Source organism: Gossypium hirsutum, chromosome D13 (genome assembly GCF_007990345.1).
Source record: "Gossypium hirsutum isolate 1008001.06 chromosome D13, Gossypium_hirsutum_v2.1, whole genome shotgun sequence".
In the NCBI taxonomy this organism is placed as follows: domain Eukaryota; kingdom Viridiplantae; phylum Streptophyta; class Magnoliopsida; order Malvales; family Malvaceae; genus Gossypium; species Gossypium hirsutum.
Genome location: NC_053449.1, coordinates 53,121,336 through 53,265,514, shown reverse-complemented (window position 1 = coordinate 53,265,514; position 144,179 = coordinate 53,121,336). Strand labels below are relative to the sequence as shown.

The 144,179-nt window shown below is 33.9% G+C and overlaps 11 protein-coding genes and 1 long non-coding RNA gene across 17 annotated transcripts; 6 read left to right on the top strand and 6 right to left on the bottom strand.

Moving 5' to 3' along the window:
* Positions 1-34,924: 34,924 nt before the first annotated feature.
* On the top strand, positions 34,925-37,548 carry LOC107919052 (uncharacterized). 2 transcript variants are annotated; one of them, XM_041109120.1, is made up of 4 exons: positions 34,925-35,470; positions 35,546-36,152; positions 36,230-36,403; positions 36,898-37,548. In XM_041109120.1, exons 2-4 carry the CDS (start codon positions 35,706-35,708, stop codon positions 37,309-37,311), a joined length of 1,035 nt encoding a protein of 344 aa, XP_040965054.1. In that variant the 5' UTR covers positions 34,925-35,470; positions 35,546-35,705; the 3' UTR covers positions 37,312-37,548. The 2 variants fall into 2 exon arrangements, with proteins under 2 accessions (XP_040965054.1, XP_040965053.1); XM_041109119.1 differs by having other exon boundaries at positions 35,536-36,152.
* Positions 37,549-47,461: 9,913 nt separating this feature from the next.
* On the top strand, positions 47,462-48,252 carry LOC107919231 (protein MAIN-LIKE 2-like). The gene is made up of 2 exons (XM_016848734.1): positions 47,462-47,515; positions 47,629-48,252. The coding sequence occupies exons 1-2, from the start codon at positions 47,462-47,464 to the stop codon at positions 48,250-48,252; spliced, it is 678 nt and encodes a 225-aa protein (XP_016704223.1).
* Positions 48,253-61,864: 13,612 nt separating this feature from the next.
* LOC107920470 (mitochondrial inner membrane protease subunit 1) lies at positions 61,865-65,353 on the bottom strand. Its single transcript, XM_016850200.2, has 5 exons — positions 65,030-65,353; positions 64,719-64,943; positions 63,874-63,984; positions 63,013-63,066; positions 61,865-62,777 (listed from the first exon to the last, which is right to left on the bottom strand). Exons 1-4 carry the CDS (start codon positions 65,138-65,140, stop codon positions 63,031-63,033), a joined length of 483 nt encoding a protein of 160 aa, XP_016705689.1. The 5' UTR covers positions 65,141-65,353; the 3' UTR covers positions 61,865-62,777; positions 63,013-63,030.
* Positions 65,354-65,393: 40 nt separating this feature from the next.
* On the bottom strand, positions 65,394-69,065 carry LOC107920469 (solanesyl diphosphate synthase 1, chloroplastic). The gene is made up of 6 exons (XM_016850198.2): positions 68,414-69,065; positions 67,917-68,041; positions 67,464-67,591; positions 67,272-67,375; positions 66,366-66,493; positions 65,394-66,190 (listed from the first exon to the last, which is right to left on the bottom strand). The coding sequence occupies exons 1-6, from the start codon at positions 68,634-68,636 to the stop codon at positions 65,642-65,644; spliced, it is 1,257 nt and encodes a 418-aa protein (XP_016705687.2). The 5' UTR covers positions 68,637-69,065; the 3' UTR covers positions 65,394-65,641.
* Positions 69,066-85,347: 16,282 nt separating this feature from the next.
* On the top strand, positions 85,348-87,391 carry LOC107918454 (fatty-acid-binding protein 3, chloroplastic). Of its 2 annotated transcripts, none has more exons than XM_016848021.2 (5): positions 85,348-85,888; positions 86,332-86,433; positions 86,558-86,713; positions 86,805-87,019; positions 87,100-87,391. In XM_016848021.2, exons 1-5 carry the CDS (start codon positions 85,684-85,686, stop codon positions 87,256-87,258), a joined length of 837 nt encoding a protein of 278 aa, XP_016703510.1. In that variant the 5' UTR covers positions 85,348-85,683; the 3' UTR covers positions 87,259-87,391. The 2 variants fall into 2 exon arrangements, with proteins under 2 accessions (XP_016703510.1, XP_016703511.1); XM_016848022.2 differs by having other exon boundaries at positions 85,524-85,888; positions 86,335-86,433.
* Positions 87,392-87,498: 107 nt separating this feature from the next.
* On the bottom strand, positions 87,499-89,360 carry LOC107918453 (receptor-like serine/threonine-protein kinase At1g78530). Its single transcript, XM_016848020.2, has 6 exons — positions 88,990-89,360; positions 88,720-88,863; positions 88,284-88,622; positions 87,924-88,178; positions 87,712-87,844; positions 87,499-87,642 (listed from the first exon to the last, which is right to left on the bottom strand). Exons 2-6 carry the CDS (start codon positions 88,853-88,855, stop codon positions 87,639-87,641), a joined length of 867 nt encoding a protein of 288 aa, XP_016703509.1. The 5' UTR covers positions 88,856-88,863; positions 88,990-89,360; the 3' UTR covers positions 87,499-87,638.
* A 2,766-nt stretch (positions 89,361-92,126) lies between these two features.
* On the bottom strand, positions 92,127-97,262 carry LOC107920289 (mechanosensitive ion channel protein 6). Of its 3 annotated transcripts, XM_016849914.2 has the most exons (7): positions 96,215-97,258; positions 94,310-96,055; positions 94,033-94,156; positions 93,156-93,449; positions 92,849-93,051; positions 92,370-92,704; positions 92,127-92,275 (listed from the first exon to the last, which is right to left on the bottom strand). In XM_016849914.2, exons 2-6 carry the CDS (start codon positions 95,824-95,826, stop codon positions 92,416-92,418), a joined length of 2,427 nt encoding a protein of 808 aa, XP_016705403.2. In that variant the 5' UTR covers positions 95,827-96,055; positions 96,215-97,258; the 3' UTR covers positions 92,127-92,275; positions 92,370-92,415. The 3 variants fall into 3 exon arrangements, with proteins under 3 accessions (XP_016705403.2, XP_016705399.2, XP_040965051.1); XM_016849910.2 differs by having other exon boundaries at positions 94,310-97,262; XM_041109117.1 differs by having other exon boundaries at positions 92,227-92,704; positions 94,310-96,090; positions 96,215-96,443.
* Positions 97,263-109,095: 11,833 nt separating this feature from the next.
* Positions 109,096-110,940, top strand: LOC121225128 (uncharacterized). Its single transcript, XR_005923026.1, has 3 exons — positions 109,096-109,458; positions 109,938-110,037; positions 110,378-110,940. It is a non-coding gene; the product is annotated as an uncharacterized lncRNA (long non-coding RNA).
* Positions 110,941-114,770: 3,830 nt separating this feature from the next.
* Positions 114,771-116,473, bottom strand: LOC107955354 (uncharacterized mitochondrial protein AtMg00810-like). The gene is made up of 3 exons (XM_041108645.1): positions 116,432-116,473; positions 115,533-116,363; positions 114,771-114,833 (listed from the first exon to the last, which is right to left on the bottom strand). Exons 1-3 carry the CDS (start codon positions 116,471-116,473, stop codon positions 114,771-114,773), a joined length of 936 nt encoding a protein of 311 aa, XP_040964579.1.
* Positions 116,474-122,858: 6,385 nt separating this feature from the next.
* LOC107918725 (protein ROOT INITIATION DEFECTIVE 3) lies at positions 122,859-124,150 on the bottom strand. 2 transcript variants are annotated; one of them, XM_016848312.2, is made up of 2 exons: positions 123,163-124,150; positions 122,859-123,041 (listed from the first exon to the last, which is right to left on the bottom strand). In XM_016848312.2, exons 1-2 carry the CDS (start codon positions 124,064-124,066, stop codon positions 123,019-123,021), a joined length of 927 nt encoding a protein of 308 aa, XP_016703801.2. In that variant the 5' UTR covers positions 124,067-124,150; the 3' UTR covers positions 122,859-123,018. The 2 variants fall into 2 exon arrangements, with proteins under 2 accessions (XP_016703801.2, XP_016703802.2); XM_016848313.2 differs by having other exon boundaries at positions 122,859-123,029.
* Positions 124,151-130,326: 6,176 nt separating this feature from the next.
* LOC107920780 (50S ribosomal protein L13, chloroplastic) lies at positions 130,327-133,084 on the top strand. Its single transcript, XM_016850625.2, has 4 exons — positions 130,327-130,765; positions 131,180-131,365; positions 131,889-132,059; positions 132,740-133,084. Exons 1-4 carry the CDS (start codon positions 130,502-130,504, stop codon positions 132,854-132,856), a joined length of 738 nt encoding a protein of 245 aa, XP_016706114.1. The 5' UTR covers positions 130,327-130,501; the 3' UTR covers positions 132,857-133,084.
* A 995-nt stretch (positions 133,085-134,079) lies between these two features.
* Positions 134,080-134,502, top strand: LOC107919233 (uncharacterized). The gene has a single exon (XM_016848735.1). It carries the CDS (start codon positions 134,080-134,082, stop codon positions 134,500-134,502), a length of 423 nt encoding a protein of 140 aa, XP_016704224.1.
* The last annotated feature ends 9,677 nt before the right edge of the window (positions 134,503-144,179 follow it).

The window sequence follows — 144,179 nt, the reverse complement described above, 5'->3', positions numbered from 1 at the left end:
TAAACAAATGCCAGAATCAGATAATCAAATCAGAGATACAGAATCCTACCCCCATCCTCTACACACCATCTCTACTATCCCATCACACCATGTGGGGTATAAAACACCCACCCAACCCTACACACCATATAGTGTCTATACGACACATAACAGAATAATATGCAGCCAAGTTGCTAGAATATAGACGAAAGGTCGCCGTACATATCACTTCCTCCACATATACAAATCCCACCCCAAATTCAGATACTGAACACAAATCATAGATATAGCAGAATTAACATGTCTCGCATGTTCATCTACAGATATCATACATGTTTATACAATCAATAAAACATACATATCAATTATAACTCAAATCAGTCTATCAGAGTAACAGATCTCATACAACAGGGTTTGGTTACCCCTTACCGACCCTACGGAAGACCCACAGTCGATTGGAACGACACATGCGACCCTAGGGAAAATTTCAGAATTTTGGGCTCACATGCTCGTGTGGCCCACACGGCCTAGCCCAAAACTTACACGCCCACGTGGAATGCCTGTGAGGCCTACATGCCCAATTCGGCCTAGCCCCGTGTGGCCTACACGGCCACACTCGTACCATCACACGGCCATGTGCGACACGGCCGGGGCACACTCCCGTGTGGCGTCGATAGGCCACTATTTTGGCTTTCACCGAACATCATTTTCTCGTGTTTTCGTTACACACTTGGTTCTTTTTTGATGCTACAGCAATTCCGAGACCACCAGAACCACCGATAAGAACAACCCAAATTGCGATTTATGCTGTTGGAGTGAAATTCGTAAGTTCATCGACTACTCCTAATTGCATGTAAAACACAAAAATTATGGATTGCAATGGGGAGAATACAAAAGAGATGAACAAATTTGAAGGAGAAACGACAAAAATGAAAAATGTAGAGAAGGGGAAAAGAGGAAAACGTCAGACAAAGGAGGAAAGCAGAATTGACGTCAGAAAATATTTGAGAAGAGAGAGAAATTAAAATTAAAAAAAAATATTTTTTTTAAATCCCCACTCCATCCACTAACAACCTTATCCCCCAAAAATCCTACCCACTAACCACATCCAACCACCACAGACTTCTAACGCCACCCAAACTCTCTCAGATAACCGAAACAAAAATATCATCCACGCTCACAAGGATTTGAACACGAGACCACAGGGTAAGCTAACACCTTACCACTCAAACTAGCAGGCTCGTTTTGATATGAGTTTACTAAAATTAAAGTATAACCCAACCCACCAAATATAAGACTAGAATCAAAATGACAGAATTTTCCAAAAAGTGGGACTTGAACCCAAAACCTCAAACACACACCCATATCACTTAACCACTCAAGTAGATACTCATTTATGTCAGAACTCACAGAAACAAAGTTAAATTATTCAGGGCATTACAGTTTAGGCAATGTTGGTATGGTAACTTAGTCTAATGTTTTGGTATGTGCATAGTTTCAAAAGTTTGGTAACTTAAAGAGATGAACGTTAGTTTAATTGTGGAAAATATGGTATGATTTGAAGTTTGAATGGTTGATTTCTTTGCTTGCATAATTGATAATGTAAAATGTGGTACCAATGAGGTTACATTGGTTAGGCACCTCAAATGGTTGTTTTGGCATGTTTTGAGTATGTTTAATCATGTTTTGGATAGGTTAAATGGTTAGTATTTGAGTTGTTTAATGCCCAAGCAAGTAAGAAATGGTAAACTTGAGTTTTAAGGTACATTTAGGTGCACACAGCCTGAGATACAGTCTATCATACGGCCGTGTGTCACACACGGGCGTGTTCCATGGACGTGTGGAATAATTGCATAAGAGTAGTGCTATACACAGGATGACACACAACCAGGGACACGACTGTGTTGTCCAATTTAGAAAGTTACACGGGTAGAGACACGGGCTAAGTCATGGCCGTGTGTCTCCATTTCGAAAGTCACACGGCCTGGCCACACGGTTGTGTGTCCCCTATTTTTAGGCATTTTGAATTTTACCTTAAACTTCTAAAATTGTTTCAAAGTAGTCCCTATTAGTTCTAAAATAATTTTTAGGGACTTGTAAACTTGTATTTAGTATTGTATGCATAATTTTGACTGTGACTTGAATGAAATAACTTGAATTTAAATTATGATTGATTCAGTTGTAATGCTCATAACCCTAATCCATTAACGGAGAGGGGTTAAGGGTGTTACACGTGTAGGTTTCGAAATAATTTCACACAGCCGAGTCGCAAGCCATGTGTTAGATTGTGTAACAATCGAAATACCCTCACACGATCGTGTTGCAAGCCGTGTGCCAGACCGTGTACATATTCAAATTAAAAACACACGGCCATGTGGCTATTCCACATGCTCGTGTGGCTACTCTACACGCCTGTGCTGCCAAACCGTGTAACCTACTGATGCTATGTGATTTAGGGTCACACAGCTGTGTGACAGACCATGTGGAAACTGCACCTAAAAACAAAAAAGATACACGATTGTGTGGGTAGGCTGTGTGCAACACACGGCCAAGTGACAGCTCGTGTCCCAGGCCATGTGTGCCTTAAATAGCTTCAAAAACAAGTAAAAACATAAACAATTTCTTAGGGACCAAGACAAACCAAATACACATGTTTACAAGCCTCCAAAACACATTCAAATATACCCAAAACATACCAAATCATTCAACTTATGTGCCTAACCAATGTGCCCTCATTGACACCACAATTCAAATATCCAATCAAGTTACATTTCAAGGTTTACATGATCACATTTTATCACATGCCAAATTTACCATTCATCCACAACATTCAAATCCATTTCACTATAGGATAGTCCTTCACTACTAGCACAGAGCTATCTGACCAAAATCACATACTTATGAACCTTTTACAAACCAAACATTAAAAACCTATTCACATGTATTAAAATCCATCCAAAGACAAACATTATTCAAGTTTAACAAACTCCACAAGTAACTAGTAACCAACCTATTTACAAATCACTTATTACATGCTATATAACCAAAAGTGAACATTCAAAAACTACCAAAAGATTTCTGGATAGTGTGATTTCTTTGAGTTGATCCGATCGCTCGATTTCCATGAAATGCTGTCTATGAGGAAATAAGAAAAATAACACGAGTAAGCTTTTATAGAGATTAGTAAATTCGACAGTTAAAAATAATAAAGCTTACTGAAATAGTATAAAAATTTAATAACAAGATTAATAGTTAATGTTTTCTATCAACCATAATCCATAACATGTGAGTTTATACACAAATTAGTACGAGATACATTTGAATATAATTATACGAAATCATTTAATATCAAGTCACAAGGCTATCAGGAATTCAAGAATAATTTTTCGACAAATTCAATAACAAGTTATTTAACACTAGAAACGCTGCCCGATGAATGATATACGAATATGAGTACACAATTATCCATCCGAAACATGCCAAACACTCAAACGAGCTAATCCAACCGAAGATACGCCTTGGCACCAAGTGCCTAGCCCTTAGGCTAACATCCCTCCGAAAACACGCCTGAGCACTGAGTGCGAGGCCCGAAGGCTTTACATCTGCCTCGATAACATGCCAGAATCACTATAATATATCATGATAGTTCGCAACAAATGTTGAACCTCAGTATACTCAGTGTATAAACAAAAGTCAGGTATCAAGTGTATAAACAAAAGTCAGGTATCATCACCTCATCACACATCAATCCCGTACAGTGCACATTATAAACTATTGGCATACCAATCGTACTTTATCCTACGTTCATCTGGCTCAAGTGATATCATTGCTAAACAATTCTCCAACAATTTACTTCTTTAATTCACTCTAATTTAACATCAAACATTCAACTAAACATTCAACAACCAGTTTCTTATTCAATTACATTTTAAAATAAAATAAATAAATTAAACCGAACGAACTTACCAGGGCTAAAATGCAGTAATGGAAAAAGTTCAGGGACTATTCCGTAACTTTCTCTTTTCCTTAGGTATCTATTTGTTCTTGATCTATAGTATAATTTATTTCAATTATTAGCCTTAATTTCATATACTATTCAATTTAATACATATAACTTCTTATTTACAATTTTGCACATTTTCCCCAAACATTTACATTTTATTAAATTTAATTTCGAAACCTGAAAATTACGAAATTAACCTTATTTAAACACACCCCATGCCAGTCGAATTTCTAGGGTCTCAAAAAAATCCTCTGTTTAACATAATTTTACAATAATATCTTGAGATTTTATCATTTAAACAATTTAATCCTTTAAAACTAAAATCAACAAAAACTACTTTACAAAATAGTTCTATTTAACAATCAAGTTTAACAATCTATCATAAAGTTCCACAAACTCATACTCATCCATGGAATAATCCAAAATATTTAACAATTTTACAAATTAACCCCCGGGTTAGTTAGATTAAGCTAAAGCGATTACAAAAACATAAAAATTACTAAAAATAAAACTAAAAATCACTTACATGCATAGACAACTAGTGTCGAATATTCAAGCTACAACCATGGCTTTTCTCATCCCCAAATTTTGGCAAAGAAAAAAAGAAAGATGATGATTTGTTTGTTTCTTTTAAGTTTTTTAATGTTTAATTGTCTAATTACTAATTTACCCTTTAATTAAACATCCATATTAGCTAAAAATCTAGCCTTAACCGTCCACTACAATTAGAATAGGTATATTTACCATTTCAAAATATTTATTTTTACCCAAAAATTATTTAAAACCTTAAAATTAATTCTTCTAAAAATATTTTTATTTTCCGGAATATGATTTAACAATTTTTTAGATGAAATTAATCTAACTAATTAAGAATATAAATCACTAATTAACCCGATTAATTCCCAATTTTCAATCGAATCCCGGTAAACTTACCTGAAACTACTAGATCTATTTTCGGGGCCCTACAAAGAAAGATTAGGAGAAGGGAACTAGAAAAATAAATTTTGGTGATTTTTCGAAGCCAGACTAGTGCACTCATTTTCTTCTCTGCTTGTTCTGTTGATCCAAGGCCTTCATGAACACTTGATTGTTGCTACTCCAAGAGGTGTGCAAACTCTTTTTCAGGAGGGGAAATCAGCAAGGGAAGAAAGAATTTGGAAAGCAACTAGAAGGGGAAAGAAAAAGAAAGATGAGAGAAAAGATGTGAGAGAGAGAGATGTGTGAAATGAGGGATGAAAAATGAGAAAGTGAAGGGGGATTTTTATATTGGGACATGACAACTAGAATTAGATAAAAGTAGTAGCCAATCCCCCTTCCCATGGCCGGCCATGGTGGATGGAAGGAATGGTTGACTGAGATTTGCTATTTTAGCTTATGGCTAAAAATAGAATGCATGAAAAGGGAAAGGGTTTGAATGGCATTTAGGAGAAGTTCAAGGGATGATTTGCAAGTGTAAAAATAAGTTTATTAGGTCAACTATATGGAACGGTTTGGGTTGCTCTTTTGGGCTTGTCCATCCTCCCTCTTTACTTGCTCAATTCAGGTATTTTCCTCTCTTCAAGCTGCCCGTTTTTTTTCGATAAAAATCAAGTCAGACCAATTGATTTGAGGAAGTCCAAAAACTTAAATTTAAGTCCTCCATGGCTGTTAATTCATCATCTTATGCTCCCAAGGTACCTCATAAATTAATTCTTCCAAGGTGATTGTCGAGTTGATTTTTCACTCTTTGTACCAAACTGTCGAAAATAGATCAAATTGTGCAAATATATTATAAAAGTAATTAAAATTCAATATGTTTCACAAATTGAGTGCTACTTAATTATTTTATAATTAAAGTATGAAATTCGACAAAAGTTACTTAGAAATTGCATGAATTAGTGTTCAAAAGGTGGTGAAAATGTCTATATATTCTTGTGTTTCCAACTACTAACACTTTTGTGCATCATTGATGTCGTGAGTCTCTTTGGACTTTTGACAGTGGCTTTTTGGTTAACTGATGTAACAGCCCAATTTTTAGTAGTGTCAGAATAGTGATTTGAGATCACTAAATCCGAAGAAAAAAAGTTAGAAAAATTTATTAATTAATAATTATAAGTTAAGCATGATTTTAGAAATATTTTTAAAATTAGTGAATTTTGTGATTTAAAAGAAATTATTAGGTAAATTGGGTCAAAAACGAGGTATCGAGACCTCGATATTATAAACTGAGCTGTAAATATTTTTATAAATATTTACGGAGTGTCATTAGGGTAGTAATAAAGTTTCTTTAAGAAATTTTAATATTTTGATGGTTAATTGATTAAAAAAGACCGAATTGAAAAAAATGTATTCCCGAGACTTCGTTTCGATAAATCAGACTCATAAATAATAAATATTTACGAAGTTAGTTGTACAGTTAATTAGGCTTTAATTAAGTGAATTTGACTTAATTAGGAGTTATTGTGAAAAAGGACTAAATTGAAATAAGGGTGAAAGTTGAATAATAGATTAAAAAAGTTAAAATGACTGAACAGGCAATTATGCCATCAACCTAAATTGAGGCGGCATAACGAAAGAAATATCTGAGATATTTTAGTTAATATATATTATATTTATTTACTTAATAAATAAGTATTATATTAATTATATTATTATATTATTATATTATTATATATATAAAACAAAAGAAATAAAAGATAGAAAAAGAGAATAGAAACAGAATAGCAAAACGAAAACAAGGGAGAAAGGAAAAAAAAAGAAAAAGGGAAGGAAAGAAGGAAAATTTGGGGTTTCAAGGTTCAAAGTTAATTTGGTAAGTCAATTTAACCCCTTTTCTTGTAATTTTTGAGTTTTTATGAAACTAGAACAAAATACTATTAAGTATGTGCTGAAATTTTGAAAGATAGTAGATTTTTAGACATGAGTTATGTTGAATTAATTGATGAATTAGGGGTTAAATTGATTGAATTTCAAGTTAGGAGTTAGTAAAGGGTTGATTTGTAAACTAAAATATAAGTTTTGAATAGTAGGGACTAAAGTGAAAGAATCTCGAAATTAGGGATTTATGGTCAAAATGAAGAGTTAAAATGAGTTTCTAGTAAGAATGAAGAGAGAATATAGAGTTAGATTGGGAAAATAAAATTAGTATTGATAAGAGATTAAATTAGAATTTAGGTAAAGTTTAGGTATAAATGGAAATATTTTGATGAAATTGTGTATTAATGGTTTTTAATTGTTTAATTACGTAGCTAATGTCATGCAAGAGTCATTGTCCGAGAAAGGAAAGGAGAAGGTGGACAAGAAGTGATTCGAGAAAATTTCAATTAGTATTACATAATTCGAATTTAATTATTAATTGTTAAATTTTAAATTAAAATACATGATAAGCAAATTGAGGTAAGTATCATGATTGAATTGAATGAAAAATACGTATTGGTATTGAATTTATTAATAGCAATTGTTGAATTTTGAATAATATGTTTAGTAAATAAAAATAAGGTGAATATCGAGATTGAATTAAATGATATTGAATTATATGTGAATTGAATGGAAATTACAAGTGACATGATTTGAATTAAAAGAATTAATGTGGTATTGAAACGCATATTGGATTGAGAAATTGATTTGAATTGTGAACATGAGAAATTATGAATTGAATGAAATTGAAATGAAGTATGAATATTTATGAGCATTTGATGGTACATTGATTGGAAAGTGGAAAAATGTATTGGTATTGAATTGTATATTGATTAGAAAGTGAAAAGTGAATTTGAAATGAATTGTGATTGAATCGAAAGTGAATTTGAAATAGAAAAAAAATGATTTGAATACCCTATTAACTAGTCGGGCTGAGTCGGATATAGTTGGCATGCCATAGGATTGGAAGAGTTCAGGGATACTTTGACCTCGAGTCGATGAGACACTGGGTGTCACTATATTTCTTCGGATAGATTCGATGAGGTACTGGGTACCAACTTTCTTCGAATAGATTCGATGAGGTACTGGGTACCAACTATCTTCGGCTTTGCCGATGAGACACTGGGTGTCAACTATTGCTTCGAACTATCCGATGAGGCACTGGGTGCCATTCTGGTGTGTTTGGTTGGATCCGTGTATCTGCCAAAGTGCGAGTCAAGTTAATAGGGGTAAATGAATAATTTTGACAATATAAATTTTATTGAATGATCTTGAATATGAATTGAAATAAGATATTAAATTGAGATATGGAAATGAAATGTATGAACCATGGGTTCAAGAAATAGATAATGATATAGTTCATGAAATGGTTTTGGTAGTATGAGATGATGTAAAAATCTAAGTGAAGAAAAGCAAATTGAAATAGCTATTGTTGAGAAATGAGAAGTGAAAATAAAATGATTTGAAATAGTGAAAAAATATGTGAATTTAATTGAATACAAGTTATTGAAATTTACTTATGGATTTAATGTATAAATTGAGTGTTAAAAGATTATAAGTGTAAATTGATTATAAATGAACGAATCGAATTAAAAGATAGTTATTATTATTATTGTTGTTGAAACAAGTTGATTTAATGTATTAAATGTTTATTGAAAGATTAATGGTATAAATTGAATTAAGAAATAGTGTATGAGTTAATTTGAATACAATTTTATAAAATTAGTTATTATTCTTTTTATTATTATTGAAACATATTGATCTAAATGTTTAATTTGATTATTAAAAGATTTAAAGTATAAATTGAATATCAATAGAAATGATAATGAATGAGTTGATAAATTGATTGAATTTGTATGAATTGGAATGAGTTATTAGAATGAGATGTTGAAAAATCCAATAAAATTTAGATAGTGAAATAAGGTATGAATAAATTTAAATATAAGATTGAAATATTGCTTATTGTTATTAATGATCAAGTTGATTTAAAGTATGAGATAATTAATGAATAATTGTAGGTATAAATTGAATATATATAATTTATCGATAAATATTATAAATTTGAATTATGGTAATACCATTGAGTATTCCGATACTCAGCGTACGGTTGTTTCCATGCGCAGGTTACTAGAAAACCAGTTTTCGGTCCAGCATCCAGAGCAATCTCGACCTCAGAGAAATTTTAGTGATGTACCTTTCTTTTGATAACGTGGCATGTACCTAAGTAATTTATAGGTTAAGTATAAGAGTTTTGTGATTGTGGTTGTAGAATGATGTTTAAATTGGTTATAAGTATGAAATGGAACTAATATGACATATTTGATACAAGTATGCTATATCTGTTATTTATTTGTGAAATAATTGTGGTGGTGAACATTTCTTTTGGTAATGGCATGTACCTAGGATGTCATGTATGTCATTTTACAAAATAATTGTAACAAAATTAATGATGACATTGGTTACTTTATGTAACCCCCTAACCCATATCCGTCGCCGAATTAGGGTTACGAGGCATTACTGAACAAACACAACCATCTCAAAATCAATGCATATATATATTATATATATTTAAATATAATAAGCTTGGTCTATTATAAAACAAAATGCAAAATTTAAACTTCTCTCTTCTAACCATTTTTAATAAACAAAGACATTAAAATCTAACTAATAAAAACATTGCAAACTAGCAAATCCATAAGAAAATAAACCATTTTAATATGGCTATAATAATCATATACAATACAACAAAATACGACCTTCAAAACATTTATCTAGTCTATACATGCCATAGTTAGAATTTAAATATTTTAAATACCGAGATAATAGATAGGGTGATGAACTTGCTGACGGTCCCCGAGCTTGAAGCTTGATCTAAAGTCTATAAAACAGAGAGAGGTAAACAAACAAAGTAAGCTTATATAGCTTAGTAAGTCTATAGCATAACTAAAAATATATATAAAAGTCATATAATTTCCAAATCAAATTCACTGAAATCGTAAATAACACAAATAATTATTATATTAGCATTTGTTGTCCTTAAACCATTTTATTTATAATCAAATATATATATACCTATCGAATGCATACATTTGAATATATGTATACAGATACATCATATGCATATAACCGATCATATATATATACTAAATAAACATTATAACCGAATGCATTTAACCAAACATGTATATATATACTTATTGAATGCATTTGCCGAATATAAATTTATCAATTGCTTAGCAAATGCATATACCTATTGCATATATATTTAATATATGCATATACCGAATGCACATATATATATTTAATAATTGCTTAGACCGAATATATATATGCTCATCAATTTAGTATAACCAAAATCATATGACTGAACATTTGTATACTCATCAAACACATGTAACTGAAAAATAGATCGAACGTTTATGTATACATCAATTTCATATAATCAAAATCATAGATATATAAATTGCATATTCTCACATAATTTAAATAGATTCACCGGCACTTAGCCTGCTAGATTTTAAAACCTGATTCGGTACACCGGCTTTTAGCCTGCTAGACTTATTGTCCGAAATGTATCACCGGCATTAAGCCTGCTAGACGTATAGTCTGAATAATTTCACTGACAATAAACCAGATAGGCACTGAGCCTGAAAATCTCAATTCACAAAAGTTGTTACTCATGTTCGAACTATATTTGTATATACTGTCCATACATAAAAATTTAGCTCAATAATTTATAAACTATATTTTTAAACCACATAGATATATAAAGATCAAATACCAAATTCAGCTAAATAATTTAATTATACATCCGTACACTCACATATATATATACATATAACTTAATAAATTAAATTCTACTATTAAAATCTTATCATTTAACTTATATCATACCTTAAGTAATATACATTTACTAATCGTATCACTTAAATTTATATATATATTTCATAACATTAAAAAAAATCAATTCAAAGAAAATATATATCATACATTCTAATACCTTATAGATAATCCAAGCTAACAATTTCATACCTTTAATTCAATACAAAAATTTGTACATGTATATACACACATATTCGAAATTACATATACATACATAAGATTCATACCTTTAAATATATTCAAGACTTATTCATGAGTATACATATATATTACAACTCACGTGTACATATATATACACATTCATACCTTTAACAAAGTCCAAGGGTTTATACATGTATATGCTTATATATATATTCGGACCTTATGTATACATATATATTATATATATAAATACCTTTGATTAAAAATAAGTATTTATACATATATATATTTTGAACATGATACATATATATATACATATCATTCATACTTAAACCAAATTCAATCCATATACTTTCAATTTCAGCTTATCAAAATACAATAGATATACATGCATATATACTGATTTAATAACCTCAAATTGCTAATAGACTTACCTCGTACGTTGAACAGTCGAAACCAGACGATTAATCGACAACTTTATTTTTTTCCCCGATCCAACTCTGATTTCTTCGGTTCTTGATCTAATTATATTCAAAATAAGCTAGTTTAAATATAATTACATTAAAATTAATCCAAAAACACATAAATTGGTAAATTACCATTTTTGCCCCTAACATTTACACTTTTTACAATTTAGTCCTTATTGGATAAAACACAAAATACACAAAATTTGTTCACAACATACAAGGGCCGAATGTACCTATTGCTCATACAAGTCCTCACATTTCATTTATTTCACATTTTAATCCCTCAAAAATTTAATTTCACAATTTAACTCTAATTACTCAATTTCACCAAAACTTCCAATACAAAACATATTAATCTAATATGTATCTTTCATTATTCATCATCAAACATCACATAACACAAATGTTCATCAATGGCACAACTCAAAATATTCATCAAAATTAAAAATTCAAACATGGGTCGGATAGTATTCAAAGTAACGATCTCAAAAACGTAAAAATTATTAAAAACCGAACAAAGAACTAACCTTAATTTGAGCTCATTAATGGCCGAACCTAGCTAGGTTTTATTTTTTTTCTTGGTTCAAATTCGGCAATAGGAAGATGATGAATTTATTTTCTTTTTGTTTTATTTAACATATAATAACATATATATTTTTGGTTTACTATTTTAACCTTATTTAATTTAATTATAAAACATATAATACAAGGGCAATGTTGACCATTGCCACCCACTGTCATCTAAATGGCCCAATTGTCATTTAAATCCCCCATTTTCAAAAGACAACAACAATTAGGTGCTTTTAAGATTGACCCTTAAATTTTTAATTTTACATGATTAAGTCATTTTCTTTAATCGGTCATTCAAACGATAAAATTTAAAAATGGAAATTTCATACAATCAAATTCACACATAATAAACTCTCTAAATAATATTAAAATATTTTTTTGACCCAGATTTGTGGTCCCGAAACCACTCTGTCCGATTAGGGTCAAAATTGGGTTGTTACAACTCTCCCCCATTTAGGGATTTTCGTCCCCGAAAATCTTACTGGTGAATAGGTGTGGGTAACGTTCTTTCATTGTATCCTCTGGCTCCCAGGTTGCTTTCTCAACTCCATGTTTATGCCACAGTACTTTAACTAACGGAATTTTATTATTTCGTAACTCTTTAACCTCACGAGTTAGAATTTAAATCGGTTCTTCTTCATATGACATATCAGATCTAATCTCAATCTCTGACGGACTAATCACATGTGTAGGATCAGATCAGTATCTACGAAGCATCGAAACATGAAATACATTGTGAATCTTTTCTAGCTCAGGTGGTAACATCAATCTATATGCAACCGGTCTGACACGCTCTATAATCTCATACAGTCCAATGAATCTCGGACTCAATTTGCCATTACGACCGAATCTGAGTATTTTCTTCCACGGTGAAACTTTTAGAAACACTTTGTCCTCGATCTAAAATTCTTTATCCTTTCTTTTCAAGTCCGCATAAGATTTCTGACGATCCGATGCTGATTTCAGACTATCCCGAATCACTTTCACTTTCTATTCAGTCTCTTTAATCAAATCGACCGTATATCTGATTTTCACTGAGCTCGGTCCAATACAATGGTGTACGACATTTACGACCGTACAAAGCCTCGTAAGGTGCAATTTTGATACTAGATTGAAAGCTATTATTATAAGCATATTCAATCAAAGGTAAGTATCGTTCCCACGTACCTTCAAACTCGAGAATGCAACATCTCAATATATCCTCAAGTATCTGAATGATTCGTTCAGATTGACCATCTGTTTGCGGGTGAAAGGCTGTGCTAAAATGTAGTTTCGTACCTAAAGCATCTTGTAGTTTCTTCTGAAATCGCGATGTGAATCTCAGGTCTCTGTCCGAAACAATAGAAATAGGTACTCTGTGCAATCTCACAATCTGAAAAATATATAATTCAGCAAGTTTATCAAGTGAATAATTAATACGAACCGGAACAAAGTGAGCGGATTTTGTCAATCTATCAACAACCACCCAAATTGCATCTTTCTTGCTCGGTGTCAACGGTAAACCGGATACAAAATCCATCGTAACTCTGTCCAATTTCCATTCAGGTAACATGATCGGCTGAAGCAGCCCAGAAGGTACCTGATGCTCGGATTTTACTTGCTGACATATTAAACATTTCGAAACAAAGTCTGAAATATCTCGTTTCATACCATGCCACCAATAATGATGTTTCAGATCGTTATACATTTTTGTACTACCCGGGTGAATAGATAATCGACTATTATGAGCTTCATTCAAAATCATCTGAATTAACTCTGAATTTTTCGGAACACATAATTGGTTTCTGAATCTCAAACAATCCTCAACATCAACTAGAAACTCTGAATCAACATTTAAGTCACACTGAGCTCGTTTTGCAATTAAATCATCATCAGCTTTCTGAGCTTCACAAATCTGTTGAACAAATAATGGTTTTGCTTTCAACTCAGCTACTATCACACCATCATCAGTTATAGCCATATGCGCGTTCATTACACGCAAAGCAAATAGTGATTTTCGACTTAGGGCATCAGCAACAACATTAGCCTTTCCCAGATGATAGTCAATTACAAGCTCGTAATCTTTTAGCAATTCTAACCATCGACGCTGTCTCAAATTCAAATCTTTCTGAGTCATCAAATATTTCAAACTTTTATGATCGGAATAAACATGACATTTTTCACCAAACAGATAGTGGCGCCATATTTTCAACGCAAATACAATAGCGGCCAATTCCAGATCGTGCGTCGGATAGTTCTTTTCGTGCGGCTTTAACTATCTCGAAGCATAGGCTAAAACTTTGCCTACCTGCATCAAAAAATAGCCCAAACCATTTAAAGATGTATCACTATAAATAACAAACTCTTTACCCGATTCTGGCTGAACTAAAATTGGAGCTTTGGTCAAAAGAACTTTCAACTGATCGAAACTTTTCTGGCACTTTTCTGACCACTCAAACTTAACATCTTTTTGTAGTAACTTTGTCATCGGGGTAGCAATCATAGAGAACCCTTTTAAAAACCGTCTATAATAACCAGAGAGCCCTAGAAAGCTTCGAACTTCAGAAACATTTTTCGGAGGTCTCCAATCAAGTATAGCTGAAATTTTACTCGGATCAACTCGAATACCCGATGTTGATACAACATGGCCCAGAAAACTGACTTCGCGTAGCCAGAACTCACATTTACTGAACTTTGCATACAACTGTTTATCTCGCAAAGTTTGTAACACAAGTCTCAGATGTTCGGCATGCTCGGTTTCGTCATGAGAGTAGATCAAAATATCATCTATAAATACTACCACAAATCGGTCTAGATACTGTCTAAAGATCCGATTCATCAAATCCATGAAAACAGCAGGTGCATTAGTAAGTCCAAAAGGCATAACCAAAAACTCATAATGTTTGTACCTCGTTCGGAAATCAGTCTTTGGCACATCAGAGCCTTTAACCCGCAACTGATAGTAGCCTGATCTCAAATCTATCTTCGAAAACACTGAAGCCCCTTTTAACTGATCGAACAAGTCGTCAATACGTGGCAACGAATATTTATTCTTTATAGTCACCTTATTAAGTTGCCGGTAATCAATGCACATTCTCATCGTTCCATCTTTCTTTTTCACAAATAGAACTGGTGCACCTTAGGGAGAAAAACTCGGTCGTGCGAAACCTCTATCTGTCAACTCTTGCAACTGTGCTTTCAACTCTTTTAATTCAGTCGGTGCCATACGGTACGGAGCTATTGAAATCGGAGTCGTCCCCGGTACTAACTCAATTCCAATTTCTACCTCCCGAATAGGTGGCAAACCCGGCAATTCTTCGGGAAACACATCTGAATACTCACACACAACTGGCAGAGATTCAATCTTCTTTTCGGTCACTTTACTATCAAGAACATACGCAAGATAAGCTTCACACCCTTTCCTCGCATACTTTTGTGTCAACATCGAGTATACCACTGATGGTAAACCATTCAGATCATTAGATTCAATTCGAATAATCTCATCATTCTGGCACCTTAAATCGATAGTCTTTCTTTTGCAGTTAACCACAGCATCGTGTAAAGTCAACCAGTCCATACCCAGAATTATATCGAACTCGTCAAATGGTAACAACATCAAATCAGCCGAAAAACACAAATCTCGAATTATCAACGGACAATTCTTACAAACTTTGTCAACCACAACACACCGGCCTAAGGGCTTCGATACTCTAATCACAAACTCAGTAGACTCAACAGGTAGAGTCTTACTGAATACTAAAGTCTCACACACATAAGAATGAGTCGAACCAGGATCAATCAATGCAATAACATTATTATCATAAAGAGTGAAAGTACCAGTAATAACATCAGGAGAAGAAGCCTCCTCTCGAGCACGGATGGCATATGCTCTGACAGGTACACGAGCCTCAGATCGAACTATCGTGTCTTTTATCCCTCTCTGACTACCACTTACATTACCCAAAAACCTGGGTGGTCTACCTCGTACTGACACATTACTCAGTCTAGTACTCTGTACAGTATTTTGCTCAGCTACCATCGGACACTCTCGAATGAAATGATCCTTTGAACCACACTTAAAGCAAGACCGATCATGTAATCTGCAATCTCCAGAATGCCATTTCCCACAATGCTTGCACTCTGATCTATTTTGTCAAACATTACCCATACTAGCAACTGAAGTAGCTCGTGAACTCACAGGGGTTTGATCTCGATCATGTTTAGGAAACCCTGCAGTAGCTTTAGATCGGCTATGATCCTCTCTGAATTTCCTTGAGTTCGACTTGAACGATTTACTAAATGATCTTTTACAGGAATCTCGAGCTTTATAGACAGCTTTTCCCTTCTCTTTCCTGAGCTCCTCGGCTTTACAAGCTCGTTCAACAAGTACTATGAACTCCTTTATCTCAAGTATGCCAACTAACAGTTTAATATCTTCATTTAGCCCATCTTCAAATCTTTTACACATAATAGCTTCAGTCGAAACACACTCTTGAGTATATCTACTGAGTCTCACAAATTTCAGCTCATATTCTGTCACTGTCATCCGACCCTGTTTCAATTCAAGAAATTCCTTGCGTTTCTGATCAATGAATCTCTGGCTGATGTATTTCTTACGGAACTCAGTCTGAAAGAATTCCCAAGTCACTCACTCTTTCAGAACCACCGATACTAGTGTATTCCACCAGTGATATGCAGTGTCCCGTAGCAAAGATATGGCACATTTCAAGCACTTATCAGGGGTGCAAGATAACTCATCAAACACTCGAATAGTATTATCGAGCCAGAATTCAGCTCGCTCAGCATCATCATCATCAGTGGCTCTGAACTCTTCGGTTCCGTGTTTTCAAATTTTATCAACAGGAGGCTTAAGTAATCTCATCAGATCACTCACTTGAGGTATAACAGGAACCGAAGATGGATTAATCGGGGGTAGATGTTGTTGTACAGCCGGATAGTCCAGATATATTGAGTAAACCAGTCGTTCATCTTTTGGTAGAAGGTTTGTTTAGCCTCTTGCTCCTGGTTACTCGAGGTCGGTCTAGAATCTACCGGCTCTGTCCCTTGCACAGGGTAGGCGCTATACTCTTAACATCATCAGCTACGGCTCGATTGGGATCCATTACTATACGAAAACACATTTTTAGATGTCAAAAATCATCACACTATCTCAGTATAAATTATGGCATGTATAGCTAGACTTATACGCGCTACGTTAGTCCTAGAATCAACTAAACCGTAGCTCTGATACCAATCAAATGTAACACCCCTAACCCATATCCGTCGCCGAATCAAGGTTACGAGGCATTATTGAACAAACACAACCATCTCAAAATCAATGTATATACATTATATATATATTTAAATATAATAAGCTTGGTCTATTATAAAACAAAATGCAAAATTTTAAACTTCTCTCTTCTAACCCTTTTTAATAAACAAAGACATTAAAATCTAACTAATAAAAACATTGCAAACTAGCAAATCCATAAGAAAATAACCATTTTAATATGGCTATAATAATCATATAAAATACAACAAAATACGACCTTCAAAACATTTATCTAGTCTATACATGCCATAGTTAGAATTTAAATATTTTAAATACCGAGATAATAGATAGGGTGATGAACTTGCTGACGGTCCCCGAGCTTGAAGCTTGATCTAAAGTCTATAAAACAAAGAGAGGTAAACAAACAAAGTAAGCTTATATAGCTTAGTAAGTCTATAGCATAACTAAAAATATATATAAAAGTCATATAATTTCCAAATCAAATTCACTGAAATCGTAAATAACACAAATAATTATTATATTAGCATTTGTTGTCCTTAAACCATTTTATTTATAATCAAATATATATATACCTATCGAATGCATACATTTGAATATATGTATACAGATACATCATATGCATATAACCGATCATATATATATATATACTAAATAAACATTATAACCGAATGCATTTAACCAAACATGTATATATATACTTACTGAATGCATTTTCTGAATATATATTTATCAATTGCTTAGCAAATGCATATACCTATTGCATATATATTTAATATATGCATATACCGAATGCACATATATATATTTAATAATTGCTTCAACCGAATATATATATGATTCGGTACACCGGCTTTTAGTCTGCTAGACTTATTGTCCGAAATGTATCACCGGCATTAAGCCTGCTAGACGTATAGTCTGAATAATTTCACTGACAATAAACCTGATAGGCACTGAGCCTGAAAATCTCAATTCACAGAAGTTGTTACTCATGTTTGAACTATATTTGTATATACTGTCCATACATAAAAATTTAGCTCAATAATTTATAAACTATATTTTTAAACCACATAGATATATAAAGATCAAATACCAAATTCAGCTAAATAATTTAATTATACATCCGTACACTCACATATATATATACATATAACTTAATAAATTAAATTCTACTATTAAAATCTTATCATTTAACTTATATCATACCTTAAGTAATATACATTTACTAATCGTATCACTTAAATTTATATATATATATATTTCATAACATTAAAAAAAATCAATTCAAAGAAAATATATATCATACATTCTAATACCTTATAGATAATCCAAGCTAACAATTTCATACCTTTAATTCAATACAAAAATTTGTACATGTATATACACACATATTCGAAATTACATATACATACATAAGATTCATACCTTTAAATATATTCAAGACTTATTCATGAGTATACATATATATTACAACTCACGTGTACATATATATACACATTCATACCTTTAACAAAGTCCAAGGGTTTATACATGTATATGCTTATATATATATTCGGACCTTATGTATACATATATATTATATATATAAATACCTTTGATTAAAAATAAGTATTTATACATATATATATTTTGAACATGATACATATATATATACATATCATTCATACTTAAACCAAATTCAATCCATATACTTTCAATTTCAGCTTATCAAAATACAATAGATATACATGCATATATACTGATTTAATAACCTCAAATTGCTAATAGACTTACCTCGTACGTTGAACAGTCGAAACCAGACGATTAATCGACAACTTTATTTTTTTCCCCGATCCAACTCTGATTTCTTCGGTTCTTGATCTAATTATATTCAAAATAAGCTAGTTTAAATATAATTACATTAAAATTAATCCAAAAACACATAAATTGGTAAATTACCATTTTTGCCCCTAACATTTACACTTTTTACAATTTAGTCCTTATTGGATAAAACACAAAATACACAAAATTTGTTCACAACATACAAGGGCCGAATGTACCTATTGCTCATACAAGTCCTCACATTTCATTTATTTCACATTTTAATCCCTCAAAAATTTAATTTCACAATTTAACTCTAATTACTCAATTTCACCAAAACTTCCAATACAAAACATATTAATCTAATATGTATCTTTCATTATTCATCATCAAACATCACATAACACAAATGTTCATCAATGGCACAACTCAAAATATTCATCAAAATTAAAAATTCAAACATGGGTCGGATAGTATTCAAAGTAACGATCTCAAAAACGTAAAAATTATTAAAAACCGAACAAAGAACTAACCTTAATTTGAGCTCATTAATGGCCGAACCTAGCTAGGTTTTATTTTTTTTCTAGTTTCAAATACGGCAATCGGAAGATGATGATGAATTTATTTTCTTTTTGTTTTATTTAACATATAATAACATATATATTTTTGGTTTACTATTTTAACCTTATTTAATTTAATTATAAAACATATAATACAAGGGCAATGTTGACCATTGCCACCCACTGTCATCTAAATGGCCCAATTGTCATTTAAATCCCCCATTTTCAAAAGACAACAACAATTAGGTGCTTTTAAGATTGACCCTTAAATTTTTAATTTTACATGATTAAGTCATTTTCTTTAATCGGTCATTCAAACGATAAAATTTAAAAATGGAAATTTCATACAATCAAATTCACACATAATAAACTCTCTAAATAATATTAAAATATTTTTTTGACTCGGATTTGTGGTCCGAAAACCACTCTGTCCGATTAGGGTCAAAATTGGGCTGTTTCACTTTATGTTAAAATATATGTATGTTATATTGTGATTAAGGAATAATATGTTTAAGTTGTTATTTAAGTGGATATTAAATAAGGGATGATAAGATTAAATTGTGATGTGAATGTTAAATAATCTTATAATGTTTGTATTTGTACCGAAATGTCTGGTAATGATTTGTAACCTCCGGTAATTCTCTGTAACCCGGTTCCGGCAAGGGATACGGGTTGGGGGTGTTACAACCGAAGTTCATCGTTAAGTTGGTCTAATGATGGTGGGGCTAGTTTGCAATTTTTAATGCTTTGATTGAGGCAATGCATCTTTTGTTTGTTTTTGAATTTTTCTAGTATTGTAGTTCCTTTTAGTTTGTTTTTCACCTCTTTTGAGATTATTCTACCAATATGCTATTTGTGCATCATTTTCTAGTGTCTTATTTATTATTTATAATATGTGTCTTGTCTTTGTATTTCTTTATGGTTTAGGGATAGTATTTTTTTTAGTACATGATAGTACTTTCCTAACAAAAATATATTAGTACACCACTCAGTTTAATAATATGATTTGAAGTAAGAAAAAATTGAGAGATTTTTTTTAAAAAATAAATTGATTTGAATTATTATTTAATGAATAAAATAGTTTTATTTAAATTTAATTAAAATATATGAATAAAAATATTTTTTAAAATACTTTAATATTTCTTAAAGAGTAAAAAGAATTCTAAAATGAAATTTAAACAAATAAAATATTGAGATAAATATTAAAACTACATATGTACTTTGATTTAATGTGCAATTGTCACAGGCCACGGTTCAAAGCCCGTGAACAAAGCACAAGGAGCGTCCCATAAAAGTCTACATATTAAATGGGGCTCATTTGACCTACTTGAATTGACCCGATTCGAAGAACAAGTGGCGAAACTCACCTACTTGAAGCCTTTGTGGCCGAACGAAGCACTTATGGTAAATTAGGACTACCTTGGTAAATAGAGAAAGTAATCTTAGAAGATTTGCAATCTGATAAGATTTGATTTTGTAATCTTGGGGATTATATAAATCCCTTAATTGTAAATAGGTTTCGATCTCGTCTGTTTATGTAACTCAATCTATATCGTTAGTTTTGAGGGAGTTCAACTATAAATAGAGAGTCTCCTCCTCATTTGTAATCATCCATTGTATTCTATTCTTTGAGTTAAATAATATATTGAGAGTATTTACTCAAACACCTTGTGTGAATTAATTTTTTGTGGCTATTTTACTCTTTCAAGCTTCTTTTGTCTTTGAGATTGCTTTCGCTATATTTTGGTGCCTTAAAGAAATTCTACAAGAATCCTCACTTTGCGAGAGTTAGGTTGATTTAGGCGTATTTGAAGCGAAGGAAACGCCAAAGGCCATACAGATTGAGAGATAAAAGGTTTAGCCCTGTGAAAGTTGGTATCTCAGCTACGGTTGTGAAGGCATCGTTCGAGATGTCGAAAGAATTTGTTGATCAAATAAAGCCAATGGAACCCCGTAGAAGGGCCAGGAAAATAAGTAGATCGAGGGACATGCTATTGGCTTTTGAAAGTCAAGTGGTTAATATCGAGGACCCTATGGGGGACATGAGGGAGATGCTCAAGTTTGTTAAGGGACACACGGATAAGTTTGAATCAATAAGGGAGCAACTCAAGGACTTTGTGTTCGAGTCTCTTGATTCCAATGTGGAAAATATGTAAAGGGTGCTTAGTTCCACTATGGGTAAGCTGACAGAAAGGAAAGATGTAATGAGGAAATAATGAATATGACAAGGGCTTTGAGCACAAGAATTGAGGAGCTCAAGGGAGAGCTCACTGTGTATCGAGCTGCCGTGAGTAGATGAATATTGGGTGCAACACTTAACCACGAGATAGATGTCTCGAAGCCAAAGGAGTTATAAGGACAAGTTTCACAAGTGATATGGACAACTTTTGTGGGGAATGGAGTAATATTTTCGTGTCAAGGGCATCATGGATGATGCTACTAAGGTTAACATTGTTGTTATATATTTCACTAATGTTGCATTATTATGATGGTGTTGTAGGTCCATGGATGAGAGACGTGGTGGAATCACAATTGGAACTTGGGTGGAGTTCCAAAAGGAATTGCAGGCACAAATTTACCTAGAGTATTCCGAGGATGAGGCTCGAGCAAAGTTGCTGATTGTGCCTCGACGTGCGTGCACCAGAATTGAGAATCAACACTACAACAATCAATAATATAGTGGTATCTGTAAGTGTGACAGGTCATTTGTAATATTGAACATCCAAGTATTCCAATGATCGAACCCACAAGAGTCAGTCGTCAAGTAAATTTCTAGACTAATGACATGCGAATAAAGGAATCTAATTAACTACTCGCTAAATACTATAGTACGACAGGTCATTCAAGAGTTTGATTATACTAATTAATTACCTAAAACTAGCAAATAACTAAATTCTAAAGGAAATAAACTACACAACTATCAAGTACAAGCAAATACGATAACAAAGAGTGATTGGTTGATTTCCATGTGGTTGGTTAACTTTTGAATTAGGGATCTAAATTGCTATTACTCCTAAATTGACTTCGTTTTACCTCTCAGCCTCAACTTTACAAATTTTGACAAACTAGTCTAATTTATCTCTTGACCTCACCAACTAACCTGGGACTTATCAAATTGATGCCTGATAAGATCTCTTCTCAGTCTCACTTATCTTGATTTTCCCTTAGGGTATCAATCTTAAGTTTTTAAGTCTATTTGATTTAGCCCAGTTTTTCAATTTAGTCTCCAAACCCAAAAATCAATTACTTAATATTTCCATCAATGAACCCTTAAATATTTAACTACTCATGCTTGTATTAAAACCCATTAACAACAAGAAATTAAGCAACTTAAACCCTAAGAAAATTGATAAAAATCCAAGCTTTCTTACCAAAGCTTGGATTGTACAACAATGGAAGCAAGAATAATAAGCAAGAACATAAAAGAGATGATTTTTAACAGAAGAAAGTAAAGAAAGCTGAATAATATTAAAGTAAGATTAAAATGTAACTACAAGAAAGTTTGAAGGTCTACTAAGCAATTAAAACCTCTCTACAGTAATAACTAACTTAACTACCAGTTGTGAACTAAGAAACACTAGAAAAATAAAATCCTATGTTATGGAGAAAACTAAACCCTAAAAGATGAAGAGAGAATGAAAAGACTAGCTAAAAACTAATGAAAAATGTCCAAGTCTTTATGAGGTGTTTTCTCTAAGCCAAATTTGGCTTCTTTTAGTGGTGTTTCTAACCCATCTTTTATATCCTAAATGCCCCTAAACATGTTTCTTTGATTGGTGTATGAGTTGGATAAGGTCTGGCCCTACGGTAATTTTTTGTCTGGCTTGTTAGGGATATTGTGATGCCTATGCTCTGGTATTATGATATCCTCGTCAGTTTTGACTTGGGGGACCCCTTGGGAGTTGGATATCACAGTACTCATGCTTGGATATCGCAATATCACTATTAAGAGCCTCAATCATCTTTAATTCAGCACTGTTCTAGGTATCATGACTTTCATGCTTCGATATTGTAATACCTTTTTCTAGGTGATGTTTTCGCTCACGTTCGGACATCTGATGACTCTCTACAACACTCAACCACCATTAGCTACTTGATGGTACATTTTTCCATTTTGGGTATCAAAAGGAATTGAAAACAAATTTATTCACTTATTAACACCAACAAAAATTAAGTAGAAACATAACAAAAACACGTAAATTGCTTAAAAACAAGCTCTTTAAATGTAATGGGGAGCCTAATTTGACATATCAAATTACAACAGATCAGATGCACCGGCTTACGCAATGAGGCACAGTTAGGGAGTTTGTGCTAGAGTTTAATGAACTCATACTCCATATTTTTTATTTAAGCGAGAATGAGGCGTTTTTCTCTTTCATGAATGGGTTGAAGCCATGGGCGAAGCAAGAGTTGCAATGCTGAGGACTCCAAAAACTTACAAAAGCCATGATAGTAGTGGAGTCCTTAATTGAAATTGTTCCAAGTAAAGACAAGTTTGAGTCTTCCAAGCCCAATAGGACGGGTAATGGTAGGAAAGATGAAAAAAGACATGGCGAGTATGGCAGCGGTGGCAATGGTAAACCACAAAATGGTGTAACACCCTCTACCCGACTCAAATCACCGAGTTCGAATGTTGGATGTTACAACATACAAACACTTAGCATAATTTTTAAACAATCTGCGTATAATCCTTTTTCAACATACTTCATATTATTTTAATAAAGGTTTTTTGAAGAACAGAAATATAAAAAAAACATTCAATGAATACAACAAACTCTTAAATAATATAAGACATTACAACACAAAAAATTGTTAAAGACAAACTTTTCAAGGCGTGTTATATTATACGCCCAACTCCTAAGATGTCATATGTATGCATAATAATCTAGCTTGTCGTTTCCCTGGTGCATCCCTGGCTTGGTCTCTCTTAGCGTACTCATTCTCACAACAGGGCTTGAAACATAAAAAAAAACACTTTGTAAGTTCACTCAAACTTAGTAAGTTTTAACATATAATACCTCGAACCCTTTTCAGTTAAACTCCTCATCTTAAAAATTTCAAACTACATCTTTGTCTTTGGTGGATTCTTCATAACAGCAGATATATACCTATACGCTAACATCCATACTTTCACTCATTGGCTAACTCCAAATCTTACCAGATGATACATATATTATTCCTTCTTAAGATAACAAAAGTATCTCTAAGAAAAATATCTATAGAAGGCCTACCATTGACAGAATCGCCTTCAAACAGACATAGAATACTTTTTCCCAAGATGCGTACTCACAAACACTTCTCTTGGCGGTAAAAAGAACTAACGTATCTCTTAAGGTGAATTCCATACTGATTTTAATTCTGGAGGATTCTCATACTAATTCTGGTAGTTATCAGATCACCAATCAAATTATATCTTGAATCAACCCCAAATCATAACTTATATTGGTATTGAAACGTTTCAAATCATCTAGAAGAATCCCAAATGGCTACGTAACATGACATGAGAACGCCCAACTTAGTAAATGGCTTAGGTTTTGGATAGCCTCTGAGCGAGACATAAAAATCATTTAGATATGGCAGATACCAGATAACTCAGATTTCTTTCTTATATAGCATAGGCAAACTCAGTCCAATGCACACTTAGACTTTTCATAATTACGAATACGCAAATTTTCGATACTAACGAATTACTATAGTGGATACATCTTTCAGATAATACTACTAAAGGCTCGTTCATAAGTTTAATTAGATCATATTCAAATTCCAGATCACAACACCGAAGCATTCTACTAGACATTGCCACTAGGGCGTTACAAAATAAGTAACATAAACATCACAAAATAAGCCACATAGGCTTCATCGAATATGCCATAAAGGCCTTACAGAACATGCTACTAAGGCATCACAAAGAATTAAGTGTTTACTGTCCCATCGGACTTCATTAAAAGGTGACATGGGTTTTCTCTCACATGGTCTTATACTTAACTTCATGTCGTGATTTTCCATCTAATCCATATTTTACACGAGTCATCACCATGAATATTCTCATTATCATATTATGTGTAATGGCCCATTCAAGGCTATCGGAATAGTGGTTTCGTAACCACAAATCCGATTTAAAGAGAAATTTATTTTAATATTTTTGCATGAATATTGGTATGATAGGAAAATCGTATGAAAATATTGATAGAAAAATTTTACGGATTTAATGGTTAGTTAGAAAAAGAAAGTATTGAAGAAATTGGGTAAAAATAAGGTATCGAGACTTCAATCTCATAAAACCGAGTCAAAATATTTTTATAAATATTTATGAAGTGTTAGTAATATGATATTAAAAGTTCGTTAGAAAATTTTAATGTTTGGGTAGTCAATTAAGTGAAAAGGATTAAATTGAAAAATGTGTAAAAGTTACTAGAAGGATTAAATAGCTCAATTGTTAAATGAGGAGGGACATAAATTGAAAATAACCCCAAAATGATATATTTTGGGCGGAAATAGCTGAGAAAAATCAGGAGAATTGAAGAATTAAGAGTAAAATTGGAATATTGCAAAAATTTACTTTAAAAGTTAGGACTAAAGTGGAATATCTAGAATTCTCTTCATATTTTCTGCACTCTTATCAGCCAAAAACGTCCTAAGGGTTTCTTCAAGCTGTTTTTTCATAATTTTTGCACCAATTGAGTTAATCCTTGCCTTTTTCTTATAATTTTTGTGTTTTTACGACTTTTACAACTAGGTCCTATTACTAAATTCATTAGTTTTTGATTTCATGGATGAAATTGAAAGTCAATATGGTTGAGTGCTGTAATTTCATGATGAAATAGCATGAAAGTGAAGCTTTAATTTGTTTATGAAATGATTTTATTAGGTAATTTCAATAGAAATTGATTTATAGGACCTAATTGTGAAAATGTTTGGAATTAAAGTCTAGTACTAAAATTATGATTTCCAAAGGTTATAAAGTAGTTTAAAGTGATGGGATAAAGTGTCAATTGAGAAAAATCAGCTCAATTGAGAGGTTAATTGAGCAGAGATGAAATTATCATTTATTGAAAGTTTAGGGAAAAATGGTAATTAACATCATACACTAAAACAGTTTTGGACAGCAGCAGTAGTCCAATTTTAAAAAATCACCAACAATTGTAGAGATCAAATTAGAGGATGAATAAAATATTAAATTAAAGCTTATTGAGTCTAGTTTCTCATAGAAGAAATGGTTTAATCAATGGAATTGTAAATCATGAGATATAATAGATTTTGTGATACAAGGTCAGAATGAATTTGGGTTCCCCTGTTCTGACTTTGGAAAATCATTAAAAATTGTAAAAAAATTATTATGAGCTATAATTTATATGGTTAGAATAATTAATGAGTCTATTTTCAGAATAAACAAGTGGAAACATCATCCTAATTCTTTACAATAAGATAATTAATTTTTAGTGAAGAGGGTTCGGAACTGTCAAATAATGAAACAGGGGAAACTCTAAAGAATAAACTGTAATTATTTTCTGCACCAAAAATTCTGAAAATTTTATGGTAAGAATATACGTGAGTCTAGTTTCAGGGAAAATTAACAGATCTTGATTTGGAGTTCCGTAGCTCAAGATATAAATAATTTATGGACTGTGACTCAGTGAGACAGCTTTGAATGCACTATAAATAATAATGGAATTATAGAGAATCTTACACATGAACATGAAATGTATTAGATTAATGATTAAATTTATTTATTTAGATCCAGAAAGTTCAAATACGAAGCTAGATCGAGGAAAAGAAAAAGTTCGGGATTAGTAGATTTTTTGTTTACGAACAAGTATCGAGGTAAGTTCGTGTAACTTGAATTATATTCCTAAATGCTTGAAATGTTTGTTGTTGATGTGAATATGATTTGGATGTTTATTGTATGATAATTGATGAAGTATTGATATTCTTGATGAAAAGAGGAAATAAATCTCGGTTGAATGAAAGGAAAATTCGATGGATCTCTGAAAAGGAAATTGACGGTAAAAAGGATCTAGCCCGGACGGGTGATCCTATTCTGATATAGCCCTCCCGAAGAATATGTGGAAAATGGATTTAGCCCAGACGGGTAATCCGAATTAGGGTCTGAATTTATCCTGGACTGGTAATTTAGATCCAAGATCATTAGAGTAATTGTCGTTGTAGGGGATTTAGCCTGGACTGATAATCCCGACAATACTCTATGAGTTTATATTACAGGGGATTTAGCCTGGACTAGTAATCCCGCTGTAAGGATGAGGTTCGCGGGAGTGTGCTCTCTGAAATGGAAATCTGCGCACATGAATATGAATTGACGGACCCGGATTTGTACATTTAGGTGTACCCCTGAAAATCCATCGAAATTCTGAGAAGTTCAACGGGATAAATATGGAAAAATAACAAGGAAATGGAAATCATGGAATTGATGAGCTCATCAATCATGGTATAAATTATTGATACATGGAAATTATTGGACTAATTTGAATGTTGAGTTTGTGCATGATAGGGGAATAATGTATGGAATGGGTGTATGAATGTTTATTGCATTGTATGGAAAATATTAGGTAAGTATAATTCTTGTTACATGAGCTTACTAAGCATAAAGTGCTTATCCTGTTTCTTTTTCCCCTGTTTGTAGAGTTAAGAGCTCGAAGGTCGGATTTGGTCAGAGACACATCACACTATCAACCTCAAGATCTCGGTACATAAAGAAACTTTATTTTGGAAATCAAAGGCATGTATAAGCTAGTAAAGTAGATGTTAATGTGGAATGAATGTACGGTTAGCCATTAATATGGCTAACAAATTTTGGTTTTGGTATGTGATAAGATTATCTTATGAATACGGTAAATCTATCTTGAAAATATTTTGAAATGGACTGGTTGTGTTGGATTGGTCTCGGTTTTAAAATTTTAGGGAAGAGTAGATATTTATAAATGAGTTATATTGAGTTAAAAAAATTATTCAGTAAAATCTGGTAATACCTCGTATCCTATTCCGGCGACGGATACGGGTAGGGGGTGTTACATTATGCCATAGGTCTTAGCCACATTGACTTACACATCCTCATGTCATGATCAGTCAGTCCAGTCTTTATCTCACTAGAAGCATCACTATGAGTGTTTCCATTGCTATATAATGTCATGAGTCTCTACCATATAGACTAACACATATCTCCATATCCTGATCTGCCAGCCTGGTTAGCAATATAACTACCCTATAAAAGGCGTTAGAAAGAGATGTTTTACTTACCTAGATTTTTTCACATGCCTAACTAATCCTTACTTTCTCATATTAGATTTCACATGTTTACTTACCATTTAACTTATAATTCAAACAATACCTCACACATATCATCCTTACAGATGCAGAATCTTTACAATACTTTACATTCACACTTACCAGTTATCCAAGATGTTATCATCATATATATCTATACTCGAATAGTTCACATGTAGGAGCCAGGATAGAGACTCACCTCATACTCACTTATATTGTAGCTTGAAGTTCTAAATTCGAACACCCTTCTCGAACCAGTAGTAGCAACTGCTTAAAGAACTTGAAACCATCATTAAAACCTATTTACAGACAAATTGCTAACATCTCAATTACAGACGAACCCCATGCAGGGTCTCTTATTCATAGTTCACTCTTTCAAAAACTTAACATGTAAAGCTATCAGACTTACTAGGAGGTGGAACATCCATTAATTAACTCAAAAACCTTGGCTTCCAGCTTAATAAATAAGAGAGTACATTTAAGTTTAAGAAAAAGAACCAGAGAGTAATATTAAAGGAAGAAAAACCATCCGGACGAACCCTTCTCACCATATATATATACCCAGGTCCCCTTAATGGAACTTGACAACTGTCGATTGTATCCAGAATTTTTCCTAATAAATGGCCTACAAAATGTGGGAGAAATATAAATGAGAATCTTGTACAAGTGCTACTCGACGAGTCAATTTTAGTTGGCTCCTAACCAGATTATGTTACAAAACCCAATTAGCATAGTGCTTAGGCAAACTGCGCGTATTTGACGATAATTCTCACCAAGCTTACTTCTTCACTCATCATATTCTTTTCTTAAATAGTAGAATAACCTAATATAAAATCTTTAATCACTTCTACGATAGATACTTTACGCCAAACTCTAATCCGCCAAAAGTGCAACCCTTAAACCTGGCCTAAACGTTATGGCCGAATCTCGAAGATCACATTTTCCATATTGATGGCACAAAAAAATCATTTATCTATTTTCTCTTAAAAATCGTCATTGCTAAAAACTTCCTTTTTGAGAAACTGAATTTTGTTTGAAATTGTTTATCTTTAGAAAACTCAAGTTTTGATTTTTTTTCAGAAAGTTTCATACTTCAATTAAAACATCACAGTGGATAATTTGCATATCTAAAACTTGCTAGTCATTTTCATAACGTATATTTAATCTATATCACATAAAATATCAATTTTGTAAATAGATAGTGTTGAGTTTTGAAAACAAAGTATTGAATTTTGAAAACAACCCTGTTGGGCCTTGTTTGACGTAGTTATGAAAAATCCATCATAAATTGTCAATTTCACAATCTTTTAAATGATAATTTTAAAACCTAAATCATGCAGAAAAATCCAAAAGAAAATCCCAAGCAAAACTCTACAGTAATAAAAACACATTCCCAAAATATCGAGTTCCACAATAATATATTTTTCTGAAAATGATCGAGAGCACCTCCGTAAGCCGAACTCGTCCTAACGTCGATTATTGTCTGAAATGTCAGAAATAAGAATGGGTGAGCTTTAAAAGCCTAGTGTGAGATAAATACAAATATAATCACATACATATTAAAATATCAATATCATCATATCAATCATTATAATTATCACAAGTTCTAATACTGATACTTATGCATGAACATGTCGATGCATACTTTAAAAATGATGCACACTTTATAAAATTTCCTACCCATCTCCACTACACATCGATAAGAGTTCCATAGAATTCGTTCATCCAATATCACACCAATAATTGTAGACTAGCCACCAGATAATGCAATCGTGCTGCCAAAATCAGAATAGTGTGGTCGAACCACCAAATATTGCAAGTATACTTCCAGATACAGAATAATGTAGACATGCCACCAGAAAATGCAGATTTACTACCAGATATTTCCTCCATACATTTTTTCCACCCCATGCATGTGATATGGCATATAGATCAGATTTTTCAGTAGCATGCTTTACATGCGAACCAGATTATCAGAATATGGCATGCTTAACATGTGAATCAGATCCTATATATTTTCATAATGGCATGCTCAACATGCAAATCCATAGATCAGAATGATAACACATAATATTTTTCACACATATCAGAATATCGATAGTCATATTATATTAGCCATAAATCACATGACATGAGAAATGGAAATAACATGTTAACACCTATTACAGAATCACTCAATCAACAGATCAACACCACAGATCTTGGAGTTTCGGGATTAACTTACTTGTTATCCTAATTTAACAATTATTTACCGATCTTTATGAGTACATTCTTATTCACACATACTTATATTTCAGGAATCATATAACAAAAAATATCACATTTAAAATATCACTATTATTTATATTTAATCAATATTATTAATTATTATCAAGAATGAGTCCCCACACCTTAAACCGTAGATCCGATTGCCGCAATCCTATTATAGGAGATTTCACTTGGATCTAAGCTGATAGTTTAATCCTTAAATCGAGACTTTGATTAGTTGTCTTCGTTATCAAACTAAGAATCTCTTTGATCGACGTCTTTTGGTCCTTAAAGTTGATACAAAATCACATTAATTCTTATGTTAAACCAATAATAAAATAACTTGATATTATCACCCTATACCATTCGGCCAAACCATGGTACTTCTAAAATGAAGAGTTTTATGAATCAAACAACCTTACTTACACTTTAATTAATATGAGATGATCGAACAATCGAGAATGGAATGAGATCAATGTTTGAGTGATCAACGATGACGGTGGTTTGACGACGGCGGCTCGACGGTGGTCTGGCTATGGAGGAGCGACTATTCGATAGTGGTGAAAAAATATTAAAAGGAAGAGGTTTCGGTCACTATAATTGGAAGAAATGATAAATACGAAAAAGAAGAGAAAATAGGTGGAGGAGGAGGAAACCCGCGGTGGTTCGCGGCGGCTCACGACGGTGAAAGGGAGGAAGAGTGAAAAGGAGAGGTGTCTACGGTGGTTAGGAGGTCTTTAATGGTGGTGGAAGGCTCAGTTGTGGTGTTTCGAGAACAAAAGTTGAAAATAGGTGGTGGTGGTGGTTCTGTGTTGATTTGAGAGAAAAAAATGAAAAAAAAAAAAATAGAGATTAGGGTGCAAATGAGGGTGGTGAATGACATAAAAGGTGTTTGTAGCTTGGTCAACCATGACCAGGTTCATTGTATGATAATCTTATGGCAAGAGAGGAGGTTTTGGCAAGGGAATGAAATAATGAGTGAAAAGGGGGATGTGCCTCACAACATAAGGCAAGTTTAACTTGCTTTAGAAGGAAAGGAATCCTCCACATAAGGTAACAAGGGGGTAGACGGTTGGCATTTATTGTGCACATGGAAGTTGTGCCAAAAATAGAAAATTGAAACAATGGAGCAAGGGGATTCGAATTAGGGACCTCTAGAATAGTTAAGAATCTTCCTACCACTAAGCCACAGCACTTCCTTATTCTTAAACTTGTGTAAATAAAAAATTAAAAAAATATGGGATGAAAATTGGTAAGATTTTGAAACAAATTTGCGCCAAATAGAAATTAACGAGAGCAAATGGATTCAAACTCAGATCTTCAAGGACAACTCCATCACTACTCAATCACTATAATTGATATTTATTTATTAACAAATGAGCAAAAGATTATCTAAATAAAAATTCGGTCGTGACCGCTCTCGATTCATCAACCCAATTTCTACTAACCCGATTTTTGAGATGTGACAAAAAGACTATTAATTGGTAGACTACATTACACCAAAGCAGATAGCTTCACATCTACACGCCTTCTAATCGGATCCGCCAGATTTGAGGTGTGACAAATGAGAAGTGGAGAACCAATAACAACCCAAAGGAGAAAGAGAGCGAGATAAAATGCTTCATTTGTGACGATTCATATATAGTGAGGAATTGTCCGAAGAGATTTGTGCTTTCTACTATCAAAGGGGATGATGAGCTGGAAGAAGAGGCCATGAGTCTTGGTTCGACCGTGAGGGTTGTTGAAGCCAAAAGGGCTAAGGAGAGTGAGAAGAAGCCAGTGAAGTGATTCTTATGTTGTGGGTTGCATATGATGTAAGACTGTCCAATGCAATCCAACATATTCGAGATTAATAAATAGAATAAAGTGGAGCCTAAGGAGGAAAGGATATGTGAGCTTGGAACAATGATACTCAATTTTGCTAAAGCGATAAGGGAGCACAGGCAGAAAATGTTGATGTTTGTGGACATTTACATCACAGGCCGAAGAAGGAGTTCTCTTGTTTAGATAAGGGCATCAAACCTATTCATATCAAAGAAAACAATGGGTAAATTTAGTCTCCAAGTTAGCAAATTGTCCAAGAAGATCAAGATGGTAAATTCTATAGAGGTTCCAATTGTGGGAATAGCATAAAGAGTTGAGTTACAAATCAACAAGTGGAAGGGCAAGTAAGATTTCAAGGTAATTCATCTAAATGACTACGATTTTGTGCTTAGCTTGAACTTCCTTGAACTAATGCATGTTGTCTTGGTTCCTTTTGCCGACTACATTTATATCCTAGATAATCAACATCAATGTTGTGTTATGCCAATAAATTGAGACATAAGGGTTGAGAACAATGTGTTGTCGACAATCTAGCTAGCCGAAGATGTTTCGTATGGGAGGAACATTGACTCTGTATATCGGAATATTAAGGAAGCCCCTATGGAAATGCTTATTGGGCAAAAAACTGATATGAAGCCTGTTGAGTCATCCACGAAGCTACCATCTATGAGAGAGGTGGGTTGTGCATCAGACTTTAGGGGTAAATTGGTGATACAAACTAGGTAGTTGCGACGAATAAATGCTACAAGAGAGGTACATATCAAACACTTTGATATTGTTTTTCATTCTGACTTGTTGGCTTTGCAAAGACATAAGGGACCTTTCAAATTTCTGAAGCATGTAGAGGAGAGAAACGTTTCGAGTTAGGTGAATATGGAATTAAAAGTTTTGAGGGGTGAGACTATCTAATAGTGAAACTAGACTGGAAAGGACCAAGACATCGAGAAAGTTTGAAGGTGAGTCAAACTAGTGTTAGTCTGGGGATGCACTGAAGGCGCTGCAAGAATTGGTGGGGGAGAATGTCATAAGCCGCAGTTAAAAGCCCGTGACCAAAGCATAAAGCACGTCCCATAACATATTAAATAAGGCTTATTTAACCCACTTGAATTGACCCGATTCGAAAAACAAGTGACAGAGTCCATCTACCTGAAACCTTTGTGGCCCAATGAAGCACTTATTATAAATTAGGACCTTGGTAAATAGGAAAAATAATTTTAGAAGATTTGTAATATGATAAGATTTGATTTTATAATATTGGGGATTATGTAAACCCCTTAATTGTAAATACTTTTCGATCTCGTCCATCAACGTAACTTAATCTATAGCATCGATTTTGGGAGAGCTCAACTATAAATAGAGAGCTTCCCCCTCATTTGTAATCATCCATTGTATTCTATTCTTTGAGTTAAAGGAGATATTGAGAGCATTTACTCAAACACCTTGTGTGCATTACTTTTTTTGTGGTTATTCTACTCTTTCGAGTTTCTTTTGTCTTTGAAATTGTTTCTGTTATATTGTGCCTTAGCGAAATTCTGCGATAATCCTCACTTTACGAGAGTTAGGTTGACTTGGGCGCATTTGAAGTGAAAGAATCGCCTAAGGACGTAGGAATTGCTAGATGAAAGGTCTAGCCCTGTGACACAATGCTATACATGTAAAATATTACATATACAAATAATTATATTGATCTAATATGCAAATAAATATATATTTGTTTCTTTGAAGGTGTACAATTGAATCAAAATCAAATTTTAATATATACATTTAAATTACAACTAAATTTCATGTACAGAATTATACTAAATCAAAATTCATTATCAAATTTTACATTAAAACAAAATTTATGTATTACTAAAATATTTTATTAAGCAAACCTATGAACACTTTTCTTTTTCTTCCCGTATAAAAATTGCTAAGCAAACCAATGAACATTTTTCTTTTTCTTCCCGTGTAAAAATTGCACCTTAAAGTAAGTAAGCAGGAAAGAAAAACGCATTTCCTTAGGTGTAATGTACGAGACCGGTCAACGAGCATTCAAAGCCAGATGCTTTCTCTTCCCTGGACATGTTTTTCTTGCATGCATTCATTATAAATGACGACAGATACCCTTTCCTTATCCAACTTTTTCATCACCAAATTTTCAACTATTTCTTCTTCTCTATGTATTTTATTAATTTTCTATCCTAACCGATTTTTTTCCAAAGAAATCAAAGAGTGATTTTCTTTTTCTTTTTTTTTAATGACTTCCAGTTTGGCTAATGAAGTGATTGATGATCCTGGCCCTGATTTGATCAGCAAGCTTCCTGACTCACTCTTGAGAGAGATTATATCACATTTACCAGTAGATGATGTTGTAAGAACAAGCGTTTTATCAAGGCGGTGGAGCGGTTTATGGAGGTATGTTCCTCGTCTCGATTTTGATCCCAAAAGAATGATGAAACCGAGCAAACAACTGCTCTATCAACAACAACTCATCTCTCAGCGACTTGGAATCGATACCTCGGATGCTGATTTGAAGAAGGAGATTTTCCATGCTGTTTTGATGATTGACAAGGTACTGTCTTCTCACAAAAGTTACTTGGTTGGCTGCAAAATTGTTCATTTCCCTGATAGCTGCAGATATGGTCAGCTTCAGAGATGGATTGAGCATCTTATATCACAGAAAAAGGTTCAAGAACTGTCTTTCACTTGTGAAGATTCTCTTGATCCCCATCAAAATCTTGTGGGAAGATCTAATGATTTGAAACTGATGAGTTTACCGTCTGGGATTTTCTCTTGTGCTTCTTTGCATGCGCTTGAGTTGTGTCATTACAAAGCTTGAAACTGATGTCCCTTTTCACCATTGCCATAACCTGAAAACCGTGAAACTCAAATGGCTGTACCTTTCAACCCAAACCCTTGATGGAATCGTTTCCAGTTGTGTCTTTTTGGAGCATTTCAGCCTTCGTTTCAGCGGCGGGTTCGACCGGGTTCGGCTTGTTAGTGACAAGGTCAAAGCCGTGGAGCTGCAGTCCTTGAGGGTGAAAGAGATTCACTTATCAACCAAATCCCTCGAGGTTTTGGTCCTGGAAACTATAAAATGTCGACCCAAAAATTTGCTTATCAATGCCTTAAAGCTTAGAGTGTTTCGTGCATACCGCAATCCCATACTTGAGAATCCAGACAAATTGCTCAGATATAAAGACGATATGGCTTTGAAAGTTGCAGAAATTCTAGAACATTGCAGTGGTCTATTGGTAACAATTTTCATCTCTCTCTGTGTATTTGTATGTATATGCTTGGATCATATGATAAACTGTTTGGTTGTGTTCAGAGACCTGAAAATGATGAAGGTGATGACCATGCAATGGACAACTCAAGTTTGTTCAATCAGTACTTATGGAAGCTATTACTTGATTTGGACTTGAACAATATAAGGGAAGTTTTGATACTTTCTTTCATTTTACGAGTATGCACTAATCTAAAGCATCTTGAAATCAATATACAGGTAAGTGAATGTATGTATATATGTTTATATATATGCCATTGCCAAAGCACTACAACAGTGAATAATGTTTTATCCTTCATTTGTTTGTATTTTTTCTAGTGATCATATGAAATTTGCAACAATATATACTATGATTGGATGCGAATATTTCATGAAATACTGTGATAATTCAAATGTTAAATGTCATTGATTTTTGAATAAAAAGTAACAGAATTTAATGTTTCATAAAATGTTCATAATTTTTTTTAAATTGTTATTTTATGTCCAAACATCAATAAAATTCAAGAAATTGAAATATTATTGTTTTCTTCATAATATCTGTGACATTTTTAACAACGTATATAGCTGCATCAGATATATATATAATTTGGACAGTATCTAGAATGAAATTAAACTATATAAAGGTTGCATACATTAGCGATGACTATATCTCATCCATTGTTGTTAAAGCTAGTCCCATTTTCTAACTTTTTTCCCGCATCAAATAAGTGTAGGATACAACTCTAGATCAAAGCTTATGCAAATTCAGTGGAATATTGCATTCCAAATCAGAAGAGAATGCCACTCGGACTTGCTCATTGCCGTATCCGGAATCGATGCTGTGGGATAAAAGGGAGCTTTGCGACTGTATAACGCGCACCCTAACCGAAGTAACGGTAAAGGGATTCAAAGGGAAGGAGAGAGAGATGGAATTTGTGAGGCATCTCATAACAAAGGCCACTGTGATGGAGAGAATCAACATATGGTGCAGTGATAGGTGTTCAAGACAAGGAGCTGAGGCAGCCTACGGGTTACTGTCATTGCCAAGGTCATCCATTCATGTTTCAATTGTCCTAAAGCCAGGGCCTGAGTTTCAATTGGCTGTCGGCAACGCAAGTTTCCAGACATGGCTCTTAACCCTCAACTAGTTTCATGTTTTTCGTTCTTATTAGGATCTGCAGTTATATTTCCCCTTAAGTGTGCTGTTAGACCTTAAGAGCATGTTTGAAACATATATATGTTTTATTTCATCAAATATGTTGCTTCTAGAGAAGATTAAAAGTGTTTTCAATTTTTTTTTTAGGTATTTTTATCTACCTTTTGTTGTATATGTTGAGGTTCGTGATTGTCTTTCTTAACAATGTCGTCTTAAAGGTTTAAACTTAGTGTTTCCTCTTGGGAATGCAATGTGCTTTACTATATAGTCAACCATTTTTATATCAATCACCCTCTATTAGAGGTGGCATACAGGCGAGCTTGGATCGAGCTTTCTTCGAATTCGGATTTTCTCGGATTTGAATTAGCTCGGGTTCAAATTTTCCCAGGCTCAGATTTTTTCGAGCTTAAGTTTTTTTGGACTTGAATTTTTTCAGGCTTGGGCATTTTCGAAATTAGACTTTTTTTTAGATTCGAGTTCGAATAAAGGCAAGTGGGCATGATAAATTCAAATAATTTTGAAATTTTAAAGTTATAAATATTTTAATTTTGAATGTAATAATTCATTTTATTTTTATATCATGACAACGCAATTCAGGTTTACCTTATAAAAAATATAAATTATATATATTTAATAAAAATTTATATAAAATAATTAAATTACTAATTGCATCTAATTTTTATCATTAATATGATATGTATATAAATTGAGAGAAAATATGTTTTATTGTTTATTATTATATTATATTGACAATTGAATAGTTATATTTCTTATTAAATTTATAAATCTAATACTCACATTCTAAAATACTTAATCCAAAACTCAAATATATTATACTAAGCTCAAACTCAAATAATATACCTATTATTAACTCATGTTAAAAAAAGAATTAAAATTTTAATAATATTTTATGTATTACTAGTTATAGGGATGTGTTGTAATATACTAAATTACACATAACAATTGACACTATATCTTTTATTATAATCTATAACATAATAAAAGTTAAATATATATATGTATGTATGTATTGATAGTTTTAGTAATAGTTATATACTATAGGAGGATCCATTTACACGTGTAAATCTAAAATAGTTTTGCACCCTTTCATATATGTTTGTACGATTAATATTTTAACGATCCAACTGTCACATTTTATATTTCATTTATATAGATCATGCATGTCAATTTTGATATAAATTAAAATTTTCTATTTATATTAATATATATATAGAATTTTAAATCAATATGATAGAGATATCGGATCGGTTCGAAAATTTACATGCATGACAAGAAAAATATATCGATAAATTGAATTGTTAAAATATTAATGGTACAAATAGATACTAAAGGGTGTAAAACTACTTTAGTTTTAAGCTAGGATAAGTGGATCCCTCTCCATATACTATATTATTATGTTATGTAATAGTACATCACCTATTATAGTTAACGATTAAAATTGACTTAACTGATCAAATTGAGTCAATTCAAACAATTTGGTTCATAAATTCGATTATGATTTTAGACCAATTAATAGTTATATATATTTTATTAATAGTTTTAAAATATATTACTATGTAACACAATATCACATTTTGTAATAGTAATACATAATATATTAAGGAGAGAGATTCACTTACAAAGTGTAAAAATTAATGTAGTTTTACACACTTCCGTAACTATTTATATGATTAATATTTTTAATGATCCAACATTTTAATTTAATTATGGATGAATAATAATAAAAAATTTAACCTAAATTTTATTTGATTTCCCTTAAATGAGTGGAAGCATTGATAATAAGAATTTATTTTAATTTGAGAAAATTAATTAATGTTGATGTATCAATAAGATAAATGTGACACTTGTTAAAAAAATTAATTCATCTAGAACTCAAACTTACCTTATTTGGTTAAAAACTTAATTATAGAATATACATTAGTTTGCATACCCGTGCAATCCACGGATCAATTGTAAACATCTATTAAAATATATAAAACTATATCTTTAAAGCATTTATATAAAATTGTAACATTTGTTTAAAAACTAAAACATATTAAATTAAATAATATGTTTAAATAAATTTTAAATAGAATCCTATGTGATGGCCTAATGGTTAAGAGTGTTCACCACCCTAGGTGTGGCCTGGGTTTGAATCGTGCTAATCGCATTTGTTATTTAGTCTTTGTCCAGTTATTATAATTCATCAAAAAAAACTAAGGGAAAATGATCTCACGTGGTTGTTAAGTCATGAATTAATTGCAAATATTTCAGTTGTTTAAAATAATTTGCAAATATTTTAAGAGAATTTAATAGATATTTGCAAACTCTAGGAAATTGTAATGGGTGTTTGGCAAAGAGTTTTAGGTTTTTTTAATTGATTTGGATATAAATAGAGGATTGAATAATCAAACCATCTAATTGTAGTATTTGGTGAGCTTGTTGAGCTAAAACCTCCAAAAAAAAGTTGACATAACTGATTAGAAATGAGATATGTGAAATGACATATCTGACTATACTTGCTCAAAAATTATTTCCTTTGGCACATGTATTTATTTCTTGAATATTTATGTACTCTTAATTTATTTTCAATTTACTTGTGTAAAATGATTTCTTATACAACTTTATATTAATTGAAATATGCTACTTGACAAATTTGTTCAGAGTGTGACCTAATTATCACTAAGAATATAGTTTACAATTATATCGATACACTATTAATATTTATCAATTTCCACAATGTTAATATTTGTAAATAAGGAACTTAAGAAATTTGTTTATTTAAAATTTCAAAAATATTCACTAATTAATTTCTATAATGGATGTTTAATTCTTTGGTAATAGTATTTTATTTCAATAATTTTACCCAATAAAAACTAAAGTATTTAACAAATAAATACTTAGCAATAAAATGTGTCATGATCTTATTTGTGATTTTATACATATCAATTTTCAATTATCAGCTTTAAAGAAACAGTTAATAGAATTAGTTGGTCAAACCAGCCACTGCAATTAGCAATTAGCAATTAGCAATCAACTATCAACTATCAACTATCAACCAATTGTCAAACAGGACCAATATCCAAATACATAAAATTTCAAATGTTGCACTATGTTTATACGTTTAATAAGTAATTTTGATACTAACAAAAAAATTCATTATTGTATATGATGTATAAAAGATGAAATAAAGTATTATTTTAAATTATGTTTTTTTTCGATACAATATTAAAAGTAGGGGATGATATAACACGATTTAGGGCCAGTTCTTTATTGTTTTTGAGAAGTGCTTTTGAGAAATTTGAGAATTTGGCATTGCTGTCAAAAAGTACTTTTGAAGAATAAAATGTCCATTTTAAACATGAGATTATAAAGTAACAAATATGTATTTAAATAATGTTCAAATTAGTTAATATTATAATATTTTAGCAAAAATATAAAAAAATAATTTATTATAACTTATTGTTAATATTTTAATATATAATATTAATTTTAAATATTTCTAAGTAATTAATATTAATTATTTATAAAATTTAATTAGAATATATAAAATATATTTAAATATTTAAATATAAAAATTAAATATTTGTAATTAGATATTGACACGATTGTATTATTATAAAAATTATTTTTTATTTTTAATTAATGCTTTTAAGACATTTGTATTATTTTATTTTAAAATGTATTTGAATATATAACTCATATTATATACTAATATAACATAGAAAACATAAACCTAAAGAATTAAAATATTACATATATTTGGATTAAAGTTTTTAAAGGGGATAATATTTATATACCAAATATAAATACTAAAAATTTGTCAATAGCATTTACAATTTAAAATGAATTCATTAAACTAGATGCTATATTTGATAAGCATATGAAAATTATTTGGTTATATTCAATAAATGATTTGGTTAATACAATACTTATATTTGATAAGCATATGAAAATGATTTGGTTAATACAATACTTATATTTGATAAGCATACAAAAATGAAAGTCGAGACTGTCTGATGAAGAACGTAAAAAAGAATATTTCATGGAAAGAAGATTGTTACGATGAATTCTTCAATTCCAATCATTTAAATAACGGGTCTCAGGAACCAAGCAATACGCCAAATTAGTGGACAGTCCACATCATTAACATTGCATACTGTTTTAAGATGAACAAGAATGGAACTAAAGTGTCTACCGAGAAGTAACATACTGCAATTTTTGTAAATAAAGTACAGAAAGTGTATAAATAGATGGTTGGATAATACACATCCAGAAAAGATCATTGCCAATAAGCCACTAACAAAGTAGACTCATAAACAAAGAAATAGTTCTTAGGTTCTACCTAAATTTCATGATAATGACATAAAACTACATCAAATATCATAGTCGAACTTTGTTCATAAGAACATAAAATAAATCATTGGCAAGAAACAATTTTGCAGGATGTCATATGTGTTGAGCATCCAAAGGAAATAAGAAATTTTCAGCCAGTGGCTCTCATCTTACTCGCCAGCATAGTAGTGTCGCCTCACTATGGCATCCTTAACCCCCATATGACATGTATACAAACAGCCACCCCTAGAAAGGCAATTCCACTTCATATGCAGCGAAATAAAAATACCCTGCTTCATACTTTTTCCTCATTTAGCAAGAAAGTTTCTTTATGGATTATGACCAAACATAACTCCAAAGGAATAGACAGTTTACAAGATCATGCTTCAGCACAAGATAAGAAAAAAAGAAAAAAGAAGCACAAAATAAAAACAAGAAAACACACGTACAAACATGCACATACCAACATAACGCAAAGAGTCACTCCACAAGACCATACATCTGCCATATGAAAAGAAATCCAATCCTAAATACAGTCAGAAACTGCAAGTGTGAAAACCTCTCTGCTTTGGAAAGACTTGATAAAACTCTGGCTGCAGTTTATCTTTTACTGTGATAAAATATTCCACATGGTACTGCTTCCATGGTCACTATAATGAAAACATAACCATAAAGCAAAACTAGCTGTAACAATGTACTATTGCGGATTTCCAACTATTGTTAAAGATGATTGATCATTTACAAAGCATATAATCACTCATAACATGTGCCAAGAAACACCAGCTGATCTTTAGAACAGCATGTAAAGCCATCAATTACTCTAGCACACAAGATCATTTATCATACATTTTCAGGATTAATGTAAAAGTATCGTGTCTACTAGTTTGAGAAATTGAGATGCGCACTGAGGGAATCAGTTGATAAGTGGAAGATAGTGATCGTGCATCATCCCATCAGAAGCATCGGGCACCATGGTCAAACCAAGGAGCTCATCACCCTCATTCTACCTATACTTGAGGTGAACTACCTCTATCTAATTAAGGTATAATTTGCTGTCAAAGCTAGGTTCTAGATCACTCCGCTCTATATATTATCCACACAAAATATGACCAGTTATTTCCTGCACTTGTGATTGTTCCAATGCCCAAGGAAAATAAAACAGAGGTTATGAAAAAGTTAACTTCCCTTTTTTTCACTTAGAGCAGGTTTTCCCTCAATGTAGAGACCTTATAAGTTGCCTAGGTACTCCCCAGATCGCGAGTACTGATAGATATTGGGTCTATCCATCGGCCTTCTCTAATAGGGCACTCAACCATCCCATGGTCAAGTGCGCACGAAAAAAACTAAAGCAAAAACTAAAGCTGATATACTTGAATGCTTTTCATATAAATTTAAATAAAAAAAAACAAGATGAAACGAAAAACAGATCACATCGAATCCATTAAAGAATTTCCTATAAAATTTAAGCTTGCCAAAGCTATAAATATCTAACAAATAAAATTAAAGTAAAGAATCAGAAAACAAGATGCCATGTTCAACCGATTCAACTCAACCGCAATTAAAAACCGCTAAAGCAATGGATTACCATGACAAGTATATGCAAACGATCTTCTCTCTACAATTGATCCGAGCCACAACCGAGTCGATGAAAGTCTGACTCGACGAGTCAGATTGGAACCAAAAACAACTGAACTGGAAACTCAATAGCTGTAATGAGAAAACTTTTGAATTGAAGAAACTAAAAACACAAAATTATGACGATAAACAATAAGAAAACAAAGCTTTCTTCTCCCGATTTTTCCCTTTTTTATTTAACTCATCAAATGAAAAATAAAAATTCAGAACATTTCAACCCTCTAAGAACATTTTGAGGCTATTAATTTCTAGTCTCAAAAACCAATACAGAGAAAATACTAAACAAAAAATGGACAGGTGGCAAAAGCTGTAGATCAAACCGCAAATGAAGAAATTTGAAACAGATCTGTTACGTTGGGGGAAGAAAATATATGTACCTCCTGCTCCGATAAAGTGCAAGTCAGCTGCGATATCCGTTCGTCCAGGTTCCAATACGAGTTCGAACCCATAGAAAACCACGGCGATAATCGACAGAGAGGAATGAAGGAATGAAGGAGGAGAGTGGGGGATTACTGGAAAATCGATAATCTCAGGCAAATTTTCTAACAGAAATGAAGGAATGAAGGAGGAGAGACTGGGCGTGAAAGTGCAGAGGAGAAAGTTTGTGGGAGAAGAGGACAAGTTAATTTGGTCAATTTTCAGCCAAAAGCACTTCAAGCTGAAGAAAAGCAGAAATTTTTAGCTTCTCATATGGAAAGAAGCGTTTTTCTGATGGTGAAATAATCTGGAGAGAAGGAGGCTGTTCTTGTTTCCTTTTAAGGAAAAGGACTTTTTCAATGAAAAGTCCTTCTAAAACGGGCAGAAGAACGGGCCTTAGCATGAGTTTGGATGGGCGATTGGGTGCGGCGCGGTGCGTTTAGCTTACTTTTTATCTCATGCTACAGTGTTGCTACAGTATCTAATCTCACCGTCACCGCTGTTTTTATACTAACTGCAGCTAAACACACCGTCCATTCAAACTCACCCTTAAACACATGCCAAAAAGGTATCTAATAAAAACTTTAATTATGGCTTCATTTGAATCAATATTTTAAATAATGTTATAATTTTGTACTATTGTTTGTTTTACATATATTTTGTATATTAAATAATAAAATCAATATGCAATAGATTAGAAAAAGGTATTTAGAATTTGTAAAACGTATTAGGTGATGAGTAAAGTATTTAATTAAAAGTGTAATGGTAGGTCTGTGAAAAGTAGGATATAATAATATTCTATCTAGTTAAAATAGAATTATACAATATTGTAATAAGACCTAAGTTCTAAGTTGAGTAAAATATCGTCAGCTTTATACCTAATTTGTACTTTTGATCAATAATATGATAGATGTGTTTAATATAGTTAAAACATGAGAGATTTATTTTGTTAAATTTCTGAACATGTTTAAAATTTGGAATTAATTATGAGGTAAATCATGTGGCATAACGAGGACTGTAAAGGGAAAGAGGATGATTAAAAAAGGAAGCCTAGAATATCTACCATACCAATGTTGGTTCAAATGAGCAATTGTCAACTAAAGAACTAAGCCAATAAAATAAAATTTGTATCCATTAACACATAACGGTTACTTCAATTACTTGGCTCATACTATCCCCAAAGATTGATTGTGTTCTTTCTTTTCTACCCTTATAATTGATCCTTTCCAACTTATTAGCTCTTTCAAAACTAGTCAACCATTTCCTTGGTCCATTGGGTTGGACTTGTAGCCTTCCCATCCTACCTTAAACATTCTGTCCGCTCATCTCATAACCCATCCAAGGATTATCTCGCTACATTAGCACAAGGGCTCTCACGTCCAGATCCCACTCCCATCATACTGCTTTTGCAAAGGGGCAGCTGAGAAAAAGACGCTTAAGAATTTCCAAGTCATCCTACCATACCTAGCAACCTATGTCAATATTAGTTGCACATCCGAATCGAAATGTTTAAATAATTTATACTATTTTTTATTTAATACATAATTAATTTTAATCTTTTATGATATAATAAATATTTTATATTTAAAATGGTGAAAATAATTTAAAAAGTTTTGAAATTTTATTTTTTTAGTAATATTTATGAAAAAAAAACCTTTAAAATATCATGAAATAATATTCAAAAGCTATAAAACAACACATTTTGTCAGAATATGTCTAAATATCCAAAACAAAAAATTAATATGAAAAAAAAATCAAAAATTGAACTGAATTATGATAAACAATTAAAAAATTCAAAAAATCTAATCGCAGGGACAAAGTCAAAAATAAATTTTAAGGGAATCGAAATTAAATTGTAATTTTTACGATAGTAAAAATAGAATTTTATCATTTTAATTTTCTATATCTCTATAATTTTTAAAGGATTAAATCAATTTTTTATTAATTTTGAGAGCAAAATATAATTTTACCTTTACTAAATGAAAAATTTTCTATTTTAGAGGAGTCGGGACCTACTAACCTGAACCGAATCAAAATGCTTCCTCCATTCCCTTAGTTCCACAATATTATTACTAATCTCGTCTTTCTCTAGAGCAACTTGATAACCCAATTTTATCGTGTATTCTCCTATGTTTCCATCGTTCAATCTTTCCTCCCTAATAAGAAAAAAGTCTATCCCAAAACTCATAATCTTGTGCTTGCAAATCCTCTCTATTTTTCATGATTGTCACACCCATGAATTCCTTAACCTTAACCAAATTACACCCACCTTCCTCAGCCCCAACGTTCCTTCCTCCTACCTGTAAAAGTGTATCCTCACCACCCCAAATCTGTCTCTCAGACTCTTTCTTAGAAGATTTTTAGGGTTTTTTACAAAAATATTATAAAAAATAAAAATTTACCAAAATATTATCCTTTTTTTTATTTACCAAAATATTATTTTTTTTAAATTACCAAAATATACCAAAAAAAAGCTAAAAAAGCCTGCAAAAGGCTGCACCGAACCAGGGTCAGGCCAATGGCATTGGCGGCACCAATGCCTTATTTAGGTAGCCGACCGGTGCTGGGGGGAAGAAGGAGAGGGAAAGAAAGAAAGAAAGAAAGAAAGAAAGGAAGGAGAGGAAAGAAAGAAAAAGAAGGAAAGAAAAGGAAAGGAGAAGAGAAAAAAAAAGAGGGAAGGAAGGAAAAAAAGGAAAAAAAGGAAATTTTTTGTAATATTTGTATGTTAAAAATTTATGTTATGTAAATTATACGTATTTTAATATTTTATTTAGCATATATATTTTGATGTTATGTACATTATACGTATTTATGTTATGATATGTACATTGTATGTTGATTAGGGATTTTTTTTGTGAATTTTACTTAGGAAGTTGAAATTAGTTATTTTAGGAAAATAGCATTAAAAGTAAAATGATAAAGAAATATGTTTAAGAAAATATTAAATACGAAAAGAAAAAACGAGAATTCTATATTCAGCGAAAATAATAAAATGCAAAAAAAATTGTATATGTAATAAATCTCAAACATAATGCATTGAAATAATGTAAAATGAAAAAATTAAAAATGACGATATTTTTTAAAATAATAAAATGCGGATAAAAAAATACGAACAAATGGCCGAAGTAAGAGTGTATTAGTAAATTTTTAAAAAAATTCAGAAATAATCAATACAAATAATTGAAACAAAATGTACTTAAATAATATAAAATAATAAAAAACGAAAATAATATATTTTTATTCAAAGTAATAAAAATGGGGAAAATAATAATACGAGCAAAGGGCAGGGAAAAAGGTTTTTTTGGGTTTTTACCAAAATATTACAAAAAAATAAAAAATACCAAAATATTATAAACTTTTTTTATTTACCAAAAAATACGAACAAATGGCGGAAGTAAGAGTGTAGTAATACTAACTTTTTTTAAAATTAAGAAATAATTAATATAAAATATTTCAAAAAAAGTACTAAAATAATATAAAATAATAAAATACGAAAATAATATATTTTTACTGAAAGTAATAAAAATCGAGAAAATAATACGAGCAAATGGCAGGGGTAAGGGTTGTTTTCTTACACAAAATTAATTTAAATAACACACAAATTTAATAAATTTCAAACATTATGCACTGAAATAATGTAAAATTATAAAATTAGAAATTATGATATTTTTTAAAGGAATAAAATGCAGAGAAAAAAATACGAATAAATGGCTCGATTTTTTTACTAACTTTTTTTTCAACTTGCAGGCATCGTAATGGCTCGATTGATTGGAAACGGTGAACACATATTTGCTGCGGCTAATAACGCGGTATGATTTATTATTTACTAATCACGAGTTCTATTTATTTAAAAAGGATATACGCAGTATATACAAATAAATTATGTTATCGTAATAATTTTTCTGTAATTTAACACTATCAGGACTCGTTCCGAGTATTAAGGGGCCGTGTGAGTGTTTTAAAGAAAGCTCCGTATGCACGATTGATGCCGTACTTGGAGCTAGCCGGATTTAGGTCAATAGCATTGATCCGGTCCTCTGACTTGCGCTTTGATATATTATCTGCGCTAGTGGAGCGGTGGCACCCGGAGACCCACACTTTTCATTTTCCGTGCGGGGAGTGCACGACGACCTTGGAGGATGTTACATTGCAGCTTGGGCTTCCAATTGACGGGAGTCCCGTAACGGGAGTATCTGCATTTACGGATCTGGCTGCACTTTGTTATCAACTCCTGGGAGACTCGCCAGAGGACGGTGAGTCGTATTTTTTCGGCATAAAATTTATATGGCTGAAAGCTAAAATTGGACAATTATCAGCGAATGCCAGTGAAGGTGAGTTGATGTGCGCTGCTCGAGCGTACATCATGCATATGATAGGGGCAGTACTCATGCTTGATGCAAACGGTGACAGTGTGCATTTGATGTACTTGTCCCTACTAGCTGATCTATCCACTGCTAGGTTGTATAGCTGGGGTTCCGCCGTTCTAGCAATGCTGTACCGGGAGCTTTGTCGAGCGACAAAGCCGAAAGTCCATGACATCGGCTGATGCCTCATACTGCTATAGTCCTGGGCGCTTTATCGGCTACCGTTTTTGGCATCCGTTAGTCACCAACCGTATGTGTATCCACTGCCACTCAGGTGATAAAATATAAATTGTCATTATTTTGTAGTCATAATATATTGACTAATGTTACCAACCCTAAACCCTATATTATTTTTTATAGGTGGACTGTTCGTCCAGGCATCGGGAAGTCGTATGATGTCCCGATATACCGCATGATGATTGAACAGCATGCCCGGGAAGGGGTAAACTGCTATTCTAATATTCATGACATCTATTCTATTTCTATATCTTACTCACACGTTATGGCTCTAACTCGTTACAATGTTATCATGCAGTTTATATGGATGCCATACCGTAGGCCGAAAATCACAAACGTTGTACCCTCGTCCTCATACGTTGATTCCCACATATGGTACACTAACGCACCAATTATCAATTTCAACGTAGTCGAGTGGTATCACGGAGATAGGGTGCTATGACAGTTTGGCTGCATCCAACCTATCCCGGATCCACCGTGCCAGCTGGGGGAAGTTCACGGCATGAGTAAAAGAGGAAAATTTCAATTGGATTGGGGAATTAAGCACCGAAAATTTGTGGCACTGTGGAACCATCGATCGCGCCGAATACCTCAGATGGTTGTGGCTATCGACCCGCAACCATCATTAGAGTATATACGATGGTACTATAGCTGCGGAAAGCCATATTTACTTGGAGGCCAGTCAACTATAATCCACCCGTACGTGCAGCAACTTGGGGGATCGGATGCAGCGGACCTGATGGATCTAGATTCGGTGGCGATGTACGCTCCGCAACCAGCAGAGCCCGAGCAGGAGCCCCAGCCAGATCCCGAACAATCCACAGATTCACATGGCTATTGTCTGGATTTGGCGGGCGAATTCGCCTACAACTTTGAACTGTTCGGATCCCACCCGCCGCAGTACGGCATGCCCGGCCCGTCCAACCCATATCCACAGCATCATGGCACTTATTACGGATCAAGTTCGTCGGCGGCAAATGATGATTTTTCCTCTATGTTTGCCACACCCCCACCTGCGCCAAATGATGATATTGGTCATCGCCCAGAACATGATCGTCAACCTCCAAATAGGTATACCCCTAGGACAACACCATTTAACCATCAATTTTAGGGGTTTAATGCACTTTTTGTAGAAATTTAATTTTTCTAATTTCATATTTGCTTACTTCTGAAATTTTTTGTATAAATTTAATTATTCTATTTTTTCATTATATTAAAGTTGAATCCAATTATAAATGCATCTACTGTCGATATTAAAGTTGAATTCCAAAAGCGCACATGGTATTTTATAACTTAATTTGGATACAATTTGGATACAATTTAAGCATAAGCATAAGCCAAATAATGAAAATTATATCAAATGAATTATACTTTTTATAACAATATACATAAAAATTTGTCAGCATTAGGTCAATTCCGACCCGATCCGGACGACTGTCCAACATTAAAGTTTCGGTTAGGGCATTTATTCCGACTATGACCACTTAACCTACATATTCCACAACGCTTTCTATCAGATTTCTCCCTAATGTCCATCTTATTACGAGTTCTGCTTGACTGCGGACGACCCCTTGGATTCCTCCGTAGCCCTCTGTCTGGAAGAAGCTCAAAAGTCATCGGTGGCACCTCCCACGTAGATAGGTCAGGCAGGACGGGGAACTCATTCTCCCAGACACGCAATGTGTGCTCCAGCGTGTACACATCATCGACATATTGTTCAGCATCAAGGTTCACTTTAGCACACGCTGCCACGACATGCGCGCAGGGATAATGATGTGTTTCGAACCTCCTGCACTCGCACCGTCTGTTTCGGAGACCAACTCCGTAGGACCTAGTTGGTATACCAGGTCGATGACTGATGGTCTCAGTAACTCGAAACGTTTTCAGTCGTCGTGAATATATTTCCACGTTCATTGACCTCGTCAACCGATGGTTTGCGACCATTGCATCCCTGACATGTTCGACAAACACGTGTCCCGCCTCCATCTGGTCAACTTGCTGCTGACCAATCCTTGGCATCAAAGTAGCCAGCCTGTAAAAAGTAGTAGAAAATACCGATGCAATCGGAAGATGACGTGTCTTTAACAAGACAATGTTGATCCCCTCGACTAAGTTTGTGGTCATATGGCCATAACGAAAGCCCTCGTCAAAACTTTGAGCCCACTGCCACGGCTCCATTGTGCCCAACCATTGTCGGAAAGATGTGTTTGTCTGCCCCTCCATGTCACTCTCAAGTCAGATCATTCTTTGCCGGAAAATATGTGGCTCTAACTCGTACGCTGCATACATATTAAGGAAAAATAAGTCGATAACATCAAACATTACAACTTATATTGAAATTATAAGGTTATCATATACCCATTGCCACGACTTGTCTCTTCTACTCTGCATTCTTATAATCTTTGTGAAAGTTAGCCGCAATGCGACGGATACAGTAAACGGATCTCCATGGCACACCGGAACGCCTAATAGCTGTAATTAAACCCTTCCCTCTATCGGAGATGATACAAATGTTATCGTTCTTAATAACATACCTCCGCAGATTTGTGAGGAAGAATTCCCAAGACTCCATGTTCTCTTTATCTACGATAGCAAATGCTATCAGGAGCACGTTTCTGTTACCGTCTTGAGCAACTGCAATAAGTAGGATTTGTGTATATTTTCCATACAGCCAGGTCCCATCCACCTGTACAAGTGGCTTGCAGTGGGGAAATGCCCGCACACATGAATCGAACGTCCAGAACATCCGATGGAAAATCCTTTTTGCCGGCTGTAACTGGTCATCCGGGCCGTAATATGGCTTTGTCTGCAACTCAATCACAGTCCTCGGTATGTACTCCCGCATAGCAGCTATTCAACCTTGAAGCTCATTATACGACGAATCGTAATCCCCATACAGTTGCTCCATCGCCATCTATTTAGCTATCCCTGCCTTCCGATATGGGACTCGATACTGGAATCGTGCTTGCATTTCAGCAATCAGTACCGAAACTTTAATGGTCGGCATGTCCTTAACCATTGGCATGATACACGTACAGATAGTTTTCGAATCAAGTTTTCCATGATCTTCTGTCATACGTGTTGATGTGCATGTATGAGGACTAACAAATTTTCGTATCTCCCACATCTGAGAACTTCTAATGAATGCAGCTCGTACCTGCCAATTGCAGCCTTCCGCTGCCTTCCAACACTCCCCAACATATATTGTCGGAGTAAACACAGAGACTTTATAATCCACTGATATCTTCATGCTGTACCGTTTAATGGCATATATGCACTCTTCTTTACACCTGAATCTCTGGCCTATGAATAACTCCTCATCATTAGATGTTACGGCCAGCCCGTGAGAATGAACTATTTTAGGGTACTCCGAAAACTCAGCTACATGCGCTGCGTCGGGGTCTATGAGCAACATGTGTGGCCCAAGATTATTGTGTACCAAAATATACCGTATCTGCTCCCCGACCGAAGAAGCGTTAATGCCTTCATCGTTGTTGACATCTTCATCGTCAATATCATCAGGTACATCGTCCACATTGGGATCACCGTCACTATCGACCTCTTCATCCCAATGATCGCCACCACATTCTTCTTCGCCAGCACCTTCTTCTTCACCACCAACCATATCAACATCGAGTGTAAAATTCAGGTCGATACCCATCCCACCCATAGTCGATTCACTATCAACGTATGATATTGGAGCCATCATCCACGGTTCTTCAGCTCCGTGTCCTTCATCAGATGCATTGACATCTTCATTTTGCTCCATACCGACTAACTCAGCAAATAAGTGAATCGGTGCATTCTTCTCACTCCCATTCCCATAGTACAGATCGACCATTGTCTCCACGTCTTCGTCGTCTACAAGTTCCATTTCGACGAATTTGACCGGATTTGTCGAAACTGGAAACTTGTAGAAAATTTTTGATATCCTTCTCCCACAACGTCTAAGAATTTTTGCATTAATCCTTGCCTTCATTTCATCGAACGATACATTTCTATTAAATTTCATTGCTACTTGTTGCCGACATTCAAATACACATCCAACACTTGTTGTCAAGATGACTCCATCGAAATAAACGCATACAAGAAACTTAGCATCCATCTTCAATATTTAATCTGTCAAAAAATAAACAAAATCTCATCAAAATTCTCGAACGGTAAATAAATTACTTTAAAAAAATTTAATGTTTCAATATGCAATTTTGTACATGAAAACAGTTTAACCACTAATCCTAATAACTAACACAATAATAATATTAATAATTTTATACTCAAAATAATACACACTAAAATTAATAATTAAGGTTTTACTAAAAATAGAATAATAATACTAGTTTTTTACTAACTAGTTTATTTTGGTAAATAAAAATAATAACTAACCATAATAATACTAGTTTTTTTACTAACAATAATACTACTAAGTTACATCTTAATACATTAATAACATCTTAATACTAACAACAACAATAACAACAACAACAACAACAACAATAATAATACTAACTAAAACTATCAATTTGAGTTTTATTAATCTTAATAACTAAACTAAAACAAAAAATATTACAAAATATACAAAACAATAACAACAATATAATCAATTATTTTAAAAAAAATACCTTCTTTTTCTTTTCTTTTTCTCTCTTTTTCTCTTCTTTTCTGCAGCACCTCTTGTTCTTCTTCTTTTTCTTCTAATTTTTCTCCCTTCAGCTGGATAGAGCTCGTATTTATAATACGAGTAGTGCCGCCAATCAGTATGGCACTATTGGTGCCGCCAATGGCATTGGCCTGACCCAGTTTTTTCAACTTTTTCCAGCTTTTTGCAGGTTTTTTGTTATATTTTCATAAATAAAAAATTAATATTTTGGTAAATAAAAAAAGTTATAATATTTTGGTAAATTTTTATTTTTTTATAATATTTTTGTAAGAAACCCAGATTTTTACTAGTCAACATGTTTTTTCATACCCAAGAGTCAGTATTTCCCGCCTCGGTCTTCAGGAGGCATTCCATATTATAGTAAAATCCAACTCTTTCATAGTGATGCGCCACGCTTGTTTTGCCAAGAGACCATGTTGAAATGACCCATTTTCCTAAGTTCAAATTAAAGCCCGTAATCTTTGGGCACAAAAAGTTTCATAAAAGTCAACTTATGAGATGAGATTTATTTGATCTGTTTGAACTAATTCGATGTATGATCTTCATAAAAAAAATTTATCTTCTTGAAATTTTAGTAATTCAGTAAAATATTCTAGTAAAATTAAAATTACCGAAATAAATAATATAAATCCTAAAAGAATAAAATTGTATATAATTTAAATAGTGATATAACTCTATTACATTGTGTTTGGTTCAGTGTATTAGCTAATCCATTACACCCCGATTACGCGCCTATTACATTATGCCCCTATTCTGGCGTTTGGTTCGCTGTAATAGGTATTAAGCGCGTAATACAATCCCGACCTAATCCCTAAATTCCCTGCTTTTCTAATCCCTTCCCAAATCGAGTATTACATATTACGTCCGGGTTCCCTCCCCAACTCTCTGTTTTACCCTCCCTCCCTACCCGACCCTCTCCTCTTCTGTCCTCATAATTTCTCCTCGTCTGCCTTTACCGGTTTTCTCTGTCGATCGTTTTTTCCCTTTCATTTGTTGCAGCACGTTTGAAAGCCACTGCTTCATTAGGTTCTCTCGGTCTCGGCGTGAGGTATGAATGAACTTTTCATTTTAGTTTTCTGTCTTTGCCTTGGATTGTGGGTGCTTTGCATGCTGATTTGCTTGTCTTTTCTGAAGCATGATTACAGAGGGTTATAAATCATCATCTTCATTGCATGAGAAGCATCGGTTGTTTATTTCTGATAGTTGAATCGATTGTTTATTTTTAAAAAAATTTTAATTGAATAATCATGATAAAGTTGGAGATATTATGAGCAGTAATATGTATATATTGGGCTGATAATAGGATGTGAGTTATGAAATCTGTACTATCGAAATAATTTCTGTTTAAAAGAAAATCCGACACCCCCACCCTTAAGAAATTGTGCAGTGCAGTGCTTCTCTACTGTTAAATACAATAAAACTGCATTTCTCCATCCCCAGTCTTTTTCCTTCTCAATAAACCCCAGCAAACCAAAATGGCCCGCCAAATTGTTGTTCTTGATTTGGCCAACATGGCCCTCTTTGCCTTGGTCCTAGCAGTGGTGCCGCACTTGAGGTCTCGGCTATTGCCGCAGAAGCAGCCGCGGTTGCTAGCTATTTTATGTTCTAAATAGGATTTATCTCAAGGGTGTATTGTTATGGTTTTACTTTAACACCGTTAACATGCGGCAAGCCAACCTATAATATCTGAATTGAAGTAGGCAAGCACAGTTAGTCTCTCAAATTTGGAACTTGTTCAAACTTAGACGAATAGCTCGAGTAATTATTAATAAATCTACTTCACGAATGCTTTGGCGAAAGCTTTTGTTGAACCACAATGCATGTTCATGGGGCGGTTGTGATTGTATTCTTTAATCTGTGGTTTCTATGGCTGTTTGTCTCTTGTTTTCCGTTATGTTTTTGTTGTTTTGGCTGATTTGTATTGCGGTTTCCTTTGATTTTGCCGCTGGTCGGCTTGTTAATTTTGGTTGGACCTTTACCCTGCTCCTTTGTTGACGGGGGTTATTTTATTTCTTATTAATGAATTCTTTACGCTTAGCAAAAAAAAGGGTGCTGGCAGTACAAAATTCATAAGACTATCAAATGTTTGCATTGTCAAGAGTCAGATATGGATGCTTGCAACAAAATTCATATGTATGTAATGTGAGGAATGACCAATAAATGGGCTGATCATTGCAGGTTATTTGTTCCAACACTTCTTCATCACAGTCGTCCCTGATTTGCTCATTACAGGTTAGTTTTCCATTAGTATTCATGGTTTTGTTTGTATGTTTTCCTCGATTGCTTGTTTGTATGTTTGTATGGTTTTGTTTGTATGTTTGTATTGCTCATTACAGCTTACTGCTTTTTTGGTTATGGTTATTGGAATAAAATTTAGCCTGACATTAGGTACTGTACAGTCTCTGAGGAAGACAAAAAGCTTACAAGGGATAGAAAAAATAAGACTAACAAAATGTGATATAGAGTTGCAGATTGGAGAGATGACCGCAGCAATTACACCCGTGTATTAGGTGCCATTTAGGTGAAATTTTTGTCAATATAAATTTGTTTCTTTTAAGACGCAGAGGTGTTGTTATTAGATATTTGAGTGGCGGTAAATGCTAAATGGTGCAGTTGATAGACCCAGTCTTCGACTGAGCTAGCCCAAATATTTAAAGAGAATTGAAGCATTCCTTTTTCTTTCCTATTCTGTTATCACCTTTCTTTTAATTATAATTAGTTTAGTAGACTTTTTAAAATTAATTAACTAAACTAAAATGAAATGCCACGTAAGAAGAGTTAGTGGCCAGCTTGGCCTCGCATTCATTCAAATACCCATCGAGCCGTTGGTAGTTGCTTATAACCAGAACAACTGACATACAAACCAGAGTTTGATTTTGTTTGGTTTCATTGAATTTGATTCGGTTTTATTCGTTTATAATTTTTTATGAATTAGTGAAAGTAACTTAAAACAATGAATTCAATAAATATGATTCAAGTACAATTGATAATCTGACAAAATAATATAAATTAATCATGATATTTTTCCAAAATCACTTGCCTACTTTTTTTTTATAATGTAACTAAAAAAATTAATAATGTATTTGTTGATATCGGAATGGAAAATCAATCCATCTCCATAAAGAGAAGAAATAGCAGTCGAAACTTTCTATCAATTTTTAATCACGTTTGTATTGTTGTATCAACTTTGAACATGCTTTATAATTTTAAATTATAATGAGTTTAGTTATAATCTAACAAATACCAACAATTAATTTTATGCAAAACTACATATACCTTTAATATATACTTTAAAATGTATTTAAATATCATTTAATATATACTTTTTTGGGTGATTGATAAAGAAATGAAATTAAAGTGTGTAATTGCAACTTCAATTCTTTGATACTGTGTTCTAATTTTAATATGTTGCAGTAATGGCTCGTCTGCCTTTAATTGCACAAAGTGTGAGGCGTAAAAGAATTGGTATTGCTGTGACAATATGGTTGGAAATCTGTAGAATTGCGATTTGGTTCTTATTTAGAATAGGTGCCAGCCTTAGCCTACATAGACAAAGGATTAGGTCCTATACCTTAGATCTTTATGCAAAACAGGATTATGTGAAAAGGCTTGTATATGCTAATGACGAGACCTGTATTGAACAAGTTAGGATGAATAGAACTGCCTTTTTTAAACTATGTGAGATGTTAGAATCGATAGGGGGATTGAAGTCGTCAAGGTTCATGCTTGTTGACGAGCAAGTAGCAATGTTTTTACATATCATCTCCCATCACCTGAAAAATCGAGTTATCAAGCATCACTTTAGAAGGTCCGAGGAAATTGTTAGCAGAGCATTTCATAGTGTTTTAAATGCTGTCATACGATTACAAGATGTGTTATTTAAAAAGCCGGAGCCAATTACAGCCGATTCTTCTGACACAAGGTGGAAATGGTTTAAGGTATTGGACTGAGTTTTATATATAGCTTGTACAACATTTAGTTGATTTAGATTTAAAATAGTATTCTAACTCAAGGTTTTATATCATATGATATAGAATTGCTTAGGTGCTCTTGATGGAACCCACATCAAGATTAGGGTTCCAATAGTTGATAAACCTAGATATCGAACGCGAAAAGGTGACATAGCAACAAATATGCTAGGTGTTTGTACACCTGAGATGCAATTTGTTTATGTTCTTCCTGGTTGGGAAGGTTCAGTTGCCGATGGATTCTTCGAGATGCCATTAGTAGAAGACATGGACTAAAAGTTCCTCATGGTAAAGTGGATAGTTAGAGGGCTTTGATATTGTTCATTAAGATCAAACTTTTTGTGCTGAATTAATCATTTAAAAAAATTATTTTATAGGTTGTTATTATCTAGTTGATGCTGGATACACAAATTGTGAGGGATTTCTTGCACCTTTTAGAGGACAACGATATCACTTGAACGAGTGACGTCAGGGTTATCAACCAAGTTCTCCGCAAGAGTTTTTTAATATGAAACATGCCTCAGCACGTAATATTATTGAAAGATGCTTTGGGTTATTAAAACTTAGACGGGGAATACTTAGGAGTCCATCATTCTATCCTGTAAGGGTGCACAATAGAATTATTATTGCATGTTGTTTGCTCCATAATTTTATTCGAACCCATATGAGTATTGATCCCATTGAAGCGGAGGTGGGAGAAGGATTAGCTAGTAATGTGGTGGATGACGATGAACCGAATATCACAAATATTCATCCATCGGATGCTTGGGCTACTTGGAGGATAAAACTAGCCAACCAAATGTTCGATGAATGGCAAGCATCTAGAAATTAGTTAGGTTTAGGGACAAATTGAGTTTGACTTAATTTGTTGATGTTATTTTATGTATGTAGTTTATGAAACTTTGATGGTGTTTGAATAAAATTCTGTATTGTACTAAACTTGTTGAATTATAATTTAATTTATTTTCATTCAGCATGTGTTATAATTTTAAATTTATTATTGCGCTTTTGATTCATGATATTGAACTAACGATAAAATTTTATAAATTGTTCACCTTTTGATTCATGATATTAAAAAAAGTAAATAATGTTAATTTGTTTTTTTTTCTTAAGATAATTATGTCAGGTGTTCCACATACACATGCTTCTTCTCAAGCTTCTCAAGGAACCAAAAGAAAATGGGTTCCAGAAGAAGATGCAGCCTTAGTTTCTTGCATGGTGGACTTGCACAACGTTGGAACATTTAATGCTGATACCGGGTTCAAAGCCGGTTATTTGAACGAGTTGGAAAAAAATGTTAGAAAAGGCTTTACCAAATACAATGTTGAAGGCGAAACCAAATATTGAATCGAGGATCCGGTTACTAAAAAGGGAATGGTCAATCGTCTATGACATGCTTAATGGCCAAAACAATAGCGGTTTTGGTTGGGACGAGTATAGGCAGCTCGTTGTTGCTGAAGATGCAGTTTGGGAATCCTATGTAAAGGTAAAATGTATTTCAAGTATTTATTTGTTTTTTTTACCAAACTTATAACTAATATGGTTTCCTCATTTTTTTTAGAGTCACAAAGAAGCCGCTCAGTTCAGACATCGTACTTTCCCTTACTACAACCAGCTTACTGCCATATACGCAAGAGATCGAGCGACTGGGAAAGACGCTCAAACAGCTGCTGATGTTCTTGAAGAAATATATGCTGAGGATGTACCGTACCTACTACAGATATGAATGAAGAGAGAAACACATTCTATGACTGCGAAGCTGACGTCTCTTTAGACGACATGGATGTTTCTGGTATGGAGCCGCGAAGAGATAGAGACCAAGAGGGTTCCTCATCTTCAAACGAGAGAAAGAAGAAATCTGATGCTCGTGATATGTCTTCTTCATTTGATGAGGCTGCCACTTTATTGGCCGAAAACATCAAGGCCGTTGGCGATCAAATCAGTAGGAGTATTACTTCGGAGGTCGTAGTTCAGCAGAAGTCAGAAGAATATCAAAAGATGGAAGAGAAAGCTTCAAATTTATATTCAGCCTTATGGGAAATTGAAGGTTTAACCGACGATCAGCGGTATGATGCTTTGAGTAAAATTCCAGATCATCCAACTCAAATGATCGTTTTCTTTAGTTTACCTTCTGTTGCCCGATTGGAATGGGTTAGAAGATTTCTTTCTCACCATTAAAAATCAATGTTCAAACTTTTTGATGTTGTAAAACTATATAACATATGGATTATGATGTAGAATTTCATTTTCATCTAACCTTCTCTTAATATAAGTTAATTATGTCTATGCAGAATATAATTCTCAAGTTATATTTTGATTTTAGTAAATTCATATAAGAACATTTTATTATTAAGAAATTTATGAAATTATATAACATTATTAAATTATATTTAATATTAATTATTTTAAATTGTATAAATTCATATAAAAAAATTTATTATCAATAATTTTATGAAATTATATATTATTATTAAATTATATGTAATAATAATTATTTTAAATTATACAAATTCATATAAGATAATTTATTAGTTATAATTATTTTAAATTTTATTAAATCATATATTTTAAATAAAATATATTTAATATTAATTATTTTAAATTATATTTTATAGTATCATATATTATGATTTCAGTAAATTCATATAAGAATATTAATTATTAAGAATTTTATTAAATTATATATTTTAATTATAATATATTTAATAATAATTATGTTAATTTATATTTTATAGTATCATATATTATGATTTGAATAAATTCATATAAGAATATTGATTATTAAGAATTTTATTAAATTATATATTTAAATTATAATATATTTAATAATTATTATGTTTAAATATGATTAAATAATTTATTATTGATAATAATAATCTTATTAAAATTTAAATAACAATAACAATAATCATTTACCAAAACAAATTTATGCTAAAAGTATTCTAGTCATTTTAGTTTTTTCCATTATGCTATTACACCTCTATTTCATTCAACCAAACACAATATTACTATCACGCCTCTATTCCATTACATTCAACCAAACAGTTGATTTGCTATTACACCTCTATTCCATTACACCTCTATTACATTACGCCTCTATTCCAATACAGCGAACCAAACGTGCTCTTAGTTTTGAAAGAACTGAACGATAAATAAAAATATGTGTCATTCGTATTCACTCAATTGTAATTTTTCCTAATAATTGAAAATATTTGATGTAAATGAATTTTTATTCTATCGTAATTTCTTTTGTCTTTTAAATTTACTCCTACTTTGTTTCAGTGCTTTCACAATTTTCCACAAAAATACTAACTTAAACAAGACAAGATTTGAACCTAATAAAACCAGTTGACTAAGCTTTTGAAGAAATTTCTAACGTTACGACCAATTGCAAATTAAAAAATATATATATCATTTTTCTGAGACAGTGTTAATACCAAATTCAAAACATTTGAAGTGCCACGATTTTCCTTTCTTCAATTAAAATCTTACCATCAACTGCAGACAGAAGGGGATACCAGTTTTATCTTATTTTAAAATTGAATTAATGCATATAGAGTGTCGAAATCTTTATCTGATCAACCAAAAAGAACCATCTTTGAATCTCTGTCGTCCCACACAACCCCATCAATGAATTAAAACAAATTTAGGGCAGTTAACCTGAATTTGAACAAAATCCTTGAGGCTGCCCCACAAAACTAAATCTAGGCCGGGTGAAATTGAGCTCTCTCATGTTTTCTTTATTTAGCAAAGCAAGAACTCATTTGGAACGGCCTCGTTTTGGAAAAGGGAATGTTTGAGGAATGTATGATAATTACCATTTGAGTTAAATTTTGCAAAGATCACAAAACGAGCTTCCAAAATATGAAATGAATAGGAAGGAATTAGGGTTTACTTGATGCCTGCAACGCAACGAGAGAGCCACTTCAACTAAATTTCGCTCCCTCCCTCTCAAATGGCAACTTGAAAAACCCTACTTCCTTCCTTCTTTGTGATTTATAGGCATGTCGCTTCCCAATTTTGCCCTTTATTGCAACCCCATGTTCATGACCCGAGCTACACAGGGTTCAGGCCCGGCCCTATAATACAAAACCCCATGTATTCTTTATAAATTTTTATAAATTTAAACTTGTGTTTCAAGAATTTATTTAACATTTACTATTAAATTTGCTGCTGAATTAATATAACATTTTCACTTCATAATTATATAACGAAAATAATTTTTTTTTTACTTGTAGTGTTTTATTAAAGTAACTCTATTTTAAAAATGCTTAACTAAAAATTATTATAAATTTAATTTATGTGATCTAAAATTAAAAAATATATAAAGATAAATATAATATAAATATTAAAAATGGGTTTGACTAAAAAAAACAAATAATACATAAACATATGAATAGTTACCATCAATCAAATTATTATAATTTCGTCTCTTTTTTAAAAATGGATAAATAAACCCTTATACATTAGAACAAAAAGAAAATTAATCTTTTCTGTTAAAAATTTCATAAAACTGGTAATAACCAATAAAAATGAATGAAAATTTTAACAAAATGATTAATTTGCTCTTTGATCTAAAATATGTAGATTAAATAAAGATAACAAAACACAATCCAACTTTTAGTACAAAAACCCCCTATGATATTGTATTTATTAAATAAATAAGTTCTGTATTTATTAAAGATATCACATTTTGTATTCTGTCCAAATTAGGTCTGTGATATAGTAATCAAATCAATTGAGGTGTTCAAAGATATTGAATCTTTTATTTGGTAGATAAAATTGAAGGTCCTTCAACATGGTTGTAGGTTTTTATCTGATCCCCGTCTAAAAAGAAAGCAATGAAAAACAATGTTGCATGTCAAATGTTGATCCATTTATGGATATTTTGTTTGGGATGATCTTTGGTATTCATCAATAAACCCCAATAACTAGGACCAATACCATAAGCCTCCATAAGTAGGAAGTAGCCAAATTTTGGCTTTCAATGGTCTTTTTCTTTTCTTTTGGAACAGAGGGGTAACTTCATTAAGATTAAAAAGTGATACAGGCACTACAGCCCCAATAAAGCCACCCAACAAGAGCCGCAAACAGACCCATGCCAAAGCAGAGCCCCAGGCAGCTCTATGTAAACAAGCAAGGCTGCCACCATCCCTTCAAATGTGAGAACAGGAGAGGAATCAAGCCCGGAGCAAGGGCACCAGCTATGAGGGCAAAGGCCCTGCAGCATTGATTCCCGTTTTTCTGTAGACCTCTGCTCTCGCTAGACAGGAGCCAAAAACTTGCAACAAAACCAGGGCAGGGCAATGCAACCACAAAGCAGAAAATCAAAAAGGCACAGAAAACCGAGACCACAGCTCTCCAGCAACCACAGCCCAAAGCGCAGAACGACAAACCTGGAGACCTAACCATCGGAAACCAACTAACCTAGCAGCAACCTTCAGCCCGAGTGCAACCACAGTGGCATCAAACATCAGAGGGAAGATGATCTCTCCCTTCGTGCGGATTTGGCAAGAGAATAAAAACCACTCCCACAAGTGGAAGGTAGAAAAATGTCCCCATCAAGCAGAATCAGCCAAGACTGATGGCAAAAGTCCAACCAAGGCCAAACATGCAGGAAAGCAGGGGGGACGGGGGTTCATATTATTCCAAGAAAAGCAAGGAAAAACAGAGGGGAAATGGAAAAAGGAACCGGAACAAAAAAGATTAAGGGTGAGGATGGTGGGCTGAGGAGAGCCGGTCGCACAAGCCAAAGGCCTAGGGTTTTCTTGAGTTTTAGAGAGAGGCAGAAGATATTTTTTTTCTTGAGTTTCCGAAAACATAAGTGGACTGGCTTTCAACACTTCTGAAAAGGGGAAAAACTTTGCATCAATACTATGCAGTTCCCCTAGCTAAGGAAGAAAACCACAGTACGATATTCATTCTTTGGTACAAAACAAACCACAGTTGGGAATAGGGGAAGGGTTAAGAATTAAAAAACAAAAACAAAAAAAATTGTACATCATTTAAAACTAGCACCAGAAAAGACCATTCTCGAACATTATCACAAGTCTTAAAAGCACTAATAGCGAACTATATACCTTGAATGTATTGTCTCATTAACCCAATAAACCAAAGCTGTTAGGCGGCCATACCTAACAAATAGAAAGATATAAAATAAATAGAAAGATTAGGTAAGTACTGCAAATCATAATCCATTTGAGCGACTTTAAGTGAAGACATGTCAAATATACCAAAATTCATGTCTGTGTTCAAAGAACATGCAAGTTGATCCAACATAACCTTAATATATTGCATACATACCCAGTTTCTAAACCCCTACACATACAAGACCATCAAGTCTTACTTATAAATGATAAGCATGCACCTTACTTTTATTTCTTTCTTTCAGTAATTTGGTAAAGTTTATAAGTGAAAGGTCTAACATCATGTGAATCAAATGATGTTTCTATGGAGACAAGTTGTGCCCTGATATTCTAAAGATAGACAAAGCTTAACAGCATCTTTTCAAACCAAAACTACCAAGAAAGCCCATTTTTTTACTATTTTAAGTGGAACCTAATTTGCTTGTTTGAGACATTAACACCAAAAGGTTGCATCATGATCCGCCAAACTAGTTCAAGTCCCAACCACAAAAATCTTAAATCATTTAAAACCGGTTAAGCACATAAATAAGACAAGTGAAACTAATTTAGTTGAGCCAGATAAGCATAGTCTTGGCTTTTTAAGCACTAAATTCACTGAAATAATGGTTTTATGACATGCAAGAACTAAAACTGGGTCAAAAGGGATTACCGGCAAAAGGATAAATGAAAAATGCCAAAGAACCCATACACCAAATCACTCTATGTTTAACATGTCCCATATTATTAATTCCAACAAATATACTTCAATTCATTCTTGTGAACAAATCCAAAGGCAATAGAGTTAGCAGTGCTTACCCTCATAAACACTTTCCCTTCAATAAGCCCATAAGGAAGAGGACCAAAATGCCGTGAATCACGTGAAACATACAAGTTATCCCCTTGAATCCAAACATGCCCCTTTGGAACCTATCCATTTAAACCAAAAGCAAAATAACAGAAAAATGATCATTCAAGAATCTAATGCTATGTTATGTGTCACAACTCGACCCAGCCCACAGGCCATGAGCATATTATGAGAGCATAAGCCGGAATTGTCTTCTTTGGGCTTAGAGGTTCCTCAAAGTTGTGCCACCCTAGGTGCACCTCCAGAGATTTGAACCTACGCCACAACACAGACAAACATGAGTGCACTATTCCATTCAGATAAAAGTGCACTCATATGTGTGCTGTGATGAGGGTTTGAATCTCTAGAAGCACACATGAGGAGAGCAAAACCTTGAGGGACCTGTGCGACTCAAAAAGGGGGATTCTAGCTTATGCTCTCACAACAAGGCACATGCTCAGCGGGCTGGGTCTGGTGGTGACTATATGTTTCTGCAAAGACCCAAGCTTTTACTTTTCTTTTTCCAATCTACCGAAACCTCCATGCAATTGTTGCTTTTACTACTTTCTTTTTGTTAACTATTTTAGCTTCACAAAATAACAAATTTCAACATACGTGTTCCATATCAAAAGAAATTCGAATTTTGTTCCTAGTTGTAAAATTATAAAAATCCAATCGCAAAAACAACCCAGAGCTTACATGTTCATTATTTAGCTATATCTAAGCTATCAAAACTACAATACTCAACAAGATGAAAAAACATAAATGAATACTTCTTTTCAGAACACGGAAGACCCAATTAAAAGGAGAAGGGTACCACAAGAGAACGGGAGCTGAAGCTCCGAGTGGGGTCTAACGAGAAAGTAACTCTATCACCTTCCATGGCTACAATGCGCTTAGTTAGGGTCCTATTAGGGTCGAGCGGCGACCGAACCAAGACCAAATCACCCGAACCCAGTTTGCCTATCCGATGAGACAAGTGTTCCACAAGTACGACGTCGCCGGTTATGTTTAACGTTGGGAGCATACTAGGACCCAGAACCTGCATCAATTCAATTAATTCCTCAAAAAAAAAAGAAAAAGAAAGAAAGAAAGAAAGAAGAGGGAAAGTTTGATTAAGTTACAGACATGGTTGGATGATACTACGTAGGCGTCGGTGACGTGTAGCAAGCAAAGGAATTTAACGATAATGGAAGCTCGATCTATGGCTTCTTTCGCTATGCTTCTCCATTGTCTCATTTTTTTTTTTTTGCCCCTCTTCTTTTAGGGGTTTGTTGGGTTTAAGCTCGTTCGGTAAATTAATATAACATCAGTATTTAGAACTTATTTACATGTTTGACTCAAAAGTTTTGGCTTTTCCCCAAATTAATGGTTTATATTCACACTTTTTCAAATAAACGTCAAACACAAATACTTTAAGAAGAAAAAGAGAAACCCCTGTAGTATAGGTTTTCCTTGTATACATAATGGAAGTTTATTAGCTTAATATTGATGACCACAAAAACTTTATTGTTCATCAATTTAATTTAACAGAGAAATTATTTTTTCTCAGACAAATGTATAATTTGAAGACATTGATACTAAGAGCTCAAGTCAAAGCTCAAAGCCTTGTATGAATATACAACCAGTGACAAGGAACCAATTAATATCCTAAGAAAGCTGTTCTATATGGGTACAGGCTTCAACTTCATGCCATGTTTATCTGTCATGTATCATGCTGTTTGTTTTGGATTAGTTAAACTAATCAATCCTTTCTAGATTAAACATCACCATATCTTCAAGCCCTAACCGAAAATCACTTTGAGGAAGACATTGGAGACTCTTGATTGCAATATCAGCTTTCTCTTTTGCCAACTCTTGTGCCCTTTCGATTCCCCCGCATTGCTTTACTAGTTCGATTGCTTCGTCAAGGGAACCAGTCTCGCAGAACTCAGATTCAATGATTTCTCTAAGTTTTGGCTCCTTTTCAAGCGCGAAAATTACAGGTGCTGTGAGGTTGCCTTTTGCTAGATCACTACCAGCTGGTTTTCCCAGCTGCTCTGCTGATTGTGTAAAATCCAATATGTCATCAACAACTTGGAATGATAGGCCAAGATTCTTTCCATATTCATACATTTGCTCTGTTACACTACGATCAGCTCCACTGAAAATGGCGGCTCCCTTGGTACTAGCTGCAATCAATGAAGCTGTTTTGTAATAACTCTTTAGCAAATAGTCCTCAAGTTTGACATCACAGTCAAACAAACTCGATGCCTGCTTAATCTCACCACTTGCAAAATCCTTAATAACCTGCAATATCATTAATGAGGATACACTTGAGACTAGTTAAAGTGAAATATCAATAGTTTGAGAACTATCTCCATAGCCACAGCACGTTTCGAATCTCCACAGGTGGTACTTTTTAGTCAATACTTGGGTTTACATCCAAACGAGATGGTAAATGTTAGGCCTAGGTCCTACGTACCTGGCTAATGAGCTTAATGACTTCAAGGTTTTCAAGATTTGCAAGGTACCATGATGACTGAGCAAACATGAAGTCCCCAGCCAGTATGGCTACTCTTGTGCCGTACAGTTGGTGAACCGTCTCTCTTCCTGCAATTAAATTAACATACAGTTCCAAATTAGCAGTCTCCCAAATCACGAAAGACTAGGAGAAAAAAAGATATCGAAGAAATTCAAGCTCTTCCCATGAGATCAAAGCTTCTATTATTACTATTACCATTACTATTGAATGTTAAAACCGAGCAGTCAGAATCATTCGATGGAATGGTAGGTGCAGTGGTTCCTGTCCCTAACATGCACAGGCTAGAAATTTGGCTACAGTTTCACTCTTAAACACCACCACAACTACCAATTTGCTATATATGTACAAAGAACATGGACGCCCCACATTTACACATGCACTTATTGTATATACTGAAATAGAAACTGTGTCTAGTGCCCTTATACATGTGTATAGAAGGCCGCAACCATAACCTCAATTATCCCTATCCCGAAGAAAATGTACTTCTTGCCGACTATTTAACGGTTAATAATTAATAAAGAATCTCCCGCTCGTAAACTACTGCAAAAGCATAGTATTTTCCTTTTTAAGAAAGCCAGAGATTTCCATTCTTAAAACTTCTCTTTTCCCTTTTTCTGTTGTAGAAGCTTACCCTCAACAATGGTATAGAGTTGGCCTAGAGTAACTGGCACACCAAGATGATCCATTGACCAGAACGATCAGTGCGGTGATTAGACCAAAAGCATAGACTACCTATTTCTTAATGCACTTGAATGGAAGAACTATTATCTCTTTAGATTTGAGATGGTTTCTTCTTAAGAACAACACATCGAACACATGAAAAAAGATGTTAATTTACGGGCTAACCTCTTCGCAGATCACTTTCATCTAATACATCATCATGTATCAAGCTTGCAGTATGAATCATCTCAATGATCTCCGCTAAACGCCGATGCTTTGTAGTAAGGTCCCTGGAAAAAAAAGATATACAAAATGGAGATTAGTCTAAAACTATAACGAAAATGTGTTTAATATGTTAAGAGAGTTCTGAATCGTTACTTCAATCCGACTAACTCTAACGTAGCTCTTGAAACTAAGAACACCAGGGCCGGTCTCATTCTCTTACCACCAGCACCAAAGATCTGCTCAGCTGCAGACATTAGAACAGGGTTCTCTGCACCAACAATCTAGCAGATCATCATCATCAGATACATAACTAACATCAAGATCTTCAAAGAACTAAACAAATCAAAAAGTCAAATCTTCCAAGTTAAGCAGACAAATTGAAACAGCTATGCATAATCCATCAAGCAAACCTAAGATTTCAATAAACAAAGAAGCAACATATCTATTAGTTAATTCATCTGGCCTCATTAGATGAACCAAAACGTGCAAAACCTTATTAGTGACCATAGAACTTGAACAAAATCATCCCCAACATGCAGAAAACCCGATATATGACAACAGAACTATAAGGGACATGTAAGAATTAAAGTCTCAATGAGCACTTACTGACTGGAGATTTTGATTTAGAGTCTGGAGGTCATCAGCTACAACTTCGAACAAGTTTGCCAGTGAAATGGGACTTTTAGCCTCTTTCTTCAAATCCAACACAGGCGCAGTACGTTGACCAACTCCTACATTGTTGTCAAAGTGGACAAAAATCTATTATTCCAATTACTGAACTCAAATCTGTAATAACAAAATCTAATAACCAAAACATAGGATGAAAATTAAACTATTCTTTCCTATTAAACATGGCACCAATAACCAAAAGAATAATTTCAAGTATATGAATTCCAATAGTAACAATAAAATAGTATAGAACCTCAACCAAGTAATGAGATACAGACAGATTAAAGATACTATGCCAAAGCAATTTTTGAAAACTAACAACAAATATACAGTGTGATAAATTTGATAGAACCGAGTATAAAATTGAATTTGAATAACTTACCACCAAAAACAAGATTAAAACTTGAAAGATGTTTAGGTAGCAAAAATATTACCATTAAGCAGAGCCTCTGAAGTATTTGTGGAGAACACACGAGTTCTACTAATGTTTTGCCTGCAACAAACCATTCTTCTAGCTCCATAGACTTTAGTGGCAAATGTTTTTCCATGATTCTTCACTGCGTACCTTTCAATTGAAGAATTAGAAGAGGAGCCAATAGCAACCAAATCAAGCACTCTTGTTCCAAAATCAAGATTGTGGCATGTCATTGACATCATTCTTAAAACGAACACCCAACCAAGAACCAAAAAAAAAAGAAGAGCAAAAATGCCAAGTTTTACTCTTTTTAACAAAAACCCAGAAATAAAAATTCAATCTTTAGTCAATTTCCCATAAAAGAATCACTAAACTGAAGAAAACAGGCTGAAAGAAAAACTGGGTATTCGACAAGAAACTGTAAAAACGACTTCAAAAGAGCTCAAAAGGATGTCTTCAAACTTAAAAAGTTTCCATTTCTATTACAAGAAAAAAAGAAAACAATGTCCTCCCAAGTTTAAGAAGGTTCAGAAATTTTGGGTGGATGAAAAGATCCCACATAGGACTTGTTGTAGTTTTGTCCTGAGCTGCTTATCAGTTCAATGAAAGAGTTTGAGAGGCTATTGACGTTTTTTCGCTACAAAATGAAAAAAGCGAGATTTGTTCAAATACATGCAAGAAGGAAATTTTATGGAAATTAAAGAAGGGCCGTAGGATATATTATCTTTGGGTCAGAATCAATCAAGAGGCCTCCTTGCAAATTGGCAGTTTTTGATCGAAACATGAGCCATGTAATACCTTCTTTATATCTTCTTACAATTGAGTGATCAATATAGAATGGCACGTGTTTGATTCTTTCTCATCCAAATAATTAGTTGATGATTTTATCATTAAACTCTCATTATCCATTAACATTAGATTAATCATCTGTTCACCGCCCTAGATGTAGCCTGTATTCGAATGCGTTAATTATGTTTATTATTTAAATTTTATTTTATTAATATAATTCAAAAAAAAATGAAGTTTTAACTTTTAAGTTCTTAAATACAATTAATTATAGTTATTCACACCTAATTTAAATATTAAAAAACCTCTTATAAACTCTATTTAAAAATTGTAATTCCTAGCAATAATTCAACCTTTAAAATATAGCTTTTTTTGGTTGAAATTCTTAAGAGCTCGTTAAAAGATGATGTGGCGGCTAACATGACAGTTGACGTGAAAAAAATAATAGTGTGATGGATGGTGCAGCATTTGATTTGGAAGATTTAATTGATTTTTTAATTATTTTAAGAGGGATTAATTTATTTATAGAACTTATATAAAAAAATTTTAAAAAATTATAGAAAATTATATTATGTTTATTAAAATGATAAAATTTATAAAAGACACAGCAACATCCTAAAATGGAGTTTTTTTATTCCACTAATAAATAATTATGTGTAATCTTTGACACCAATTTAATTGAATCTCTTTCATTATTTATCTATAATTTTGATATCACAAGTTTTAAGAAGGTTGTTGCCCTCAATTAAATTCTCTATATATTTTTTTAAATAATTTATCAAATATTTATTTTATTTTTAAATTCATAATTTTTATCTGTACCTATATAAAATAAGTGTGCTTATCTATTATATGAGTTATATTACAATAAAACATAAATACGTAATATTATAAAATTATTAAAATTTTAAATATTGATAAAGAAATAAAATTGCTAAATATAATAAAAGTGCCATATGTTTATTTTTCAATACATTATCTAGGATAGTTTATTGATTCAATTAATTGCAATATTTTATTCTTTATTTATATAAATTATACACATTTAATTTTAAATAAATTATGAATATTAGAAAAAAGACAACATCGGAATTGAAATAATAAAAGCTATTGGAATAATTAAATAAATCATTTCTCAAAAATAAGATATTATATCTGGTCAGATTTGGATCTCAGGAAATAATCATATCTATAAAAAGACAACCACATGTGAGAGAGAAATAAATATTTGATTATTTTATGAAAACAATAACTTTAATTTTGTAAATCATTATGTTACGTGTAGACTTTGTTTGATTTAAAAAGGTACATATATAATTTTATTTATGAAGAATATAATTTTTTTAATAAATTTTAACATAGAAAATGAATTCTACTTTTATCAATTATAAAGTTTAACATCTCTTTAAATTATATTCTTTATAAGTTAATAGTGCAGTTTCTGTTTGCATCGTAAAACACCTGCATGAATAAAAATTTCAAAAAAAAAAAAAAACTATATGCATCCAAACCAACAACAATATAGAACACAATTAAACTAACTTAAAATCAATACATAATATTAGCTTCATAATCTAGTTCCAAGCTACAACATTTAACTTTAGCAGCATATCTATTGTTAGTTCCATAACCTATCTATCCATCAAAAGATCATTACATATTAGTTATTTATAGGAGTCCAATTACCAAAATACAACACAAATTGTTATTTAACTTACTTGAAATTTTAGACAATTAATTTCCCTCTTATACTAATCTGTAAAGATTTTATAATTATGGGATATTATCTATATAATATGTTGCATATTATTAGGATGATTAGGTTACCATTCATTGTATGCTTGTGTTCTGGATTCTCAATATTATTGATCCAGAGGTAAGATTGATGCTTCCCAATTATGATAATGCGAAAAATTTGTAGGATGATTTACATGAACGTTTTTCTGTTGTCAATGGCCTATGTATTCAACAATTAAAAGCATATATTAATCATTGTAAGCAAATCAAGACCATGTGTGCTGCTATTTATTTCAGTAAATTAAAGGTTTTGTGGGATGAATTAGATATTGTAAGTGTGGAAAGTGTTTATGTAACTTAGGGAAGGCGTATGAACAACATCGTAAGCATGGTCAACTTCATCAATTTCTTCTTGGTCTCTATTTTGATTCTTATGCTCGGATTAGGTCTACATTACTTTTCCAAGATCCTTTGCCTTCTTTGAATCGACATTCCAACAGATTACATAAGAGGAATGTGTTCGCGGCATTACACAGGTCAAGGAAGAGAAGCCCAAAATTTTGGGCTTTACAGTACGCACGGAGGGACGTGATAATGGTTAGGCTGATTGTGTTGATAAGTCGACCTTGTTGTGCACTCATTTCCATCACAAAAAGCATGAGGTTGCTACCTGTTTTGAATTACATGGCTGCCCGAAATGGTGGCTAGAGAAATATGGGAAGCTAAAGATGTAAAGTGTTGGTCGTGGTGGCAAGATAGGTGTTGTATCTTCCACGCAACAAGTTTCTCATGGTAAAGGCAGCGTGCGAGCCAATGTTACTGCCGTAGATAAAAACTATGGACCAACGCTAGCGCAGAACACAGTAAGGATAGCATAATCATCAGGGGGCGACACTTCCTACTTTTACCACTAAGTAATGGCAGTCTTTTCTGGCGGTGTTCAATAATACACAACCCACTACTAATCAGTTGAATGGTAAGTCCAAGAATAATTGAATCATTGATATGGGGTGTTCAAATCATGTTATGTATGATCTTATGTGTTTGATGAATGTTAGAGAAGTTGTAGCATGTTCCGTAGGACTCCTTGATGGCCAAACAGTGGTGACTACCCAAGAAGGAATGGTTAGATTGACAAGAAAAACTCACTTAAAACATGTTCTTTACGTTCTTAAATTAAACTACAATTTAATTTCAGTTTTAAAGTTGAATGATGATATGAATTGTTTTGAAATTGTATAATTCATCTTACTTGACTGCCTTTGATCTATTATGAGCAACTTGAAAACAGAAGATTTCGTAATCGACTATACAAAGCCTTACACATAAATATCTCCCACTTATGAGACATCACAGATGTAACATCAGAATGTAGTTAAACATTCAACCTCTTGGCGGATTATCCCTGTGAACTCTATCATCATTAGCTGCCTATGCAGTATTATGTAAAGTTATCTTATTGAGAGGAAATCTTTGTGTATTCTTGCTTGCAGACCTATGAGAGAAAACCCTTAGATGATTATCATATCAGCCTTTGCTTCAATTAAATATAGATAATTCAAATAAGGTTAATCTTGGTGGATAGTTTCAGTTACGGATTCATAAGGAAAACTCTTTTTTAGATTAATAAGAAGATCAACTCATCTTAATCAAATCGACAACTCTAGCAGATCATTGTATCTTGTCTCTATTTCACATCAACAAATATCCCACTCGTAATGGTCCACTTTTAGCAACAGATATCAAGTTGGCGAATTCATAAAAATGAATCCCCTATTTGTGGAATTATACATATGAAAAAGTCATGTCAGACTGTCATATCTTTCACTTATGGATTCACACAAATAGAAACCTCGCTCATAAAGTTATATTACAATAGAACGATCTCTTTCTTGGTGGACTCATGCAAGCGAATCCCTTCGTTGCAAAATTCTATTTATAAGATAGTCCTGACGGACTTCCACATATTTCATAACTTTCATATGTCATGGCCATGGACTTCCATTTCACATATGAGGCTTAAAGCCTTAAACTCCTAGAGCCTCATAAATTGAATTGATAGAACCCACATTGGATTATCATATTCATTTGCGCATATATCTCCATACAAACCAACCGGACTTTCGCAAAGCCGAAAACAATGCATATACATTTTCTGTACTACCCGCCTAAACATTCGCAAAGCTAGATAACACGTGTCACTAAATGCACAACATGACATTTCTTTATCTTTCATCCGCCGAAATAACTCTTCACATTCCGCATACCATATACATGCATTTCATACACAGACATTCAACCCTACTGTTCATGCACGACACACATTATGCCAATATTTCATGCATTTTCAAAACAACACAATAGACTTCACGATACATCAACATTCAATTACAAAATAATTCATCCAACATAACCAGCAAATACCATGCCAAACATCTCATTTATACCACATAGATTAACTTACAACCAACCATATACTTTCATATCTACACACAACATGCATCTCAATGTATCATCATTCAGCCATAAAATTCATCATCTTAAGATAGAAGTTACAAAAACAACAAACAATGAAAAAACATAAATATCCATTTAAGGCTTGATTTTTGGAACTCACCTAGAGGTTGACACTAAAACCATCAACTTAGCTTCCTTTGTTATCCGAGCCTCCAACTAATAAAACATAACAATCATTTTAGAATTTTCAACGAAGATATTTCATTATCATAACAACCACAACTTGTTGCATGCAAAGACCATTTAAAAGGTTATTTGTAATCCTTTGCAGACGAATCTTAATCTTTCATTCCTTCAACTAGACCAATGAAGAAAATGAAGAAAGAACAGAGAAAATAAAGAAAGTGCACCGAAGAATAACATCTCTCCCTTACATACTACTCATGCATTTCTTACACTGATTCCAAACTCAACAACCAAGTGTACATGTCCATAACAATTATGTCTCCCACTAACATTATTTCTAGTTTAAACTCAATGAAACCAAGGTTGAAATCCAACCTTTTACCAACCACTTTGCCAATTTATCTTAATTTCACTAAAGATTGCTTAATTTGTAAGCTTTTCAAATTAGTCCCAGAATTCACCTTTCCAACTTAACTTTGACATTTCGGGTTGTAACAAAAATACCTAGTCGATTTAGCTTTTTGAAATTTTGTCTTACGGCATATAAGTTGTACTAACTTATAGCAATTTCAGTTGTGGTGGACGATAGGGTAATTAAACGAAATTTAGAGTGGCTGGTTGTAGAATATTTAGAACATGTAATCATATACTAGGAATGGAATTATATGGTTAGATAGTGGATGAAAGAATGATGAAAACTTAAAATTTTATATTGAAATTTTTGAAGATAGTGGGAGAATGGAATGAAGGGTATAAAAAGAGAGAACCGACTGGGGAGGTGAATGCATTCATTTTCATCTTTCATTTTTCTTCTGGGTTTACTTTTAAATGATAAGGAAGGGAAGAAGGAGAACGGTTACATGTTGGTGAAACCTATAGATTTAACCTTTTTCAAGGATAAATTCTTAAGCCGACACAGAGGACAAATGACCTAGTGGCAAAGGGAAGCACAAACTGGTGTAATCAGCTTCGGCTTGAGGAAAATTTTCTGGTGAGTTCCTAAATCCAAACTCTTAGTTGTTATCCATCGTGTTGCTCTATTATGATGTTTGAATACAACATTGGTGATGCATGTTGTGCATTATTGTGAGAACTTGGGGTATGAATGTAAATTTTAGTTGCGTGCTCAAAAATGCGAGTTCGATTAGTTGTGTGCGGTGAAAATTTTTTGAAAGTTATGTTTCTTGTTGAATAGTACTTCTAATGAGTGAATTGAATGTGCAATTGCAAGCAAACTATTTTAGTCGTAGAATCGATTATAAGTTACTCTCCTATTGGTAAACTAGAGTTATTAATGAATGCTTGTGAGTGTTTGAAATTGACATATCTTTCTATGTTATGAAATATTGGTGTTGTGGCAAGATGTTAAATGAACGAGGTATTGGTGTTGTAACAGAATGTTAAATGAATGAAGTGTTGGAATTGTGGTGGGATGTTAAATGAATAAGGTATTGGTGTTGTGGCGGGATGTTAAATTAATGAGGTATTGGCATTGTGTCGAGATGTTAAATGTACGATGTATTGGCCTTGTGGCGGAATGTTAAATGAATGAGGTATTGGTGTTGTGGCGAGATGTTAATTGAATGAGGTGTGTGGAATGTGATATGTGCGAGTAATATATATATGAAATGTTGATATAAACGAGCTACTTGTACGTGTGGAATGTTGATATGTATGAGCTGACTATAAGAGTGAGGCATTAAATGCGCAAGCGGTGAATACGCTATCAGTATGTACTAGCTAAGATGGAAGGTTAGTTAGACTATCCGTCGAGTGATTGAATGGGGGATTGTCCGCAAAATGTCTGACCATTGGGACTAATTGCCATGATAATGTTTGCCAGGACTTCTAACAAGATTTCTATTCGCTTTCTGTGCAAGGCTTTACGAGTTTTAATGAGAAACAAGTAGTATTAAGGTATGAGCCGTATTAACAACAAGTTATTCACACTGTGGGTTCAAAATGTGGGGTATACAATGGAAGTTTTGTATTACGAGATGTAATTTACCATCACTTGTTTGAACGATTAACTTCCCGAGAGCATGACGCATTATTTGGGGCTGCATAGAGCTTCTACGAGGCAGTTTCTTTGCTTTCTTATCATCGTGCTAATGGAAGAACTATGATCATGATGTAGCAATTTATCGTAATGCAATAAATTTATAGGTCTGGCATAGAACTCACTAAGTTCATATTTAACTTACCTAATTTCTTTTTCTAGCATTGTAGGTTTGCCATGAAATATTGGAAGGGATGGAGCTAGATCGCGGCCTTAGTTGTAAGCCTCTTATTTGTATTTTGTAACATGTACATATTGGGGTAGTCCATAGGCTAGTAAACTAAGAGTCTGGTTTTGCTATATTTAGCCAAAAACTCTTTTAAACTCAAGAAAATATGTATGGTTGGATTAAATATACATTTTGTAAACTTTTAAGTACGTGCTAAAAACGAAATAAGTTTCCAACTCACTCTATTGCACATTCTAGTAAGTTGAATGTTTCAAAATTGTTTAAGTAATCGGTGGTAACATCATCTTGTACAGGTCCGCGACTAGACTAGGCAATGGGTGTTACAGACACAATTTTGGCTTTGGGGGATCTTGGTGTCGCAACATCCCCTGGTCGGTATTGTGACATCACTAGTATGGCTCCAATTTTCTCACTTTAACACATTTAGGGCTATTATGAACTTGGAGGTTTGGCATCGCGACATCATACCCTTAGTGTCGCGACTCTCTCAACAGTCATGCAACACCCTATACTTGGCCCAACTCGAGTAACAGGACGCTACATCAAACATCAAACTCATACCTATTCACATAGTCTCCAAGACATGCAACCATCTTCACTTTCAAATATTTAGAGAAGTGATGAGTCCTAAACACCTTAGACAACACTTAAAACAACTTAACATACCTTAGTCAACATTAGAAATAATTTAAAAACATGCTTAGGGGCCATTTGATAAAATTATAAAGAACCCAGGTAGGTATCGATACGCCATCACAGGTATCGATATTTTGGAAGATAAGTATAGATACTAGTAAGAAAATCGATACCAAACTAGCATACTGTCAAATTTTAAATGAAAGCATTTTATCGATACATGGGCAAAGGTATCGATAGTTTCACCCCAAGTATCGATACTTGTGATTGGGTATCAATACCAATTTAAGTTACTGACTTCACAAAGATACAATTCAATTCCGAGGAATCGATATTTATGTCCCGAGCATTGATACCTCTTCTCATATTTACAAAAACACAAAAAAACAGAGTATTATACATGCTCAACATATCTCTATTCTAACATGCATTAATCATCACAGAATCAAGCATCAAATTTACCCAAACCACACTCCAATGCAACATCTTTACCTTGTCAATCCAAATAATGTTTATAATAATTAAAAATAATAATAATTACTAAGCAAAAATTTTAGAAGTTCATAATCATACTAAACCAACAAGAACATAATAATAACTAGCCAAAGATCTAACCACATTACCTTTATTTCCACAATTCAGTGATGAATAATAATATCACCTACATAAATACTAAAGCCTAACTTGGATCACTTCCTTGGAACCACACTGCTCACACTACAAACGCTAAATATCTGCAATGGCTAAAAAGAGTCGGTAATCTTAAACAAGCTGAGTGAATGTCGAAATTGTTGGAAAAACAAGTTTGGAAAACGCAACGGAAAATTATTCTAGGGAAAAACCAGATTTTTTTATTTTTTTTCAAAAACAAGATCTTGGTTGTGATATCTAAAGTAATAAACACTTAATCAAAATTATACACTTTCAATTCATTTAGGATGGACGCTTCGACTAAGTAGTCTTCTTCGCTATCCTCAAGGTCACATCTACCGAGTGTGGGCTGGCTTCGAATCAAAAAAAAATTCACAAAAATTACCAATGGGCTAATTTTGTAATTTCTCAAAACTTTTGGGTCAAATTGTAAATCAGAATAATATCTCTAGAAATTTTCTAGAATAGTCTCTTCAGAGAAATTTCTCTTTACAACTTTCTCTTGAATTTAAGTGTGTATAAATAGTGACCCAAGACTCTCTTTATATAGGGAGAGTTTAGAGAGTTTAACTATGATTAAACTTAATCACTTTAATATTAAATTAATATAATATTTATCAAGATAAATATTATATTAAATTTAATATTAAATCTTATTAAAAAAATAGAATGTTTATCTATAAGATAAACATTAAATTTAATTTAATGCTAAGATAATCACTTTAATATTAAATTAATAAATTACTATTTAGATAAGTATTAAATTTAATTTAATACTAAATTATTAAAATAATATTATTTTTTGGAATAATTAATCTAAAATAAATTTCTCTGGTGAAATTCTAGTAGAAATGTAACTCTAACACTGCTCAACCACCAACGACCAACTGCTGCAGGTCATCGGGACAACGTCGTAGCCACTAGCATCGTAGTGTCCGGTGCTGCAGGTGCGACACCCTTATGGCACCCTGAGTCGATTAGCCTACTGCCAGTTTGGTCTGGGTCAGTGACGACCCGATCGGTCTGGTCTAGCCACCGGTTGAACCGCCGACCTGGTTTCACATATCAAATCTGATTCGGCTAGTTTTTGGGTCTTGGTCTAGGTTTTGGGCTCCTAGGCCCAATTTATGATCTTAGGTCCAGTTTTCAAGTTCAATTACTCATTGGGCCAATTGTCTGACTTGAAAATTAACTTCCAAAAATATCATATTAATTTTATTTGAGTTGATAAATTTAATTGTACTAAAAATTAATTTTTTAAGAAAATTCTTTAATCAAATTCTCTAGTTGAACAATTTTTACGACCACCTAATTTAATCCACATTGAATAAATTGACATGATAAATTATTCCCAAAGTCGTGGAATTTTCTTCTGATTCAAATGTAGTCCGATCGAGCTTTTCTTGAGCTAGCAAAGGGACCAATCAGACATATACAATTAGGCTCTAGTGATTGCATTTATGTCCAGAAGCATCGTTCCGATAATTCGCAATTACTTAATCATGGAGTCAGTCCACAAGAAGTACCATGATTGAAAACTCATTATTGTATACTCTTTATGAAAGTAATTCATCCAACTGCTTTGTCCAATGACCTCGTCATGTGTGTGTTATCCTCATATGATATCCTTGATTCATTTGAGTTAAATTCGTTCACTTAATACAATCCTATTTTATCTAATTGTCACCATTGTGTCTTCTTAATGATTAATGTGATCACTGTCAACAAATGATTGTGATAAATTGCTCATTTGAGAACAAGCAACCCGTGGCCACGTTCCATATTTATCAATCCACACAATGCCAATGAGAGAATATCATTAACTCTTTAATTGAGCTATGAATTCTATTGCTGCTAGTAAAGCCATGTCATACACACGTCATGTACCCAACATACCGGCTATGGGCTCAATCATCTTTAGAGTATAAGTATCCACTTATATCAAAGCACATGAGTTGCATACGCATGGTCAATGACTAACTCAGGATTTAGGTAAATCACACCATGAACGCCACAAGTGAATTAATTTACAAACAGATTTGTAATTAATTCATCTTGGGCCTAGTCTAATGTATCATTCTACCAATGAATACATCTATATCTCTACTCGTAAAGTCAATTGCTTCAATAGTCAAGACTAGCTATCTCCCCAATTGAAATTGTAGAAGCCATAATAATCCTTCTCAATATTTGAATCAAATGTTCACTTTGATTCTTTTATGGGATTACAAACTCATTTAGATTATTAAATTAAGTCATCTTTCTCGCAATGTAAACGTTCTTTACAATACCACTTATCTTCAGTTTGAACTTTAGACAATCAATGAACTAATATTTGATTGTCACAATTTCACTATGCATGCAAAATATAAAAGGCAAAAACACAAAAGACATAATAGTGAAATGTGAAATTAACTTTATTTATTTATTCATCGTTCAAATAAATAGAAAAAAGTTACATGTCTACTACAATATGGGCACATTTCACAACAGGAATAACCACAAAGTATACACAACATCAAAGGTTAAGCAAGAGCATACTACAACACATTCACAACCATATTCTAACCAAGTCAAAATAATATATTCACGCTTAATCATAAAACTAGCATATACTCTCACATGTAATTACACTCAACTCGTATATATAATTCATTTAACGATAATTCGTCCAGACAAAACAACATATTCATGCTTTAATGACCCACAAGTCTAGCTTATATATTCACATGTATTTACACATAAAATTTTCATGTATTAATCAATTAATGATAATTTGGCAACTTGAAAACATGAAACATAAAATTGGGCTCTATCACCACACATTAGATACACGGATCTCCATCACACTAATGACTCAAAGAGTCTAGCATATCTCATAAGTGTAGCATAAAGCTAAACATTCTCCAACACACCAACATATCCCAGTGAATGGAACTTGGCTCAACATTCCCTTATCCCTCCAATCTATCTCGAGGCCTCAATGCCCAAATCACAAAAACACAAGGGTGAGTATTCATAATCGTATGGCATACCAACTATATCCAACGGTTTCATGAGATCACAAGGCTAAAGTATCCACAAATACACACATTTAATTACTATTCTAATGCACTTAATCTCCATTCATAAACATCAATTCATATCACAATTTGTACACATAGCATACCTATCAGATTCACATTTAATTGAACTTTAAGTGCCACAACTATGCTCATTAAGCCATCACATATCCTCGTTCACATATGAATGCATTAAAAATCAGTTTATCACATACCACATACCAATATTCACTTACTTTACTTGTCACATCAGCATCATATTCCACAATTCAACACATATGTACTTACCGTTTTCTACACATTTTCACTGTACATTTATATCGCTAACACAACATCATCACTGTCAATCGGTATGTTTAATATGCCTACAACTAACACATTCACAAGAGCTATCACAATATATATCACATGTCATATTATCACAACTTAATACTCTATCTACTTTATACAATTACATACTTTACAAATTAAATGAGGGGTATAAGAAAGCTTACACTCAAAACTTAGGATAGGGGTTTAAGCTATTTCTAAGCTATTGATTAACACTATGAATCGTGTCTACAAGCAACAATTCCAAACACTCATCGTTTGCGCTTTTGCCTAGTTGCCAAAAGCCTAAACTAGTTTTTCCTTACTTTTCATCTTACTTGAAGAAAGTATTAACAATTCCAGAGCTTCACCAAAGTAAATCACACAATAATCACAATTAAATTACAACTATAAACACACCCTAGCAATAAAAAATACAGGTCTAAGGTTTCTTCCTCTTGGAACTGAAATTTTTTATTAGCAACCTCGAAACTCAAATACCTTAATTTCTACTCATTCACATTGCCTAAAATCAATTCCAATCATCTAATTACTTATCTAAGAATGATTCTCAATCTTCAAACTACACAAAACCACACAGGTTCATGGTTCTAAAATTTTAACATACAATGACCATTTTTCATGAAAACTCAATAAAACTTTAGAATTTTTTAATGGAACTTTAAGGAAAGTTTAGAAACCTTCTAATCATATAAAAACAAGTTGAAAAATACTTTAAAATATCATTTTCATTCAAAATCCTGAATTCCACCATTAATGACCCAAATTTTGACATCAATTCAAAACTTTTGATTCAATAGATTAAAAATCAATTTAAAAGGCTAGATATCATCATAAAATAATAAGAAAACAAAACATTACCTTAGTTGGAAGAAAAACGAACGTTTGGTGCAAATCCAAGAAAACCTACAAGTTGAACAATGGTAAAATCAATGGTGCTTTTTATGCTTTCATTGAAATTCTAGGGAGGTTTTAATGCTAGCAACATGATACAAAAAAAGGGATTAGAGATTTTGAAGATTGATATTGGAGGATGAAAGTTTGGGATTTTTCCTTCCTAATAGGTGGCATAAGAAAAAGATGAAGAATGTTTATTTCTTTTTTTAAACATCAAAAGTACAGTAAAAAGAGGGGAAAATATGTTGATTTTAAAACTAGGTATATTTGCTTTAAAACTACTCCTAAACTAAGCCCTTTTACAAAACAGCTCTCTTTTCAAAATTGAAGGTCTTTTCTACATTATTTTCATAAATTGATTTAATTTCCTAAAAGCTATGGTCAAATATATTTTCGGGTTGCCATACTTCAAAATTTTAGAACTCATTTTTAGCTATTATTTCAAAATTACCCTCGAAACTTCTAGACCCAATTTCGGGATGTGACAAGTCAACTCCAGGTAGATTTCCCGTTGAAGTTTTACACCCTCGAGGTAAAGGGACTCGGTGCCACGACTTCCTTAACATCATTATCGCGACACCCATGTTTAATGTTGTTTTCCTCAAGGTCAAGCCATTGTCATCTCCCTACACCAACTCAAACATCTTGTTACGTTCCCCATGACACCATTTTTCCAATTTGAGTCTCAAAAGGAGTATAACCAAGCAAAAACATTTATTAATAGTGAAAACTAAAAATCAACAAAAATATAAAAAAAAGACACCTAAATTGCTTGTACATAAGCTCCTAGAGTGTTTTGGAGAGCCTAATTTGACATATCAAATTATAGCAAATCAGTAACCAAATTTAGTAAAATTTGTACAAATCACTTGCAAATAGACAATTCATTCCTAAAGAACAAGATATAGTAATAATAGTGAAGAGAACTCAAATGCATAATACAAACATAACTCATGTTTTCACTTCAAAACTTAAATCAAGATTTGAAAGCTAAAACCTAAAATCAAGCACTTTTTAAGAACTCATCTTTTCATTTCATGATACAAACCACTATCACAACAACAACAAACTTGAAGAATCACATCATCCATTCTTTTCTCTTTCTTTCTCCACAATCCTAATTTTCTTTAACAAACCTACAACAACTTTCCTTGTAGGAGGTGACATTGAAGGATCAAACTAAGAGAATAAACGAGATGAAGTTCGAAAACCATACGAATACTCTTAAATTTTGCATCCAAAAAATATTCTCTCAGAATTCTCATTTGATCATGACTGTTTCGTTTCTTCTCTTCGTCAATACCCAACTTCTTGATTAGGGTTTAATGTATGAAAAAAAAAGAAGACAATAAAAAAGATATCTCAAATGTCAGGTTTCTAGGCGTTTTCTTAAAAAAAAAACTTAATTAAATTTCTTAAAATACATATTAAATTATCAAAATATATACTTTGTGACATGAAATGAAATTCCTTTTTTGACATGGAAAATAATGAGTGTGCCTATTTTATCGTATCAAAGTTTCATACGGAGCTTTATCAAAAAAGAAAAAGAGTTCCATTTGGTGACTAAAGTAATTTAATGGAGTCACTAAATATTAAATTTGATTTGATGAAAGTGATTATTAAATTTAAGAAAAAGTGATTAAAATAATAATTGCCTAAAATTTGGATGAATAATGGGGTGATTTACCTTTTTTTTAAGGAAAGTTTATCCTAATTTTTAATATCTCAACTTTTAACATTATAAACTAAAATATTTCAATTTAAGCATTTTAACTAAAGCTTTATTTGTTTTTTACATTAATTTTTATAAATATATTTGTTATATAAATTTTTTTCACCTTATATCATTATCTAATATCATTAGATATTTAAACTTGACAATTCTCTTATCCTTGAAGTGAAAAGATATTTAAATTTACACATCAAATTGTTATAACAACAATAATGTTAAACTAAAATCAAGACTCATCAACATAAGACTCGAATCTTAACATTTATAAATTTTTTTAACTTTTATGATTTTTTTAAGAAAAGGAGTTTGGGATTTGGAAATAAGAAAACAACACCATGGTAGTAAAAAAGGTTTTTCTTTTTGCCTTTTCAAATCTAAAATTTGCTTAGTTGAATAGTTTTCTTTAAAAAAAAGAAGTCATAAGAAAAGAAAAAGCAATAAATATTATAAGGAAAGAAAAAAAAAGCAGGATTTTCTATACATTTGGTTCTCAAAGATTTACAAGCTGGCGAGTTGTAGATAAGCTTTCAATCAGATTAATGTTTTTTTAACCCCATTTGATAACAGCAGTTAATATTAAATAAACCAGATTAATGAAAGGAGTTTTGAAAGACCTTCGGTTTATAGTTGGTTTCTTATTATTGGTGAAACAACATGTTTGTTAATATAGTTTGGATTTTTCAATCCTATATCTGCATAACCTCGCTTAGAGAATAATTTTATTCATCAATTGTCCAGATCACTATTAACTTAAACCTAATCTATCTTGAAATAAAGAAATAATTACAGCCCAGTGCTAACCCCAATTATACAAATTACTGTCCTTACAATATCTTGCATTACATAATATCTCTTCATAACAAATCCCTAAACAAGAAATGTCTAAAACAACTCCGCCTGGCTCACCAAAAATGTTGATCAATAGTTTATTTATAAACTTTTTCACGTGATCATCCAATAGTTCTTTGATAGATCATTAATTATCTTTAATATTTATCTTATAAAAATCTTCCTAAATAAATTCCCAATACCGCAAAATACTCCAAAATACAACTCAATCATTATCTAAAAAACTCATGACCTCATCACAGAGATGGATTGAAACATTTAAGGGAACTAATCAAACCAATATGCCACAATTTTGTAGAACATAAACATCCAACGTCAAAAAGGTCGAAATCTTCCACACGACTCAAGCCAAAACCTCGTTCTCGTCCTAATACAACATGGAAGGAGCAGGTCAAACCCCACAAGTTACATTCCAATATTTCAGATACTTAAAAAAAATTTAAAATGTTATAATTAATTAATAATTTAAAGCTGCAAGATTCCTTTTCCCAAAGGAATTAACCATATTCATACAGTTGCTTGAATCAGCAGTTGCACACACATCAAAACACCTTAGATTTTAGAACATTTAACGTATCCACATGGAAATCCACTAAACCCTTAAGTGACCTTCAAGTTTTGTATTCTGTTTTTACTATATCTAATACTTATTTAATCTAAAAAAGATGAACTGACTGAATCGTATTCATTGGCTTATGATTTATCTTTTCACTGGTACTGTGATTGGACATAGGGTCAGTTATGACAAGACCAGAGCCTCTGAAATCGTAAAAGGTATAAAGGTTCAAGCTTTTTTTCAATTTGTTAAAATAGTAAAAACCCAGATAGAATTCAACTGCATTCATGAAAACTGTGCAAAGAAAGTAGAGAGGAGTGGAACTGTGGAAGTTGAAAAAAGCAACTTTGTTTACTTTGTAATGTGAATTGAGAACGAGACTGAAGTAGCTGAAATGAAGGACAAGAGCAGGAAATTGAAAGAGAGAGCTGCAACTTTAGCCATTGAAATCTTTACTTAAATGAGTATGAAATAATGGCTTTTTGTGAAATGAAAAGCTAAACTATGAACATTAGCAGTTTGGGTGTGGTTTGATAGAGGAAAGCAAAGAAAAGCTGAGGCCTTATAAGGGAGGGGTTACTTTGTTTGAATGAAGATATCTTAATTTGCTTAGATTAGTTTAATTCATATATAATCTTTTTTAAGTGATGATATTAGATAAATTTAATATTCCAGTCCTAACATGATTTCCTTTATAGTAAAGAAGTTAGAAAATCCAACAACGATCTATTGCGGAAAGTGGATGAAGAAAAGGACAAATTGTGAGGGCCTACTGCTTTCATGGTTTTTTTTAATTCTAATTCGTTCCTTCTTAAATGCAATTTTCATTTGAATTTTTTTTCCTTAGGTGGAGTTTTCATTATTGTAATTTTTTCTTTGAGTAAATGAAAGATAAAGACCAAATTTTACCCTTTTTTTTAACTTGTTAACAATCTGCTTTCAATCTAAGGTTAATTTTATTTAGTAAATAATCTTCTATTCATGTTAAGATTCAAGCTTAGAGTTGATAATTGATCGGATCCAGTTTTAGTTAAGTAAACAAGTAAAAGCCTAAAGACAAACAACCATAGACTTCAGTTCCCTTCAACATTCTCCCTTTTTCTCATCGTCCTGAAACTACAGATTTCAGCTTGCAAAATAAAATTAAAAGTTCAGAAAATGGTTGGATTGGGATCCATTTCCACACCAATGTGCACCACTTCACCATTACCTTCTAAACCCAATCCCAGAAATAATTTTCCAGGAAAACTTTCACACCCACTTCTTGGATTTCACAAAGTTCATTCTTTGTCTCTGTCAACTCATTTCTCCCCTCAGAAGAACAAATTAACTCAAACCCATTTCACTTTGAAAGCTTCTTCAGGTAATTTCTCAATATCTGTTTTCCCCCCTTTTAATTATAGCTGCATGTTGTTTGTTGTTCTTTTTATGTTTACTGAGTGTGAAAGTTTTCAATTTTCTGATTGAGACAAAATGGAGTAGAAATTTGCATCCAAACATGCAGATGGCTAAAATGGACTGATTATGGGTTAAGATGTAATTGCATGGTTAAAATGGAATTGGAATTTGCATCCAAACACAAGTGATATTGAATATAACAGGCATAAATGGAATGGAGGGCATATATGATGATCACGATGCTACAGTGGCTGTATATGAATTATTACTTTGTATATCTAATTTTGTAATTTGTTGATATGCTTGTTAGATAAACTACAATGACTGGTTTCTCCATGTAACTCTAGAAAATATGATAACATATATTATTTCAAAATAAGGTCTCTCATTTTATCAATGTGCAAACAGTAGGAACTGCAGATTACACTGAGGAACCCGCAACCAAAGTGAAATTTCGGACATCCTTAAGTGTGCCTGATTGCTCAACCTCATTGTCTTTGCTTGGAACAGGTCAGTTGCTACAATATCTGTGAATAAGTACTAGTCTTACAAACATAGTATTACTCCTTTGTGTGCTATTAATAACATTTTGATGGAGTTCCTTATAAATCGCTTAGTTGCCTAATGATTTCAGGGTACAGGGAGAAAGTTTTTGCCATCATTGGTGTTAAGGTTTATGCAGCGGGACTATATGTCAATCCATCCATCTTAAGTAAATTGGATGCCTGGAAGGGACGGTCGGCTGCTCAGATTCAAGATGACATGCCCTTGTTTAAGTCCTTTTTTGAGGGTAATAATGATATGTTATTTGAGTCTCTAATATTTAGTCTATGTTACTTGAACAGAGGTGAATTGCCAGTTGACATTCTTTTTAAGTGCAGATCCTATGGAGAAATCGTTGCAGATTGTCCTGGTGAGAGATGTTGATGGTAAAACATTCTGGGATGCTTTGGATGAAGCCATCTCCCCTAGAATCAAGGCACCAACTCCGGTTGATGAATCTGCCCTTTCCACATTTCGTGGTATTTTCCAAGGACGACCACTTAATAAAGGAACTTCCATCTTTTTGACTTGGCCCCATCCTTCCAAAATGCTTGTGAGTGTTGACTTAAATAGACATTGAACATTCATTCTTCACATGGTTTTAATCCATTTATCGTTGTCTTTGTGTTTCAGGTTGCTGTCTCATCAGATGGATTGCCAACTAGTACTGATGCTACAATTGAGTCACCAAACGTAGGTTCTGCACTTTTTGATGTATTTTTTGGAGATGCTCCAGTTTCTCCTTCGTTGAAAACATCAGTTGCCACTGGGCTGGCTACCATTCTCAAGTAAATACAATGAATTAGTTTCCTCAAGTTTCCTACTTTAATGAATAAAAGTCAGATTTTGTTTAGTTCCACTGAAATTGTAAACAAACATATACATTTTTCAAGGTTATTGAATAAACAAAGAGTATCATGATGAACATGTTGCCTGTACAGCAGTTTATCTTGATGATTAGACCAAGAGCAACATTAAGAATCAGTTACAGCTTTTCTGACTTTATCTGCTCCAACATCTTAACAACCTCGGCCATTGTAGGCCTCTTGGAGGGATCTGTTTCAAGACACATCAATGCTATATTGAATGTTTTGTTAACCTCATCCACAGGACATGAACCTAAGCTATTGTCAACTACATATTCTTCCCTCCTTTTTCTTCAACAACTCCCTTTACCTGTTCAAATATTAGCACAATGATTGTAAGATGGATAGCTAAAATTGAAATATGTTGATGTAACCTTACCCATGAACAAGCTTTGTTCCCTCTTCAAGAAATGCTTCATCCGTTGGTTTCTTTCCGGTTAAAAGCTCCAGCAAAACAACTCCAAAGCTGTAAACATCGCCCTTTGCTGTTGCTCTTCCTGTATCGAAATATTCTACAGACGAGCACCGACTTTAATCATCCATCTGTTTCACAGAAGAGGAGAAGAATGACTGCAATTTTGTTCATTATACCTGGGGCCAAATATCCGAAGGTCCCTGCAACAAGTGTTGAAACATGAGTCTTGTCTGGTTCCATCAATGTTGCGAGCCCGAAATCTGAGACTCGTGGCTCCATGTTCTGGTCGAGTAATATATTGCTCGACTTGATATCTCTATGGATTATATGAGGGATACAATCATGGTGAAGGTATGCCACTCCTCTTGCAGCACCTACTGCTATTTTATATCTTGTTGGCCAATCCAAAATCTTGCTTTCCCTTGCTTTTCCTACATCACAGTTTAATCTATCATCAAATAACCCTTGAAAATAGCTGGAGCGAAGTTAATTTAGATATGAATGCTGAAAACTTGAAGAAACAATGTGGTGCATACCATGAAGAAAAGCATCTAAGCTTCCATTAGGCATTAGCTCATATATAAGAAGATTGTAGTAAGGGGTGGTGCAGTATCCAAGAAGGTTTACTATGTTGCGGTGCTTGATATCCCCCATTACTTCCAATTCTCTCTCAAATCCTGTGTCTCTATCTGGAGGTCCTCTATTTAGCTTTTTCACAGCGAAGGCCATGGTTTCATTTATTGTTAACCTGTAAACCGTACCATATCCTCCAGCACCAATTATGTCTTTGTTGCTCAATTTCAATGTCTTCTTTAAGAAAACATCAGATGTTAGAGACTGCAGTAATGGAGACCTGAACATCACCATTTTCCCACCTGCATTAAGGATTTGATATTTAAACCCCGTGATGTTGTTTCTTCAGAAGAAGTAAAATTATAAGAAGATTCAAATTTTAATTAGAAAGTTAAATACGTGAGAAACCATCCTCATAGATCATATTCTTTCTTTTCCATCGCTTATAAAGGAGAACTGTCAGAATTATCTTTGAAATGATAAAGGCAATGGAGCCTATGGTGATGTAAAATGCTAAGCCAAGATCATTTGCCATTTTTATGGCTGCAAAAGCAAGGTGAAAAATTAGTCAAAACTTGAAAATTATACTTTGGCTTGGAATGCCAACTTGTAGAAAAAAGCTAAGAAACAGGAAAAAGAAAAAGAAGAAATGGAAAAATGGAAATATACCAATTAGCTAGGATAGACAGACTTCTTGAAGCTCACAACTTTGATTTTAAAACCGGCATGGATACCCAAAAGCAGCTGCTGGGAGAAGAACAGAACTCTTTACAAGATTCTAGAAAAGAAAAAATGGAGAATCAATGGAAAACTCGGAGGAGTTTTTAAGACTGAAAATTTCAGTTCAACTCAGGTAATTGATTCTCACAAGCAACATCTCCCAATTATTAGGACCTACTACCTAGCTCAAGCTGGCTATCAACTTTCTAACAAAAAATCTTACACAGTAGCTTTCAAGTATTGTTCCCAAAGCTCTATCTATCTTCAGTCTCAACCTATCTTTTCAAAGACAATAAAAAACTTGCTAAAAGAACAGGACATCCGAACATTTGGGCATTAAAAGTGTCAATAAGCCAAGCATATAGACTATTAATAACAGGGGGAAAGGAGGAATTTTTTCGGACATAATTAAATTGTATATTTTTATGATATTTTACTAAATTTTGAGGGTTAAAAGTACAATTTTATCGTAATATATGTTTAAAAGAAATATTAGCAGTAAAAATCAGCATGAGTTGAAATGGCAGAGTATTTCCTAGTAACTGATTATTACTGATATATTTAAATCCTTCTGAAGCTTGAAAACACTCTCACTGAAAATGAGTTGGACCCGGAAACGAAAGCAACTATTAAGTAAACAGCCAGCATGGATCGAAAACCAAAATGGAGTGGTGCTTTGTTGATTCTACGTTTTCACACGTATTGTTGACTGGAATCTTTATACAATTCCTAATCATATATGATGTAGATAGAGTTTACATGAGAAACCCACCAAATCATTTTAAATTTTGGTGCATGTCAACAACTCCTTCAGTTAAGACTGTTTTCTCCTGAAGTTTGAGGAGCCACGTCATATGTATATCGGAGACATGAACGTTCCTATATCCATGCATGCATGATTCAAGTGTTTAAAGAGATATTTTGCCTAGTTTCGTTTCCACGTACAAAATTTTGAATCATTACAATCTTCCCTTTGGAAAAAGTGAAAGTCGATTTTCTCTTTCTTGAGCATTTAAACTAAGTTAAATTCTTGGGAGGATTTTACTCCAACATCACTCATGATCTAAATAAAACTGTATTCAAAATGTGTTTTCTTAGAAAGTATCTAAGAGTTGTGCAATAGGGTTTGATATATCCATATCAACATCTGGAATCATAGTTACTGGGGGTTATTAGGTATTAAAATATTTTAAATGTATAAATCAAATATATTAATACAAAACATAGATTTGATGTTGTTTCCCTGATTGCGGGAAGCTGATGATTAAGTAAAATACTTTATATTGTGGACTGAAATTGAAAGAATGGTTAAGTTGATCATGTGAAAGGAGTATCCAGCTGGGGTTGGGGATTTCCTAAATTAAGCCTAAGCCAATCGGAGTTTGGATAAATCAAAAGTAGATAGATGTACAGCTGTGAGCACAAATACTGGGCACTTTTTGTTGAATCTTGTGATATCCATGAAAATCCTCCATTCACATTTCACAAGGATTACCTCATTACTATATTAGAAGCTAAATCAATTTAAATTTTTAAAGATAATTTCTTTTTCTAAATTTAATTAGTGAAAAAAAATTTATTGTTTTTTGATATGTTTTTTAAAATGAAAATTCATCCGTTCATTTCATGAATGAGATCGTACAAATTGGAGAAAAAAACTACAAATACTCATCATAAGTAGTGAAGAATAAATTCCATCAACACCACAAAGGCTTTAGCCTCAGCATCAATAAAATATTATAACACGTTGACAATTGGCTCTGTCATAACTCAAGCACGGTATATCTGGAATGACTGTAAGTACTTAAAACGATAAGGAAATCAACCCCAAATGGTCCAAAGCGGTGAGCAAAAATGGGCGAAAGAATTGAGCATCCACCAAATTAGAGAAGAAACAAAATTACATGCATAAGCAAGACTAAAAAAATGCTTCAAGAGCAAACAATATAGAAAAGATTTATTAAAGAATAAAAAACAAACAGAAAGACATATATGTGTCTTAAAGGTTCAAACTTGAGTCCCCCATTAAAAATACAATATGCATTACCATTGCATCAAACACATAATTGTTGATAATTTGTACTCTAATTAAATACACATTAAATATTTAAAATTTATTTTAAATTTAATATATAATTTTTATTTAAAATAAATAGGATAAAGTATGTGTATGTTAACAACAATATAATTTGTATTAATCTTAACAAATATCACTAAAAATTGTGTTCCTTAATTTCAAAATTTACAATCACATTCCAATTAAAGTATAGAATGAGTCAACCTAATGATTTTGGAATTAGATGACCATCAATTTCGGCAATTAATTCGAGGGTGAATGACTCAATGTTGTCTGTACTGCTTGTGGGGGTTTATAAAGAAAGCAGGTGGCAATCAATCTTTGGAGATCATCACTGTTTGTGTCTATGACATGGTACTCCATAGGATGAATTGTTGTAGTGTGAACTTCAGTGGTTTGGTTTTATGGAATCAGCAAAATAAGAAGACAAATATGGTAACATTTAGCATACTTACTTTTTTTAACAAATTTCACATTTAATTGGATGATATACAGAATGACTGAATTTCTTTTTACTAAGATTTTGCTTCCTCCATATATTTTCATTAACCTAATTATTGCACTGATTAATAATTAGTCAATGATTCCTACATTATATGTTTTTATGGAGAAAACATGTTTTAATATTTAAATATGTTAATTTTACGTGAAAAAAAATTGAAACTTAGGTTTAAAAATTCTATTTTCGATTACATTAACTAAATTAAAATAAATTATGGTGAAAACTATTTTTATATATACATATATCAAATCAAAACTATTTTAATGAAATGTAATATGTATGTATGTATGTAACATATGTAACATATGTATATAGTACATGGTAATATTAGCAAGTCCACATGTAAATTGTAATATTAACAAGTTTCCAAAAATTAAGAAAAAAATAAAATATGTTTTTAAAGATGTTTATATGGAGGAGTAAATTGAAAAATAAAATATCAAGCATTGATTACATCAAACTTTAATATATAATATTTTAAGTCTTTATTGTAACAACATTAACTTATATAGAAAAATAAGATTTTAATTATTTTTTATAAAAATTTAAATCATTTTTAAATCAAGGATTTAACTAAATATTATACGAAGTGAAGAAAAACGAAGACTTGGAAAAACATGGCTCAAGTTTCATCCAGCTCAGCAGACTTGTTCAATCTACCAAAAAGACAAATTATACGATTAATTTATTAGCTAAACATCTAAGCTAATTATCAAGGAAACAATGTCACAAGTAGTAAAATCTACTCACAGCTTTGACATTGAAGACATGGTTTACAGCTAGCTTGTTATTTTGTTCAGCTGGCTGGTCCGGTCCACTTAGGAGGAAGCCGATCAGATGCCATGGGAGGCACGCTACACACATTGATGTTAATTGGATATAACCGGTATTCGATATCCAAGTCGTTGAAAATCTTAACCATCTCTTCGATCAAGAGGGCTCTTCTTGTGAACCTCTCTCCCATGTCTTGATGATTCATTCTGTGTGTGAGCCATATTGCTATCCTCACTCTGTTTAACTCTTCAAGTTCCTTGAAAATAATCATTGGATCCGGGTACCAGTGGTCACTCTTGTGCTCGATGTAACTGCAGCAAGAAGTGATCAAGTCAATCAGACATGTTCCAAGTATTGTCATGACCAGAAAACTATATATTGCCATAAATCAACAACAAAAACTCTTGTAAATGAAGGCAAAGCAGGGAAGGACAGTTGTATCATTTTCAACTCACCTCATTATTCTCTGCTTCATTAGACCAATCTTTTCTGCAGGAGTTTTCACATGGATGCAAAATTCAACGGCATCACCCATATCTGGGCTACGATGGTAGTTATGGATGGCCTTGGTAGCCAGGACACTGTTCGGGATTATGACCTTCTGGTTGTCATATCTTAGGAAAACAGTAGTCAAGATGTTCATTTCCTCCACTACCATCTGAAATTCATTGAATCCAATGATTTAAAAAGGAATTTACAAACAGGGTCTACATTATCTTAAAGATGAAAAGAAAAGGCCAAACCCTGTGCTTATAGAGGTACCTGAACTCCATCAATTTCACACCTGTCACCCACATCGAATGGGTGCATAACAAATAAGAATATAATAGCTTCAAATACAGTCTTGCAGGTGTTCCCAAATACGAATGCAACTAGAAGCAGTTGAGAGCTAATAAAAACAAGAACTTTGCTGGAGGCAATTTCCAGTATGAGAAGCCAAATAACCACTATGATGATGCCAACCAAAATGTCCACCATCCGATGAAGTCTGTTCACAGCTGTTTTGGTATCATTCAGTGTAAAGGCAAGTGCCCTTCGTTCTCTAAAAGCATTGACCTAAGAGATTGAAGTACAACACACAATAGCAAGTGTTAAACTTGTAAACGCAACTTCCATTTTAGTGATGTAGTTAGAAAGAAAAAAGGGGGATGGGTGCCTTGCTTTAGCCTGTAATAAAAAAAATACTAACAAAGGATTTTAAAACTATAAGTTTTTTTTTCCTGGGATTTAAATGCAATAAATCCAGCACAGCAAGTTCTGGTTCCACAAAAAGAATTAGTTAAATCCATAGAAGATTGCACTACTTTTTAAACAGCAATCCGATACGAACATTCACTCAATAGAAGCTCAACCCAGATACCATGTGAGATAATTGACCACACATCTTATTATCTTCTTAAATTTAGTACACTAAGTTTCTTCACATGTTTCGTTACTACAAGGATAAATATGTGACAATAACCTAATATTGGTTAAATATTTAAAGAGCAATGAACTTCAATAAGGTTTGGACCTAATCAGACGTCTTCCGTGTTGTTTAAAATATAACATTGAGAATATGCTGTCAACGGACTATATATGCAAAAGAGAATATATTAGAAGTAAATTATGCAGCAATGCATGGGTTGCCAATGCTTACCACCCAATTCTTGAGGGCTTTCTTGCTAATTCTCCTGCTTTCAGATGCTCCTTCAAAGAGACTCATAGTCTTCAAAGCCTCATCTTCTGGGAGAAACCGTTCAATGTCCTCCAAGTATATGTACCTGAGAACAATTATTAGCAATAAGAAAACAAAAGCTTCAAAACAAAAACAATCAACCAGCTGATAAAGAAAAATGAAATTTAACATTGACAAAGAATTTAAATGCACAAATACAAATATAACATATTGCATAGCAATAGGACTGATGGCATACTTGGAACCTGGCTTGGCAACATTCTGGAAGATTTTCCTTGCCGCAACTTTAGCCTCATATTCACTTCTAATCTGTGTTGCAGACTCATCTTCTTGAGTTGAATCTTGTATCTGCTCATCTAAAGTGGAAAGAGCTCCATGGCGGATGATATTCATCAACCTTTTCATGTTCCAAGCAGAGACATTTTTAGGATTCAATTTGTGCAAGTGCTCAATAGTTATCCCCTTATCATCCTTCTCTCCCTTCTCAACAGAAAGCACTCGTGATATCATAGGGCTTTTTGCTCGAGGACTTTTCTGAATCGGTCCACTCCCTATTGGCCTCTTATATTGAGGTGATGAAAGGGTTGATGTCTTGAGGCCAGGAGGAATTTTAGCACCAGCTTTCTGTAGGTTTGCAACTTCGTTTGCAAGTCTCTCTTCCTCTTCCTCAGCCCTTCGAATCTCAACCAAAGGTGGACCGGAAAGAGTCTCGATTACATATTGATTGAACAATGACTCCTGGATTCTATCAAAATAAGTACTGACATGGAAAGAAGATGCCAGTACCTTCACCAAGAGGGTCTTCACTAGCCACAACATCACACCCACAACAAGGCAAATCATAATTTTAGTTACAAACCTAAGGACATCACTCTTAGTCTCCCTCTGAACCTTCTTACCAAATAAGTAATGCCAAGCAATCAAAACCAACCCCAGCCACAAACAATTCTGAACAGCTTTCCTCACTCCATATACAAAATACAATACCCTTTTCCTCAAAAGAAAATTCCTCTCTATAAAAAACACTATTATCCTTATAATCCACCCTGAAACCAATCTACCACATATTAAAACTAAAACCAAAACTTCCCATGTCCACAGCATAAGATCCCACAAACGTTTCTTTCTTAAATAAGGAATTGTAAGACTACAAACTAAAGCAGCAATTATCAAAATCAAACTTAACCATTGAAGCAAAACCAAAAAACTCAACTTATCTATCTTATACTCATCAGGCAAATCCTCATCAAGCAATGAGTCATCCTCTTCTTCCTCCATGCTTTTCCCAAGAATCCCAGATCGCATTACTTGTCCAGACTTCCCAACTCCGGTTTTCCCGGACTTCGGTTCCCCCCTTTCCGGTGTAGGGGGGTCCATCAACCTGGATTTTGTCTTGTTTGCTAACAAACTTGACTTCCTTTGGGTAGAACCACCTTCACTCCTTTTGAATGAAGAATTTGAACTACACTTTACAACCCCATCAGTCTCTTCTTTCCCTGTCGACGCTGGCCCTTTGCTTTGTCTTCTTCTTACAGGGCTGTTCTCAAAGGACACTCTGGAAAGAGCAGCTGCTGAAGGTGAAGGTGTTTCAGCAACTGTAGGGAGTAAAATGCCGTCATGGGTTTGCTTTTGCTGAAGTTCATCCATTTCCAAATCCATATCCAACGAAATCTCTCCTGAAGCTTTTTGTTTATGCAAAAACTGACCGATCAGCTTTGATGGTGGATCATCCATGGGGACTTGTTCGCTTTGCATGAATTCAAAATCTTCACTTTCCTTATTACTAACACCTCCACTACTGCCAGCATCATTCGAGTTGGCATTCTCTTTTTTCCAGTTAATGTTGATTTTCTCACCATCTTTCCAAAAATCATAGCTTGGCTCACCCCAAATCTTACCTCCATCGCCGGCAGTTGCTCCACCGGAAGGAGTAGAAATACTACCGTCGTGGCTTCTGTCATCAATCTTCAAAATGAATTCTTTCCTGTCAGAGGAATCAACTGCCATGATTTTGCTAATCTTAGACCAATATAACCAGACAAAGAGTCATACAATGTGAACCAAGGAATTTTTTAATTTAAAAGAAAAAGGTTTAGGAGGAATTTCAATGATGAAGATAGTTAAGAGTAAAAAAGATGCTTACTTTTTCTTGGGGTGGTGGAAAAGATGAGAGGAAGGCAACGTTTGGTTGGCTCCTAAGGAAAGCGCAAGAAAATCAATTTAGTACTTGCTGACGCGTGTAATGAGGATGTGGACGAGTGGCAAAGGTTAGAAATTGTTTAAAGCTTTGAACACAGAGACACGAACGAAAGAAAAAGAGAGTTGAAAGAGGAAGACCAGACCAGACCAGGTGGCACAGCCAAAGGTTTCGTTTACATGCTCTTAATAATACTTTAATATGTTTTCAGGGTTTAAACTATTCACTCAAATTACCCCTAATTTTTATCTAATTTTAATTAATTAATTACTATATCCCCGTTGCTTCATTTGTTTCTTCTACACGAAGCATCTAGATTTCTTTAGAAAAAAAACGGAAGTATCTAGATTTTGGAGTTGGTAGCTAAAGTCTTCGCTTTTCCTTTTTCTATTTTGGGAATGAAATGGTTTTCACATCATTTTGTCGTCATAAATAATGATGGATTCTTTCTACCAAACTTCTGGTAATGTACTTATCAATGGAACATTGGAAATGAGAAGCTTTTCAATATGGGAAAGCTAAGTAGAGTTCATCATGGAGAATTGACAAAGCTGGGGTGATCCTACTTGGATGCATCAGCAATTTGGAATGGAAGCCTCAAACTTCTGCTATAGCCCACTACCAATAGGTTTTTCCTCTTGGTTTGAAATGGTGGAGCATTGTTTCGGAGAGGACAAAACCTTCATCTCAAACTCATCGCCTGGAGTTGCTGGGAATGCTTCTGTTTTCAAAGGAATTAGTTGGAGGCCGGGACAGCTTTGGGAACAAGCAAGGCCTAAACACCAATGAATTCAGGGCCCAAGATGGCTCTGTCAACTTGCGATCTGATGACAATCAAACAAAGCATAGAATGGAGCAACTTACTTGTTAATACGGATGTGACAACCGGAGCTACGAGCAAGAAAGTAAAGCATTGTGGGCATAGTTAGAGCCTCTTAAGGGAACTTCATCAATGGAGCCAATGCACCCATCTGCATCAGTGGCCGAAGTGCAAGATTTGAGGCTTGGTTCCAAAATTATAGAGTCAAGGTAAGCAATCAGTGATTGTTGAATAATTTAAATCTAATTAATGTACTTAATGAAAGTGTGTTGCCCTTTGGAGGTTGGTGCAATCATTTTCTCCCATGTAAAAATTCGATTCGTTTCGAAATAATAATAAAAATTTTAAATTTTAAATTATTCCAATAAAATTAATGAATTAATCAAATCAACTCTATTTATTTTTTAAATTTTTCAAATTTGAATAAACCAAATAACAAACCCTCTACTTCTCTTCCCAAACTTCCCCTTAAACCCTTTTACTTTCCCTTAACAATCTTACTTCTCCAAACTCAAAATCTTTTTCCCAAAAAATTTTAATTTTCCAAACTCTTATAACTTTTTTCCTTCTATTTTTTTCTCAAAAACTTTTACTTCCTCAAACCCTCCAAAAATTTTCCTTTTGCTTTTCTAGGAACTTTTACTTCCCAAACCTCAATTTTTTTTTGAATTTATGTCTACTATTTATATTATTAAATTAAATTATACATTTTATACTATTTATATTATTGAATTGTTTAATTATGTTGAATCTTTATCAATTTATGTTAAAATTGAATTATTGATGATGCCATAAAATATTTGTGTTAAAATTTTCAATTGGTATCAATTTCATATTTTATTTTTAAAATAATTTTTATTAAAAAATCACATTTTTTACATTTAATATATATTTTTTAATTTCAAAATACAAGTTGATAAGAATCAAAAGATAATTGAAGCAACTAAGCAAGGAAAGAAGTTAACCCGTATATAAAATATTAATAAATAAATTATGATGTGATGAAAGTTAATAACAAATTTGATTACGATAGGTAAATTTGGTTATAGTGGGTGACAATGGCTATAAGGAACCAAAGTCATTTTTTAATTTAATTTGAACAAATATATTTAATTCGATTTGAATTTCATCTCACTCGACTTGATTCGAGAAAATTTTAAATTGATTTAGAATGATAAAATAAAGTTCGTCAACTCGATTAATTCAAAATTTTTTTATTCGATTCGATCGAACGTCCACCCCTACCATCTTCTATATCTACTTGTACCAATGTCAATTTTCAAGGAATGGTATGAAGTTGGCCAAAACAACATTGAATTTGCGTAAATGAAATAACTTTTATGCATGTTTTATGGTTTATGAAGATTAATCATTTCGAGATTCAAGACTTCAACAATTTTATTTTTAAAATTAGAATTTATTCACTTTATAAAAGTATAATATATTTTACTATTACACCAAATACTTTAAAACTTGTATTTCAAATCCTTTATATAATTCTCATCATGAGGCTTGATATATTTATAGTTCCTTTCAAACTCTTAAATAGGAGAATAACACGGTTTAGTGCACTTGAATCCAAATTCTCTTATATTACCAATAATACCGATGTCAATCAAACTAAAAATCACTCAGGTGTATATTTCATCTTTTAAACATTTGTAGTTTAATAAATCATTTATCAACTTTTTAACTAGAATCTAAAAACTACTTTGCAATGAAAGGGCATTAATATCCATTAGAATAAACTGAATAATAAAATACAAAATCTCACACTCCCGTCACAATCTAACTGGATTACGGCCAGTCCAACCCCGCGTAAATTTAAAGCATCCCGTTATATCGTATATTCTCAAAAAATATAATAATAATAATAAAAGCATATCGTTAATATACGACGAAAGTATTGTCCTAATCTCTTACGTGGTGTCATATTAGTGGCTGTGACATTCCTAACTGATGTCAAACAATGTCCAACTTTGATAGCTCCCGTTCATGCGGCAGGTTATTTAAAATTTTCAATTAATTGGGTTCTTTTTCTCTTTTAAATGGCATTAAATATTTGAGGGAAATGTGAGGTGATAGTTGAAAATTTTATAAGATTTTTGGTGTAACCACAGATGACATTGGTTGGAAAATTGTCAATACTAATAAAAGAACCCCAACTTCTGGCTATACCAAGACGCCGGGCATGACATTAACATGATACCCATTCCCTTCCACTTTCAACCTTGACCTAGACTATGTAGAAAACCACTTAGCGCCCCATGATGGAATCATGTTTCTGAGCTACACAATCTCATAATAGAGAAACAGCTGAGGCCTAAATCATTCTTCGCTTTCACTAGGTCTGCTATTTTTGCAAAATCTTTACAGTGTGCAATTATTACGTATATCCAAAGGACCAAAACTCATCCAGTAATCTTCTTTTACCCTTCGGTTCCCCCAGATAAGGCAGTGCATCCATTGCTCAATTGTTCCAAGACCCAACATTCATTCTTTCTTTGATATTCCTCCTGTGGTTCAAGATGACCCTTTACTCTCTTTTTTCTCCAAAACATGCTTCTGGTTCTAAACTTCGCCAATCCCACCTTCAATTTACTCCCTATGTTTCAGAAACCATCAAACTTGTTTAAAGCTCTCCTACCATCTTTCATGGACGCAAATCTCACTAACCCAAATCTATTACCAGTCCTACTTTGTTTAGGTGGGATAAAAGTGTCAACGACATAATCATGAAAACTAAAAATAGAAAAAAGTCACTTCCACTGCATTCCCTCTCTAGTAGGTTCTGGACCAACAATGTAACACATTGTGTTGGACGAGAGTTCCTCTTCAATATTATTACTTAATTATTTTAATTTAATTACTGATAATATACATTTTTATTATTTATTCCTTAATTAATTAAAATAAATTAAAAATAATAATTATGGCATAATTTATGATGTCATCATTTTAGTCTATAATAATTTTGACTTGACACATGACATTGAAATTTTTTTGTCTTCAAACTTATTTAAGCCTCATTTCTTTTTTCAAGGGTCAAGAGCTAGCTCTACATTATTGGAAGAGTAGATGAAGCTAATTGAGGTTCGTTTAAACTCAAGACATTTAAAGTTGGTTCGAGATAAACTGTTGGGAGATAAAAAAGAGTAAATTAATCATTTTGGTTCAAATCATTTTTTTCTTTAAACGAAATATTATTTAGATAAAATAAAATTAAAAATTAATTTAATTTTTATAAGAAAAAAATAAAATTTGCCTAATTAAATCACACTATTTTTAAACTAGATTATTAGATCCAAATATCTGGACGGATATTCTTATGTAAAAATTTGAATTGGTAATATTTTTCAAAACTTTATCTTTCAAATAAAAAATATGAATATCTTAAAAATCAAATCACTCATAGAACACTAAAATATATAGAATTAAGTTGATCTTCAAAAAAGATTTGAGGCTGAAACTGTTAAGCTCGCATTATCACCCATAAATGCTATATCACCGTCCATACTCTTTACCTCTTTCTTCTTTAAAACCATGTATTTTTGTGCACAATGTGCATGTGTCTCAAGTACTCTTCCAAATCCACGTACTTGTGGATAGAGTAAAAATTCCCCATAGATGATTTAACAAGGTAGGCTCGATCCCAACAATCCTCTACCTTTTGATCTTTCGCCATGAGTAAGTTCGGTGACTTTGAACTTCCATAATCTTCAAACGCCATTAATATCGAATGACGTACTATTGTTCCCTTGTCCGGTAGCATAAACCCAACTTTTATAAAAAACAATATCAGTGAAAAGTGTTTGATTTTTGTCAATGTATATCCAATCCTTTTCCCAAGATTTGTACAAGGCTAATTTACGATAAATACTATAGATTATTCCAACAAAAATATTTATTTGGATACAACAAGGTGTTGGGAAGAAACCGAACAACCGAAACAAAGCGAAAGCACAACCGGTGTTCTTTCTCTCCTTATAACTCCTGTAAAAATTATGGCAAGCACAATAGCACAAGATATGTTCTCTAGCAACCTTAATCAACCACAAATCAACTAATGCAACCACAACAAAAATAAATAGAGACACCGATATTTTTACGTGGAAAACCCCTCTAAATTAAGGGTAAAAACCACGGGACTTTAGAGTCCGATAAAGAGCTCCACTATCATCAAATGTTCAACTACAAGATCACAATATCAAGCCTACAACAAGCATTCAACTCCGACAAGGCTAACAACATGTAATCTTTAGCAAAAGAGAGAAAAATGAGAGAACATCACCAAAAACGTAGCTGCTGAAAAATGGGTATTTCCGACGCTACAAGACTCGGATGAAAAATCCGACCGTACAAAGTCAAGAACACCTTATCACCTAGCTGCTGTCCAAAAATCAGCTCAATCGAACCACGGATGGACCTTCGATCGAAGAGTTGATCACTGCTGCACCAAGCTTGAAAATCTGATTTTTTCTATTCTCTTTCTCTCTATTTTTTCTTTAGCTCTCTGCAGAAAAATTTCTGCCCACTCCCGTTAATAAGCCAAAAAATTGGCTTTTGACAAAACCAAAAGAAAAAAAGGAAGGCAAAACATTGTGGCATAAAATATGGGTTTCCCACATAGTGGGACCCATACCCAACAAATCTCCCCCTCCAACTATGTGGGGAATGCCTCCATACCGGAGGTCAAACAACATGCTTCAAACTTTCCTCTTGGTAAGGCCTTCGTCAACATATCAGCACCATTATCATTAGTGTGTATCTTCTCAAGCTCTAACAGCTTAGCTTCAAGAACATCTCGTATCCAATGGTACCTCACATCAATATGCTTAGATCTAGCATGAAAAGTTGAGTTCTTACCAAGATGAATAGCACTCTGGCTATCACAGTACAGGACATACTTCTCCTGAGTAAAACCAAGCTCATGCACAAACTTCTTCATCCAAAGCATCTCCTTACACGCTTCGGTTGCTGCAATGAACTCTGATTCGGTGGTGGACAATGCAACACACTTTTGCAGTCTCGATTGCCATGCCACAGCTCCCCCTGCATAAGTGATTAAGTAACCTGAAGTAGATCTCCTCGAGTCAATGTCTCCGGCCATGTCTGAATCTGTATACCCAACAAGAACAGGTTTCTCATTGCCGAAACAAAGTTTCATGTTGGAAGTGCCACGAAGATATCTCATAATCCACTTCACTGCATTCCAATGCTCTCTGCCTGGATTAGAAAGAAACCGACTAACTGTACCAACGGCATAAGCCAAGTCTGGTCTCGTGCAAACCATTGCGTACATCAAACTACCCACGGCTGAAGAGTAAGGAATTTTCTGCATCTCTTCCTTCTCCTTTTCTGTGGAAGGACTATGCTTAACACTCAATCTAAAGTGCATAGCAAAGGGAGTATTCACCGCTTTAGCTTTGTCCATACTAAACCTTTGAAGTACTTTCTCAATGTACCTCTCTTGTGATAACCATAATTTCTTGGCCTTTCTATCACGTGTCAGTCTTATGCCAAGAATTTGCTTTGTTGGCCCCAAATCCTTCATTGCAAAGGATTTACTCAACTCTTGTTTCAACTTCTCAATTCTAGAAGCATTCTGACCAACAATAAGCATATCATCAACATAGAGCAAAAGAATAATAAAATCATCACCAGAGAATCTCTTAACAAACACACAATGATCAGAAGTAGTCTTCTTGTAGCCTTGCTCCCCATAACAGACTCAAACTTCTTGTACCATTGCCTTGGAGCTTGCTTCAAACCATACAAGCTCTTCTTCAATCTGCACACATAGTCCTCTTTCCCTTGTGCAACAAAACCCTCTGGCTGCTCCATGTAAAGCTCTTCTTCCAAGTCACCATGAAGAAAAGCAGTTTTCACATCCATTTGTTCAACCTCTAGGTCATAACAAGCTACCAAACTCAGTATAGTTCTGATAGAGGACATCTTCACAACCGGAGAAAATATTTCTTCAAAATCAACCCCCTTTTTCTGAGTATAACCCTTGACGACCAATCTAGCTTTGTATCATGGAGATGAAGACTTCTCTTCTTGCTTCAGTCTGTAAACCCACCGATTCTTCAAAGCTCTTTTGCCTTTAGGCAGTTTCACCAATTCAAAAGTATGGTTCTCATGCAAGGATTGAAGTTCGTCTTTCATCGCTTCAACCCACTGATCTTTGCATTCACTCTCCATAGCCTCTTCATAACATTCAGGTTCTCCCCCGTCAGTCAAAAGAACATATTCATCAGGAGAATACCTGACAGAAGATCGTCGATCTCTGGAAGACCTTCGAAGTGGAACTGCTGGTGGAGCTATAGGTGCTTGTTGTTGATCATTCACAACATCATCCATGGGAGTATCAAAGTCACCTATAGTCTGATGGTCACCACTAACATCACCATGCACAACATCCTGGATAGGATCTGGTGAAGAGTCTAGGGGAACCGGATTCACATCGATCAAGTCACCACTACCTTGTGAATCCACTTTCTCCGTCTTATCAATGTCATCAATGGTCTGATCCTCAATGAAGACAACATCTCTGCTTCTCACGAGTTTCTTCTGAACTGGATCATAGAGTCTATAACCAAACTCACCATCTAGACCATAACCAATAAAAATGCATTGTCGAGCCTTGGCATCCAACTTGGATCTTTCATCCTTTGGAACATGAACAAATGCTTTACAACCGAACACACGTAGGTGATCATATGACACGTCTTTACCAAACCAAACTCTATCTGGCACATCACCTTTCAAAGGAACACTAGGAGACAGATTTATCACATGTGTCACTGTATTCAAAGCTTCAGCCCAAAACGATCTTGGTAACTTTGCATCTGACAACAAACATCTGACTCTCTCAATCAATGTTCGGTTCATTCTTTCAGCTAACCCATTTAACTGTGGAGTCTTTGGTGGTGTTCTCTGATGTCTGATTCCCTGTCGCAGACAATACTCATGAAACGACCCTGTGTACTCGCCACCATTATCAGTACGAATGCACTTCAACTTCTTCCCAGTTTCCCTTTCAACTGATGCTTGAAACTGTTTAAACACCTCAAAGACTTGATTTTTAGACTTCAAAGTGTAAACCCATAGCTTTCTTGAACAATCATCAATGAAAGTCACAAAGTAAAGTGCACCACCATGTGATCTTACTTTTATCGGACCACAAACATCTGAATGGACCAACTCTAGCAACTCTGATTTCCTATGAGGAGGATGGCTTCTAAATGAAACTCTTTTCTGCTTTCCTGCTAGACAATGAGCACAATTCTTCAGTGTAGCATTCTTTAAACCTGAAAGTTGATTCTTCTTCGCTAAACAGTTAAGCCCCTTCTCACTCATGTGACTGAGTCGTTTATGCCACAACTCAGTTGAGTTGTCATTCAGTGTCACATTCACCGTCTCTCGAGAAGTCAAAGCTTGCATCAAGTACAAATTTGAGCTCTTCTTTCCTCGAGCCACAACCAAGGAGCCTTTAGTCAGCTTCCACTGCCCTTCACTGAAGGTGTTACAGAATCCCTCATCATCAAGCTTTCCTGCAGAAATCAAATTCAAACGGACATCCGGTGCATGTCTGACATCCTTGAGAGTTAACTTTGTTCCATTGTTACTTACCAAGCTAACATCTCCCATACCAATAACCGAAACCAAACCATCATTACCCATCTTCAATACCCCAAAATCACCAGGAGTATAAGATGTGAAGAATTCCTTCCTCGACGTGACATGAAGTGATGCACCAGTATCAATCACCCAACTAGTCTCGTCGCATGCTAGGTTGACCAAATTCTGATCACAAATAACTAACAAATCTTCACGAGTAACAGTAGCAACACGCTCGGATTTTTCATCGTCATTCCGGTCGTGTTTATCACCACCACCTTTGTTCTCTTTCTTCCACTTGAAGCAATATTTCTTGATATGACCTTTCTTACCACAATGATGACACTCAAGATTCTTGTATCTCGATCTTGACTTGCTTCGGCTTTTATCTCTACCCTTTCCATCTTTGTCTCTGTTTCTCCCCCTGTTCTCGATAACCAACACCTCGGACTGTGATGTAGAACCCTGAGATCTTCTTCTAACCTCTTCATTCAACACACCACTCTTAGCCAAATCCAAAGTAATAATACCCTGTGGGGCAGAATTAATGAGTGAGACTCGAAAGGTCTCCCAAGAGTCTGGTAGAGTAGCAAGCAACCAAAGTCCTAAAATCTCGTCATCAAATTTGACACCCATACCAAGCAACTGATTCATCATACTCTGAAATTCACTAACATGGTCAGCTATAGACATTCCTTCTTTATATTTCAGCGCCATCATTTTCTTCAGCAAAATAACTTGTTATTGCCCGACCTCGAAGCATACAAGCTTTCAAGCTTCTCCACAATGTTCGAGCATGTGTCTCCTGATCAATGTGATTGTAAACATTTTCTTCAACAAATTGCCGAATAAAGCCACACACTTGTTGATGCTCAAATTCCCATTCTTCATCACTTTTCGAATCGGGTTTTGAGTAGTAAAGACCGGAAGATGCAAAGCCTTCACAAACAACAAGTCCTTCATTTATTCCGCCAAAGTTGATAATTTGTGCCATTCAACATAATCATCTTGCTCGTATTAATTTCCATAATTATCTAACACAATAACCAAGCTCTGGTACCAGTTTGTTGGGAAGAAACCGAACAACCGAAACAAAGCGAAAGCACAACCGGTGTTATTTCTCTCCTTATAACTCCTGTAAAAATTATGGCAAGCACAATAGCACAAGATATGTTCTCTAGCAACCTTAATCAACCACAAATCAACTAATGCAACCACAACAAAAATAAATAGAGACACCGATATTTTTACGTGGAAAACCCCTCTAAATTAAGGGTAAAAACCACGGGACTTTAGAGTCCGATAAAGAGCTCCACTATCATCAAATGTTCAACTACAAGATCACAATATCAAGCCTACAACAAGCATTCAACTCCGACAAGGCTAACAACATGTAATCTTTAGCAAAAGAGAGAAAAATGAGAGAACATCACCAAAAACGTAGCTGCTGAAAAATGGGTATTTCCGACGCTACAAGACTCGGATGAAAAATCCGACCGTACAAAGTCAAGAACACCTTATCACCTAGCTGCTGTCCAAAAATCAGCTCAATCGAACCACGGATGGACCTTCGATCGAAGAGTTGATCACTGCTGCACCAAGCTTGAAAATCTGATTTTTTCTATTCTCTTTCTCTCTATTTTTTCTTTAGCTCTCTGCAGAAAAATTTCTGCCCACTCCCGTTAATAAGCCAAAAAATTGGCTTTTGACAAAACCAAAAGAAAAAAAGGAAGGCAAAACATTGTGGCATAAAATATGGGTTTCCCACATAGTGGGACCCATACCCAACACAAGGGATCATCAGATAACACAACTTTTCGATTTTATTTGGAATATCTAATTTTGCGATTTCAGGATCAAGCCGAGGAAGATCAAAGTTACTGATCTTTTTAAAAGGGTTTAAAAGAGTTATAACCAAGTTGTGATCGACGGTAGCTAATCAACCATAATAAGAACCGGAGCATCTCCCTGTAGAAAGCTTGGGAAATTCAATCTCAGAGACCTTTGATTTGGCTTGTAGGCTATATAATTTTCGCTTTGTGGTGCTCATTTTGGTCGGGATCATCAGCAATGGAACCGGATTTGTAGGTGATCGCCTTTTGATGTCGAGGAAAGTATTGAACACTGAATGCCAATATCTACTAACAGCACCAAATTGAACCAAGCTGATGGATTCATCTATTTTCTCCACAGAATTATACTGGTATGTATTCCCAGTCTAATTCAAAATTTTTCATTTTATAAGGACGAATGGAGATATAAAACCACTTCGTTTTTTTTTATTTTTTGGCCAAAAATGAAATTCATATCTCATTACTTCAAAAAACAAAAAACACAATTCAAAACAGATACATCAAAACCACTGTCAACACAAAAACCATTACAACAAAGCAAAAGAATGAGGAGCAGGCAAGCCATCCTTATCAAGAATCTGCACCAAAGAGGATGGGGGGAAGAACTAGCCATCCCAAACTGCACATCCCCTTCAAAACATGGGTAGCAACCCAATCAGCTGCCTTATTGGTTGGCTTTAAACGAATATAATGATCCAAATTCAATAGGGAATTTGACTTCGAGCGTTTTAATTCAACCCGTGTTAGAATTTCACCAACTTTTAAACTTTAGACCTTGAAATTACATAAAAGTTATTGTTATTATTATTAGGCTTAATTCATTATTTGACTCTTGAAGTATACTCGTTTTTTCATTTTAGTACTTAAAAATTCTTCTTTTTTAATCAAATTTAATATCTAAAGTACACTTCATTTCTAATCAAATTTAATATCTAAAGTACACTTCATTCCTAATTTGGTACCTAAAATATGCATCCATTATATATTGTAGTCTATACTTTTAGCAAACATTAAAAAAGAATAACATGACCAATCACACCACATGGCATCTTTTTTTTTATAGAAAATAAGTAGATTTTTTTAATCAAATGTATATAAACATTAAAAATTATAAAAAATAAAATAAATATATAAAAATTCAGAAAATATATATAATCTAGGAAAAAATATAAATTATAAAAATAAAATTACAAAAAATACGATAAATGAAAATAAATTAGTTGAAATTAATAATAGTATTATAAAAATGTAAAAAAAATATTATAATTTTTTTCAAATTTATTAAAATTATAAAAAATATATATTTAATAATTTTTAAAAATTATAAAAAAACTTGTAAGAATTATTTAATTATTTTTAAATTTTATTAAAAATATAAAATAGAAAGAAATTATAAAAAAATCATATATATAAACTCTTAATATATATATGTATATGAAATAATTAAACATATTAAATAATACACTTTCTTTCTTCCATGCATAGATTTTGAGGAATTCATTTACATGCTGCTCTTCATCAGCAGACTTGTAAGCTCTAGCTTCATTGCTTCTTTCTTCATTGCAAATTCTAGCTCAAACCCATTCTTTTTCCTATTTTAAAGGGATAGTGCTTGGCAAAATAACTAGGATTAATACACGAGTACTTTGATTTGAAAAAGTTCCAACCTACCATCAGCATGCTACTGTCAGCTTTTTTTTTTTACTAAACTAACCCCTAAAAAATAAATATTTACTGATCTAATTTCAAAAACAAGGACAAGAATGACTTGAAATGAATAGTGAAGGACAGTGCCGACACCCAATTCAATCATTCCCCCATCATTGGTTGTTGATTGTTGGGGGTTTAAAAAATATTAATTTTGGTGTCGGAACTGCAATTAGGGATGAGCATTCGATCGAATCAAATGGAAAATTTTCGAATTAATCAAGTTTTCGAATCCTATTTCATCATCCTAACTCGATTTGAAATTTTTACGAATCAAGTTGAGCAAGATGAAATTCGAATTGAATATAGTTGTTCGAGTTAAATTTTAAAAAAATACTTTTGGTGTTGTTTATTTTTATGTAATTTTTTTAAAAAAAATATTTTTCTTTAAAGTTTTCTTCTTGGATTCATCATTATAAGAATTTTGATTTGGGGGGTTTGAATAAACTGGTAAAGAAGAAGAAGAATGGAAGGTTTAATTTATGATTTTTTTTTGAAGAAGAATAAATTTGGTATTTGGGATTTGGGAGTTTCAAGTTTGAATTTAAATTTAAGAAGAAAATGAGATGGAATTTTACCGTCTGTTTGGTTGGCTGTAATAGCATGTATTACAGCCTAATTCAGTGGACCCATTACCAACCACTGTTTGGTTGGCTGTAATAAGCTATTACAACCATATTCCATTACAGACTTATTCAGCCGAAAATGCATCATACGATTCAGGGCTCTCCCCACTGAATAGAGATTCAGGGTATGGGTTGTATAACAAATTAGCCAAGGTTTCCATTTTACCCTCACCCTTCTCATTCCTCTCTCACATTTTAAATTCCCGACTGATATTTTTCTCTCTCTTTCTTCCATGCTTCTTCCCCAACTTCATCTCTTCTACACTTAGGGTGAGTTTGGATCGGCGGTGCATTTACTTGTGGTTAGTGTAAAAACAACGGTGGCGGTGAGATTAGATACTGTAGCGTGAGACAAAAAGTAAGCTAAACGCACCGCATCCCTAATCGCCCATCCAAACGCACCCTTAATTTAAACCTTTTCTTTTTAATCATATTTCCTCCCAACCTGCGTCGCACACCAAAACTCTTTTTCTCTTCAAAATTGGAAATTCCTGATTGCTTAATCCACTGAAAAAAAGAAGTGAAGCTTTTTTCGGGTCGTCTCACAGGATCCAAGATCTGGTAAGTTTTAATTTGGACCCAAATTTCAAATCCCCTAGATCTGTACAGGTTCTTATAATGGGTTTTGGTTTATAGATCTAATCTCCTAATTCTTAGTTTGTTCAATACTCTTTTATCAAATTGTAAGCCTTTTGCATTAATATGAAGCTTTTATTTTTCGGTAGTTTCTGTTGAAATTGCTATTTTATGTTATTCATTGTTACTTTATTATTATTATTATTGTGTATATGGGTGTACTGCTTTTAAAGTTGATTTTCAATGGAATTATTGTATAATTGCACTTGTGGGTTTTTTTCTGGGATTTTATTATTTCAATGTACCTATCTTAGATAATGGCTAAAAGAATTGCATACAACTTCGTTTTCAATATTTCATTTTCATTATCTTCTAATAGAATAGGTTTCATCTTTGTTTCTCTTGATTGGGTGTCAAAATATTGTTCCTTTATGTTCCTAAATATCCTGTCATTGTTGAAACAGGGGAAGAAACAAAGTTAAAGAATGAACTACAAAGAACGACGATGAAGATTCTTGAGGATGAGGACTGTGTATTTTGATATAAACATTTATGCATATCAAGGTATGAATTAATCAATTGAATTCGAATAAAATTCAAGGATTTATAAGTTGACAGATTAATGTTCAATTATAAATCATCTAATTCATCAGTAAAAAAACAATGTATAGAAATGGAACCTAGTCCCTACTCACAATCAATGCTACATAATAGGCTTTCTATGCTTCAACCATTACTGCAATTTCAATAATTTTATAGCTACAATGACAAGCCCAACATATATATAGCTCAACTCAATTGATGGACCTTTGATCGGAAATTGATCAAAAAATGCCTTTCGATTGATTACAACTTTGCAGTGAAGTCTTCATCTCTTAAGAAGGTACCTTCAATTTGTATGTAGGATCAAAGGCAGTATTATGGGCAAAATAGAAATCAGGACATTTAAGGAGCTAAGTAGAAAGGTGCATTGACTCTCATACTTAAATCTTGACTTTATTTGATTCGCTCTTTCTGTTTTTTGGATCATTTGTCAACCTTACAGAAATGTTTTTGGATTTGATTAATGAGTTTCTTATTATTTTTTTCATCAGATTTGATCACTTGGTTTGAGACTTGAACTCTCTCCAGAATTTATTTATTTTCGTTGTGTTGTGTTTTCAAGGTAAAATTCATTTTTCATGTCGAATGTAAATGTACCGGTCATTTGGTTTTTTCATGGGACTCTGTTTTAGTATTCAATTTGTTTTCCCTACACTCGTTCAACTCAATTTGATTCTCATGTTTAACACATAAAATTTTAGAAATTTCTACTCTTTATCGTCTCGAGAATAGATTAGATTCTTTGGAATAAAACCCATGCCTAGAATACTCAGTTTCTTCACCCAGTGATGTTGACATTTTGAGCATGTCGCAAGCCTACAGATTGTTTGTACAGCTCCATTTCTTCATTCTTGTATAAGCAAGTTTTTGGTTAATGCTGGTAAAAAGGAAAAAAAACAAGAAGAAAAAAGAAAAAAAAAAGACTTATTGGGTACTTTTTAGTATTGCTATTAATTGAATTCTTTTCTTCTCATGTTCATAGTCTTGTTCTAAGTACATTCTCATTATAAAATCTTTATTATCATTTGGTTTGAATTGATAGATAAAGAGATACTCAAAAGGTCATTTTGTTTGAATAAATTGGTTTTAGTCATTCGATTGGAGATAGTTTTTCCCTATTATCATATACAAATATGCATTTATAACAAATTTATTCTTATATATTTGAAATATCATACATCATTTATATATTTCAATTGCAGCAGACAAATGAAAAAAAAAAACCGATCTCATCTACTCACAGAATATGTTCGTTATAAAAAAGAATAAACTTGTTATGTGAATGTATGTATGGCTAGGTTGACAACTAGAACCATCATAAGAAATTAAAACAAATGAGAATTATTTACACAATTTAGACTTAATTTGTGTTTGTGGATTCTTGCACTGATAATCAATTCACTAAAATTATTTGTTTCGCTAATGATATTTTAGCACATTAAATATGCATTTCAGTTTGAAAATAATAAAGTAGGTTATATATTATTTTTCTAATATGATATATATTATGATTTTTATTAAATTGTATTAAGAATGTTTTTAAATTATATATTATTTTATTAAATTATATTTAATAATAATTATGTTAAAATATGATTAAATTATTTATTATTAAATATAATTTAATAATAATCTTACTAAAATTTAATAACAATAGCAATAATCATTTATCTAACAAAATTTCTGCTTAGGATATTTTGGTTATTTAAGCCTATTTCTTTATGCCATTACAACATCTATTCCATTCAACCAAACACAAGAATAATATTGCAGTCTATTTCATTCCATTAAACTAAACAATTGAATTATTATTATAGCTCTATTCCATTATAGCCCTATTCCATTCACCCCAACCAAACGTGCCCTTAACTTTTGGAGAAATTGGGATAGTTGGACTGGCTTGGGAAATTGGGAAAATGGCAGACAGGCTTTTGTTAGGGGGTGAATAGGGTGGGTTTGGGCTTTGGGCTTGGAGAGTGGGGAATATAAATTTAAAATTTAAAATTATATAGTTTGTATTCGATTTATTCGAATTCGAAAATTTAACTCGACTCGAACTCAAAACTCAAAATTTAAAAAAAAAATTCGAGTTGATTCGATTAACTTAAATAACTCGATTTGGATAATTCAAAATTCGATTTTTTTCAAATTTTTTGAGTCGAATCAAATTTTGCTCACCCCTAACGACAATGGTCAGCACCCATATATATATATTTTTTAAAATATGTATATTCCATGATTTAAAAAAAGAAAAAAAATTTTAATAGGTGCCGGCATTGAAGTGGCCAACACCAGTTCAAAATTTAAATTTTTTTCTTTTTTTGCCTGAGGAAATCAGGAACCTTAAGAATTTTAAATGTAAGTCCACACTTTTGATAACACTGCTCTCCTTCTCTATTTTTCTTATCTTTCTTATTGACTAAGGGCGATAGGTTAGTGAGGAGTAGGGAATATAGGTTTTTATGGTCTTTGTAAAATATACCATATGTTAAAATCATAGGTGATATATCTTTTTTCTGCTTAAAGAGTTAATGCCTTTACTTGTTCTATGAAGTTTCAGTTTTAATTAATTTCATTTAAGTTTCTACATCCTGCAAAAACTTGTTTGGTTTCCCAGGCAATTTGGTAGAATTATTTGTTTGCAAATTTCTTTGTTCTTTTGATGAATAAACTCTGCTGCTATTTTTAAAATTTTGAACTGGTGCTAGCCACTTCAACGCTAACACCTATTAAAATAATATTTTTTCTTCTTTTTTAAAATCATGGAATCATGGAGTACCCATATTTTTTAAAGGTATTTCAAAAAATACATACGGGTGTCAGCCATTGCAGTGCCGTATTAAGGGATAGTCAGCCTAACTTTAACGGTTAGGTAGTTAGCAGTTAGTTTGTTAATAAGTAGTTAGTAGGTTAATAACAGTTAGCAAAGTTGTTTAAATACGTGTGCATGGTTTCTTTTGTTTTCATAATGGTTTAATAAAACTTTTGTGATATTTCTCTTCATGGTATCAGAGTTGTTCAAGGTTTTGTTGTTGATTTTTTTTCTACAAAATTGTTAATTGTCATTGTGTCTAAGGTGGTTGAAGAAAGTCACTCCAATGCTGGTGGTGAACATATAAATCTTCCTTGTCAAGATTCAGGCTCAGTCGCTTCTATTGTTGGTAGACGTCTTCAACAGTTTCCTAAACACGATACAATAAAGCTTGATGAGCATAATTTTCTTTTATGGAAGCACCAAATTATGTTAATTCTTGAAGGATACGGTGTGTATGGGTTCGTTTTGGGTACTATTAGTGTACTAGCACAATTTTTTGTGCATAAAGATAGGAGATTGATAGAAAATTATAATTATGTTTTACATGTGCAACAAGATAAGCTATTGGCTTCTTGCTTGCTTTCAACTGTTAGTGATGAAATTCTAGTCTATCTTACTAGTGGTCGTACTAGTGATGAAACTCTCTAGTATGCAACATGCGTTGTATTCACAGAAAAGGGTCATTTGTCTATTAAACAATATTTATCTAAAATCAAGTTTATGTGTGATATGTTGGTTGCAGCAGGTTGTTTGATTTTAGATCAAGAAATGGTTAGCATCATTCTTGCAAGGTTGCTAATTGAGTATGAATCAGCACGGGTAGTAACTTTAGCTACTGGTGTCTCGCTTGATTTGTTGACTGAGATGTTTCTTGATTGTGAAGCTTGACAACTTGAGTTCTTGAATAGTGTTCTCGTACAAGCTAACGTAGCTAGTAAGCAAGATCGTGATGATGGTGATTGGACCAAGGGTTCTGATTATAACAATGGCTATTAAGGGAATAAACAGACATATAGAAGGGCTTTCAACGTAATAGAGGTTTCCATCGAGGTAGAGGCTCTGGGGGTCATTTTTCAAACAATTGGCCCTAATGCCAGTTGTGTGGTAAAGTTGGACACATTGTCCAAAAGTGTTATTACCGTTTTGATGAAAGTTTTGCAAGTGTTTTTGATAAAAATCGTTCAATGACAGTGAATCATCATCAACTTGTTTCTCCAAGACAGATCACGACTAGTTGTGAGGCACATTATTGTTGTAATGTATGTCCTAGCTCTCAAAGAGGTAGCAACCACTCAAGGGGTAATGCTTTGATGCCTTCAACCAGCAGTGATGAGCAGATGTGGTATCTTAAGTTCGGAGCTACGAACCATTTTACTAAAGATCTTTCTACTCTTAGTCATTCCACTGAATATACAGGTACAAGTCAACTCTTGATGGGTAATGGGGTTCCTATTCCTATAACTCACATAGAAATGTCCTCAATTGCCACTGGTAATAGATTGTTGCATCTCAAATGTGTTTTACATGTTCCAAATGTATGCAAAAAATTGATTTATGTAGCTGAGCTTGCAAAGGATAACCAGGTATATTTTGAATTTCATCCCTATCATTGTTTTGTGAAGGACATCAAGACAGGGAAGGTTTTGTTGGTGGGATATGTTCATAAAGAGTTGTATCGTTTTGCTCCGCCAACACATCATGGAGGTCTTTTAGGTTCGTTTGGTTCTCAACTTGGACAACCACTCGTACATTCGGCTATGATTGACACTCTTGGTTTTAACTTGTGGCACAAAATGCTAGGTCATCCATGTAATATAACACTTACTCAAGTATTTAAAAGTTGTAATGTTGCATTGAATAAATATGTTCTGTAAATGGTCTATTTGTTAGAACAATGGCAGCAACAAGCATCAAACAAAGTTTCAAATCTGTATTTGTAAGACTGAAGCAAGAAGAATCGAAGCAAAGAAAAAGCAAAGCAATGAACACAATTGAATACTCAGCAAAGTTGTAACTGAACATTACATTTTTCATTCAAGATTTGAATATATAAAAGAGCTACAAATTTTGGTTCATTTGACAGATACCTAATGACATAACTACTCCCACTTAAACTAAACTAATACAAGCTTAAGTCAAATACAAAATAAGCTGACATATCAGCTTTTACATCATCAATCCAATCACAAACTTAATCCAACTAATTATTAAAGCTAGTTACAATCAAACTAAACTAAGTTACATCAAAACAAAACAGCAATATCAGTTGCTTCATTTGGTCTGAAAACCATTCGTGCATACCAAGCAAAATGAGTTGAGCTCGATAGCTGCTGGTCTCGATAGTAGCATGCTTCCGGCTCCATGTTGCATTGCAGTCCAGCTTTCAACACTCCTCCTTGGACTGTATGCAACACATTCCAATTGCACTTCTCAAAGATTCAAATCGAGCAGCCCCCAAGGACTTGGTCATTATGTCAGCCAATTGTGCCCCTGAGCTGCAATGCACAAGGCTGACTTCCTTTGCTTGTTCAGCCTCTCTAACAAAATGCAGCTTGATTTTAAAATGCTTTGTCTTACCATGGAACACAGGGTTCTTGGCTATTGCAACTGCAGACTGATTATCCACCCAAATTTCAGTTGCTTCATCTTGAGTTTCATTAAGGTCATGAAGCAGCTTCCTTAGCCAAATGGCTTGATTAACTGCTCCTGCTGCAGCAATGTATTTTGCTTCAGCTGTGGACTGAGCAACAGTTTGCTGTTTTTTTGAACTCCAGCAAAACATCCCCGATCCAAGTGTAAAGAAGTGTCCTGAGGTACTCTTCATGTCATCGAGGGATCCTGCCCAGTCACTATCAGAGTAGCCTTCTAGTTTCAGTTGGTTCCCACTTTCAAACATTACACCAAAACTAGCAGTGCCCTTGATGTATCTAAGGACCCTCTTTGCTGCCTTCAAATGTGCCTCATTGCAACAATGCATAAATCTCGATAACAGACTGACACTAAACATGATGTCTGGCCTGGTTGCTGTTAGATACAACAGACAACCAACTAGGCTTCGATAGTGCCTCTCATCAACCCTCTGCTGATCACCACTGCTAGTCAGCTTTTCTCCTTGGGCCACAGGTGTACTGACTGCTTTACAATTATGCATGCAGAATTTGTCTAGGATCTTCAAAGCAAATGAGTGTTGGCTGATGAAGATACCTCGATCAGACTGGTGAACTTCCATGCCAAGGAAGTAAGTCATGATCCCCAAGTCTGTCATTTCAAACACTTGCTGCATTTGGACTTTGAACTCATCAATGAGCTCAATTTTGCTCCCTGTCACAAGCAAATCATCCACATACAAGGAGACAATTAGCAAGGTTTCATGTTCTGACCTTTTAACATACAGAGTAGGCTCACTAAGGCTCTTTACAAATCCAAGTTTGGTCAGGTAAGCATCAACTCTGTCATACCAGGCCCTTGGTGCCTGTTTCAGGCCATAGAGGGCTTTTCTCAACTTATACACTTTGTCTTCATGTCCAACAACTTCAAAACCTTCAGGTTGTTCGATGAAGATCTCCTCCTTGAGAAAACCATTCAGGAATGCTGATTTGACATCCAATTGGTGAACTCTCCACTACTTCTGAGCTGCTAAAGCAAACAGCAGCTTAATTGTATCCAGTCTTGCCACTGGAGCAAAAGTTTCTAGGTAGTCAACACCATACTGCTGACTGTAGCCCTTCACCACAAGCCTGGCCTTGTGCTTGTTCAGTGAGCCATCAGCATTGTACTTGGCCCGGTACACCCATTTAACTCCTATGACCCTCTTGTGTTCTGGTCTGCTCACCAACTCCCAAGTCTGATTTTTGTTGATCATTTCCAACTCAGCTTCCATAGCTTTCATCCAGCTTCTGTTCTTAGCAGCCTCTTCAAAGTCTGAGGGCTCAATCACAGCAACATTGCACCTCTGATAGACATCAGCCAAAGTTCTGGTGCCCCTCACTGGTATATCATCGACAGCATCATTACTTGGTCCTTCTTCTGCAGGTTCAGCAACCAAGTCTAACTGGTCCAATTCAGACAAGTCAGCCTCAACACCATTCCAATTCCACACCTTTTCCTCATCAAACTTTACATCCCTGCTGACTAAAACCTTCTTTGCTGTAGGATCATACACTCTATAGCCCTTCTTGTTGCTGCTGTAGCCAACAAAGATTCCTGGAGTTGCTCTGCTCTCAAGCTTGGTCCTTTTCTCTACTGGAATAAGTGCATAACATACACAGCCAAACACTTTTAAGTGTGTTACCACAGGTTTGACTCCATGCCAAGCCTCAAAAGGAGTCTTATCCTTGACTGCTCTAGTTGGCAGTCTGTTGAGCAGATACACTGAGGTGTTGACTGCCTCAGCCCAAAACTGACTTGGAAGCTTGCCTTGAAACAAGAGGCACCTGGCCATGTTCAGTACAGTCCTATTCTTTCTCTCACAGACTCCATTCTGTTGAGGAGTATAGACTGTTGTGAGCTGATGGTGAATCCCAGCACTGTCACAAAGCTTCTGAAAACTCTCAGACACATATTCAGAGCCATTATCAGTCCTCAAGGCTCTAATTTTGCAGCCTGACTGATTTTCAGCATAAGCCTTGAATTTGCAGAAGGCTTCAAACACTTCTGACTTTTGCTTCAAGAAGTAGACCCGGCACAACCTTGTTAAATCATCTATAAACAGGGCAAAGTACCTGTTCTCACTGATTGAAGGTGTTCTCATAGGGCCACAAACATCAGAGTGCACCAATTCGAGCTTGTCTTGAGCTCTCCAAGCACTGTCAGCAGGAAAAGGCAGTCTAGCCTGCTTACCAAGCTGACAAACCTCACAAACATTCCCACTAACTTCAAATTTTGTAATGTCATTAACCAAATTCAGCCTATGTAACAGATCGATGGATCTAAAATTTGCATGGCCTAGTCTCCTATGCCACAAGTTAGTGCTTTCAACAAGGCTGGTGTATGCCTTTCTTTCTATTTGGCTAACATCCAGCATGAAACACCTATCAGTCATAGAGACTGTGACTAACTCCAGACCATTCATGTCTTGAACAATACAGCAACCATCCTTAAAAACCAATGTATAGCCCTTTTCAACTAATTGGCCTACACTAAGCAAATTCTGGTCTAAGTCAGGTACAAAAAACACATCTGAGATCAGCTTGTTACCTGAACCAGTGCTAATCAACACACTGCCCTTGCCTTTAGCCTCAATCAGCCTACCATCTCCAATTCTAATCCTCGAGTGGAAGCTTCTGTCTAGGCTTTTGAACAGCTTCTCATCTGCTGCCATATGGTGTGAGCAGCCACTGTCTAGTAGCCAATCATTGCTGGTCTTGGTTGTGCCAACAAAACAAGTTGCTGTGAACACTTGCTCCTCCTGAGCTTGAATGTCCTCAGCAGGTCTAGCTTGTTGCAGAGCAGCCTCCCTTGGTTTGCCCTTGCACACCTTCTCCACATGGCCAAACTGCTTGCATTTTCTACACTGAATATCTGGCCTAAACCAGCAATACTTTTCTGAATGTGTTGTATTCTTGCAATTAACACATGGTGGGAACACCCTTTTTGCTTCATCTCTTCCTGACTTGACCCTTCTATTGTGCCAAGGCTTCTTGCCTTTTGCACTCACACTCGAGCCTTCACTGGCTTTAGCCTGGAAAGTAGCTTCAGGATTCTTCTCCTGCCTATTTGCCCTCCTTTGCTCAAGTGCATACAGGGAGTTTATCAGTTCAGACAAAGAAATGGCTGATAAGTCCCTCGAGTCCTCAAGTGAAGAGATTTTAGACTCAAATTTCTCAGGGAGAGTTGTAATAACCTTTTCAACAACTCTGCTCTCTGTGAAGTCCACTCCCAGGAGCCTAATGCTGTTGACAATGGCCATTATCCTGTCTGAGTACTGCTTGATGGTCTCAGACTCCTTCATCCTCAAATTTTCAAAGTCTCTCCTGAGGTTGATCACTTGCTGTTGCCTTGTCTTATCAGTCCCCATGAACTCCTCCTTCAGCTTCTCCCAAGCCTGCTTTGGTGAGTCACAGGCCATGATGCGAGTAAATATCACATCAGAGACTCCATTTTGCAAGCAGGCCATAGCCTTATGCTTCTTGGCTCGCTCCTCAGTATGTTGCCTCATCTGTGCAATGGTGGGATTGGCTCTCAATGGAGGTGGTTCAGCATCATTCTCGATCACACTCCAAAGATATGTGCCTGGAGATAGGTCTTCATTTTAACTATCCAAATGTGATAGTTTTCTCCAGTGAACACTGGTGGAGGTGGTGGAGTGAAACTCATTCTGCTAGACTGAATCCAAATGCTTCGATCTTACCAAATTTTGAACTTGCTGTTGGTTTTGATTCGAACACAACAGATTGCATACAAAGGCCCCTCAAAGACTCAGGCTCATGATACCATTTGTTAGAACAATGGCAGCAGCAAGCATCAAACAAAGTTTCAAATCTGTATTTGTAAGACTGAAGCAAGAAGAATCGAAGCAAAGAAAAAGAAAAGCAATGAACACAATTGAATACTCAGCAAAGTTGTAACTGAACATTACATTTTTCATTCAAGATTTGAATATATAAAAGAGCTACAAATTTTGGTTCATTTGACAGATACCTAATGACATAACTACTCCCACTTAAACTAAACTAATACAAGCTTAAGTCAAATACAAAATAAGCTGACATATCAGCTTTTACATCATCAATCCAATCACAAACTTAATCCAACTAATTATTAAAGCTAGTTACAATCAAACTAAACTGAGTTACATCAAAACAAAACAGCAATATCAGTTGCTTCATTTGGTCTGAAAACCATTCGTGCATACCAAGCAAAATGAGCTGAGCTCGATAGCTGCTGGTCTCGATAGTAGCATGCTTCCGGCTCCATGTTGCATTGCAGTCCAGCTTTCAACACTATTGATTGTGTCAGTCTAGGAAGTCTCATAAGCTAGTTTTTCTTGTTTCTCAAACTGTGTACTCGTTCCCTTTTGATCTCGTTCTTTCTAATCTATGGGGGTCGACTCTATTGCAATTAGAAGGTTGTCTTTATTATCATTCTTTTATTGATGCATATATTCGTTTTACATGGATTTACCTGTTGAAGAAAAAAGCTGAGGCGGTTGACAAATTTATTTAGTTTCATAAGTTTGTAGGTGTTCAATTTGGTTGCAAGATTAAAAAGTTTCAATGTGACTGGGGTGGTGAGTATAGATCACTGACTAAGGTGCTTTCTCAGCTGGGTATGCAACACCGGCTCACTTGCCCACATATGTTTGAACATAATGGTATTACCGAGAGAAAACACAGTCATTTGGTAGAGACAGGTCTCATACTGCTTGTACAAGCCTCATTGCCTATGCATTTTTGGAGCCATGCATTCTTGCATGCTGCTTACATAATAAATAGGCTTCTACCACCAATTTTTCAAGGCAAGTCTCCTTATGAGAAGTTGTATCATTTAACACCAGATTAAATGCAACTTAAGATTTTTGGTTGTTGCTGTTATTCATACCTGCGACCTTACAATAAGCATAAGTTGAAATTTCGTTCTTGACCTTGCACTTATATTGGGTTTAGTCCTATTTATAAGGGTTACAAATGTCTTGATGAGAATGACCGAATTTTTGTGTCTCGACATGTAGTTTTTTATGAAGATTGCTATTTATTTAACAAGATAGAGTTGTTTTGTATCAAGGACACCTCATTGATGGAGCATCAAAGGTCAGATGTTCCAATCTTATCTCGACAAGTATCTGTTCAGTCCTCAATTAGTTCAGATAAAAGTGCTACGGGGTGTTTGTCTAGTTCTGGTGGAGGTGTTTATGCTAGTGTGGAAACACTTGTTGATCAAACCCGGATGTCTTCTAACAGGTCATTTCTCGTGCAGAGTCAAATCCCAATAATATGGTTATAGAGTAGGATGGTGGTGCTTCACTTGGTTCGCATGAGGATTTACTTCCTCCTATGGTACCTGTGTATTTGCTTCCTCTTTTTCCTGCACATGTCAACTTACATCCCATGCAAACGAGATCAAAACGTGAGATTTTTAAACTAAAGATTTATGCTGTTGAATTGGTTGATTGTGAACCATTGTCAATTGATGAAACAGTTTTATGCCAAAAATGGATGAATAATGCTCAATAGGAGTATCAGGCACTCATGAAAAATCAGACATGGGAGCTTGTACTGTTACCTCCTAATAGAAGGCTCGTGGGATGTAAGTGGATTTTTAAAATTAAAAGGCATGTCAATGGGTCAGTAGCTCGTTACAAAGTACGCTTAGTTGTAAAAGGGTATCTACAAGAAGCGGGGATTAACTTTAATGAAACATTTAGTCCAGTTGTGAAGCCTACAACAATTTGGGTGGTTCTGTCTCTTGTTGTTACATTTGGTTGGAAGTTAAGGCAAGTCGACATAAACAATGCATTTTACAATGGTGACTTAGTTGAAGAGATTTACATGACTCAACCTCTAGGGTTTAAACAACAAAGCGAAGGTGTGCCATTGGTGTGTAAACTCAGGAAAGTATTGTATGGTCTCAAATAGGCTCCTCAGGCTTGGTTCAACAAACTAAGAGATCATTTGGTTGCAGTTGGGTTTACTCTGGCGAAGTCTGATGCTTCACTTTTTATAAAGCATACTGGTGAGGTTCTTTTTATGTACTTGTCTATGTGGATAACATTATAATTACAAGCAACCATCAACCAAACATTGATGAGTTTGTGGATTCTTTAGATTCGAAGTTTTCTTTTAAAGATTTGGGACAGTTGAATTATTTTTTGGGTATAGAGGTAACCTATAACTCTTCAGGGTTGTTTCTCAGCCAACATAAGTATATCCTTAACTTGTTGCATAGGAGTTGCATGAAGAGTTCCAAAGGCACACCAACTCCTATGGTTTTCTCTTGTGTATTAGCTGCTCACGTTGGAAGTCCTATTGAAAACAAGTCTGAGTATAAGAGCATAGTGAACTGGGAGCTCAAGTTGCAATCCGGCATCTTCCAAGGTGATGGTGCACTCTCCACATAGGAAATGAGATGTGTGGGTCTCCAAGCGCCACCGCATTACTGTTAACTCAAACATACCTTAAAACTATCACAATTTCTCCCTGAAACACAAACACAAATAAAACACAAGGTACCAATAATTTCACACTTACCTATTAATGAGACAAGTAAATTCATTCCCTCAAATATAGCTAATTGCAACAATCCGTATATGAAATTTAAATTTAACTCATGAAAGCACAAACCAGAATAGGTACTCGTCTTCGTCCCTCATATTTATTTTATCTTGAGACGGCCCGACGTCATTTTTAGCCTAAAAATTTTAAGACTAAATTATAAAAGTACAACCGCTATTAAGTTTTAATTTAAAAAATGCTTGGAAATCCAATTAACAATTATGCAAAGACCTTAATGGTTATTTAACCATTAAAGTTTTATGAATAAGTGGAATTTGATGTCATCCACTTACCTTTTATTAAGTAAGCTTAATTAATAAATTAAACATATTTAATAGTTAAAAATTAAGTTAATTAAATTTAAATTACAATGTATAAATAGCAGTGTGAGTGGAGAGATGAAACATTCATCTTCTCTTCACCAACTTCTTGTACCATTTACTTGCAAGTGCATAATAATCATGCAACATTTACTGGGTTCAAATTTGGATTTAAATTTTCATCAGGGATGTGTTTCCGATGCTGTAAATATCAATGATGGAGAAAATTAAACTAGATCACAAAATAACCATTATCTCCAATATTTAAATCATGATTTCAATAGGCAAAAAAGCTGTTGCGCATACCAAGAAAAAAAAGAACAGAAAGGGGAAAGGCATATTCGAACAAGGTGCATTTGTCTTCATTTTACTTTTGCATAGAAGAATTTAGAGGCAATATATATATTGTCTTAGAGGCTATGTTTTTCGTTTCCACTTTTGCTGCTACTAGGACCTTTCTTGGCTTCCTTGAGAATGAGCTCCAGCAACCTTTCATACGCTGAAATTGCAGACTCAAGCATATCAATGGCTCTGCTTCGGTCTTTTGTAGCCACCCTCAACACATCTTCTATGTCCAAAGTGTCCTTTAGTGACCTGCTCAGCTCCACCCTGCATAATCCACTATATCCATCATAAAAGTTGTCAGCCTTTTTACCAAAATTTAAGCCTCGCTCCATACCATTAGCTACCACCATATCACTAATGCTCCCTACATCATTATCAAGTCCCATAATGGCCTCACCTGTTTCAATCTCCCATATATAAACCTTCCCATCTTCTGAAGCAGATACCAAATTGTTTGTCTCACTCACCATAACTAAAGATACAATCCCACTGTCATGCTTTTGAGCCCATCTAATGAACTCCTGTGTTTGATTCACATGCTTTTTGCTTTCAGCATTTATTGATCCCTTGTAGATGAATCCATCTGAGCCTGCAGCAAAAAATTCTTTCCTTATTTGATCCAATGCTATCCCCATAATGGCACATGGAAATGTCACTGTTCTTAACTTTGTTCCATCCAACAATCCCCAAATCTTAATCGTGCAATCCAACGAGCTTGATATTATGGTAGAGTTGCACTGTGCCATAATAGAGTCTATTGCTGTCACTGAGCCATCATGTGCAACAAATCTCTGCAACATCAAGCTGGTGGAGCTCTTATCAGGTGATGCCTCGATGATTTGAAAGATTGGAACAAAAGAAATTGTACCATCATCACCACCAGATATCAAAAGTGACCCATCTTCACTTATTTTGAGGCAGGAAACAGGCTTGTTATGTGCTGAATATGATGCGAGTATCTCCCCTGAAGGAACTGAGAGAGCATGTATAGAACCTGAAAGGCCACCAGCAAACAAATACAAGCCATCAAGGGTAGCTGACAAGGGTGCAACAGGTTCTGGAACAAGAAAATTGTGTAGAGCTGTTGAAGACCACCAATTGTAGAGATGAATAGAGGCTGAAGAAGTCTCTGCAGATATATGAGAAGTAGCAATGAATGAGTTGCCAACAAGGGCAAGACCATGGTAAGGAGACCTGCTGCCAGAGAAGTGACAAAGAGGGACACCAGAGACAGCATCGAAGGCAGTAACGGGACCATTAAGGGAGCTGGTGAGGACAATAGGATGCGAAGGAGACGACATGTTTAATGAGAGATAATTAAAGGTGAGTTTGTGAGGCTGAATGAGTACTTGTTAAAGAGAGGATTCTGTGGTCTTGGGCGTTGAAAACGAGGTGGTTTTAATCATCAAATTTGGCTGTTTTCTCCATTAATGCTTAAGCAATCTTACTACGTGAAGGGCCTATGGTTTTAGTTTGGTAGAAGGCAATTTACAGCTGTAAGATTACATAAAGATACCTCCATCACTGCCATTGGTTGCTAATAGCTTTAATGGTTACTTAAAACTGCATTGCGATTTTATACAGGTGTAATAGTGTAATTGTTTAGTTGGATTAGTATGAATTTTGCTGTCAATATAGAAGAATGTAGAAGCGCATTTTCCTCTTACATATAGATTAAAGAGGGACTATAAGTAGTTGTAAGGAAATAGTTTAATATAATTTTTATTAAATTAACAAATATGTAAACCCTATTTTTGGCCAAAAGGGTAAAATGGTATGTCTAAAATAGTAGTAACGGATTCCTTAATCATTATTCTTAGTATTTTAATAAAAAAATTATGAAAATAAATACAAATTGTTATCTCATTAGTGAGAATTTTCAACAAAAATATTTGTTTAGGGATTAAAATTGAAACTATTATTAACTACAAATTTAAATGCTAATGTTTTTATCACTCCATCTATAATTTAGTTGATTTTTAAGTGTCAATAAAAAGGTTTGAACTCTTTTTTTATTTGATATTGTTGAATCATATATAGACTTATGTGGCAGCATATTAGTGGTATTCCCAGCTGATTAGCATGTGTCCATATTAATTAATATATGTTACTATATATTTATCATATATCTAAAATCAATTAATATATTTTGCCATACATATCACCTATATGCTTTCATATATGGTAATATATGGTAACATATATGAAATCAATTTATACATTTTACCAGGTAAACTATAAAAATAATCACTAAATTATTTATTTCATTTTATTTTGTTTATTGAATTGTTAATTTTTTTCAATTTAGTCACTAAATTTTTTGAAATCAAATATTTTGGTCTGGGATTTTTTATCGGTCTAATAAAAAATTTAGTCTTCCAATGTTTACACATTATATTAATTTGATCCTAAATATAAAATATTCAACAAATTTAGCATTCAATGTTTACAAAATTTGTCATTTTAGTTTGAATTTTAAAAATTCAATAAATTTAGCCTCAAAATTTACAAAATTTATGAATTTAGTTCTAATTCTAAAAAACTCAATAAATTAGTTTATAGTCCTTTAAAAAAATTAATAATTTAAGCTTCTTAACCCAAAAATCTTAGCCTTAGGTTTCAAAATTTTATAATTTTATCCTACTCCAATATAAAATTTTTAACATCGTCTTTGGCATAAACTGTTTTTGTACACCCTGTATACCAACCCAACACATGAAAAAGGGAAAAAAAATGAAAAGAACACCATATAGTAGTGATATTTAAAACGTTACAATTGATGAAGCAAAGTTGATTACAAATCTTAAACAGAGGCTACAACCAACAAGCTTATAATTAAAAAAAAAATCATCAAACAACAAAATTCAATACCCTAAATAGAAAACAATGAGCTCAAGTTGTCATCTCCAGCTTCAAAACAGAAGATAAAAGTAAGGGAAATAGATTGTTTAATTATAGATAAAGTTATGTGAATTTTTCATAATTCAAATTAAAATGACATTTTATAAACATTGAGGGCTAAATTTTTGAATGTTCTATATTTAGAATCAAATTGATATAATGTGTAAACAGTGGAGACTAAATTTGTTATTAGATAATAAAAAAGTCCAAATTAGCTTTGAGTGATCATAAAATTTTATTTTGAAAAGTTTAATAATTAAATAAAAAAAATTAATAATTTATTGACTAAAATAGAATGAAGCAATAATTTAATAATTATTTTTATACTTTACTCTATATTTATATATAGTAATGTATGTATAGACGGTGTATATATATATTACCATATATATTATATATGATTTAGTGCAAAACTATGATAGCATATATGATAACATTTATTAATTTTAATTTGCATTAAGTATAGTATATGGTAACATATATTCTAAAAAAATGAAATATATTGTTAAATAAAATATATACAATACATTTTTTAAATGCATGGGTTCGCAGCCATCATTCTTATGTTACAGTAAAAAAAAAGATTTTTTTTGGAAAATTTAATGACAATTTTGGATAAAAAATGGAGATGGAGAGGATCAAGAATTGCCTTAAGGAAGTCCGGTTTATTCTTTTTCTCTCTGCATCCATTAACACCACAATAATATTAATTAAATATTGTTATTAGCAGTAATATTGAAATGATTGATTTTGTACAAACATACCATATATAACTTAAAATTTTATTTGTATATGAACTGAGTTAAATTTTTTTAAAAAAAATTAAGTATTAAATTAAATAGAAGTTAAATACAGCCCCTTACCCAGTTTGGAGGTCCAATCAGACAAGGAGCGTCATATTGGTTGCCAAGACAACCCGATCAATCTAGCATTTAATCAATACACATTCAAACTCGAGTTTTATTCATACAACTAAACAATCCAAGCAACTATAGACCATAACAAACAAAGAACAAGTTCAAATAGGTCTTAAATTAAACATCAATTGAAAGCCCAAATTTTAAATTCTGTATGCTAAGTCTTGATACTTGATCTATTGTCTCGAGAGTTACCTCCCTTACAATCAAATTTAACTATTATTTCAGATCTCTCGAGACTTCATTGCCATGTCTCAATACTTGTTCAACCATTCTCAAAGCTTAAACCCATAAATGTAATAATTAAGCCTAGTAGCAAAAATAAGACACTAAATGATTCCAACTTGCTCTAAAATGCACCCAACCATAGTAGACATAAAACCAAAATAATGGCCAATATATTAATCATATACAAACTTAAATAAAACATGTAATTTTGAATTGATTCAACATCTAAATCAAAATTTAACCACTCTAAGTATTCCATAAGAACTTTCCTTTTACATGCATGCTCAACATAAAAGTGTCAACAAAATATACCATAAGGTCACAAGTAATATTGTTAATATTCAACACAAAATGAACCTCTAGACTTATAACATATTGGTCTTTTAAGTACATGCCAAATCTAGAAATAAGAAAAATTTATTAAAAAAACAGTAAATTGAAGAGACTCTTAAGGGTTAACACTGTTTGATCCAACACTCAAATTATTTATAATTTGCTCACAAAATAACAAATCCTCGTATTGAACTTTCCTTAAATTCAATGATATTTACTTAATTTCTAACAATAGAATGAACATTTGCAAAACTAAAAGCATATCATTCAACAACATACATCAATTTAGTATCCAATAAATACAATCATTAATGTCAAGTAGTATACCATTGCATCATACATTCAACTTATAGCAAATTCCGTCCTTTCATACTATTACAAGTCATATACATAATTACTTTCATCTTATAGCATAAATGTTGTACAATTTCCATTAGAGGATTTATTATCGAATTGAATTAATAAATTCATTTTAATCTTTACTCCAATTAACCGAATATAGAAATATAATCCATATACTCAACTATCCATTCAATTCTCTGAAAGAGTGATGTGTAAAGTGCAACAATAAAGTGCACAATAACAAATCTTTGGCGTGTGTTAAATATGATTTAGCAAACTGATCATTGAAAATGTACAAAGCACTATAATATAAATATCTCGGGTACACTAAGTTAACTCGCATGAACACAATCTTTAAATAACTCTATATATCTTATGACATATCAACTTTTCAAAATTGTTTAATAAGATTGTTTCGTCATTATCACATGAATTTCCAACATAAACAACAATATTACCCACATTTAACAATCTACCAACATACACACCAAAGTTTCAATCGGCCATCATAATCACCATTAAGCTAGTTTAATTAACAACCCAACAATCAGAATTCAGAGCTAGTAATTTAGGAAAAAAAAATATAGGGCATTTCATAAAATAAGAGAGCACAAACCAAAATTTTACTATTCTTCCAACGCTTTTATCTTCCTTTGAACTTTCGGTCACTTTTTTCACTTCGCAAACACAATGATAACAAAAATTTTAATAAAATTAATAATAATTTAACACTAAAAATGTAAATGCATTTGATATAACGAAACTCACCTATCAAAAACCCAATCCAAACTTCACAAATCTGAGTTGTAATGATTTGATATCAATTTACAACTAATAACATCACCAGATTCCATCAATAAATCCCACTCTTCCTACCAACCTACCTTGAGTTTGACGTGAAAAGGGATGAAAATTTTGATTGACGCAGACTTACTTATCATTGATTGATTAAATTTGATGGAAATTTGAGAGAGACTTTGTGGATGTTCTTACGTGAAAATGAGTAGGAAACAACTGCTCCCTCCTATCAATTCAATTAATGGGCATTTAGCTAATATACCCTTGGAAAAAATCACCCTCCTTTTGGCCCTAAATCCTAAATTACAGAACACTTTTAACACTGACTAATTTAATGAAATTTATTAATGGAAATTCACTTACACCGAATTATATAAACATCTCAATATTCATTCTCCAAAAAAACTTTACAACTTGGTAAATGCAGTTTAACATATATGGGAATTTAGTGGAGATTTTTTTCTTACAACTCAAGTTCTATAAATTTTTCACTCATTTGATCGTCTTTCTACCAAGCAATCCGTTTATTTCTTCTTCATCAAACACACGTTTCTGACCATGGTGCCTCAATTACAGTGACCAAGTTGAATAGAGATTGGTATGAAGGACCTCTCTAACCAAATTTGGTGACTTAACCACCTTAAAAACTTATATCAGTTTTAAAACAGTGTAAAAAATTCAATTACCCTTTAATATACTATGTTAAAAATAAATTAAACTAACTAAACCATTTAAATATTTATTACTACTACAAAATCAGTATAAGACAATAATAAATATATGTTGGGCCAACTGCAATGTAGAACTTAATTAGTATAATGCACGACCAAAGATCCACACATCTCGAATGCAAATGGTGGCACTCGAACCTGAATTTTTAACATTCTAAACATAATATTAAATTTAACTTTAAAAGAATATAAATTCTAAATTTTTAAAAAAAATTGTAAACGTTAACATTAATTTTTATTATATATATCAACTAAAAATGCTTTAAGAAAAATAGTCTTCTACCAACATAATTCAATTACATTTTAAGAGTAATATTAGCTTTTAAAATCCGGTTTTTTAACAGTTATTTAAACACTTATGTACAAACTACATTAGTAAAAATTACTATTTTTTAAAAAGGAAAAAATAAATAATTTGAATTATGCATAAAAATAATTGAAATTATAAAATCAATTTTTTATATTCTAATATTTAGAAAAAAAAACTTAATATCAATCCATCCATAACATTTAAGTTAATTAAAAAACAATAAATTAATATTTTTTACAAAAATAAATTATTAAAAACTAATTATTGCTCCCCTATGTTGTGATTAGGCTAATATACTAAACAAGCCATTAAACTATTATACTTTGTTTAAACAAGTCTTTATACAATTTTTATAGTTAAATAAGCCCTAACCTATGATTTTTACTTATGAAAGTCCTTGATTTTTATGTTAAATTAAAAATGTTTTAAAATTTTAAACTAACTTACATTTTATGCTGATGTGAATTGATGAGAATGGCTTATTAAATAACAATTAATATTAATATTAATATTTTCTAAAATTTCTTGAAAGTTCCTATATATAAAACATAATTCATCATTCTTTTGAAAAGTTTGATTACTCTTTTAAATTTTATGTTGATGTTAAAGTGTATATAATTTTTATCAAATTAAGAGCTTGAAATTCAAAATATTTTTACATTAATATTAAAATCAAGGACTTTTATGAATAAAAATCATAGGTTAGGGATGTAACAAAAAAATAATTTAATAGCTTATAATTTAAATAAAGTGTAGTTTTAATACATTAGCCTTATGATTTATATACCAATATATTTTATATATTACATTTGACCCCAAAACTATTATTTATTGGTTTTAATGGTTTTTATTCCAGAAATATTATATTTAAATTAATTTGTTATAAAAAATTATAATATTATTTTAATTAATACATGCATAGAAAAATTAGTTAAATTCAATTTTGAAGGTTTGGGCTTTACTTCGTTGAAGACAGATAACATGCGGCCCGAACCTACTCTGGTCCAGTTCAACCTAAATAACGATAACGAAGAGATTTTACAGTTTACTTTTGCTGCTGAAAAAGAAAAATGGAGGAAAAACTTCGGAAAATAAAGGCCATCTTATCCAATTTGAGCAAGTAGTTAACTGAAAACAGCAAGAGTGAGTGAACCAGAGGAAGAGAACCCAAAGAAAATGGCACTCCTTTGTGCTTCAACCTCAGTCATCTTCTCTTCTTCTTCCGAGAGGCCTTCCTTTGCTTCATTGAAAAGGACTATTCCCAGTAACCAAAGCTCATTTCTTGGGTTCTTCCCTGTAGTAGCATTGTCCAAACCTTCTTCTGCTCGGACAACAACCTTGTCTTTCTCCAAACGGGATTTCAGGGTTTGCTGCCAGGACCTCTCTCTTGTCCCTGAAAACCAACGTTGGATGTTCGAGGAATCCGAGGCTGATGGCCCTGTAATGCCTCTCTGTCTCTGTCTCTTTTTCTATTTCATTTCCTTTCTTAAAGTTTTTTCTTTTTCAAGGTTCTTTTGTGAAAATTGGTGTTTTCCCCCTTCAATTTTGATCTTAAAATTGGGATTGTTGTTGGTTTGAACTTTGAATTTTTAACAAGATATGGTAAAACTTTATGCTTTTTGTAAAATTGGGTATTGTTTTATTTTAATTAAATAGTTATGTTCTGAGTATGCGATGTGATTTCTCTTTACATTGCATCTTTTTCCTTTTCTTCACAAATATTAATGTGAGATTGCATTCAGATTCTGAAACATTGTGGATAATTTATCTGCTTCTTACTATGTTCATGATGATATTTCTGCTTTTCTCCCTTGTTGCCTACTTAATTTGAATCATGTTCTTTTCTGTATGCAGGACATTTGGAACAACACATGGTATCCCAAAGCTAAAGACCACATTAATACTGAAAAAACATGGTATATTGTTGATGCAGCTGACAAAATTCTGGGAAGACTGGCATCAACAATTGCTGTGCATATTCGTGGAAAGAATTTGCCCACTTATACTCCTAGTGTCGATATGGGTGCTTTTGTGATAGTGGTATGTAGTTTTTGTGGTCATTAGGTTTCTTGTTTAAGACTAGTTTTAGCTGTTTTCTTTATGAACACTTGTTTATGTTATTGTTTGCCATTGGTTAGATGTTGGAAAGAGGTTTAATCATGTCGAAAATGCTGTTTTCTTTTTACATGTTACAATTTCTCTCTAAAATGCTTTTTTCTTTTCATTTTGGATATGATTGTTCCTTTACAATGTCGAAGCTCTTTGGCCTGATTGCATTTGCTAATAGTAATGCAAGTCTATAGATCTTACTTAGGGGTTTTTATGTTGTATGCTCTTACATGATATAAGTTGTTGATTTGATTGAAACATGATATAAGTTGTTTCCACTCCATGACCTCTCGATATTTCTTCAGTTGTGAAACCGATATCGTTGCTAAAAACTTTACTAATTTGACCATTTAGGGGAGGGAGCTTTAATGATACTGCCTGGTTTATCATAATATGTTTATCATTTGATCTAAAAATCCTAAAGAAAGATTTGTGTTGGATATCAACTCAATAGGTAAATGCTGAAAAAGTTGCTGTATCTGGGAAGAAAAGGACCCAGAAGCTCTACAGAAGGCATTCAGGAAGACCAGGTGGCATGAAAGTGGAAACGTTCAACCAGCTGCAGCAGAGAATTCCTGAAAGAATCATTGAGCATGCTGTTCGTGGTATGCTTCCTAAAGGACGGGTGAGTTCGTTGGTTTAAAACTCATGACTACTAATATGTAAATATGGGTTCAATATGAATCAGAATAAAGTTTCCAGCTAGCCCATATATCAATAATTCAGCTGCTAAATAAAAAGGATAGTAAAGCCTCGTAATTTATTTAATTGGTATCAATATGAAGACTAATGACTAGTTTTTCTTGTTTGTATGTGGCGTAGTCATTCTGCTGCTAAACTTTCCACTTAGCTCAGACTAATTAGTAATTTTCCATAAGTGACTCTAGCCAGGTTGTCAGAAATGAGAAAAAACTGATCCTGGACTTCATATGTGCACACAGTGCTAAGCTAGTTTAAGTAGTCTCCTGTAATAGCTTTACCTGGGATGCTTCGTATATGCACTTTGTCTTAGAACAATCAATTGAACTTGGCGGTTGAGGCTCTTTGCAAATAAGCATTACTTTGATAATAAGTATTGCAAAATAAAGCAGGTTAATCATAGGCACATTCTGAGAGAAAATGAAACAATATATCAAGTTATTAAGTATCCATGGATTATGTCAGCTTTTGCTTTCAATCCATTGGCTTCATTCTCTTCAAGAGGTGTTTACTTATTCAGTCAAGAATTTTGGTGTTTGTTCAAAAAAGGTGCATGGTTTTTATTAATTATTGCTAAGCTCTACACTAAACTGTCATTTTTTTCAGCTTGGTAGAGCATTGTTTAACCACCTGAAGGTTTATAAGGGCGCTGATCATCCACATGAGGCTCAGAAGCCTATTGAGCTGCCTATACGGGACAAAAGGGTGCAGAAGCAGAGATAAACGAACTTAAAGCAGGGTCAGGATATTGGGAGCGAGAGGGAAGAGAGCAAGCAATGTTGGTTTCCATTTTCTCGTGTTTTTGGGGGTATAAGTTTCATTATGTTGTTAAGTGGAATGCTAAACTCATGGGAATTTAATGCTTTAGGTTTCAGTTGCTTTAATCTGTAATCTTGTAGCTGGTTGACGTTTGAACCAACTTTGATATGTTAATCAAATGATTCACACTAATATTCTTCTTTCTTAAATTTAATGGTTGGACATTGAAACTCTTATCACGGACTCATATGAAAGAATTTAAAAGCTTATTTTTCGTCTAAAAGTTGAAGATTACAATAAGCAGCAGGCATGTCAATTGAAACAAAAAATCCAGCATGCAGCCCCATCTCCAAGCACTACTCCATTCAACCTATAATTCTAATTGCCATATTCACTCTCTTTTATAAAGCTTATACCACATATACCAAATAAGTTCCAGTCATACATATATACCACACCAACACATATTTACATCTATCCTAAAAGAACTAACTAAAGGCAAACACCATTTAAGTTTAACTTCACAAATAACCAACATAAAATCAATTCACCTATTATATGCCAAATAACCCAAGTTAAACATTCAAAAACTACTAAAAGATTTCTGGATACTGTGGTTTTTTAAGTCAATCCGATCGTCCCTTTCTACAATAAAGTATCTACAAGAAAACAATAGAAAAGACACAAGTAAGCTTACTTGTTTTGTACAAAGATAAAAATAGATATTAAGGTTTTGTAATAGACAGTTTCAAAGACTCATTTCTCCTATTCCTTAACCCAATTTAGATTAACTTACAATTGATTAATCCTTTACTCACTAAAAATAGAAGTTGAAGATTGTAATTCAGTGAAATAACAACACGAAAATAAAAAAAAAACATATGTAAATTAAGGAATATTTTAATAAGGAATAGCAAATAACTATTATAGAAACCTAATTTAAATAAACTTACAATTGATTTCAACTTTTAGAAGTGGAAGACTATTAACATCCTAATTTAAGTGGAAAAATAACACTCGAAGTCCATGTAAGTGCACGCTCTAAATTTAAAAATCTAATATTTGCACGCTCTAAATACCCATATATAAGTGCTGAAAATACATAGTTTCGTCACCCTCTTATTTTATTTCCTGACTTGAATTATTTGCAGGGACCAAGCTGCTACTGGTTTTCTGAAGGAACAAGTATGGGGAATTCTGTGCCAGATTGGGAATATCTACCAGAACTCTGTCTTCTTACTGTTCTTGAGAAAATAGATGAACCCATCAGTCGGGTTCAATTTGGTGCTGTTAGCAAATATTGGCATTCACTGTTCAATACTTTTCTCGACATCAAGAGGCGATCATCCACAACTCTAGTTCCAATGCTGATGATTCCATCCAAAAAGAGCGCCACAAAGCGAAAACTATACAGCCTACAATCCAAATCAAAAATCGCGGAGATTGAATTTCCCAAGCCTTATACATGGAGATACTGTGGTTCTTGTTATGGTTGGTTAGCCACAGTGGCTGAGAGCTTCAATATAACTCTTTCAAATCCTTTTAAAAATCTTAGCATTCATCTTCCTCAGTTTGACAGCATGGCATATGATAGTGGGCACTACACATAAAATTTTAAAGGTTATTAGACGATCCCTGGTTGCATCCGAATAATTTTGTAGTTGTCGTAATTTATAGTGTTTATCGCATATTAGCCTTCTACAGACCTTGCCTGTTAAAGAATAACAAGGAAAAAAACTCATATTTATTCAACAATTAATCAATCCTTTATATAAGCTGAAGTACAACTGAAAATCACAAGAAAATAGCAACTAAGCTGATACTAAATCCCTAGAAAATAGGAACTAATCAGATACTCCTAAACAACATTTGACTATACTCAAATTATTCAAAATAACATCTAACATGCCCTCCCTTAAACTGATATTGCTACCGATCAGTTTAAACAAGAAAAAAGGTGAAAACACTAAGCTGAGGCATCCATCGAACTATTGAAGCAATGGTTAGCATGTAGCAATCACATGTTTTATTATTATTATTATTATTATTATTATTTGGATGTAATGATGTAACTTAGTTGTATTCCAACTAAGTTTGTTAGTGTAGTAGGTGGTGATTTATTTTAAGTGGATGTAATGATGTAACTTAGTTGTATTCCAACTAAGTTTGTTAGTGTAGTAGGTGGTGATTTATTTTAAGTGGATGTAATGATGAAACTTAGTTGTATTCCAACTAAGTTGTCAAGTTGTAAGCTTGTATAAATAGGCTTTATGCCATTTTAAAAAAATATGAATGAATTCAATCAAGATTTCATCCATATACTCTCTATTTTAGCTTTGCTTAAAATTTATTTCATTTTTCTTCTTTGTTTCTGCCGCAAGTCTCGATTCTTGCTCGGCAAGCTTTTTGTTGAACCTTGCTATTTGTTGCACTTAGCTCCAACAATTGGTATCAAGAGCCTATTTCTTAAGGGATCTGTTATACAAATTCATGGCTTCATCAAGCTTTTCACCAGCTGCACCTCAAGTCTTCAATGGAGAAGGCTACCACATATGGGTGGTTAAAATGAAGACCTACCTACAAGCTTTCGATCTGTGGGAGGTAGTCAACTCAGATGTTGAACCAGAGCCACTTAGAGGCAATCCAACAGTAGCTCAAATCAGGCAGCATGCTGATGAGAGGACCAAGAGGCACAAAGCCATGTCTTGCATCCAGAACTCAGTGTCAGATGTGATTTTCACAAGGATTATGGCCTGTGAATCACCAAAACAAGCCTGGGACAAGTTGCAAGAGGAGTTTCAAGGGACAGAGAGGACAAGGCAGCAACAGTTGCTGAACTTAAGGAGAGATTTCGAGAATTTGAAGATGAAGGAAGAAGAAACTATCAAGCAGTACTCTGACAGGATTATGGCTGTGGTTAACAGCATTAGGCTCCTTGGAAAGCAGCTCAAGGAAGCTAGGATAGTGGAGAAGGTTATTGCAACTCTGCCCGAGAGGTATGAGGCAAAAATCTCATCTCTCGAGGACTCAAGGGACCTGTACACCATCTCCCTGACAGAGTTGATCAATGCTTTATATGCTCAAGAGCAAAGAAGAGCAAGCAGACTGGAGGAGCATCAAGAAGGTGCCTTTCAGGCAAGAACAAACACTGCCTACAAAGGCAAGAAGGCCTGGAGAGACAAGCCAAGGACTGATGTTGCAAGAAAAGAGGGTCAGACTTGCAAGCACTGCAGAAGGGCTGGTCATCCAAAAGAAAAATGCTGGTTCAATCCAGATGCTGTATGTCAGCATTGTAAAAAGAAGGGTCATGTTGAGAGAGTCTGCAAGAGCAAGGCCAAATCAAGGCAGAGTCAGTTTCAACAGATGAAAGCTGAGGCTCGAGTAGCTAAGGAGGACAGTGACCAAGAGGAGCAAGTCTTTGCTGTGTTATGCTCAGCTGCTCAAGAAAAGTTCTCATCTGGTTGGCTTCTAGACAGTGGATGCACCAACCACATGACACCTGATGCTGCAATCTTCAAGTCTTTAGACAGAAGCTGCAGAACTAAAGTCAAGATAGGAAATGGACATTTTATTCAAGCTGAAGGCAAGGGTGATGTGCTGATATGCACCCCCACAGGTGCCAAAGTGATTTCAAATGTGCTTTTGGTGCCTGAAATTGACAGAAACCTGCTCAGCATAGCTCAGTTGCTGGAGAAAGGTTATTCTGTTGTGTTCAAAGACAACCAATGCCAAATCAATGATCCAAGTGGATCCAAGCTGATGGCAGTTCCTATGGCTAATAAGAGCTTTGTAGTTGACTGGACCAGGGAGTCAAACATTGCCTACACAGTTACATCAGATGAATCCAAGCATTGGCATCAAAGACTGGGACATGCCAACTTCAGATCGATGGCTCGAATGGTCAGAGAGGACTTGGCTGAAAACTTCATCAACTCAGTGGATCATGATGATGTGTGTGAAGTGTGTCAGCTAGGAAAGCAGGCCAGACTCCCATTTCCCTCGAATCAAGCCTGGAGAGCCTCTGAAAAACTCCAACTGGTGCACACTGATGTGTGTGGCCCTATGAGGACTGAGTCATTAAGTGGAAACAGGTACTTCATACTGTTCATTGATGATTTTTCAAGATATTGCTGGCTTTACTTCCTAAAACAGAAATCAGAGGCGGCCTCAGTGTTTTGGAAGTTCAAGACTGCTGCTGAGACTGAAACAGGTTGCAAGCTGAAGTCCATAAGGTCTGATAATGGGACTGAGTACACCTCAGCTCAGTTCCAAGCCTTCTGTGATAAGGCAGGCATCAAACATCAACTTACCAACACATATACACCTCAGCAAAATGGTGTAAGTGAAAGGAAGAATAGGAGTTTGATGGATATGGCCAGGTGCTTGATGATTCAGAAGAATCTGCCTAAAGCACTATGGGCAGAGGCAGTTAACACTGCAAACTACATTCAAAATAGGCTTCCAACCAAGGCCTTGGATCAGAAGACTCCATTCGAAGCCTGGTTTGGATTCAAGCCATCACTGGCTCATCTGAAGGTCTTTGGATGCATCTGTTATGCTCATGTACCTGCTGTCAAAAGGGACAAATTGTCTGAAAGGGCTCGACCTGGTATTTTTGTGGGCTACAGCACTGTTAAGAAGGGCTATAGGATCTTGGATCCTTCAACAAAGAAAGTGTCAGTCAGTAGGGATGTGGTATTTGATGAAAAGTCATGTTGGAACTGGGAAAAACATGAACCTGAGAAAGTTTCAGAAGGACTTGCAGCAGATCAAGCTGAGCCAGATCAAAGTGTTCCTGAAATGGACATTGATGATGAACCAGTTAGAGGAACAAGACCATTGACTGAGATTTATGAAAGAGCTCATGTAGCCATAGCTGAACCAAGCAATTTTGAAGAGGCTGAAGCTCAGCAAGAGTGGAAGCAGGCAATGGCTGAGGAGATTAGCATGATTGAGAAGAACCAGACCTGGGAATTAGTTGAAAGGCCAGTCAAAAGGAAGATAATTGGGGTGAAATGGGTGTACAAAGCCAAGCAAAATGCTGATGGTACCTTGAACAAACTGAAAGCAAGGCTAGTTGTCAAGGGGTTCAGTCAGAGGTATGGCCTGGACTACCTGGAGACCTTTGCACCAGTGGCCAGGCTAGACACCATCAGATTACTGATTGCCTTAGCAGCACAACTCGAGTGGAAGATCCATCAACTCAATGTGAAATCAGCCTTTCTGAATGGTTTCTTAGATGAAGAGATCTATGTTGAACAACCACAAGGGTTTGAGATAGCTGGCAGAGAGCATATGGTCTACAAACTGAAGAAGGCCCTATATGGCTTAAAACAGGCTCCAAGGGCCTGGTACAGCAGAATCGATGGCTACTTGACTAATTTGGGATTCGATCGAAGCAAGAGTGAGCCAACACTGTATGTCAAGAAGCAAGGGACACAAACACAGCTCATTGTATCCCTATATGTTGATGACCAGCTGGTGACAGGAGGAGATCGAGCAGTGCTGGTCGATTTCAAGACCAAGATGCAAGAAGTATTTGAAATGTCTGATCTAGGGGAAATGTCTTATTTCCTTGGAATGGAGGTGACTCAAGCACAAAATGGGATATTTCTAAGTCAGAGAAACTTTGCCACAAAGATTCTGACCAAGTTCTCCATGCAAAACAGTAAAGCAACTAAAACACCTGTTGCTGTTGGAGAAAAACTATCGAGCCAAGGTGATTTTGAGAAGGTTTGTGAAACAACCTACAGAAGTCTAGTTGGTTGTCTGTTATATTTAACTGCCACTAGACCAGACATAATGTATGCTGTAGGATTGCTCTCAAGGTTCTTGCATTGTTGTAATAAAAAGCATTTACAAGCTGCTAAGAGAGTGCTTAGATATGTCAAAGGCACTTTGAGCTATGGTTTAAAGTACAGCAAGGAAGGAAATCTGAAGCTGGTTGGCTACACTGATAGTGACTGGGCTGGCTCGATAGATGACATGAAAAGCACCTCAGGGTATGCTTTCAACCTTGGTTCAGCCATGTTTTGCTGGAGCTCGAAGAAGCAAAGTCTGGTGGCTCAATCTACTGCTGAAGCAGAATATGTGGCAGCTGCAAGTGCTGTCAACCAAGCCATTTGGCTAAGGAAAATCTTAGCTGATTTGAAAGTGCATCAAAAGGAAGCTACTGAGATCTTCTGTGACAACCAATCTTCAGTTGCAATTGCTAAAAATCCAGTGTTCCATGGAAGAACAAAGCATTTCAGCATCAAGTTGCATGTTGTTTGAGAAATGGAGCAAGCTCAGGAAGTGAAGCTGATCCATTGTAATTCTGAGGATCAACTTGCAGACATTTTGACTAAAGCCCTTAATGTCACAAGGTTCGAATGTCTAAGAAGGAAGCTAGGTGTTTGCTCCATGCAAACCAAGGAGGAGTATTGAAGCAATGGTTAGCATGTAGCAATCACATGTTTTATTATTATTATTATTATTATTTGGATGTAATGATGTAACTTAGTTGTATTCCAACTAAGTTTGTTAGTATAGTAGGTGGTGATTTATTTTAAGTGGATGTAATGATGTAACTTAGTTGTATTCCAACTAAGTTTGTTAGTGTAGTAGGTGGTGATTTATTTTAAGTGGATGTAATGATGAAACTTAGTTGTATTCCAACTAAGTTGTCAAGTTGTAAGCTTGTATAAATAGGCTTTATGCCATTTTAAAAAAATATGAATGAATTCAATCAAGATTTCATCCATATACTCTCTATTTTAGCTTTGCTTAAAATTTATTTCATTTTTCTTCTTTGTTTCTGCCGCAAGTCTCGATTCTTGCTCGGCAAGCTTTTTGTTGAACCTTGCTATTTGTTGCACTTAGCTCAAACACGAACAAACACCAATGAGCTTTCTTAACTTCTGAAATGTTGCAATTTTGAGTGGCTTAGTGAATAAGTCAGCAACTTGATCTTCACTTCTGCAGAAAACAAGATCAATCACACCATCTTTAGAAAGATCCCTCAAAAACTGATACTTCACATCTATATGCTTGCTCCTCCCATGTAAAATCAGATTTTTTGATAATTTAATGGCTGAATTATTGTCACAAAAGATTGTTGTTGCCTGTTGCTGTACGAACTGAATTTGTCCAAGAATCTTCCTCAACCAAATAGCTTGACAAGCACTTGATGTGGCTGCTACAAATTCGACTTCTGTTGTTGAAAGAGTGACTATGGGTTGCTTCTTTGAAGACCATGAAATAGTTGTTGATCCACGCATAAATACATAGCCTGAAGTACTTTTTCGATCCTCAATATCCCCTGCATAATCGCTATCTGTGAAACCAAACAAATTTGAATTTTCTCCTTTCTTGTAAAGCAGTCCGAAAGATGCAGTCCCTTTTAAATAGCGCAGAATACGCTTAGCAGCCTGAAGATGTTTTTCAGTGGGACTCTCCATGTATCTACTAACGAGACTAACACCATACATGATGTCTGGCCTTGTTGCTGTTAAGTACATCAGACTCCCCAAAATTTGCTTGTACATGGTGCAGTCTACTTTCTTTCCATCAGGCTCTTCGGTGAGCTTTAATCCAACTTCAGTTGGTGTGGTAACTGGATTGCAGTCCTTCAACTGAAACTTTTCTAAAATCTCTTGCACATATTTCTATTGACAAATAAAAGTACCAGCAGCAAATTGATGTACTTCAATGCCTAAGAAATAGTTCATCAAGCCGAGATCTGTCATCTCAAATTCATTCATCATGGATTGCTTAAATCTCTCCATCAAGGTACCATCATTCCCTATGTAAATGAGATCGTCTACATACAAGCATATTAAAAGTAATTTTCCATCATGACCAGTCTTAATAAACAAAGTATGTTCATAAGGACACATGGTAAAACCTTCCTTTAAAAAATAAGCTTCAATTATATTGTAACAAGCACAAGGAGCTTGTCGTAATCCATATAAAGCCTTCTTTAGTTTGTATACCTTATGCTCACAACCAGACTTCACATATCCAGGTGGTTGGTTGATAAATACCTGTTTGTGAATATCACCATGTAAAAAGGAAGATTTCACATCTAATTGATGAATCGGCCAAGATTTTTGAGTTGCTAATGCAATCACCAACCGAATTGCGTCAAGTCTCGCAACCGGTGCGAACACCTCTTTGCAGTCCACTCTAAATTCTTGCTTGTAACCTTTTGCCACTAGGCATGCTTTGTATTTGTCAACGCCGCCATCCTTGTTCAGCTTAGTCTTTAAATCCATTTGACACCAATAATGTTTTGGCCTTTGGGAAGATTTGTTAATTCCCAAGTGTTATTTTTCTCAATTGCTTCAATTTCATCATTCATTGCTTCTCTCCACCTTTTATGCTTTACTGCCTCATCATAAGTAATTGGATCACTATCCACGAACAAGGCAAAATGAATTAATGGATCTTCACTTCGATCAATTTTGAACACCTGATAATATTGCATCCAAGTTGGCCTTTGTGGATGGTGATGAGGGCATCCACCAGGTGTTGTAGCTATTTCGAAATCAGGCTGATGCATCACTGCTTCAACAGGATCAGTTTTGTTATTGATTAAATTCTGATCTTGGTGTTTCTCCTCAATTTCTTCAAAATCAACAACTATTGGTGCTGCACCCTGAGCTTGATCATTCCAAGGCCAAAACCTTTTTTCATCGAATACTACATCAAGACTAATTATAATTTTCTTGGTTACGGGATCATAGAGTTTGTAAGCTTTTGTTAGATCACTTACTCCAAAAAAACACACTTTTCCCCTTTGTCTTCAAGCTTTTTCCTTTTTTGATCTGGAACATGGGCATATGCTATACACCCAAAAATTTTGAAGTAATCAATCGTTGGCCTCTGTCCACTCCAAGCTTCTTCAGGAGTCATATTCAAAACAGCTAGTGTGGGGCTTCTATTGAAGAGATGGATACTCTAATTTACTGCCTCTGGCCAAAAATTTTTTGGAATGGCGCTTCTTCACAGTAGACTACGAACCATGTTGAGAATAGTTCAATTTTTCCTCTCAGATACACCATTTTGTTGTGGTGTATAGGCTGCTGTAAGTTGCCTATGAATTTCATGCTTCGTGCAAAAATCATTAAATTCAAGAAACATGTACTCACCTTCACGATCAGGATGAAGAACTTTGATAAGATTGCCACTCTCCCTTTCAACAAGACTATTGAAATTCTTAAATGTTTCGAAAGCTTCAGCCTTTTCTTTTAAGAAGTATACCCACACCTTTCTACTAAAATCATCAATGAATGTGATCAGATATCGTTTACCTTCGTTTGAAACCGGTGTGATTGGACTGCAAATATTTGAATGGACTAGCTCAAGTTGCTTATTTGCTCTCTATGCTTTACCTTGTGGAAATTGAGCTCGGTGTTGTTTGCTAACAATATAATTTTCACAAACTCCTGATGAGATTATAATTGAAGGAAGCCTTTCCACCATATTCTTTTTGTGTAGTGTCTGCAAGCCACCGAAATTAAGATGCCCATATCTGAACTGCCAAATCCACGCTTCTTCCTCTAATTTTGCTGTGTAGCAAGTATGAACAGAATCAGGAAGAAATAGAGGAAACATTCTATTCAATGTCATATAAACTTGAACAAGAAAATTCTGCTGCTGATCATAAATCTTGCAAGCTCCACTTTTAAATATAATTGCATACCCCTTCTCAAGTAATTGGCCAGCACTCAAGAGGTTTGATTTCAATTCAGGAACATAAAAAACATCGTTAATGGTCTGCGTTTTACCCTCCGAAGAAACTTGGATAGTTCATTTTCCCATGATTGTAAGGGTAGAGGCATCTCCAAGCTTCATTTGGGTACAGTGGGATTCATCGATTGAAGAAAATGCTTCATTGTTGCCACACATATGGTTGCTACAACCAGTGTCAAGGTACCATAAAGTTGGCGAAGATGCCACTTTCTCTTGACATGCCATTAGGAGTATCTCTCCTTTTTCCTTTTCTACAGCAAAATTCGTTATCTCTACATGTCGTCCGAGATTGATTCTACACTCAGATTTGTAGTGCCCATACTTGTGACATCTAAAACAGTCAATTTTAGACTTGTCGGTTGGCCTGAAACCTGTTGAACGTCGTCCTCGGCCTCTACTTCTCTCATAATCAGAGGAAGAGCCTTCTATTTTCTGATCGTTGGAGTTGCTGCGTTGGTGGAATCCTCGTCCTTTCCCTCTACCACGTTCATGGTTTTTTGGATTGGTTGCTACTATCAATGCTTGTTCCTCTTGGTTTTGACATTGGAGTTTCTGCTCATAAACCAATAACGAACCTTGCAGCTCATCAATTGAGAGTTCTTTAATGTCATTAGCTTCTTCTATAGCGTAGACAACATAATTAAATTTTGGCATCAAGGATTGAAGAATTTTTTTCAACAATGGCGGTATCCTCTGTCTTGTCACCATGGATCCGCATCTTATTGACGATTGCCATCATTCTTGAAAAATAATTTGTGACTGACTCCCCTGAATTCATTCGTAGCGTTTCGAATTTTGGTACTGTAAGGGTAGAGGCATTTCCAAGCTTCACTTGGGTACAGTAAGATTCATCGATTGATGAAAATGCCTTCTTGTTGCCACATATATGGTTGCTACAACCAGTGTCAAGGTACCATAAAGTTGGTGAAGATGTCTCTTTCTCTTGACATGCCATTAGGAGTATCTCTCCTTCTTCCTTTTCTACAGCAAAATTTATTGTCTCCACATGTCATTCGAGATTGGTTCTACACTCAGGTTTATAGTTCCCATACTTATGATATCTAAAACATTCAACTTTAGACTTGTCGGTTGGCCTGAAACTTGTTGAACGTCGTCCTCGGCCTCTACTTCTCGTATAATCAGAAGAAGAGCCTTCTATTTTCTGATCGTTGGAGTTGCTGCGTTGGTGGAATCCTTGTCCTTTCCCTCTACCACGTTCATGGTTTTTTGGATTGATTGCTACCTTCAATGCTTGTTCCTCTTGGTCTTGACGTTGGAGTTTCTGCTCATGAACCAATAACGAACCTTGCAGCTCATCAATTGAGAGTTCTTCAATGTCATTAGCTTCTTCATGGCGCAGACAACATAATTGAATTTTGGCGTCAAGGATCGAAGAATTTTTTCGACAATGGCGGTGTTCTCCATCTTGTCACCATAAATCCGCATCTTATTGACGATTGCCATCATTTTTGAAAAATAATTTGTGACTGACTCCTTTGAATTCATTCGTAGCGTTTTGAGTTCCGTACGAAGAGCTTGTAGCTGCTGCCAC

Bases quoted from the DNA above. Each gene is read 5' to 3' on its own strand.
- LOC107919052 (XM_041109120.1), top strand. From the start codon at position 35,706: ATGCGCTTGAGTTGTGTCATTACAAAGCTTGAAACTGATGTCCCTTTT. The intron at 36,153-36,229 runs GTAACAATTTTC...GGTTGTGTTCAG, and splicing joins AACATTGCAGTGGTCTATTG to AGACCTGAAAATGATGAAGG. The intron at 36,404-36,897 runs GTAAGTGAATGT...AAATAAGTGTAG, and splicing joins ATCTTGAAATCAATATACAG to GATACAACTCTAGATCAAAG.
- LOC107919231 (XM_016848734.1), top strand. From the start codon at position 47,462: ATGGCTCGATTGATTGGAAACGGTGAACACATATTTGCTGCGGCTAAT. The intron at 47,516-47,628 runs GTATGATTTATT...TAACACTATCAG, and splicing joins TTGCTGCGGCTAATAACGCG to GACTCGTTCCGAGTATTAAG.
- LOC107920470 (XM_016850200.2), bottom strand. From the start codon at position 65,140: ATGAGACAATGGAGAAGCATAGCGAAAGAAGCCATAGATCGAGCTTCC. The intron at 64,944-65,029 runs GTCTGTAACTTA...GAATTGATGCAG, and splicing joins ACGTAGTATCATCCAACCAT to GTTCTGGGTCCTAGTATGCT. The intron at 63,985-64,718 runs GTACCCTTCTCC...TTAAATGGATAG, and splicing joins TCAGCTCCCGTTCTCTTGTG to GTTCCAAAGGGGCATGTTTG.
- LOC107920469 (XM_016850198.2), bottom strand. From the start codon at position 68,636: ATGATGTCAATGACATGCCACAATCTTGATTTTGGAACAAGAGTGCTT. The intron at 68,042-68,413 runs GTAATATTTTTG...ACAACAATGTAG, and splicing joins TTCAGAGGCTCTGCTTAATG to GAGTTGGTCAACGTACTGCG. The intron at 66,191-66,365 runs GTACGTAGGACC...ATGATATTGCAG, and splicing joins TCATTAAGCTCATTAGCCAG to GTTATTAAGGATTTTGCAAG.
- LOC107918454 (XM_016848021.2), top strand. From the start codon at position 85,684: ATGGTTGGATTGGGATCCATTTCCACACCAATGTGCACCACTTCACCA. The intron at 86,714-86,804 runs GTAATAATGATA...TTTTAAGTGCAG, and splicing joins GTTTAAGTCCTTTTTTGAGG to ATCCTATGGAGAAATCGTTG. The intron at 87,020-87,099 runs GTGAGTGTTGAC...TTTGTGTTTCAG, and splicing joins CCCATCCTTCCAAAATGCTT to GTTGCTGTCTCATCAGATGG.
- LOC107918453 (XM_016848020.2), bottom strand. From the start codon at position 88,855: ATGGCAAATGATCTTGGCTTAGCATTTTACATCACCATAGGCTCCATT. The intron at 88,623-88,719 runs GTATTTAACTTT...TCCTTAATGCAG, and splicing joins CTATGAGGATGGTTTCTCAC to GTGGGAAAATGGTGATGTTC. The intron at 87,845-87,923 runs GTATAATGAACA...GCTCGTCTGTAG, and splicing joins CTTCGGATATTTGGCCCCAG to AATATTTCGATACAGGAAGA.
- LOC107920289 (XM_016849910.2), bottom strand. From the start codon at position 96,078: ATGGCAGTTGATTCCTCTGACAGGAAAGAATTCATTTTGAAGATTGAT. The intron at 94,157-94,309 runs GTATGCCATCAG...AATTGTTCTCAG, and splicing joins GTTGCCAAGCCAGGTTCCAA to GTACATATACTTGGAGGACA. The intron at 93,450-94,032 runs GTAAGCATTGGC...TCAATCTCTTAG, and splicing joins AAGCCCTCAAGAATTGGGTG to GTCAATGCTTTTAGAGAACG.
- LOC107955354 (XM_041108645.1), bottom strand. From the start codon at position 116,473: ATGGTTTTCTCAAGGAGGAGATCTTCATCGAACAACCTGAAG. The intron at 116,364-116,431 runs GTTTTGAAGTTG...GGCCTGAAACAG, and splicing joins CTTCATCGAACAACCTGAAG to GCACCAAGGGCCTGGTATGA. The intron at 114,834-115,532 runs GCAACTGAAATT...TTCTTGCTTCAG, and splicing joins TTAATGAAACTCAAGATGAA to TCTTACAAATACAGATTTGA.
- LOC107918725 (XM_016848312.2), bottom strand. From the start codon at position 124,066: ATGTCGTCTCCTTCGCATCCTATTGTCCTCACCAGCTCCCTTAATGGT. The intron at 123,042-123,162 runs GTGAGGCCATTA...TGATGGATATAG, and splicing joins TATATGGGAGATTGAAACAG to TGGATTATGCAGGGTGGAGC.
- LOC107920780 (XM_016850625.2), top strand. From the start codon at position 130,502: ATGGCACTCCTTTGTGCTTCAACCTCAGTCATCTTCTCTTCTTCTTCC. The intron at 130,766-131,179 runs GTAATGCCTCTC...TTCTGTATGCAG, and splicing joins AATCCGAGGCTGATGGCCCT to GACATTTGGAACAACACATG. The intron at 131,366-131,888 runs GTATGTAGTTTT...TCAACTCAATAG, and splicing joins TGGGTGCTTTTGTGATAGTG to GTAAATGCTGAAAAAGTTGC.
- LOC107919233 (XM_016848735.1), top strand. From the start codon at position 134,080: ATGGGGAATTCTGTGCCAGATTGGGAATATCTACCAGAACTCTGTCTT.